We start from the raw sequence: 144,179 nt of genomic DNA, 5'->3' as shown, positions 1-144,179 counted from the left end.
AAAAAGAGGATGTTAATTTTCAAAATTTTTAAGAAATAATGATCTTTACCTTTAGATTTCAGAATCTTACCCTTTCATCTTTGAATTTCGAAATATTTTGTAATAATTAATGTTAGAGGTTACGACATGACATTTCATCATAGACTTTATATTATTTTAGTCTTTTTGTTCTAATTGTTATTAACAATTACAAATTTATTTTCATATTTTCATTTTCAATTCATACGTTGTTATTATATATAGGTAAAATTGTTTCTTTGTCTCGTTCGTTTCATTTTTTCCTAGCTGCTTGACAAATTATTGGATCGCTATAAATTTTTTATTCTCTATCAGTCATCAAATTTATTATTTTTCTTCTACATAAGAAGTTATTTTGAATATTATAGTTAGTAAAAAAAGCCCTGAACAAAAAATTTGGCTTGGCCACTGGCCGAGTATATTTACGAGACATTTTAGGATTTTTAAATTTTAACTAAATTATAGAAACTACAATAAAAATTTAAAATTATTAAAGTTAAAATCTAAACAATTATTAAGGTGTAATTTGATAACTATTTCACCTTTAGTTTTCTATTTTAAAAATTATGTGTTTTTTACCATTTCATTAGTAAGTTTTTTACCTCTTTCGAATATATATTTAGATTTTTAATCAAATTTCAAAAACAAAAGTAATTTTTTGAAAACTAATTTTTTGGTTTATAAAATTTGACCTAAATTTTAGAAAGATTTCTAAAAACTATATAACAAAACAAAGGAACACATAAATGTAAGATATGTCTCCCAACTTAATTAAAAAAAAAAATGATATGGCAGTCAAACGAGATTTTTAGCGTACCAATTTTGTAAACATCTTTTAACCAAAAAAGAGATATGAAAAGACGTGAAGTTTAATTTAATGATAAATATCTTAATGGTTCTCCTTTGCCGCAAATGGTAACCTAAATATTCCCTTTTCAGTATTTATTACTATTTCTTTACATGTGTGTGCCACCTTTTTTTCTCTCTAAATAATTTATTTCCAATTCCCTGTATTTCTCTTTATTTATTTATTTACTTTTATAATCTATGTATTATATAATATATCTACCTTAACATATTCATCGGCCGTTGCCTAATCAAAGTATATTGAATTCTGTGAACCCTATACCTCCCATCAAAAGTACTCTAAAGAATTGAAGAGTCCCACATAAAAAGTTAATTGGTGAGAGAGATTGCACGTAAGATTTCAATCAGTCCGAGCTCGGTTCTAAAATATTTATTATCATTTCAAAGATTGATGATTTGATCCTCACTTTTGTAATGGTTAAACTAAAAAAAATCCGAAGAAAAATAATAGATGGTAAGAATTAAGAAGTACCTAAAAAATAAAGAAAGAGAGTATAAAAATCCTTTGTTGTGTACTGAAATATAAATATGGGTGAGAATTCAAATTTATGTAATTTATAGAGGGTTACTAATATTTGGACTAATTTAACTATGCAGTGGAAAAAATTATATAAACTATATATCCAAAAAAATATTTCCAAGTTACCATTCAAACTAATGGAGTAAAGACTAAAATCAAGGTGGTTAATGTTGAAATGTGTGATAACAAAAAAAAAAAACAAAAAAAAACAAAATTTATGTATTGAATTTTTTCCAATCAAGTAGTTTCAATTTGTTATCACATAGTATAATTTTTTTTTCCAATCAAGTAGTTTCCATCAAAAAAAATATTTGTCATCACACAGTAGTTTCAATTTGTTATCATATAGTATTGAATTTTCTCCAATCTAGTTTCCATCAAAAAAATATTTCTTTAGTAGTTTCAACTTTTCTTTTAATCTTTTTAAAAATTTTCAATTCCATCATTTATGTATTGAATTTTTTCCAATCAAGTATTTACACCAAAATGTCAAAAATGATTATTTGTAAATTTAAAACAGAGAATTTTCTTTTAATGAGTTTCATTTTCTATAGGAGCAAGTGTCATCAAGTCAATATACAAAAAATCGGATGAAATTGGTAAGTTTAATTTTAATAATTTAGTTATATATATATATATTTACATTTTTTTTAGTACAACATGTGGGGTGGGGATCGAATTCACAATCTTTTGATTGGAGATATATGTCAATTACTATTGAACTATGCTCGTTTTGGCTATATATTTGTATTTAAAATATATGATAATTGTTGACTTTATAAATGTTTATAATAGACCTGTGTTTGGTTATAAAATAGAAACCATGAATATTAATATGGTATTAGAGTCCAATAAACTCAAACGAGCATCTGATCCGAAAATATGATTTGGTCAAGATTGATGAGTCAAAAGAGCTACGATATATCTTGATCTTGAGGGACATGTTTACTTTATAGGTATAGATACTAGACTACTCTTCTCTCTTTATCAATTTTGAGATGGAACTATGAATGTTAATAATAATTAATTGAGGGTTTTTATCCCATATCATTATTTTGTCAATAAATTTTAATCTTGTCCAGATGGATAGTAAAAATTTAATGAAAAAGATTAAAAACGTGCAATAAAAAACAAATAACCCAAATCAAAGTTATATATTATTTAACCTCCACTACGGAAAAAAAAACACAAAAGAAAAACAATCATTTCCATACGTGAAAACTAATCAGAGAAATAAAGAACAAAGAAGCTAGAAGATCAACAACAAGAAGAGGAGACGCATAAGACCAAAGATATATATGGAAGCAAAAATTATTTCTAAGCTCTTGGCTCGGAAGCAACACGGTGGAGGGCATGGCCGATCCCGGGGCTATGTCCCGGCGTCGTCGGCCGGAAATCATCCTTCAACCCTTTAACATAATGCACTGATCGGCCGAAGGCGGCAGTGCCACTTCCCTCAACAAAATGATGCCCTACACCGGGGCTGTTTCCGGGTGTCGTTGGTCGGAAGTCGTCTTTCTTTTCCACGTCCGACTCGCCTAAACCGGTCCGGAGCGAGGTGGCCGGGAAATGAGGTTTGAGCTTCTGTTTGGTGGTGGGGTTTAGAGGCCTTCCCTGGATTTGCAGAGCTCCAATGGCTGTGAAGATGGTGACCAGAAGAATAGCACATTGGCATATGGCCTGAAAATGGCTTCCCATCTGAGAAAATGGAGGGCTTAATTGGAAGAAGAAATGCAGGGTTTATCAAAAGGGAGAAGGATTTGGAGAAGTATTGATTTTGGTGGGGGAATTTATAGGATCGCAATGCCTAGAATTGGAGGGCTACTATTGATTTATGAATAAATTATTCTAAAACTGTGGGATACTTTGATTTGGACGGCTAGCAATATTTGTTGTAAACTTTGGAGATCCTATCAATATTTAATTATTTTTGTCAACCGAGTATAGATTAGTTGATAATTAAGGTTGAATATTTGAATTAAGAAAAGTTTAGGGGCAATTTCTTTTTTGGTTTTTGGTTTTTGTTGTTCGTTTTTGGTTTTTGGTTTCTACTTTTAAAAAGGAAAAGCCATAAAAATCATATATGTTTGATAACCATTTTTTTGTTTTTTATTTTTTAGAAAATAGAAAACCAAACATGTTTGGTAAATTTTTAGTTTTCTATTTTTAAAAAGTTAGAAAATTGAAAATACATACTAGAGAAAAAAATTTATGTAGAGTAGAGATGACAATGGTGTGGGTGCGAGTGAGGATGCTTCCCTATTCTCTTGCTCGTAAAAATTTTTAATCTCCATCTCCACCTCTTCGAGAGATGTTCTCGAGATAAATTGTCGGTTTTATAATTGTTTTGAATTATTTTTAGAATTTAAGTATTACAAAAGTGTAATAAATATATATTAATTATTTAAAAAATGGAATCAATGATGGGGTTGGAACATGCATTTCTTATTTTTAAGCTTGACCCTGCGGAAATTTTTGTCATCCCTAATATAGAGACATGAAAATAGACGTTTAGAGAGATGTAAATAAACTTTTGGAAGATAAATTTTAGAGAGATAAATAAAAAGATTTTGAAAAAAAAATTAGTGAAAGAAAAGTTAAAGACAAAAAGATAAAAATTTTAGAGAAAAAAAGTAAAGTTGACAGGAAAAGATATGTTAAAGAAAAAAAATTAGAAAGAAACAGAAAAATTATAGTGGAAACAAATTTAGAGATAAAAATAAGATTCAAAATATAATTTTTAGAGAAAATAAATAAATACAAAAATAAATAAAAGCTACCGTGAAAGAAAATTGAACGAAAAAATATATATAATTTTTAGTTAAAAAATAGATTATGAAGAGAAAGAAAAGTTATGAAAGACGAAATTATAGAGAGAAAAAAGTTAGGAAAAATATTAAATTTTTAGAGAGAGAAATGAAACTAATCTATTCGAAAAAAATAAAAAATAAAAAAACAGAAAAATTGGAGAGAGAGACAAATAATAATAGATATGAATATATGAAAATTTTACTGAGAGAAAAATAAATTTTATAGAGAGAAGTTTAGAAAGAAAAAATTTAGCGTAAAGGAAATTTTTTAGAGATAAATATGAGAAAGAAAAAAAAAGTTGAATATGTAAAAGAAAAAATTAGATTTTTCTTTTTTTGAAATCTATATAGAATTTCCAAATGGTTTTTGAAAAACAAAAAATTGAATTGGTTATTGTTTTTTTTTTTAAATTTAAAAACCAAAAATAAAATGGTTATCAAAAACATTTTAACTTTGACTAAAAAACTGGACGTCAAGACTTCGGAGTTTGTGTTTATTTATTTCCCGTAGTACTTTAGAAAGTTTGGTACAACTTACATTGTGGATGCCTATCTAGGAGGCTCATTGCCTAATATGAGCAACACAGTGACTAGCATAGGGTTTGAACCCAGTACGTCATAGTAGGTGATACCGTAAGGCCACCCTAGGAGACTCGAGTGTCCTTTATGTATTGGTTTTTATATAAATCAAAATTTTACCGTTATAAACAATGAAACTTATTGTCAAAATAGCAATGTTGTTATCGAATAAAATCAAGGTGCCATGCGATGAAAGACTGTCCAACGACGTAGGCCAGATTAAAAAGAATCATTAGGGACGAGCGCACGGACTAGACATCCCGTACAGAGGATAACCAGCGAGTTGAGTGCTGACACCTATACCCAAAATGCAATACACTTCACGAGATCATCTCCAGGGTGCCGCCATGACCCAGATCCATGAGATAGAGGGGAAAAGGATTGTCGGTGGTCCCTCTTCTGTCTTCTTATCTCCGACCTTTCACACTCGAATCCAGTTGCTCTCTCTCCATATATATAAAGAAAAAAAGAAAGAGCAACCCTACTCGAGGCAAGCCATCTATCCTTACACAACTTTTTGTGAGAATTCAGCCCACACTCTCAAACAGACCCTCATTCTTAAGATTACTATCCTCTTGGGCTATTTGCTCCCCACTTGAGTTTAATTTAAACATCAGAGTGCATTCGACGGAGCATCACACTCGTACTAGATTCCTGCGTGGAAATAACCAAGCCTTGGAGATGAAGGCGTTCGTGGTACCTACGTGACACTGATGTATTACTTGCCCAAAAATCGGCAACGATTGACTCGATATATATTATGCTAATTAATTACATTGTCTCCGTGTTTTAATTTGATAAAATAGGCATGCAATCCATAAATTTGAAATCCTACCCATTCCAGTAATAATTTACTTGACTTGACACCTAAAATTGCTTGCTACTTATCAAAACTAGATCCATTAGAAATATTAAGATACAAAACACAACTAACATCCTTCAGAAAAGTAAACACTTCTTAAATTCACACATCGTTCTTTTAACGATTAATTACAGTAAATAATTTATTAAAATAACTTAGAAATTTAAATTTTCAGTTGGATTAAAATTTAAGAATGACACATAAATAAAAAGGACCAAATTATATATATATATATATATATATAGAAAGGAATAATAAAGTGATTCCATTTAGGGTTAGGAATAGACGTAATCGGACCTGTTTTTTACATATCTCTCGAGACCCTATTCATTTGAATTGAGTAAAAATGGATAAATAACACATAAGTCGAGGACTATGTGGATATGTCCTTATGGAGTAAAAGAAAGTAAGTGAGGCAAGCTAAGCTTCCATTCAAAGTAAGGCCATATGAGGATTCAATCTTGCATCATCTTCAACTCTTCTCGAGATCTGGTATTTTTCGAGAAAATGTCTGATCCATTAATATCATGATTGGATCTAGCCCGTTCATGTGGAAAAGAATAATAAAGAAAATGCAAAGTTGTTTGAATTTTGTCCCTAAGGGATAGCTTGGGTGGATTAGGGTCTCATGGAATATTTTTGAGATCTTGAGTTTAAGTTACATGGAACACGACTCCACCGAGAAATGATCTTTAGCGTATTTACAAGTATGGGGACAAAAAAAAAATTGTTTGAATTTCATGTTTTAGGTTCAAAGTAGGGTGTGCGACATTTTCATAAAATTCCATGTTCGATATTGACATTAGGGATAAACCAAAATTTCCATAATGTCGCAAAAAAATTGAGAAAATACAACAAAAAAATATCACTAATGTACACATAATATTGATAATAAGAATTTTTTTAAACATATTTTAAAATGGTGAAATTATTATTTGTTAATTCAAATATTTTTTTATGAATTTTTTATTTTTATAATTGTTTCAGTAAATATCCATCAATATTTTATCGATACGTCTTTCAACATTTTCATAAAATTTGGACATATAAATATTCATGATTACATCTCAAAACCAATTGGCAATGAGAGGAGTAGCACATGTCTATTATAAACCTATATAAGGTCCATTCTTTTATCAATGTAGGATCCTTAACATGCCCCTCAAGATCGTGGCTCTTTTTGACTCATCGAACTTGGTTGAATCTCATTTTTGGACCGGTTGCTCGTTTGAGCGTTTTGGGCTCTGATACCATATTAATATTCATGAAGTTTCATCCCAAAATCAATTGGCAATGAGAGGAGTAGTCCATATCTATTATAAATCTATGTAAGATCCCTTCTTTTATTAATGTAGGATCCTTAACAGGACATAACATCGACATTTAAACGTTGATTCCAACCTTGTATTTGGGACATTGATTCACCAAATAAAGTGGCGGTTGACCACAAATTTGTAGACTACTTTACTTTTTCGACAAAATAAAGTGATACACACATTTCTTGTCCTTCACTTTGCAATTTCAGTTTTTAATTTGAAGTCTTCTTGGCTGAATGATTCCTTTATAAACTATAGATATTCCTTGTTAGTGATATAACCTAGAAAAGAAAACAACATACAAAATAACAATAAATTAAACCACCATGTGCTACGTACATATATATTTTTGTATATAGATTCTTAGTCGTACTTAATTATAGATCGAATCTAAATATTTGACTATTACTTTAAGATGAAGAGACAAGACGAAATGCAAATATATATTTGAATTTGCATCAAAGAAACTTTCTTTATATCACTCCGCTTTCTTTATATGACTTAGTTTTTGGGTAAATTTAATTTATATATGGATAATCTCAACACTCCCTCACGTGTAGTCTTTGGAGATATAAAATTCAACAAATTAGAAATCGTAATAAATAGAGGGTTCGAACACAGGACCTTCTACTCTGATATCATGTTAATATTCATGAAGTTTCATCTCAAAATTAATTGACAGTAAGAGGGTAGTCCACTTATATTATTCATCCTTAACATACTTCCTCAAGATGATGCCTCTTTTGAGTTCACCAATCTTGATCGGATCTCATTTTTGGATTAGATGCTTATTATTTAAGCTTTTGGATTCTGATATCATGTTAAACATGAATAAACCACTACTCAATCTAAAAGTTTGAATTTATGAATTGGGTAAGTGTCGCTACGGGTTTGCGACGTGGAGAGGCCGACTTTCTTCCCGAGAGGAGAAAAAAATGGAGTCGCCACCAGTCTTTATTTATAGGGTGTGACTGGCCACCCGAAATGCATGGATAAGTTGATATGCACAAAAGGATTTAGGTTCAGGGGTCTTTTGTGTATGGGGAAGGTATTAGCACCCCACAACACTCGTTCACTGAACGATAATTTATTTTTTTGTATTATTTTCAAGAAAAATGGCCCTTAATGAAAAAAAATGTTTTATTTTATTTTTAAATGTCTGATGCTTAATTGGTCCTTATTCTTAAGATAAATAAGGAAAAATAATTATGGGTGGCTTAAAGTCATTAAGAAAATTTTAATTATTTGAATTTAATTTGGCCTCCCAAAATAAATTCATTACCTCAAGAATATTAGGGGATTGACCTTCGAATTCCCCCAATTTCTGTCATAGGAATTTTTTTACGAAAAAAAAATTTAATGACGAGATTTGATTTGTTAATTCTTATAAATATCACGAAGGAAACACCTTTATGAGATGCTCATTTTTTAAATGCTTTTCTTTTCACAAAAAAATTTTCTTATAAGGAAAAAGTCTTACACGAGACAACGAAGACATGTTTTTTTTTGTTTTTTTTTAAGAAAGATACATTTATTTACTTCAAAATGATAAAAACAATGAAAACAATTTGCATTTTAGTGGATTATTTTATTCAGAAAAGACACATAGATAAAAATAAATTTTATTTAAAAAAAAACGTCTCTCTAGGGAAAGATAATAAAAATCAAATCTTGGCCTCCCGAAATATTGATCTTTAGCCTCAAGAATCCCAGAACGTCGGCCTCCTGAACATTTCAAGGTTCTCTCGTCGGGACTTTCCTTTACAAAGTAAATGTATTTGTTTTTAGCTTAAAGAACAAATGGAAGAGAAAGAGATAAAAACCTAAACATCATATATGACTCCCCCAAGCTAGCATAAACTTTGATCCAAATATCGTTAACTAATACACATAAAATGGTCAATATATGCATATATGTCTATTCCAAAAAACCTAAACATCGTATGACTAACACGAGCTAGCATAAACTTTGATACAAATATCGTTAACTAATATGCATAAAATGGTCACTATATGCACATATGTCTTTTCAATATCAAATCTTCAACAAAGACTTTAATATGAATAAACGAAGAAACACAAGCCGAATCTTTATTTCAATGCAAACATGGTTAAAAATATGAATATACAAAGAAGCACAAGCTAAGTTATTATTGTTTTAGAAAGAAAATATTGTTTTAACATAATGCAAGAAGATGATAAAACTAAACTACCCTTTAAAATAAAATAAAAAAAAAACAATTTTGAACTTTCTCAAGTAATCTTTTTCTCTATCTACGTATATAAAAAGAAATATACCTCAAAGTTAGTGGATGGAAATGTAATATCTACTTCGTGAGTGAGGAGCGTGTTGTTGGAGGCTATAGAGTTACGATGTCGATGATGTGGAGAAGTGAAAAAGAAAACAAAAAAAGAAAAGGTTGTTGGGATTTTGCACGGGTGGGGGAAGAAAGAAAATGTAAAGCAGAACAAAAAAAAAAAATCCCAGCCCACCGAGAAAAAAGAAAACCCTCCTCTTAATTCAAAACCTTCTCCCACTCTATAGGCATTGAAACCTATTTTCGTTAACGGAAAAAAAATCAAATAATTAAACCTAATTAAAGAAAAATTTGTTTTATTTTTAAAATCCTCAAAATCTTAACAAAAAAAGAAAGAAATATAATTACTAAAAGCCTCATTATTTTTTTACCATTTTTGTTAACTCAAATCAAAATGTTCTTAAAAAACTCATTTGCCTCCCAAATATCGACCAAAATGGGAAGATTATTTCCCTCTTTTTTTACTACTTTTTTTATAAAATATCACAAAGAAAATATTTGTCAATCAATTAAAATAAAAAGTTCTAGAGAAATATTAAAGACTAAAAATAAAATATAAAGAAAATACAAATATAAATACAAATCCAAATAAAAAAGAAATAATGCGAAATGAAATGCCAGGACAAATTTAGGGGTCTATTGCATGTATGCATATCTCAACCGTCAACCGAAAGTGGGTCAATCCCAAATTTACGTAGTCATATGTGAATAGAATTCTTGGATGTCAAATAAAAATGGGTGAGTTTTTTGGTTACCTTTTAACAGGTCTATGATTGAGCTCTTTGGCATATTCAAACGTGCATCCTCTGGAACGAAAGGATTGTTGCACACAATGATTAATAGTTAAAGTTTTGCCAAAACGAGCCTAGCTTAATAATAATTGGTATATCATTTTTAATCAAGAGATTATGAGTTCGATCCCACCCTACTTGTACCCAAAAAAATTGTGAAAGTTTTGATAAGATCGGAATCATTTTTTCTCCTCCCATGTAGTTTTATTAAGTTGTATCAAGTAACACTAAGGTTTTTTTAGAATAACAAATGGATGAAGGGAGATTGAACCTCTATCTTTTAGAAAATGAGCAAGACGTCTTAACCTAACTATATGCCCAAATTGAGAAATAAACAATGAGTTTCATTTAAAGTGAGATGATCTTTTGATTAAAAAAACATGTCTTAACCAGTTGAATTAGACTTATATTGGCAAATAAGAACAAGTTTTTGATATGATAAATGATGAATATTGAGGGTCCATTTGATAATGTCCCCGTTTCCTGTTTCTTGTTCTCGTTTCTCATTTTTTAGAAACAAACATGTTTGCTAACCCAACTCTTTTCTCTTTTCTAAAATGTGAGGAACATTTTCAGAAAAAAGGGACCAAATTTTGGAAACTAAAAAAAGTAGTTTCATTCTTCCCGTTTTCCTTTATTTATTTATGTGTCCGGCGACTTCTGACTGAATGATATACGTTATGCTCTCTTTATCTGAATTGAACTTGAGTCGATGGTGCATGCATACACCTAAATTCCATGATCTCCTCCAGGCTCGATCCCTATGATAAGTAAAATGCAAATTTGTTTTTCTTTTTAATATATTTTCTTAGATAAAAGAAAATATATTTTCTACTATTCAAAATTAAAAATATTTTAACTTTTATTATTTATTTAAAGCTAATAATTTATCCTTTTTATATCAAATAAATTTATATTGTAAATTATATTTTTTTTAATGAATTATATTATTCGATCATATGTTATATCTTTTTATATTAAATCTACTAAATTTATTTTAACTAAAAATAAAAATAAATCAACTTGAGTTAATGGACATATCGCTGGTGAAGAGGTTGTAAGTTCGAATCTCCACCTTCCAAGTTGTTGTATTAAAAAAAATAAAAATAAAAACATGAAATAGGAAATAGTTATCAAACATATTTTTGTTTCTATTTATATTTTTCAAGAAACAAGAAACATAAATGGTTACCAAACATATTTTTGTTTTTAATTCTAAAAATTATTAGCAATAAGAAATAGAAAAAAAGAAACGAGAAATAGGAAACGAAAACGTTACCAAATGAATCATAAATAACTATGTTGGGGAAATTGATGGTCTCTTTTGTTTGAGGAAAGAATTATCAAGGGAAGCAAAAATGATCTCACACATCAACCATCATGAATATCTCATTGGTCGTCCAACCTCATGATGGTCATCTACCTAAGAATTAATTTCCTATGTGTTTCCTTAACAACTAAATGTAATAGGACCAAACAGTTGTCTCGTGAGATTAGTCGAAGTACGTACAAACTAGTCTGGACACTCACAGATATTAAAAAAAAAAAAAAACCCTCCCATGGAATTTAATATCTCATCTGATGTTATATTGTCCCTTAATTTATTAGCAGCATATTATTTTTAGATTTTTTCTAAAGAAGTCAACAGATAATATTGTACATTAAAAGAGATAAACATGCAATAGAAATTCAATCAAACCTTTTCTTTTCATCAAAATTAAGATAAACTTAACATTAAAAAGTTTGAAACAATCTCTCTGTGTGAATTTTATCAAAATCAACCGAAATGTACGTCTTTTTAGTTAATAATTTCTCTTTTATATTGTTTAAATGAACACTTCGAATTGGAGACCAAAATGGGAGGACGCCAAAGTAATTAAAAAAAAAAACTTATAGCTAGTGAATTAAATTTTCCTCTAACATATCGACATTTTCATACATAGATATAAAATTAAATCGACATTTCCATAGTATTGTAAGGAGTTGATAAAATACAATAAATAAATAAAAAAAAATATATATATATATATATAAAAAGTACCACTAATGTTAACATACTATTAAAGTAATAATTTTTATCTTGTTTAAGATGGAAAGGTTTGTTTTTTAATTTAAATTTTTTCAGGATTCTCTCAAAATGTCCATCAATATCAACATCGATATCGACATTTTATTGCTATTTATTCGACTTCAAATAAAGTCAAGAGTTCATTCCACTCATTTTATGCCAAGAAGAGAAGGAGTTGCATCAAATGAACTCAACTTAAATTTATTCGATGTTACTAATGCTTCATTATGTAACGTTATTTTTAACGTAAAATGAGGAGGATGAACGTCCTCTAAATCTTTGGCCTTTGGTTGGTTTGGAGGATTCTTTGAGCTTCTTGACCTTAGCCCTTGAATAAGAATGGGTATTAGGATTCATATCAAAGACAATTCTATGTACTCCAAATTAAACATCTAAACAACTTTATGCAAATTAACTCCAATCCTTGAATTATTCTCTAGATTTAACAACTCCGCTCTTTCTTCCAAACATTTCAATAATGTCTTTATCTTATACTCTACCTATCATTTTAGTTAATATCGCTGAATAGAACTCAGGTTGAGATATTTTAGTTCTCATATACTAAATTCTATAAGCTTTAATGTAACTTTCTTTTTTTATTTAGTACATCAATTTAGGGATATGGAAATCAAACTTTCAACTTCGAAAAAAGGAATACGTGTCAATTACCGTGGAATGTTGGTTCTAACTATAAAAATATCACTGTCACTTTAAATTAGCATCACATGTTACCAAGTGTAACAAACACATCAAAAATATTATGAAAATGACCCAGCTTTGGCTTTTTCACTTTCAAATCTCAAAGGTGTTTTATTAATTAACTCCTACATTTAATATAAACTTTGTTGGAGGCGATTTCCTACCGACCACGTGTCAGCATTTGATAAGAGAATAATGATGAGTCGGCAAGGAGATGCATATGTAGAAGTAGTTGCACCTCAAATTTCCTTAGAGAGGCAGAGCTGATTTATTGAATATGGTCATGAGTCACTTAAACATCAAGCCGACCTATATGTTCTATCTCAGTCACCTGAGATAATAGTCGAGTCGAGCACCTATCTTTACATCGAACACCTGAATTATCAGTGGAACGATCAAAGAACAATCTTTTTGGAACTGAACTCCGACACAATCTAAGACAACATATTGTGATTCTCGAACTATGGGAGAATAGTTAAAGGCTTGTTGGAAGTTCCGCCTATAAATAGAGACCTCCACATCATTTTCAATTATGTCAACCTATATTCTCTCTCAAGTATAAATCGACTAGCAACTAATTGACTTGAGTGTCACAGTCTTACTCTCTTTTTACAAGTCTTCTACCTGCTAGCACCTCAGTTCGTCCACCAAATGCATCCTCGCTTGAGCTGATCTTCGTAGACTTGGTAAAAATCTTGATCAAACCAACTTAAAAGAACCTTAAAACACACCAATATCATAGATTTGTTTTTAACAAACTGAAATTATGGATATTTGAACTTCAAAAAAAAGAAGTAGATAATGTTATTTATAGCATGTACCCAGACAGAGGTGAGTTTTTTATGCTCGGGAAATGAATACTAGATTTAATAATATTATTAATTAGTTATTTAATATTAATTAATACTTATTCTTCTCAATTAACTGAAATTATATATTTTTTAAGTAATTAATTAACTGAAATTATTAACAAATTGGTCCTAATAAATTTTAACAATTAAATTTATATTTAATATTAATTTTTTCGAGAATTTAATTATTTGATATTAACATTTTAATTAATTTAAAGTTATTTAATTATTTTTTACTATTTAAATTTAATTATTTATTCTTAAGTATTACTTTAACTAATATATTAATGCAAAAACTATTTTTTATTTTCATTAACAAATCAATTAATTTAAAGTTTTTTGTATAATATATATAATAATATATTAAATAGTACTATTTTTAATTTTAATTGATATTACATTATTTATTAAAATTAATTTACTCTATTATATCAAATTAATGAATTGAATGGTTAACATGAGCTTAGCTCAGTGATAAATGACACTTGTATATGATCAAGATATCATGAGTTTGACTCCCGACCCTACTTCTTGTTATACTAAAAAAATATATTAATGGATTGAGTAAATAGAATTATCACCGATGAAACCTATGAAATAAATATATACATTTAATTTTTTGACATTAGCCGACCTAAACTTCCCACTAATTCGAGTAAGCACTCAAATATCTATACTATATATATTGGAGACTCCTAATGGACTGAAAACTACATCAACATGTCTTCCGTTTTGCAAATAAAAGCATATGATCTTCTCTAGGCAAATTTTTTGACACAATACATTTATTTTCATGTCTTCTAGCTACCTTATCACCTACTTTGATTTCACGCTTTTGTGAAATATATACACAAATTATTTATGGATTATTACTCGAACCTTTTTATTTTTTTTTCTTTTGGATCCACTTCACATCAATAATTCGACTCTTATAGTCTATTGGTAGTTTTAGATAGGTTTTTTTTTTTTGGAGTGGATACCAAAATTTCAAGTACAACTAGTTAAGACACCTATCACCGATCTGAAGGTCATGAGTTCGAATCTTCATCCCACATATAACTCTTAAATATTTAGTATTCATACCATGAAATAAGATTTGCAAATCTGAGTTCCGACTGTTATTATCTTTCAAGTAATTTTGAACAGTGTCATCAAGATGTTATAGTTGGAATGTTTTAAGCCTTTCGATTAATCATTTATTTTTTTTAAGTACAACAACATATAGGGTGAAAATTCGAACGAACAACTTTTTGATAAGATATATATACGTCTAACCAATTAAACTAGATTCAGATTGATATATTAATCTCATTTACAGTGACATTTAAAACATCAAAGAAATTATATCAATCATGAATAAATCTTTCGTCTAATGAGTATACAACTACATGTTCATCTTCATCGTCAATCCAAACATAGTTTAGTTAATAAAACTCGAATTACTTCCCTTAAAGTTCGAAAGTTCAATTAAAAATAAATTAATTAATTAACATTTTCATTAGAAACTTTGTATCATTCAAAATTGAAGGAAACTTGCGAGTTTGAATCACAAATTTGACTAATATGAATTAAGTTTGCCGCAATTACTACATGAAAATATTTTTAAGTATAAGAAAACCTTAACATTCAAATTACCTTTGTAAGCAGCTTAATCTTCTTCCTTTTTTTTTCTTAGTAGAAAAAAAACGATAAGGCTATTATTTGAACTTCTAACATTTAGAAAATATTTATTATATCATAGCTAACTAATTCTCTTCAACCATGTTTAGACCTATTCGTACTTTATATATAACTTTTACATTGGAACCTATCTCTAACAATGATAACTTATGCTTTATTTATTTCATTAATCATTACTTTTATTCAATCAAGAGGTTATGAGTTCGATTCCCACATATTATACTAAAAAATATAAATAATTTTTTGATCTGTTAAACTATATTCGTATTAATGTGTTTGACCATTTAAACCAGAGAGAATAAATTCCATTTATTTTACCATTAAACAAAACATATAATACCTCAACAAATATTACCTTTTTTTCTGAAACTGAATATTGTTTTTAAAATATATTATCAAAAATACTTTTCAGGCAGAAAATATAGTTAGATATCAACATTAAAGCTTTTGACTGCTTTCCAAACTATTCTAAAAGTACACCAAACTGGTAGATTCATCTTGAAGCTTTGGTGATCTTTCTGTCAATTGGCCATAGACCATCATCTTAGTTTTTTTTTTCTTTTAAAAAAAAAACTTCTAAAAAAACATTAATTAAAAAAAGTAAATTATATTGAGGTGGGATCCTTAATATGTCCCTCAATATGATGGTTCTATAATTTTGGCTCACCAATTTTAGTCCAAATCCTATTTTTTTGGACCGGAATCTCGTTTGAGTTTATTGAACTTTAATACTATATCAAGTTTTGAGATGGAATTCCATGAGTATTGATATAGTACCAGGACTCAACAAGCTCAAACCAGCATCTGGTACACAAAAATAGGATCCGGACCAAAAATATTGGTGAGCCCAAAATAGTCACGTTGAGGAGGAATATGAAGGATCCCACCTCAAAAAATATCAACAAACCTAACAAATAAGATATATAGGCTACTTTCTCGTAACTAATTGGTTTCGAAATGGAACCTCGGGAATATTAATACAAATAACATGTTACCTTGAATTTCTATAAGGACATTGGGTAAACTTTAATCACAATTGATAAAGGGTAAAATTTCGCCTAAAGGACACATCATCGACAGTTCGACAAGTTGCCACGTGTACAAATCTCAAAAAGAATTGTCGAAATTGGGCAATAGAATTGTCGAACCCAATTGTTTATATTACAGGAATTTTTGAAGTCGATTCCAACATTCACCTTTGGAGCGCTAACTCTTTTTTTGCATGACCTTTATCTTCGAGTGTTTCTTGGAGATCGCATGGTTTAATCAAATTTTTCGATTAAAACAACGTGCATAAGAATACTAATGAAACGTTCAAAAATAGTTAAGCCAAATTGAAACGGTAGAGACTAAAATAATAATTTGACCCAAAAAAATAAAATAAGATCAGTGCTCTACAGCCCATATAGCACACACCAGAGATCAGAGAATCAAATTATAAGCTTTGATAGTTCATACTTTTTATGCATTTTTTATATATTCATTGTTCTTCCCCAACTTGAGGAAGCCCTCTCTCTTTTCAAATTGTCTTTTTAAAACTAAGAATTCCATTTATTAAATTGAATCTCAGTACACGTCTTTTGGAGAAGTTTTGAGGAATGACAACTGATTCTACTTGGACTTGTCTGCAACTTCAAACTTCAAAGTAAAGAATCTCAGTTGAAAAAAAAGAATAAACTTAGACAAAAGAAAGTGGGTTTTGGACCCTCTATATTATATTATATTAAGGTGGTGGCTATCATCAATTTTACATCACTTTTACATCTTTGATCTAATTTTTTATCAATCAATTAAAAAAAATATTATATGGTACATAAACATTATAAAATTAACGGTTTTTATTGACTACTTTGAGATAATTATTATCCTTCGTGAATTGTCATGGTGATGTGCGGTCACCACTCTTGTGATGTAATTTTTAGTGATCCTGCTTCTTTTTAAATAGACAATAATTAAGTGTTTACTCGTCGGCACATATTATATGACCATCAAATTAAATTTGACATAAGTTTAGTTGAAAAATAGAAAAAAAAATCTCTTCTATTTGTATTTCTCTTTTTTACTTGTCAAAGATTTAATAGTAGTCAACAAAAAATATTGTAACGTCTCAGGTCCAGGATTCGGAATCTGAATTTGGCCCTAATCGTCCCGGCATTCCCTTGCATCCCCTACAACCCGATCGCGCCACCGTCCTATAGTTCTGAGCTACTCTAGAAGAGCGTAGACTATCTTTACAAACCAACACGAGTCCTTCCAGCATGCTTTGTCCTCACTCACATGCTTCCTAGCAAACCAACTAGGAGGTCACCTAGTCGAAGATTGCTCAAAGTAAAACACGCTTAACTTTGGAGTTCTTACGATTGAGTTACCGAAAAGGAAGGTGCACCTTGTTAATATAGGTAATGACTATCAATTCTTTTAAACCTTTCTTGACCATTCTTCTATGATCTCAAGATCTCTCTCATTCGGATGTGATATCGGTTTATTTATATATCTCCTCCTCTCTAATCAGGCGTCACAGATATAAATGTTGACCGGTAAACACTCAAGTATTTTTGAGATTCAACGTTAATTATGACCATGAGCTCAGCTCATATTCTATGTTGGCAACTTTGGTTGTTCTGTTTATATTATGTTTTTTAATTCTAAATAGCAAATACCACTACTTTTTTTGCTTTAGATTTTCCGAATCATTTCCACTTCTTGTAGGATCATACAAGAATATAATATAATAAACAGAGGGTGGCACCAGCTCCGTATATTTTGAAGGACTTTTTTTCGTTTTCTCCACACCCTCCATGAGGTGGTGAATTAGTGGAATAATCAACAAACATATATTCCTTTCTTATGCTTTCTACTATTATAATCGATAAAAAATCTCTCTTCGATTTTGCAAGATCCCTTTATTACTAAAATAAAATGAGTACCTATCTTCGACTAACTACCAATAAAAATTCGACTAAAAATTTGACTGCTTTTTAAATTTAAAAAATATCTCTTTTTCTATATTTCTCTCTTTTACGTGTCAAAAATTTAATGGTGATCAGTAAAAGATGGATGTTAACTGATAAGTATCTTACATTTTTAAATTTAACTAGAAATGATGATGTGACATAAAATAAAAGTAAATTTTATAAGTTAAAACTTTTTCCATGTTAATATTCAATAACATATCATCAGGAGATGTTTGGTTCTCAAATTTTCATTGGTTTATTAAACTTGAATTTATTAAGTATAGGTTGTGGAGTCTGTGTTTGTTAAGTATATTTTGTATTGTGGACAAAATAGATTTTTTATAAGTCTTTGTGTTTGAATGCTATTTTGTTAAACGTGGATTTAACTAAACACAAAAATTGTGCTTAGTTGATGGATTTGGAATTTATAAAAAATAATGGGTAGTTCGGATTGAAATAATTAAAAATCTTTGTTATGAAATGAGGAAGTAAAAAAAATAATTGAATACATTTGTTCTCCCCATTTCATTCAACAATTATTTTATAAAAAGAATATTTAATTATTTCATACAAATTTATCCAACATATAATTTACAACAAAAGAAATGCTTTTAATTATTTATTTAATTATTTGTTTTATGCTAAATAAATTTATTACCTAATTATCATCAAAATTACCATTCAACTTTTTTTTTTACTTAGCTAATAAATTTGATTAAAAAATTAACACATTTTAAATGATAATTATTTAAAAACTATCACAAATTAACCAAAAAGTTAAATTAAATAGTTGTACAAAGTATATTTCTTTATGACTTTTTACATTGCACTAAGTAAAAAGAGTTTGACAAAACTATGAATTTAGAGAAATTAACTGGTTAGATTATTTAGATTATTTAGATATGTGCGGCTAAACATGTAACAATATTTGTCTAGTAACTAATATTTAGGCATGAATAATTTATTCTTAATACAGTTATTAATCTAAATTATTTTTTAAATAATTATTTTATGGAAAAAAATGTTTAATTAGTTTTGTAAATTAACTTTTTATATTTTTGGAAGTGTGAACAAAGTCTAACTAAATTATTGCACTTAAATCTATTTCAATGGTTCTAAAACATGAAGTTTATCATTTGTCAAAAGTAAGAAAACTGAAGACCATTATAATTCCAACCAATCGAACCAACTCGATAACTAACTTTTTTTTTGTTGGTTTTTTCAATTTCAGCTCTCACTCATAAAGTTTACAATTTAAAAAATTCAAACTAATTATTTATTACTTGCATTAATTAAATTCATTGACTTTTTATTATTAAAATTATAATTTTCTTATTTAATTAATATCTTTCTTTAAAAGTTAATGCATTTTAGAAGAGACGCTACAAATAAAATATGCACTTTAGCAATTCTAAAGAGTAAAGATAGAGTACTGCTAAAGAGTAAAGATAGAGTACTGTAGAAACCTGAGAGTAGAGAGTAGAATAATATTTACTGTGTAACAAAAATCTAAGTTTATAAAACTGTCAAATAAACATGGATTTAAATTCTCACCCTCATGCGATGTAATATTCTAAAATATAATATAATTATAGGTGAAAATGTCTTTCTTTAGTGCTATTATTACCAACCATTGTGTAAGGGATCAACTTTTATGCCATTATCAAACATAACTCACTCAAAATACCTGAAAATATAAGTTTTCAGTGGAATAACATTGTGTTAACTAATAAAATTAATTAATAAAAAAAATTAATTATTTATTTTGTATCTTTATAGCTCATAATCTATAAGTTTAGTACATCCTTATTAACTAGTAAAATCACTTTTAAGAATTTTCACTTATTTAAAAATTTAATTAGAAAATTAAGTCCTACCAAATCAAATGAATTGGGATCAATGATCCAAATAATGGATTGGACCCATTATTTGGCAAAAATAGCACCCAAGTCCATTTACTAAGCCTTAGGCATGTTACTCATTCAATCAAGACAAAGGCTTAGGCATTTAGCCCATTTGATGAGGCCTTCTGGATGGTTTGGATTATTGCCCATTTAAAGGCCCTTTTGGTAAAGAGCAAAACACACCATGCAAAAATTGGGAGATTTAGTCTCACTACTAGAATTTTTGGATTTCGTGACGGCACTGAACATAAAGTCCTTATTAGTTCTTTTTTACTTTTTAATTCTACGAGTCGGAGGTTGAACTTTCAACTTTATAGGACAATTTATACCTTATTCATTTGAATTATGTTCAGATTGATAAACCTTTATTATCTAATATATTTTTAAGAAGGCACATTCTTCTACTTGAAGATAGACATGTGATCGATAGAAAATTGTACTTTTTTTTAAAGTGCCTAAAATCCTATAGAAGTCATAATCAAGGTATTATATTGTCGACATGAGTCATAATCAGGGTATTATATTTTACTAACATGTCGACATTTTTATATGTTCATTGATATTTCTATAGTATTGAAAAAAAAAATCGACTAAGTTATAAAAAAAAATAATCAACAAAATATTATTAATATGGAGATTATAATCCTTATCTTATATTTGGTTACATGTTAATTTAAATATTTTTATTTTTATTATTTTGTCTGAAATATCTATCAAAATCGACACCATTTTAGATGAGAGATAACTTTGGCATTATTCAATCCTTGGAGTAGCCACGTCTATTAAAAAAAGCTTCTTTTTTTTTACCTTTTTCTTTTTACTTTGCTCTGTAAATTAAATCTCTAATGTAAATTAAATTATTACCATATTCTTTTTCTTCTAAGCATAACAATTTGTACATATGGGATCGAAAAATATATTTCTTAACCAATTAAATTATACTTAAGTTGGTAATAATTATCTTTTTTTTTAATATATGCATCAGTAAGTTATTGAACACATTTCTAATTTACCGATAGTAATTCTTACGAGGTATACAGTATATGTGCTACAAAAGGCTTAAAGAGATGTAACTTAAACCATTTATCATTTAGAAACTTTATCTCGGACGAAATTGAAACTTTTTAAAAGATTTATGGTCAAATTGAAAAACATCCCAACGTGAGGAACTACAACGTATATTTAGCCTATGCTTTTTTCCTTTTCCTCTAAATTTGAGACTTTAATTTGTTAATTTTAGTGTTAAACGACGTTCAATTTTATTAAATTGAACACTAATATTTTATAAGCGATAGCAATTAATATATTCCCAATTAGTCGAGTTTAGTCGTTTTTTTTTTAATATTTATCACTCGCTACTAATATTTTTGCGGTTAGACAATACTACTTTTGCAGGAACAGACTTTTCTAGTCATGGTCAATATTTTTTTTCACATTTTAGAACAATTTCAATGTTTTATTTGTTGAGTTGAGCACTTTTAATTTTACCTAACTTTGTTGCTAGGTTAACATATTTTCATGGTCTAATTTAAACACATTTTTGTGCTGCGCTTGATCTTGAGTTCTTTTTCTCTCTTTTTTTTAATTCATTGGATTATTTATTGATCAGCTCATGACTTTTCTTTATTATTTAAATTTAAGGAGGTATTAGTTACACCCACTACTCAAATATAGGGTTTAATTCAATAAAATCGAAAGTAATTCACATTAAAAAAAAATTAACTATCTGATCCCAATGAGTACAAGGTAAAAAAAAAAAGAACCTTTTCCTCCAAATTTTTTTTTAAATTATTGACGATTAAGACAATAATAGATGTCTTCGTTTTCTAAGTCATTCTCACATCTTTTCTTTTTCTTCAAAATTTTATACCATCAAGAAAGGAAATTAAAAAAAATAATAATGTACACTCTATAAAGCAACAAATCTTATGTTAGCTTTGCAAAAATATCACTTTTTTTATTTCAATAACCTAGTAAGGAAAATATCTCCCTAGCTACCTCCTATGCCCCTTTTAGAATGATAGAAAATACATGGTTTTGGGGTAGTTGAAAGTGTTGTCAATTTCTACACTATAATAAAAAAGACATTTCACACAAATCAAGAGCAATGGTAAAGGGAAAAGAAAAATCATAATTTGAAGGAAAAAAAAGGCTATTTTTCATGCCAAGAACAAAGCTGATAATGACAAGATATAGGAGAGAGCCCTCTATTCAATGGCAATGGAATAAGATAAAGAGCAATCTACCCTAAACTTGGGGAATAATCTATGGAAAAAAAAAAAAAAAAAAAACCCTAAACTTGGGACCATTTTTTATTGGTGGATCAATAATAATAATAAAAGCTGATTATTTCCAGTATTACAGTAGTATCATTCTATCGTATCTTTTATATTTAGTCGCATCTTATTCTTGTTACATTTTATTATTTTATCAGGTGAGTCACCGTTCTTTTTTTAAGATATCCGTGATCTAACTATATATAAGTGAGAGTAGTGTAGACAACTTGATTTGAACTCAGTTTTGTTCTGTATTCTTTAAAATGTGTTTTTTCGATCTTTGAACTTCAAAAAAGTAATTATTTTGATTGTTTGTTATTGTTTTGCTATCGAATATATGCTCATACGTTATTGTCTCAACCAATATATATGGCTCGAATACGTGCCCATCATCACGTTAGTACATATATATTCGGATCTACATTACCCATTTGTTAAAAGAAAATAAACAAAGGACCAATATGATTAATATTTTTTAAAATTCAATGACCAACCTATATGCATTTTGAAAGTTTAAAAATCAAAACGAAATAAATGGAAAAGTTCAGGATTAAATTAAATATTTTAAAATTATTACAATTATTTCATTTTAGCTTTAATTATAGGTTGGTTGTTTGGAATTTTTTTTTTTTTTTTATGAAAAGGTGTTTGAAAAGTTTGTTTTTCTGCCTTATTACCCTCTTTCTTAAAAGTTTAAGAAAAATGAGTTTGTTACTCATTAAAAAATTATGTATTTATGAGTAGTAATGTCTAACGTGCATCCATCATATTTACCAGGTTAAATTCTAATTTTCAAAGATAACTTATCGATGGTTAATTGGTTAAGGTATATATTTTCGACTAAAATATTATGTTCAAATTCTTATCCGAGGGTTGAATTAAAATAAATAAAAATTGAAATCTATATTTCGAAATCTATCTCTCCCAACAACTTCTTAACCTTCCAGAAAAACAAAAACCTATAATAAATAAAATAATAGATGATCGAAATAATTAAGTCTTAAAATATACATCACCATACAAGATCCAAAAATGGAATTAATTGGAGTGAGAGAAATACATCTCGAGATATTGTAGTAATTAAAAAATTAGACCACGCCCCTTCTTCGTCTATCGATATGTCATTGTTTGGTTAACGCATTCCTTGAATATAATATACATTTATATATATATATATATATTAGAGCTATGTAATTTAATGTCATATCCATGGAAATATAATAAAATATCAGTGATGGATATTTTTGAAATAATTAATTGTAAAAAAATCATAAAATAATATTTAAATTAACTGAGATTTTTTGTACACTTTACATGTCTGTTACCTTCTGATTTTGCCAACATCTATAAAAAAATGATTTTATAATAAAAAAAAGGAATAAAATAAATTTCATGTTACTATTATGCTTTTTGTTTTCAATGTTAAAAATAATAACAATAATAATTTCACCCTTTTAAAATAAATTTCAAAAGAATCTTATTATTAATACTAGGTTTATACTAGTGATATTTTGTTATGTTTTGAATATTTTATCACTTTTTTCATTATGATACTATAGAAATGTCGATTTATCCTTATTGTCGATATCGAATCCATATATATGAGAATATAAATATCAACATGTCGACAGGAATTTAATTAACTAACTTATTGTCAGGTCAATAAAATCCATAACTTTAGGTTTTATTCATCTTAAATAAAACACGCCTGGTATATTAACTTTAGTTAATTAAGTGGTACTTTCTTTAAGGGATGATTTGTATAATTGGGATCGGGAAAAAAAATCTATGTAATTGTAATAACTTTTCACATAGTAGATTTAGTAGATTTTTCCCTGTGGGTCTCGTGGTTTTTTCTCGAACTTAACATTTTACATATTAATTTGTGTGTTTCTTAATTTTCTTACTTTCTTTAAATCTCTCGATTATTTTCTATTTGTTTCGACGGTAGAAATAGATGTTTTTTCCCGTCACGTATTGCTCGAGACTAGTGTAAATTGTGTGTGGGGCAATTTATAATGGTGGTCCCATTTTCCAGTCTCCATTACCAGGCGGTCCTCACTTGACGGCCTGCGACGGATCTTGTTTTCCACATGCATCAGCCTCTCGATAAAGACATGAAGTTTCCTAATTTCACTGCCACCTTAAAAATGAAATCGTGGATTATATTTCACGTTAAATTGATGTCGTATGGCTTACGTAGTGATCTCTATAATTGAGGGTCAAATCCGAGACCTCATGATAAGTGATCAATATTATAAGGTATGAAATCCTTATCACTACGCTATCTCCAATATATATAAACTGCGGGAGTACTGAAAATACTCATATTCGAGTTTTTTTTTTCTTCCTAGTATTCTCTTAGTACCTTGAGTGAAAAATTATTGAATAAATTCATGCATCATAATGCCGTCCGCTAATAACCATTAGATGCATATTTGAAAATATTCGTACTCTCTAAAAACTACTAAATATATATTCAAAATATTTTTATCATTTCTCTCGTAAATTTAACCGTGTAAAGTAAATCTGTTGGCCACATTGCAGCGTCCCAGGAATAAAGTGGTAAAATTTGATCCATATTGTTATTCACGTGTGTGTGGGTGCAAAAATTGAGTAGCTTTTACTCTACTTTTTGTCCCTTTGGAACAAACTTTGTAGCGCGTTCGCGCATGCCGCCTCTCATCATTCATGCTTCTTACTTTCCTTTGTCCACATACAATTGGGGAAAAAATTTACAAACTTAATCTTTAAATTTAAGTTCAATCGTGTTTAATAGGTCAACTTTCAATCGCGTATGATTAAATTTTTATTGGTATCTCGACATTTTTATATGTTTATGAATTTTTGACATCAACATAACGGATATAGATCGACATTTCCACAGTATTGGAAAATAAATTGATACCATATAAAAAATGTCGACAAAATATCAGAACATAATAATATTATTAGTATTAATAAATTTTAACTTATTTTTAAATGAATGAAATGCTTATTTGTAATTTTAATATTTATCATGAATTTTTTTATTTGTATAATTTTCTAAAAGTATTCATCGATATCGATAATTTTATTGATACTTTCTATAAAATTAAGATTATTTTTCTATTTTCATTGACATTGACATTTAAAACATTGATTGTATCTAATAGATTTTTAGATTTTAAAAAGTCCCTGAACTTTCAACTTGGTATAGATACAATTCCAACAGGTTCTAACTTATTATATATTTTTTAAAATTCAGAGATCTGTTAAACATCAAATTGTTGAATACAAATTTCAATTTATTTTTTAGTAGGACTTATGAATTAAAAAATCTAATAAATCGAAGATCTATTCGACACAAATTTGAAAATAAATGTAGAGACTTATTAAACAATTGCTTAAAATTTAAGAATTTATAAAGGTATAGGAGTATGAAGATTTGAATCTTGAACTTCACGAAAAGAAGCGGATGTTATTTACTGTTGAGCTATATATGAGTTATATATACTCATATTCACGTCAGTTAATTAAATTCTAATTTTGAATAAGAGGTGAAATTAATGTCCTTGGTTAATTATTTATTATTATTATTTTTTTTAAGATTTATGGCTATCCGGCTACGTGGCCTTTTTTTTCTCTTTGAGAGAACAATAACTTTATTAATTAATTGAAGGGTTTTTTTAATTGTTGAACAATTCTAGTGAATGTTAGATGTTGTTTTTATCAGTTTTATCTTGTCACTGCATTGGGATTATTTTTTTAATAATTAGTTTAGAAATTAATCTAATTTTGAACATTTGGTTGGTTAAATGATGCAGATTTATTAGTTGCAATAACATATTAGAAACATTTTAATCAAGGTATTAAATTTCTATCAACATGTCGATGTTTTTATCTATATTTTCATGTATATGGGTTCAACCTGTGAATCGACATTTCAATAGTATCGTTGGAAAATGACAAAATTTAAAAAAATATCATCAAATTATTGTTAATATATACATAATATTAATATTAATAAATTTTAACTTATTTGAAAAGCAAAATATTTATTTGTTTTAAATATTTGTTAGGAACTTTTTTCATTTTTATAATTTTTAAAAAAATTCATTGATATCAATAATTTTCATAAAATTGAGATTTTAATATTTCATTCACGTCGACATTTAAAATTCTTTTTTTAACTTAGTCTCGATAACTTTGAAGTAATTGTTTATAAGTTGTACCTTCTTTCTCAAAAAATGTGGCTGTAGTTTAGTGGTAAGAATTCCACGTTGTGGTCGTGGAGACCTGGGCTCGAATCCTAGCAGCCACATATTTTTTTGCATGAGTTTAAAAATCTACGTAGAGTATGGATGATAATAGCGCAAAAAACTAAAAACGAAATAGTTATCAAACGGATCCTTGTGTACTTGACCAATTCACAATGCTAAATCTCGATATTTTGCTTCAAAGAATGAGAGACAATTGTTTGCTTCTTGGACTCCACGAGACTAAACAATAATAGAGACATATTATTATTAGTCAAGCTAAGGGAAGACCTTGATTAGCTTGATACAACGTATGGGCGTATTAATCAAGGTCATGTGTTGCTGAACTAATATGAGACGTCCTAACATCAACATTGAAAAATGGACGTTTAAAAAGCAATTCTCAAGTGTACATTGCCTAAAGAAGGCACCCGACATTCTCCAATTCAGATCTTTTAATTTTGAATGTTAGAGTATAAAGAAAACCAAAAACTTTATATATATCCTTGTAAAGTTATATAAGTTTTTTCCTTTTTGAGTTCAACCATTATACGACCAAAGAATTAAATTATTGAGATGGTAATAGATGTCTTATATATGGAAGGATTTTTGGCAGCTATTTGCCATTCATGGGTTATAAAGAAAAAGATGGAATACAATGATGCAAGCCAATGGAGTGGTGAGAAATTAATACACTTATCTCTGTGGGCCACAATTTTTTTCTCCTTTTTTTTTTAACGCCAATCGCAAAGTCAAGTGAGGTATTTATGAAGTCAATGAAACAATTAGTGAAGGAGTTAGGTACGTACGAATTTAATTAAATTTATCCACTAATATTCAAAATGTGGATGGATGGCATAAAATTACGTCATTAACCACATAATTGCCAAAATCATTATTAGCTGATTTATTTTGATCATAGTAATCAATATGTTTTATTTTGCATATATGAAAATGATTGATTTACATAATTAGATACATTAATATATATATATATATATATATAATTATGGTGGTCTTTTTTTTCTTTTTCCATTTTTAGTTGAGGGATAGAGATATGTACTTGAATATAAGTAATTTGACTAATGAAGTTATGTTTATATTGGCATTATAATAGTTACTAATCAAAGTAGATATATTAACCGGCTATAATTATAATAAAAAAAAAATCAATTTCTACCATAAACTTGACAAGTTATATTGATTTCACCCTATACTTTCAAGTTCATATATCAATGGACTCTAAACTTTGATAAGTGTTTTGAGTTTTAGTTTCTGTTCAAATGTATAATTTCTTTCAATTCACTCCAATAAATTAGGTAAAAGTTTTCAAAAATTTATAATTTCAATTAGCTTTGCATAAAATTAAATTTGATCTAGGCACAAAATATCATCGAACAAGTTTACAAAAACTCACAAATTAAAAAAAATCTCTATTATCATTTTTTCTTGAAATGTTCGTCAATTTTATAGTACAAGTGTTTTATAACTCTTCAAACAAGAACCTACCATAAAGGAAAAGTTACAACACTTTTTAAATTTTGAAGGTAAGATTTGCAACATTTATCTAAGTTTAAAGAGCAATTGGATGAAATTGAAATTTTCTAGTAAAAAATTTATACACTTTATCAAATTCAATCTAAAAATAGATTTTTTTTTTTTGTTCAAATAAGTTGACAATATTTTCAGTTGTTACTTTTATAATATTCTATCTTAATTGTGTTCTGTATTTGTAGTTTTTCCCTTTTCACCAAGATTGAGAGGCAAAACGAATCGAGAAGAAAAAATTTTGTGATTGGCTGTTGTCGTTTTTTGTGAGAGGGTTGGGAGGCGATGAAGAAGAAGACTTTGTGAAGATATTTTTGGATTTTAGATTTGTGTTTGGTACTTTTTGTTGGGACTAGAAAAAGATAAACAAGAAGAAATATAGATATTTTGGCTTTGATTAATTTGGGATAGTTTTGGGTATTTCTCTTTACTTTATGTTTAATATTCAATTATTAATTTGATTAATTTATATATGTTCATGGAGAAATTTTGGTTAATTATTAGATGTCACGTCACACAATTAAAATTACATTTAGGACCAATGATTAAGTTACACGTGTCTTAAATTAATTTTAAAATTTACGAATCAAATTATGTCATGTGTCTCTCTTATGGTTGTCCAATAAAATCAACTAATTAGATCAAATCCATAGAGATTGGGTCCAAGCCTATGACCCATCTATGACCCACCAGAACTCTATAAATAGAGGGGTCATTTCTCATTTATGGGATGGGAAGAAAACGGTCCGAAGAAGCTAGAAGAATTGGAGATTCAGAGCACTCAAAATTGTCACAATTATTCAGAGTCAAGCGAAGTATCGAGACTTGAAGAGTACGAGACTTAAGGAACATATGGATCTTCTCTCCCCAAGTAACAATACTTGAAGACTCCATCAAACTGCAAAGTCTTCATCAAATTGACTGAAGAACTTCAACAAGCTGCAAAACCAAAGTATTTCATAAGCTGCATAGTCAAAACATTTCACAATCTGCAAAGCTAAAGAACTTCAACAAGTTGCAAAGCCGAAGTACTTCGCAAGCTGCAAAGCCGAAGCACTTCACAATCTACAAAGTCGAAGAACTTCACAAGCTACAAAGCCGAAGAACTTCAACAAGCTGCAAAGCCGAAGAACTCCACAAGCTTCAAAGCCGAAAAACTCCACAAGCTACAAGCCGAAGAACTTCAACAAACTGCAACGTCCAAGAACTTCACAAGTTGCAAAGCCGAAGAACTTTACAATCTGCAAAGCTGAAGTACTTCAACAAGCTGCAAAGTCGAAGCACCTCACAAGCTGCAAAGCCGAAGCACTTCACAATCTACAAAGCCGAAGAACTTCAACAAGCTACAAAGTCGAAGAATTTCACAAGTTGCAAAGCCGAAGAACTTCACAAGCTGCAAAGCCAAAGAACTTCACTAGCGAAAAACTAAATAACTTCACGAACGTAAAGCCGAAGACTTCAAAGATTCTTCAGTGAGCTCAAAGCCGAAGACTTCACAAAGACTTCATTAAGATACAAGTCGAAGAACTTCATCAACAAATCAAAGTCTTCAAACAAGCTCAAAGCCGAAAACTTCAAAGATCTTTCATCAAGCAAGAAGCTGAATGCATCAACCAATGATTTAAGAACAAACTCACAGTCCTTGAATTAAAGTTTACATTTGAGAGAATTAATTAGAGGATTATACATTAGATATTGTAACACCCACGTACATAAATACAAATACATGTTCATTAATTATTTCTTATTTGAGTTTCTCGTGGAACAGTAACTTTAAGTGATTTACCACGTAAGTTTTTAAAACAATTAAATTATTAAATTACTACCCTGTTGAAAAAATCTTGTGTCTTATGGAGATGAATTTAGGGAGGTTGAGAAATGATTTGTAATTGCTCTATCAAAGTTGATTTAAGCATGATGGTTATGCATTGACTTATACAGAGAGTGTTTACATGAATGAAATGAAAGTAATTACATAAGGGTATGAGTGAGAAAAAAAGGAAATAACCAATAAATACTAATTGATACACAATTGGAAAAATATCATCACAGTTATGAGTGAGAAAAAAAAGAAATAACCAATAAATACTAATTGATACACAATTGGAAAAATATCATCACAGTTGCAAAAACCCAGTAGCAGATATTCCTCCATAATTGACAGCAATTATGTGTTAGTTGTGAGCTTTAGAGAAACTTGTGATTGATGGCAATGAAGTTATTTGGAATCCTTAACACTAACAGATATTTCTTAGACTTCAAAGATATATTAAATACAATAAATTAATAGATTTAGAGAATATGGGTCGGTCAAAAATGGAGAGATCCATTTTTTAAAATTGTTTTTGGATTCTGTGGTTCAAACAATAAAAAATTCTGAAATTGACTTTTTAATGTTTTTATTCTTTTTAGATTGAGAATTTGAAACTTTTAAGATACATAATAATTATATTAGAAAAAATAAAAACTCTGATAAATATATTATTTCATATTATAAACTCATTTTATGTTTGTTAAAATTAAAACATGTAAAATATAATGTATTCTAAATTATATAACGTTGTAAAATAATAATTATACAAAATTCATAAAAATACGTTAATAAATTAATTAATATAACTTTAGATTAAACTAAATATTTAGTTTGTAACTATTTCTAGTTTACAGATATATTACTAAACACACGTTGAACAATTTTTTAAATTGGGATTCAATTACCAAATCTACTACCAAACACATATTTGAAAACACTAAAAACAAACCATACAACTCTGATTTTCCTTGTTTTCAGATTTCTATTTTTCGATTACCAACCAAACGTATCCTAAAGTTCTAGGATCTAAACTGTGATGGTTATTTGATCCTTGTGCAAACAGTTGTTAAATCTGTAATACAAATTTATAGCTATATTTTAAAAAATTTAGTGAGTTAAGTATCATATTAAAATTATGATCGAAATAAATGAGATAAAAATGGAATTAAAGGAACCGCGAAATGATCACCTTTTTTTAAGGAAACGAAATGATCACTTTTTAAAAATGAAAGGATCAAAATGATATTTTTGAAAGTATAAGAACTAAAATAAACTAAAGTTAAGTACAAGGGCTACAATTAATGCTTTAAAAGTAAGCCAAAATGAGTCCTAACTCGAAAATATAATATCAAAATAGTATTTAAACTTAGAAAATATTTATATAATAGGGATTGGTACATAGGCTATTTAGAGACTATAATTACATAAAAGGGTTGAATGTATAAAATTTACATTTTTGTCATGAAACAACCTCATTTAAGATGGTACGCATCAGCCAATTTACTAATATATCATTTTGTATCTACACCTCAATATAAATTATTTTTAAAATCTAAAATTGATTACATTTTAAATCTCTTTAAATTTTGCCTGATTAGACTTTCCAAAAGTAAAAAATACCAAATCTCAAAAATTATCCATTATTGAAAAAATTCGAAAACCTCATTCCTCCGACTTTTCTTTTCCTCTATTGTTTTGTTTTCGTCCATTCTTTCGTCTCCGGCCGCTGTCTTCGTTCTTTTTCGTCGTCGGAACAATCCGTCTAGCTTATCCTTTGTCTCCGACCGCCCATCCATTGTTTCCATCCGTTTATCTCGAGGTTTCTTTTTTGTCGTCAGCTGCCCGTCAACCATTCAAGCCTTCCGTTTATTCCGACCATTGTCTAGTCACCGATCGGAAGGTTTGTAGGTTATTTGCTTTGTTTGTTAATTGTAGAGGGATATAGTCGTATATACTTTATAGCCAGATATAGGTTATATAGGTTATAATGGTTATAGTTTATATCACAATTATTAAGTGTATGTTGCTTAAGTTTATAGTCGAATATAGTTTATATTTCTATATAAATGAAAAGGTGGTCGGATAAAGTTTATAACTCCTTATATATATATATATATATATATATAAAGTGTATATTATAATGATTATAGTATTGAAATTTGGCCAAAAATTGTAATGAAATGAAAAATATTTTGTAATAAATTTTATTATTTAATAGAATATATTAAAGAGTAAATTTGGGGATTATGAGAATAATTGAATATTTTGTAATAAATTTCATTCTTTAGTAGAATATATTAAAGAGTAAATTAAGGGATTATGAGAATGGTTGATTTATGTTCCACAATCATTTAATGTTTACAAAATTAAATTTAGAATATTAATCTTTTACATTTAAATAAAAGATTAATTATAATAAATATAAATGTCATATAAATAAGGACAAATTTGATATTTAAAAAAGTTTTAAATCCAGAAATCTAAAGCCGTAAAATTTATAAACAGGACATTTGTGAAAATAGATGACATTATCTCTATATAATAATTTCATGAACAGGTATGCGTGACTTTATCGTTTCATAGAATAGATTTGATAATAATTTTGCATGATTAATCTGCCAACGTAACGCGTGCATTTGCTATACTCATTTCTCCACGTTGTTTTAAGTTCTTTCAATAATTTAAAAAAAAAAACAAATTATTCGTACATGCTCAAAAAGTTCTTTTTTTTTTAAGGTAAGTTTTTATACAAATTTTAAAAAAATATAAATATCTATAAACTAAATAAATCAATTATCACCGTGAAAATGATTGAATAAGCAATATTTTAAATATTCTTATCGATTATTGACCAACTAATTGTTGTTGTTATTATTGTTATTGTTGTTGTTATTAATTTTATCTCTATTATGTAATTTGACTTTTAAATGATTAATTTTCTACTATTATCATCAATTAGCTAGGGACCTATCAATTTGATTGAAATAGTAAATTACTAAATATTTTTTAATATTTTTTTTAATTATTAGAAAAAACTTACTCGCTTTATAATGGGAGAAACTAGTTCATCGAGTTCATATAACGACTATACTTTTATTAATTAATTTAATTCAAATTTAAAGCACCATTTGATGAAATTTAAAGTTCAAAATTCAAATTGATTCATTTAGAGCTAATCAGTAAATATGGAGATAAAATTGAAATTCTTTTTTAATTTTAATGCTGTTTCAAAAAAAAATATATATATATATATACACTTTTTAAATTAAAACCGACATCAAACAGATAATTTTAAAAAGCAATATAAATCTCCATCTAGATAAAGAGCATAATATGGAAAAGGTTATTAAATCAAGGCGTGGTCATCATTTTTTTTTCTTTTTTTTAGTACACGTAGGTGAGAAATCAAACTCACAACCTCTAAATTGTAGATATATACCAATTACTGCTAAGCTATGCTCGCTTTGACTAGTGTGGTAGAAAGAAGTAAGGTATTCTCATGGTATTAAAAATACTTGACATATTTGTAAAAATAGCAATGGTTTTTTGGTTTTATAGATATGACAATTTTTAAAATTATAATTTTTTTTGTTATTTTAATTTTGCTATCGTTATTTTTAGTCCCCAATCTAAAATATATCATTGATGTATTTGATATTTAGGTAAATATCAGTTATCGAATATTAAATATATCACTAATATACCTGATAGACCTAATATAAATTATATGATCACTAATATACCTGATAGACCTAATATAAATTATATGATCAGTAGTCACACTAAATATATGAATGATACTTCAAATTAGATATATCACTTATAATTTTCTCCGAGTTGACGATTTTTGTTTAAGTATATTGTAGACTCCTTATTGATATATCAAGTATATCAGTTATATAACTGATATACTGAATGCTAAATATATCACTTGTTCATGTTGATTTCTGGACAAGTGCCATGTAGGTGTCACAGACGCTTTCGTCTCCAAGTATTTGGTTACCTACGCACAGAAATCTAGCATCAATATGGTGCTCTGTCAAATGGCACTTCAATGCTTAAGTTAGCAATCAAGTTGGGAGCAAACTGGTTTGGAGCAAATAGAGTAGAAGGGCAATAATCTCAAGGGTAAGAGTCTGCTTGAGAATGTGTGTCGAATCTCACAATACGTTGTGTAGAGAAAGTCGACCTACCTCGATTAGGGTTACTCTCTTCCTTATATATGGAGAAAGAGTGTGTGAGGTCCATTGTGAGAGGCAATCACAGAGAGGCAGCACGTTGCGCTTGGGGTCACTGGGACCACCGACATCATATTTCCCCCTCTGTGTCACAAATGAGAGGTGCGGCGGTGCCCTGGACGATCCTTTGAGGTGTATCACAGTTTAGGTACATGGTGTCAACATCATGGTTGCTAGCTATCCTTTGTATGGGATGCCCAAGTAGGCTGAGCCCCAAAGTGGTCGGTGCACTTGGTCTCTTATTCGGTCTTCTTTGAATCGTCTCGTGTGTCTTAATGAGGTAGCTTACGACGCGTGGCACCTCAATTTTACCTGATAACGTCAGTGATATAACTAAATAGCCTAATATGAAGTATATCAATCGCATTAAATTCATGAATGATACTTTCATATTAGGTATATCGCTAATAAATCTTATTTAGGTCAAAGATTTTGAATTAAGTGATATTGTAAGGGTTTCTTAATAATATATGAAGTATATCAATAATATACTTCATTTTAGGTATATCGCTAATATAACAGATCTACCTAATATAAAGTAATAACTAATATATGAAGTATATAAGTGAGACTAAATATATTAAAGATATATCAATTATGTATATCGAACACAAGGATTTTTTCATTTTCCAAAAAATCACTCATTTTAAGGGTATAACAAAACTTTTTTTATTTTTATTTGAGTCGAACCTTCCCTTTGACTATATCTACAAATCAAAAAAGTAGTTGCTACATTTTGAGTTAACTATTTTTTTTTTAATATACTTGCAATTGGCCCAAAAAAGTAAAATAGAAATTTTAGAAAGGAAATAAAAGGGGAAAAGAAAAGTGTGTGAATTGCAGAAGAAACCAAAAAGAGAAGATAAAGGCAGAATAGGAGAAAGAGGTTGTCGTTAGTTAATTAGGAAAAAAAAAAGCAAAAAAGACAAAAGAAGTGAAGAAGGTATACCAAGTAAAAATTGCTATGCTCTTTCCTTTGAAAGAAGGAAAACAAAAATTGTGTATTAACTTTTCAAGGGATTTTGGAAATTCAATTTTTTTTTTTCACGTAGAGTATTAAAGTCACTTTTCGTTTAAAATATTATCTAAAAAGTTATTCTGAGTGATTTTAGAAAGGTAAGAATTATTTTAGATGTAGTGTAACTAAAACAAATTTGTGACAAAAACTACTTTTAAAAAATTTGTACGGACGAACAATTGATCACTTATGCAAAATAAACATATTGTCAGTAAATATTTTTTTATTTAAGAGAAATCTTTACCATCTCTTATTATTATTATCTTTGGAAAAACAATGAACTTATCGCTCGAGATCAAGGCACAGCGAGACAAACCCACCAACAAAACAACAAAAACCAACCAGCAGCCAGCAACAACAGCCACGAAACCAAACTCACAGCCCGAACAACGCAACAACAGCCAACATAATAAATCTCTACAAACTCTCTATGAACTCACTTGTTGAACACAAGCTTGATGCATTAATTCTTCCTCTCCCATAAAAGAAGACACAAAATAATTTATTACAGAATTAAACTCCTCTTAAAATTAGTTAAATTTATGAATCTTCCATATAAAATAAATTTTTTATAGGCTCAAATTGGTTTAGAGTTCTAAAGACTCACCAAACCTAGATTATTGTACAAAGTTTTCAAATTAGAAAGGCAAACCCATTTATAATTTAACAAAAATAGGATTTGCCAAAATTTTGGAACATTTCCCTATTAAAAACCAAACTTGGTCATTAAATCAAAGATAAATTAAGATTTTAGGAAATCTTCCAAAGGTTAATTACAAATCAATCTTTTGATTAAGAATTTAGGGTCTAGAGTAGCCATTTCTTCCCCTTTAATTTTGTCTAACAAATATCAAAACATGATAGGATTTCAAATAAAGATGAAAAAAAAATAATAATAAAAAGTGAAGAGAAGAATATATATTATACCAATATTATACTTCACTACAATTTTTTTGTCTTCTGACGACGAAAAATTTGGTGACGCTCAACAAAGCACTCACCAATATTATAGAAAGGACTAACTTCAAATAAAAAAGATAGATATATGTTAATTGAAACTAAAAAATCTAAAATCTAAAAAGCTAAAAAAATAAATAAAATTGGATGGCAAAAATGTAATGTAAGAAATTGTTGGCATTTCCAACATATACTTGTCAAAGAAAAAAAAAACAAATAGAATACTCAAGCACAACAAATGGACCATCGTCTAAACCTCGTAAGGAAGGGACTGAAAATTGTTCCTTAATGAAACAAATGAATGTCAAACCATCAACGATTTAGAGAGCATATCCCAACAACTCTGAAATTGTGCTAGACTTGTTACCTATCATACATTCATTCTGATAGTGTCATATGATGTCCAATGTAGGACATCAAAATTCTTCCATTCATGAGTCGATCATTTAATTGACAAATGGGCAATTTGGCCCCTACATGTGTTCAATATTATACTATAATTTTTCTTTTTTGAAACTCGTTACGTATGTTTAATCTCTGACCTCTAATACATCCCCTGCTATAGAATTTCATGGGGAGTCATTAATTCCAAGTTCCAACGAGCTAAAATCATTTTAAATATTCATGTAGTGGATTGTAGGTCACCTATTCTTCTGAATCTAAATTTGAATGTTTATGGATAAGATATTTTGTCCTTGATTGATGCAGTTTTTATTATTCCAACATTTATGCACAAAAAAACAAGTAAAATCTTTTAAGATATTGGTAATAGGTAGGTGGATAAAGTTTAATATTTATAGCTAAAATCTATTATGCTAATGTAATAATTTTAAGTAAAAACCTATATTTCCACTTTAGAGCTAACAAGCAAGTAAATCAAGATGGAGAGAGGGCTCTAGAATGGTGCTTGGAGAAGAGGGGAAACCAAAGAACCTAATTTGCAATTATTTGTGTAGAAAAACTATCATAAATGTACTCATACTCGGCCATTATTTAGACCTCCATCAAGATTGAAAGTAGCTGTCCTCGTCATTAATATCCAAAGGTTTAAATGTTGATAGAAACATCGAGATCTCAATTTTGTAGAAATGTTGATAAAATATTGATGTGATATAGGTATTTTTGAAAAGATTATAAAAATAAGAAAAAAATCATAACAAATAGATGTCAACATGAGCCTCAACTGATTAAGACATTTATTTCAGACCAAAAGGTTATGATTTTGTATCCTCACCCCACATGTATTGTACTCAAAAAAACAAATAATACTGTTTTTAAATAAGTTAAAAGATTTTCATATTAATATTATGTCCATACTAGTGATATTTGTTGCTACTTATCTTTTATATTTTTATCAGTTTTTTACAATAATATGAAAATGTCAATTTATTCTTGATCACATCGATATTACCATCCGACTTATAAAAATGTCAATATGTTAGACGAAAATTTAATATACTCTACTAATTCTTGAGGATGATTAGGTGGTATAAAACTTTGGCTGAACACATAAAATAACATTTGATCTCTTGACCAATGCTTATACTTAAACTTCTGATATGAGATTTTACAAGATTTTTTAAGATTTTTGAAACCCGACACTTTATTATAAATGATATCTACTCGTCTTTTTAAGATCAGAGGTTTAAATCTTCTGATATCTACTCGTCTTTTTAAGATCAGAGGTTTAAATCTTCTCATCTCACATTTGTTCTACCTTAAGAATAAAAAAAAATAGAAGTGTGGGCCATGAATTATATGAAAAATTTTCATTACAATTAATTGTAAGAAGTAAAAGTCATAAAAAGAATCCAAAGCATAAATAGCTAAAATAATGGACAAATCCTTCATAAAATTATTATCTGCATTAAAGAAGAGCAAATGGAGAAAAAAAAAAGTAGTCTATAAAATTATAACTTCCTTTAGGTATGTCTCTTTATTTATCACTCATTTCTACAATATCCTCATAATTTCATCCATTAATCCAACCTAACTAATTTTTTTGAGAATTTACTTTTCACCCATATAATAAATAAATAAATATATTCATGTATATATTTAAAACATCAATTATCATAAAATTAAAACTACTCATTATCTATCATTTTGATGCCATCTAGAGATCAAAATAAAAATTATTATTGTAGACAGCCATGATTATAAAAAATGTGATGTGTTATACACCAAAAATGAAAATATATATACACCATTATTACTCTATATTTTTGGAAAAGTCATTAAAGCAAATATTTTTCATCATGTGAGACAACCAGTGTTTGGACACAGATCAGCATTTTATCCCCACTAATGATCTTATAATTATGATTAATTTTTTTTTGTGGAATTAATTTTTTTTTCTTTTTTTGAAGAGATATTTTTGCCATTTTGTGTGGTACTCATTTGAAACTATTTTTTGCCTTTAATCCTTTTAAAGGCTATTTGATAACTTTAGATAAAGTTTAAAAACCCTCCCACTTTAAAAGTGAAGGCCATGCACATGGATTAAAATGATAAGAATAATTATTAAAATCTAATCATTCATTAAGGTTATGAAATTAAGCAATGATGTTGAAGATTTTTGGCTCAAAATATCAATCTAGATATCATTGGGTTAAAGCTATGACTCTTATTTTTTAAAAGTTTTAATTATATTACCAATGTTTTGAATTTAGTCAATCAAATTTTTACTCTTTAGTCGATGTTTTAAAAAAATGATAGAAAAAGAAATTAAAAATGGTTATTTTTCAGTTCACCACGGGGTGTTTCTTTTAATGAAGTAGTTAGTGGAATAACATATTAAATATATATCTTTTTCTTTCATACATTTTTAATATGTCTATGAACAACTTAATTAATAGTCTATTTTAGTTGTCTTTTTTCTTTCTTTTCTTTTTTAAAAACTTTTAGTTGTCTATCACATCACTACTACCATTTTGGTTTCTATGGTGTTGATGTCATTAAATAAGGATAGAAAAGGGAGGAAAAAAAAGGTCATAAGATGTAAAAAGCACATCTTTTACGAGAAAAAAACAGAGTTTTTCAGATTTTTACTTTTTGTGACTTTTTTTCAACATCACAAAAAGTAGGGAAAATTTCAAGATTACATGACGTTTAAAAACTATCATGAAAGGATTGAGGTGCGATTTTAGTGCAAAAAGATGGAAATTGATGGATTTTTTTGTTATTTATGATGGAGATTTGCAAAATGGTGGAACGTGTTTTTTAGTAGGAAAAGACCGAGATTTACGTATTTTTCATATTTATAATATTTTTTGAACGTCACAAAAAAAGCCAAAAATTTTAAAATTCTATGACAATTAAAAAACGTCACGAAATGGTGTGGCGCAGTTTATAGCGGAAAAATATGAATATCGCATGCACATTTTTGGATTATGACAATACAACTAAAATTTAATCTAATAGACATGGCATGTCAGTGTTTGATTAACTGTATTAATTGATGATATGGTCTAAGTAGAAGTATAATTAAAAAAAATTATATTATAGAAAGTTATAAAAAAAAAGTATAATTAAAAAATAAAAGATATAATTAAACTTTTTAAAACTTATACTTAGTAGAAACAATACTCACAATTTAATAACTAAGGTTATAATTTAATAAAAAAAATAAACATTCTATTTTTTATATTTTAAATTATTTGTATACATAATTAGTACCAATTTTAAAAAAATTAAATTTTTGTGTGAAGATAATTTTTTTACAACTAAAGATGTTTCTTATTCAAAATTGAGACTTAATTAACATTGATTTCAAATACATAACAACTTTAATCTTTACAGAACTATTCAATTTGTATTTGTGAATCCAAAATTTGTAATTATTGACTTTAATATATTAGGGAACCTTCGAGTAATTCCCTTCTTAAAAACATTTGCCATATTATTTTAGAGAAGTAATTAAAATAGGGGTGTACAGGAGCTCTCATTTAAGCATCATCATGTGGGGACGAGAACGGGAGAAAATTTTTCTTTCTCAGTGACCTAATAATGAGGACGAGGTTGGAGAATATGTTCTCCTTCCCAACCCTATTTAGTCATTATATTCTAATGTTTATATTTTGAGACTTATCTTGTATTGATAATTTGAACCGTAAGTTTGAAATTTTAGAATCCGTTGTTTCATGAATTATCAAACATGTTTTGAAAATTGAAATTTTTTTTCTTAAAATGGAGACTCTTCTTCGAGGAAATTAACATTTAAATAGAAATTTTCTCAAAAACTAAATGAATGAGGAATCATGCTGGAGAACTCAGTTCCTGCGAGTTTTTAGTGGAAAATTCTCACCTCGATTTCTACGAAATTTTGCATGAAAATATTTATAAGAACCACGAATGAAATAAAGAATGGAGATGAAGGAATCTCTATCATGTTCGTCATAACCATCCTAATCGCATATATAATACATTAAATTAATCACTAATAGACTTTAATAATAAATGATAATTTGTTGATTACCATGACCGAAATTTGACCAAGATATTAATTAATTAAAATCATAGTAATCACTCATTAACTTATTGATTGACTGGTATACATGTAATTTTTACCTTTTCCTTATATTTGTAATTATTTTTTGAGCTGTTATTTTTTATCTCTATTATACCATATTTCTAGCTACTCATTACTAGATTCTACTTGTGATTTCTAAACCTTAGAAAATGAATATAGTTTTTAACCGTTTTAAAATTATCATTTAATTAGCTAAAGCCATAAAAAATATTTTATGGAACTATAAAGTGGCATAGGGGTATATTCCAATTACAAAAAATGAAAATAAAAACAAAAATAAACAAAAACAACTTAATATTATCCTTTTTTTAATACGAGTTAATATTAGCCTTGACTATATACGGGGTATTATTTTATCATTTAAGTATATATTAATTCTATAAAAATAAAAATGAATGATTACTTCCATATATTGATTAACTACTATAATTTTAACTATTTTTTTCAGAACATATGGGAATAGAAATAATCGAAAGTGCATTAACGAGTTGAGCTATACTCAGATTAAACCATATTACTTAACTAACCTAGGTATTAATTGTTAATTTTTTTAATGAGTTTACTTAATGTTTAATTGTAATAATAGATTTGTCAAAAGTGAACGCTCGATCATAATTAACATATATCTTCAACTAAAAGGTTGTGAATCCGATTCCCGGACCTATTTTGTTTAACTAAAAAGGAAAAAAAATTGTAATAATTGATTTACATATTCTGACTTTTCCTAGATTTGCAACTACTCTAACACCTTTGGATCCCTATTACCAATAACCTCTGGATCCGCCATTATTCACCATCAATTTTTCATTAATGATTTAATATAATCTAAATTTGTTTGAAACTAAACAATTATATATAATTTTAAATATCACATAGATATTTAATCATTAAGTTAATTAACAAAACACGTGCCAACTTTAAGTATAATCAAGTTCGAATCTTTACGTCTATATTTTCATTTTTATTTTTCTGGAACAATTACAAGATACTGGGAGTTCAAACTCATTAAGTTAGTTGAGGAACGCTCATGTCGACACACTAGCTAGTAAACAAAACACATAACTATACTAAATAGTTCTTTTTTAATAAAGAGTTCACCACCTAAAACAAAATATTCGAAAATTTAGGATCTGTTTGATTGGTGATCTAGAAATAAAAATCTGAAGACAAGAGATTTAATGAAAACATATTTAGATTTTTTATTTTCAGAGTTTTCAAATATATGTTTGGTACCAGATTTGAAAATTGAATTTCAAGTTAAAAATTGTTCAAACGTGCATTTAAAAATCTATTTATAAAATAATAGTAGTTACCAACTAAATATTTAGTTTAATCTAAAATAATATCAATTAATTTATTATTATATTTTTGTTATAAATTTTTAGTATTTTACAATGTTATATAATATATAATATATAATATATTATATTTTAAATATTTTAATTTTAACAAGATAGAGTTCTTGACATGAAATAATATATTTATCAAAGTTTTTATTTTTTCTTTTTAAATTTAATTCTCCATTTTAAAGTTTTAAATTCAAGACCGGATAATACTCCAAACATGTTTTCATAATTTCCATGATTTGGATTACACCCTCCAAAAACCGTTTTAAAAATAAATCTGTCAAAACGCATTTTCACTAAATCCAGTAAATCTGAGAACAAGAAATAGAATTCAGACGACCAACTAAACCTGTCCAGAGATTTGAAATAGATTTAAATAAAATAAAAAGTTACTACCAAACTACAATTTAAGGCCAAAAAGAAAAATGATCAAGGGAAGAAAAGTATAATCTATCTAAGCTCATAAACAAAATTTAAAGGAAAAGAAAATGATTCTTTAAAACAGCTTCGGAGTGGCCTTACTCTTTTTTTTTTCATCAGTCCTTCCCTTTGTTTGTTTCATACGCAACAAATTGGAAAGAGCTTAAAAAAAACGAAGAGTGGAGTGTGGATTATGCGCACCGAGAGAAGAAGAAATTAGAGCAGACGACAATTAATGACGATTGATGAGAGCTGTTTCCACTTGAGCCTCGCAAGATCCTATAGCTAAACCGCACCAAATCCAAATGGAATAGTCCCTTCTCTCTCTCTCTCTCTCTCTCTCTCCAATTTCCCCTCTTTTTCTCTCATCCTGTGGAAGAAGAAGAAGAAGAAGAAGAAGAAGAAGAAGAAGGAGCTCGAGTTTCTGAAAGCAGAGCCAGTGCGCGAAAGTGGGGTTCTGATTCTGAGCATGTTTTTGCGTTTTGTTGAGCTGAATTGCTATTATTTGATAGAAATTGAACTGGGTCTTGATTCTTTGTCATTTTCTTCTTCAGAACTTGTTTTCTTCTTCTGCAACTCTTTCGATTTTCTGGGAAAGTGGGGTTTTCGTTTGTTTCTTTTTACTCTGTAAAAATGTGGGTGATTCTCTGTTTGTTCTTTCTCTCGTTCCTTCCAAGTTTCCCGCTCTATCTCTCTCTCTCCTCACTTGGAAGAAGAAGCTCTAATCTCTGAAAACAGAGGAAGTGCGTCAGAGTAGAGTAGGTTTCTGATTACGAGCATGATTTTTTTTTTTTTTTTGCATATTTTTAGAATAAGTGGAAATGGGTTCTTGATTTTTCGTCATTTTCTTATTGAAAACTTGTTTCTTCTTCCAATGGCTGCTTCTGACTCTTTTCGATTTTGTGGGAAGTGGGGTTTTCCATTTGTTTCTTTCGCTCTGTTCGAGATTTTTAGCTTGTAACAATATATGGGTGATTCTCTGTTTCTCTGTTTTGTTTAGCAGAGTGTGAGAAGAAATGAATGCGAGAGTTCGACCCAACATTCAATTTCAGATAGAGAAAGCTTCAATTCATGATAAAGTAAGTTGTTCAACCATTCTACTGGCAAATCTCATACTTCAACCCACATTGTTTGGAGATAAAAGAAACAAAATCAAGTTGATTATTATAATTTCTTAAAATTTTCTTTTCACCTGCAAAATTGATCTTGTTTGGCTTCTGGGTCTCTTTTACCACTCTCAAGTAACGAATAATCTTCCACCTTATGCTATTTTTCGCCATGAATTTCTTCTCAAAAGCAGGAGAAAAATGAAGACAGAAGGAAGCAAAGAGATGGGTGATGAAAAAGTTGGGATTAAGAGCAATAGAAGAAGATTAAACAGAGAAAAGAAAATGGCATTGCTGCAAGATGTATTGAATTCCTCCTTTTCTCTCTTTTTTTGAGAAGACATTTTTCTTTTTCAATCAGATGTCCATTTTTTTCCTGTTCGACTGTACATATTTTTGGCTGCATCTCTGAATTTACAGGTGGATAAGTTAAAGAAGAAGCTGAGGCATGAAGAAAATGTTCACAGAGCTTTGGAGAGAGCTTTTACTAGACCTTTAGGAGCTCTGCCTCGTCTTCCTCCTTATCTCCCTCCATCTGTTAGTTTCTTTTACTTTTACCTTATTTATCTAAACCATAGTTTTTTTTGTCTCTCTAAGATGTTGGCAAAAGTAAGGTATAGATGTGACTTGTGAGTGATTAAATTAGAGTAAGTAGAATGAGCTGTGCTGAAATCATATTCGTGTTTTTTTCTCTATAACGGGGTATTGGGGCCCACTCCTTGCGTTATGCTTGTGGTCCGCCTCTTTGATTCCCGGGGAGGCTTCGCCATCATTAGCTTTGGAGAGTGCTGGAAGTAGCTCAATTAATGTATCTCCATAATAGTAAGTTGCTTTTTTGGTCCTTGTAGACATTGGAGCTTCTAGCTGAAGTAGCTGTTCTGGAAGAGGAAGTTGTCAGGCTTTCCGAGCGAGTTGTGAATTTTCGGCAAGACCTCTACCAAGAAGCTGTCTTCGTGTCCTCACAGCGGAATGTAGAAAATTTTGTCCTTGGCATTGAGAGTATCTCAACCGAAAGTTTAAAGCATGGTCGATCGAAATCCTTTTCACCAAAATCGGCATGTCGGTCTCAACCACCACTTGCAAGAAGTATTTCGAGTAGGAAGATGTTATTTAGTCACAATGTCTCTGATCAAACAGGGAACTATTCTGCCAGACTCATAAATGCCAGGCAAACCTCTTGGAAATCAAATTCACCTTCAAAGGAGAATCAGTTTGGTTCTTATTATGTGAAAGATAAACCTTCTCCAGAAAAGAAAACCACTAAAATTGTCAGCCCATCAAGGAAGACTCCAACTAAACATGAAGTTGCAGAGAAGAGTTTTGATGCTTTGAAGTTGCAGGTGTCGGTTGATTGTTATTTAAGAATTTTGAAAATCAAAGTTCTGAAAACTTTTACAAACCATGTAAAGTTTTTAGTTACCTTTATCTTCTATCATAATATGTTTATTGACGTCATATCATAATTTTCCAGCTTGGGTCCAGGTTACTTGATAATGAAAGAGCAGAAGAGAGTTCTTTTGGTGCGTCAGATGATCTCGAGTCCAAAACATCCCCTAATGAAATTTCCGAGGGTATTGTGAAGTGCTTGTGCTCCATTTTTGTTGAAGTGAGCACTTCAAGCGACAAATGTGTCGAATCACAAACTCCTCAAGCATCATCGGACGCCTACACGAGCAATGTAGAAGCAGAGCTTCTGGATCCATACAATATATGTTCAGAATCCAAAGGAAATGATATCGGTTCCTATCGACATCTCTTTGCAGTCGAGGCAAATTCGATTCATCTCAATGAAATGGCTAACACACTTCCCCGTATCCACAGACTGAAGTATGCTACTCTGCTTTGTAAGTTTTAGGATTTAAGCTTATTGTTTTCGTTTGAACTTAATTCTTTTTTAGTAATGATGTTCAGATACCTACTTGGAAAGCTTGCCTCTGTGAGCTTAGAGGGTCTTAATCAGCAGCAGAAGCTGGCCTTTTGGATTAACACCTATAATTCTTGCATAATGAATGTGAGTTTTCTCTAATTATCTCAAATAAGCTTTCCTATGTGAACTTAGAGTGAACCTTTTCTTTATAAGCTTCTCGAGTTTATGTGTCTTCGAAGAATGCTTTAGGATGATCCGGAATATAACTGAATGATACATTTCCAGGCACTTTTGGAGCATGGAATACCTGAGACTCCAGAAAGAGTTGTAGCTCTAATGCAAAAGGTAGCAGGATCATTTCCATTCATCATCTTCTTTCGAGATTTCTTTTCACGTCTAGTCTCATTGTTGCACTCTAGTGGAAAGGGCTTGGATTTTTGGGGAAGTTTCATATGATATCACGAGTTCGACCTCTATGTTAAAATGATGTTTATAAATGAAAAGCCTTGATGTCTCTCAAAGTTGCCATTAGGATGTCACAAAGAAAATGTAGTTTCTGAATAAGTCCATGCAAGTCCAAGAAATTAAACACCGATCGAGGAATTAATTCTTTTGATCCTTTTGTCTATGTTTGTATCAGGCCGAGATTGTCGTCGGGGGGTACATTCTCAATGCAATGACAATCGAGCATTTCATTTTGCGACTGCCTTACCATCTGAAATTTGTAAGTTTACTCTCTAAACTTCACTCCCATGATTAGTAGTGATCAAGCGCAATCTAGTTTTATTGTGCCATTGTCTGAATTCCAATTGCGTGTTCATGAACCGTTACTCTTGAGTCCATCCAACCTCTCTCTTTTCCCTTTTGGCAAATCAGATGTGTTCAAAGGCCATCAAAAGTGATGAGATGAAAGCGCGAGATGTGTTTGGATTAGAGTGGTCTGAACCATTGGTTACGTTTGCTCTTTGCTGCGGAAGTTGGTCGTCTCCTGCGGTAAGTTTGCACTTCTCCTAAAAGCACCTAAGTCCCTTCTGATTATCTAACCAGACACTATGAAAATTTTGAAAAGTCATCTGAAACACACTCGTAATCAACATATATGCCTGCACTGATCCACCATACGAATGAAATGAAGGTGAGAGTCTACACGGGAAGTAATGTCGAGGACGAGTTAGAAGAGGCAAAGAGAAGCTACTTACAAGCAGCAGTTGGAATATCAAGGAGGGGGAACAAGATAATGCTTCCAAAACTATTGGATTGGTATTTACTTGATTTTGCAAAGGATTTGGAGTCATTGGTGGATTGGGTTTGCTTACAACTGTCTGATGAGCTTAGAAAAGAAGCTGTTAAATGCCTTGAAAGGAGGGGACGGCAGCCTGTTGAAGAGTTTGTGCAAGTGGTTCCTTATGATTTCAGTTTTAGATTGCTTTTCAACAAATTAGATTTGTGATATAGAAAATGCAGTTCAAAGTATATAGAATATATTATGTGTGGGTCTTGCAATAATAAAAGTGATGCTGGGTGTGATTTTTTATTGGACTCAATAAGATTTTTAAACTCGAACGAACTAAAGATGATGTACTTTTGGTTGAAACATAGCGTCGAACTTGTTTTGAAAGTAAAACTCGAATGAACCAAGATTAATGTCACTTACTATAGTCTGAACAGTACAATATATGGAAGTAAGAATTTAAATTTACGATCTTTTAGTCAAGGATATAAGTCTTAACCAATTAAGATATATTCAAAGTTGATGCCTTCACTAAAATTGTCGATGGGGAAACTTTTCAACTTGTGATCAATGAATTGTGGGTCATTGTCAATTATTGAATCTTGGACTTGGTGATAGATGTTCTTTCAGACCAACCTTCTGTTTTCATGATTTTCTTGTACAAAGTTTTGGTACTCAAGTTAGAAATAGTGAATTGTACAGATACAACTGTAGAGTTAAGTACACCAGTGTAATGCTAGCCAAACAAGAAAATGCCTAGATTAGGCATGTTACCTTTTCGTGGGGACGGGGCTGCTCTAAACAAGGTGGAAAATTCTTGATTATTGAAGAGTGGGGAAAAATTCTTGGTCCCACCCCTTCTCGTTACCTATCCTTGTCCACTTCTTTTATGCATATTACATATATATATATATATAATAATAATTTTTTTAATAACAAGAGATTGGAAGCTTCGAACTCATAACCTCTTGATCAGAGATAGTTACCATTTATAGGCAAATTATAGATTTATTGTTGTGACTTATGAGATATTGTATTTTTAGTTTATTTGGACTAAAATAAAATTTATTTTATTTTATTTTTATTTATTAGAAGATTTAAAAATTTCTTAGGAGATTTAACCAATTTTAAAATTTCTACCAAATGTCATTTGATTGAGATTTTAAGAATAATACTTAATGGAGAATAATTTCCTGCAAAAATCCCGATCTACGCAATTTCTCCCAGGACATCAACCGTAAAATTTAATGGGAAATTTGTAGGGATGAGAATGAAATGGAGGCGGGGATGGAACCGAGGAGTAAAAGGTTCCTTTTACAGTGTTGGTGAGGACAATTCTATGACACTGGTTACTCAAAGGTTGCCATAAGATTTGCTAACCATGACAAGCAAAAAGACATGTGATATTCAGGGAAATTTACCTTGGCCAACCCTAGTAAATTCCATCTGAAAAATTAGATTCAAGGATCACAGTGTTTTACCCACAGTTACATTCCTTCAACTCAACAATACTACCAAGTTGAAAATTTCTTTCGTTTAGATGTATTGATGCATTAACTAAAAAAATTAATTATTCTTTTCAAAGAAGATGTATTGATGCACATTAGATTTAGTTTTAAGGATCATATTCATCTATTACTTTCGATATATATTTTACATTAGATATGTTTTTTCTCCTTGCGTTTGGCATCTAAAAATTAGTTAAAAAGTGATACGTAGTGGTACCGTACTTCAAGTAAGCGACGTCATTGATCGTATTTATTGGTCTTGATGAAGTAATGACAAAGAAAGAATTGCTCAAATACTAGTAAGCGAGACTTATTTAGGTCATGAATTTCAGTTTTTGAACATGAAAATTGCAATACAAGCATCTCATCTTTCCAATAAATTTTAGATTTAAATACTATTTTAGTCCATATACATTCGATTTTGGTTTATTTTAATCACCAAAATTACAGAATTTCCATTTTGTTTCCTATACTTTCCATTCATATATTTTTAAAAAGCAATCATTTTGGTACCTTTATTTTCATCTCATTTCTTTGATCTAAATTCTAGCAACTTTATCCATTAATTTCTTGAAATGTAGCCATCAATTTGTATTAAAAATTTTCCATTATCTATAAAATTTGTATTAAAATTTTACGAGTAGATATCAAAACGGTCACTTGTTAAAAATACAAGATCAATATGAACGTTTTGAAAGTACAGTAACCAAAATAAACCATATCTAAACGTAAAGAGACCAACAAAAACCAAAACTAAAGTATTGAGACCAGAATAGCATTTAAACTAAAATTTTAAATAATACACATTAATAATCAGAAGCTGTAAATAGGTTACTTGTTAATATCTCTTGTTCCTACATTTTTCAGTCAACAAAACCAATTCCAAAAGCTAATAGAGGGTGAAAAAGAATGAGATACCTAACCAGCAAAATACAAAATACAGCAAAATGTATCCAAAAAAAAAGCCCTGAGCCAAGCTACCAATCACTAATAATGGATTTATATAAAAACAATGGAGCCCCAATGGAGGCGAAGAGATGGAGGGGAAAAATACACATCCAAAAACACAAACTATATATATATATATAATACATGAACTCTAGTACTCTCTCCAAAAGCAGTTTTCAAATGCTTTCTGTTGCAGCAGCTTTGTTGGAGTATGGAAGCAAACCACAAGTAATGGCCAAATCCTGAAAGTTCACTTCAAAGCAGAGAGTAGTTATTTTAGCCAAACGGTGACGGTACAGGCTCTGCGAGAGCATCTGATCTTTTGATGCTTCCCATGCCACAGATTATGCATCCAGGAGATGTTAGAGCCAAAAATTTAGCACCGCAAAGATCACATACATCATAACCTATTGTCGACAATCGGCTGAGGGTGGCAGCACAGAACATCGATGGATCTTCGAGTGGATCGATGGACTTGTTCATCAAGCCCCTTTGGACACAAATGTCAATGAGGCTCCTCAACTCGTCTTGCTTACTTGCGGGAGCTTTGGAGAAGAGAAGTTCAAGCATCTGTTTGGAATAAGAATAATTCTGAACCTCCATATTCCGTTTTATGGCAGTTCGAATGCAATTTATTCGATGCTTTGCCAGAAGAGGCAAAGAACCTAGATGGCGTGATAGCCTGCCCATCTCGTCTTTGGCACTGATTGCACTCGGTCCTTGAACTCTTTGCAGTCGTCCAATTTCCTGCAGAAAATGAACTTGTTATACCAGCATGGTCTGGGATTGCTAAAATATTGCCAATGTAAAATTTTTTATTCATAAAATATTTGCTTCTATTTCGCCAAAACTTCAGTCCATAGAAAATAAAGTAGGGAACGAAAGGACCTCAGCAATCATTTATAGACACAATAAAGGTTAAATTATAATTTTTGCCAATGATTACTAAGTTTCTAAACTTTAAAAAGTATCTAGTATTAAAGGACCTCACCAATTATTTAGGTAAATAAAGGTTACGTTATAATTTTGGTTCCTATAGTTTGTAAACTTCAAAAAGTATCTAGTATTGAAAGATACAATAAAGGTAATATTATAATTTCAGTCTCTGAACTTTAAAAGTTTCTAATAGGTCCTTGAGAAGAACCTAACAACCCCTAAACTTTCACGTTTATATCTAATAGATTATAGATCCCAAAACTCAACCTTTTAACCCATTTTTTAAATTTTATGGACTTATTCGTACAAACCTCAAAGTTAAGGACTAAACTTGTAATTTAACACCTAATAAAAATTTAGCACCTAATAAAAATGACAGTACCTGAAGAAGGGTAACTGCTATCTTGTACTGCGCACATATGGTCGCTTGAGCTTTAATATCAGCTCCACGAGAATGGTCTTTGGCAAGTGCAAGAAAAGCTTCATCAAAACAAGACAAAGCATCAGAAAGATGATTCTGCTCTAGATGCGCTAGACCAGTCTTGAAGCATACGGAAGCAGCAGCTCCACGAGGAACCTGCATGAGGAAATTAATATGTTGGAAAAGATGAAGAAAAGAAACTAGACAACAAATGAAAGGTTACTGTTAGAGCTAGAGAGGAATGATGCCATTGCAGATAGTTAAGCAAGTATTTGTGAACCTGTCCAGGTCGCACAGAAGTTGGTTGAGGTGCAGGCTTTCCAGAATCACCAGAATCTGGAACTCCTAGGACACTGAGATCAAGAGGCTGCGAGGGAAGTGAAGGCCGAACTGCCTGAACTTGAGGCGGTGGCATTGGAGTGGCCTGACCCAATGACTGGGGTGGTACACCACCATCCGGTAGTCCAACTGATTCGAATGATACAGGAATTGCTGGTTGCTGGGTCGCTTGAGGGGGAACACCACCATCTGAAAGGCCAACACTAACTTCAGATACATTAACCTGGTTGGAAGAGACCTTGTTGCTCTCGGGTCCATGAGAACCTGGATCTAGCTGTGAAAGGTAAGTTCCAGGAGGAGGAAGGGAAGCTGCAATCTGAAGAGAAGGAATTGTATTTTGAAAGAAGTCCTCTGGAATGGGTCTGGCCGCAACTCCCCCACCCGTGCCCTGGGAAGCAGCAGACTGCAATACTGGTGCAGGTTGTATCAATGAATCCGTGCCAAAAGGATCAATCGGGGCAGTAGAAACTATTGGAGCTGTTGCAGCAGTTGTAGCAGGAGGTTGGGACAAACTTTGCATAAGGTCCTGGGAGCTACCAGTCAATGACTTGGTTCTGCTAATGGGTGGACCAAATCCTTCCCCAAGTTTAAATTGCATAGTAGCTTCCTTAATCTTTTTCACATCGACCGTTGCAGATGTAACTGGTTTATCTCGTATTCTAATGTGAATCTTACGAGTTCTTGAAACATTCTCTTCATCACTACTGCTACCATCGTTAGTAGTACCATACATAGTTTTCTTGAATTCTTCTTCTGCTTTAGCTTGTTCGTCTGCAGAAGCTGAAGAAGAAGATTGTTTCATTAGTGTTTCCAGACCCATCAAATTATCCTTTGGCTCACCATCAGAAGATGCCTTGGATTTGTTAGAAATGGATTTTGCTAATGGCGTCTGAAGCCCAGTGGACTTATCAACACTTCCTCCAGCAGGTGTAAAGGCTTTGACCAGGCTGTCCTCCCTTACTTCAACAATGCTGCCTCTACCTTTAACTGAGCCGAGGTAAACACCAATATGATCTGCAACAATTGACGGTAAGGAACCATCATCAGTTCTCATATATGGCATCACTTCACCAGCCAGTTCCCATTGAGGTATAGCCTTCAAATTGGTAGGAGTTTTGATTTCCCAGTTTCCACCACCCCATTCTGGACCTTTAGGAACCACGCTCTCAGCAGCAAAATTAGCAAAAATGCCTTGTGTCCATCCAGTAGAGCGGACCCTCAAAATTCGCTCACAATATCGCCTCAGTTCAGAATCAGTGCCATCCTCTTCCAATTTTTGAGCAAGACGACGCAATGCACTGGGGTTAAGGTGGCAGATAAACAAATCAAGTATGCTTTCATTGTCTGCTATAACTTCAAAAGTTTCTTTGGCACTATCGAACTGACCAAACCTGCAAGCTTAATTCAGTTACTACAGCTGTAAAAAGAAACTTTCATAAATTCCAATTAAGAAATGAGGAAATCATTGTTCATCAGAAATTTTTTTTTTCTTTTTTTTTTTTTTGGGAAGCAGCATTTAAAGCATCATATGGAAAAAAAAGCAACCAAGTTCTCCTAGTAATAAAATGAACTCAACCAATTGGTTAAACAAAAAATCTCCATGATGAATGTAAAAATAAAAATAAAAAATAAATAAGAATTAGCTCCAAAGGGAGGAATGCTAAAGCCTAGCGTACACTCAGTACGACGAAAAAATTAATTTGAGAATATCCGCAACAAAGAAATGAAAAGTAAAAGAAATATGATCTTATTTTCATACTTGATACATGCATAACCCAACTGCCGAAACCGATGGAACAAATGGGAGGTTGGAGGGCATCTTGGGTAATCTCTAGAACGTAAGAATTCATCCTTTAAAACGGATAAAGCAGTAGAAAATCGGAGAGCTTTAATAGCATAAATACCCCGCAACACCTGAATTCATTGAGCAAAAGGTATAGAGTTATTAATTAAAAATAAATAATAAAGTAAGAGATCGGTTTAGAAAGTACAATAGGGATATAGCAAATTAAACATTATCCATCACTCGCCTGAGTAAACTGTGGGCCAGCCTGAGATAGGGACACTGCAAGATCTCCACAGACAGGAGGACCACCAGCTAAAATATCAAGAGACCTTGGAGTGATACGCAAGCTATCAAATCTTCATGGTCAAACATCACAAGTCAGATATCATCACTTCAGATGAATTCAACACATAAGATAATAAATGATTCATTAGAAAGATTATAAATTTGCAACATCTATGACTTAAATAGTAACGTAAGATCTTATTTAGGGTCCAAAACCCAACAAATTGCATATTCCGCAGAACTTAAAAAATCCGCAGATGTGAAGAAGAAACCTTGATGTTATTTGATATAATATTTCTGAAAGATCAAGCTTCTGCTCAAATCGTTGTTGCATTGTAGCAAATCCAATTAGAAGAGGTTCAAGAAGTCCAACAAGACAACTCCTTATCTCCACTCCCTTCTTCTGTCTGGGATTTATCTCTGTTGGATTAGCAAGCAATAATCGATCATTCAAAGCACCAGCCAGAACTGCACAGAAGTAACACCTTTTCTGGTTAGACCTATAACGAGGTAAGTACAAAATTTCTTGTGATGCCATATATTTTAGATAAAAATATTAAAATTGCAGTAAAAGGCAGAATAATATGCAGTGGGAAGAAAGAAAATCAACCCCCATATTGTGAAACACACCTGCATAAGGCATACTGATTGAAAGAATGGTCCTCACTTTTCCATCCCAGCCAAGCACACTAATTGCTGTTGCTGTAGAAAAGACAAGCGCAGGTCCAACCCAAAGCAGGGATCTAAAGTGCACATTAGTTAAGAGTTCCACCAAGTTCTTTTGACCAGAAAAAGTCCCAATTTGTGGACTTAGCAGAAGCACCAATGGTTATAAAAGGCTTATTAATGTAACTCATGTTTTGAGCACCTGAATAATATATTGCAGGAGTGTTGATTAATGTTATTAATAACAGTATACATTTCCTAAAAATTATAGAATTGAGGTAAATACGAACTTCCCATAAACCTTATTTTCCCACTAATTATCAAGCTCTTAACTTAGTCTCAAATTCTACAGCTTGCAGAAAATAGGTTGATATATTCCTAAACCAAAATTTTAGAACTCAGCCAGATGTCCGATTTTGTCTGGCATCATAGTAGGTAAACAAAGAACAGCTTATCAACCAATAACTTGTTAAGGATATTGAAGGAATTCCCTTATCAAATTTAGCATAACTGCTTGCCAGTATATCAAGATCTGCTGAAACCATAAGCACTCTATGGGTGGTTAATACTCCAGCAACAAGCCCTCTAAGAGTTTCTTGCCAGTGAACCTGCAAAAGCAAAATTATTGTTGTTTCCATGAACATGCTAGAAATGATCCGTCTCCACAAGAAGAAAATTCTTAAAAGTTGATTGCTATTTACTTGGTAGAGGATTATATATATAGAAGGATAGATAACATGAGTGTGTGCACATGTGTATATATCTAGTTATGTACCATTCAAACGAAGCAAGAGAGAGCATTCTCTCTGTTGCTGCCCCTTTCGTACTAATACCAAAAGTACCAAGAAAAATTCTTTGTCAATTCCTTCATAGCATCAAGTTTTTAATGCCTTGAGCAGTTATGATTACCTGAAGTACAATCTCATTTACTCTCAGCTTAATTGACTTTTTCCCTTCACCCTTCGTTGGTATATAGTTACCATCACCCTTTGAATGCCGATATCCCTGAACCATTTTTGCTAAGCCAATCTGGTCCCCATGAGATGCAAACAGTAATGTTGATTCTACATATACGGTGGATTAATGTCAGCATAATACAGCATTAGTGGCACTAATGTAATAGGATAAAGCATGAATGGGTACTGTCTACTCAGGTACCTAATGGAGTAGAGAAGATACGATCCACTTCAGTTTCAAACAAAAACAGGATGGGCCCACGGATAGAATTGTTGTTAGTATCTGCACTGTGGTTGTCTTCAAGAACTTTTTCATTTTCATTCTCTTGTGAAGTCTTTCCTGGCAGTATATATAAAGCAAGTCCAGTCTTATCGTCATCAAGAATAGCAAACTGGTTCTCATTGGGGCCAATAAAAGCAGCATCTCGACCTATTGACACCAAACATATATAGTGTTTCAACTATGTTGTTCATCATCCCTATATTTCTCATAAATTTACCATGAAGCATTGAACCAATTTGAACATATAAATGCAAACCTTTGACCGTGGTACATTTACTGTTTGCTGTTTGAGAATCAGTATTTTCCAAATAAAGTACAACTTCATTTGTGGCACCACTAAACTCGTAAGTTACAAGAAATAAACGCTGCTTTTTACTGTGAACAATGAACTTCGGATGGAATTCAACATTTCCTGGAATCTACAAGATAAAAAACAGATTCATACGTCAGAAGACTCGAGTAAAGCACCTTTTGATTTTGGAAATACTAAATAATAATGATTGAGGATACATTTATCTCCATATTACCGATGTATAAAGTTTCTTATAGATGCTATCTGATCCAGAGCATAGATTATATGCCATGAGGTTTTGACCATCTACATAAAAAGCCCTGACAGGATAATGAAGAACTCGATTTTCTTTACTGAAGAAATTCAACTCCAAATGAAAGGGCTGTCATTTTTATACAATTATGTTAGATTTCCAAAAAAAACACAATATAATTGCTACTACTTACAGCACAAGCAACTGGAAAAGATACCTGACAAACTGGAACATCCTTCAAATGATGTTTAGAATCTAAAATTGTGATAAGAGGTAACCAAGATATAGGAGCATTTTTTGCATGGCCTTCCATAAAATGCTAGAAAACAATTCAACAAAGACATATGAGTTCTTCAAACAAGGGGACAATAAACAGAGGAGTTTAATGAAAAAAATATATATATTTTTTTAGAAGGACAGAAGGTTTCCAGGATTTTGGCTTCAGAGACCTGAACTCACTAGAGACCTTTACGCTTTACAAAACAAAACCTTCACATAACTCAGAACTACAATATTGGATCTCTACAACATATAAAAATAACAAAGAAGAAGGGTAACCTACGCTGTAAAGGAAAGCCTTCCGTGCAATGTCTGATATAGTAAGTGAACTATGATGGCTGCCCAAAATGGTAAATCAAATAATCAGAAAATTTGATTGAGATGAATCTCCAACATAATCTAAGTGAATACAGGTTAAGAAGAGTCTACTCTTTCATAGTCAACGTCAAGCACCTTCCAATCTCATTCAAAGGAGTCAAAATTGGTCAAAATTGGGTCAAAATCCTTCCATTCTTGATTATGGCCGAGAATGTAGTGATTGGTTGACCTTTATTTCTAATCTTTTCATGCACTTAGGCTTTTCATACGTTAGGCTTTCCAATTGCTTGCCTTTTCATTTCTGATAAGTTATAAGTTTTCTTTTTTTTAACAAGATACGAACTTCTCAGTGAAATAATTAAAAGAAAATACAAAGTTCAAGAGATACAAACTCCCAAGGGGAGGGAAAAAGAGACAACACAAAATTACAAAAGAAAACCAAAAGATGTGTTAAAGATCAGAAGATACAAGATAAAAACAATCTGATGAGCAAAAATCAAGAAACTTGACAAGTAGACGTACCGAACCCTTCAATCAGGAAAGAAGATTGTAAAAACATCATAAAGAAACCCACACAAAGACCTTCACTTTTTTGGGATATTGGCCTTCCAAATCAACTTGATGAGGACTAGGTCGAACCATGGATTTATCTTTGAGAGTTAAGGTACTAGGGAACCAACCGAAAGTGTAAACTGAAATCTTCATGATTAGAGAGCCTAATAGCGTTTAAGGAATTTGAAAGAGGGGCCCAATCAGCAATCTCTCAATCAGTTAAGTGTCCTAAAGCACAAATTCCATCCCCTATCCTCTTCCGACCAGCATTGGTGAATCTCAGCCTCCTTGGTATAAGATATACTGTACAGACTTGGATAGGTGTCTTTGAAGGAAGTGTCTCCAAGCCAAGGGTCTTCCCAAAACCTGATCTTGTCTCCTTTACCCAATTTTAGGCAGTACCATTAATCTTGTCTCCTTTACCCATCACCTACTCTTCACTTCTTAAGTTCCCTTTTCATTAATAAAAACCATGTTTCTTGATTTTGAACCAAACAACTTGCCCAACATTCTATTCAAAAGTTCATTTTCGAGCTTGATCAAAGAGTCAAAGACTCTGAAACAAAAAGCAAAATAATCAAAAAGTAAAGGGGCACATCATAGCATTTTCCCTTTTTTTTTCTTTCAATGGGAAATATTCATTTCTCAATAATATAACTAAATGATCAGAATTAGGAATTAGGTGCCTATCCAAAATCTAAAAAATGAAAAGTTACTGGTGACAAGAGATCTTGTGAAACAACTTGACTGAGACCATAAATAGCCAAAGAAGTCACAAAATATATTTAACCCACACACACTAACTCCATGAAATGATCACATAACACTAAAACTAATGTCATAATTTACATAAAATTCCTTTATTTTGCAAGACATTAAAATTCTACCAAGCAAACAATGAATAACACCTATTAATAAATATTTTTCGTACATTGTAAACTTAATAGAATTTTGATTAGTACAAGAGGCACGAGCTCACCCTTTCAGATTATGTTCTTGCAGCTGCGCTTGAAGTTGATGGTCAGCCAATATTCCAGATGCACCCAGGGACGAAAGCTTTTCTTTCAAAACAGATGCTGTAACGGAATTCTACTATTAGTCTATTTAGTCAAATAGCAACAGGCTGGACATGAAGTATAATATCACCCTCACAAAAAGAAGAAAGCTTTATTTGATTTGTGGCCTCATCAAATTGAGTGAAGGTGTGATGTAGAAGCAGTCTTACATCCATTAGAAAATGTGTGCTTATCCTTTCATTAAGCTATCTGTGGTTCTCTGAATAGGAAGTAAATCACAGTAAACTAGTTACACTTAGTTACTAGGGTAATTAATACAGTTTTAAACAAAATAACAACTTTCCTACTGGCAGTTTAAACAAGCACTTTTATTATTTCCAACATCAATTCCCAGAGACATTGTGATTTCAGCTCCACCAAGAAGCCAAGTGTTGTATTATGTAAACAAAAGAAACATCCACCGCCACTTTGTCTCCAAAAATTCTAAGATTTCTTTCTTTCCAAATCACAGACAGTCACACTCACTGCACTGTTTCAAAAAACTTTAGCCTTCCTTCTAACTCTAAACTTCCCTGTAGAGCTTCCATCAGCCAAACATCTATATTGTTAGGAAGGCAAAATGAGATCCCAAACTGATTAAATGGAAACTTCCACCCGTTTTGGCAAATTAGCAATGCAGAAACAGAGGATCCATGGACTCCACCACCTGTTGACAGAGACTGCAAATGGAAGAGGATAATGTCCAATTTGGAATTTCATACTTCTATATTGATGCTTCTTTACATAAGGACCACACCAAAAAAAATTCACCTTCTTAGGGATGCAGGATTTCCATATCACATTAACCCAATTACACCTTAGAACTCCCATAGGTTTAGTCAAAAATAAAAAGGCTGATTTGGGAGAGAAGCTTAGAATTAATAACCTTCTGGGGGCTTTTAGCAAGGAGAACGCAGCCTATTAAGAACTGATTCAGTCTTCCACCCTTTGATAGAAGGAGACCCCTCCATTTTTCTAACTTCACTTTCAACTTGTCAATTAATTTCCCCTCACAAACCACACGATCTTTGGTTTCCTCCAAAAGGAAAGCCTATATAAGAAATGGGAAGATTCTCAGCTTTACACCCAATGCTATCGGCTACTTCTTGTACCTCGTTGATGTTGCTATTGAAGCCCACCGCTGTTTTTTTTAAGGTTCAAGGACAATCCTGAACCTAACGAGAAGAGCTTCAACACAAACCACCAGTTTTTTAGGGAGTCATCTAGGCATAAAATAAAGTAGCATCAGCATAAAAGAGATGAGTTACCTCCACCTGGTCCCTAGCTTGACGCCGGGAAGAATTTTTCTTTCAATACAGTAGTAGATCAAACGATTGAGGGAATCTCCTACAATAGTGAACAGAAACGGGGAGATGGACTCTCCCTGCCTTTGACCTCTTCTAGCGAATATTTTGTCCCTTGGTCTTCCATTAATGAAAATCGAATAGTTAACTATTGAGAGAATCCCTAAATCCATCTTCTCTATCTGTGGCCAAAATCCATCAGCTTTAATATTGAATCTAAATAAGCCCAGTCTATTTAGTCATAGGCCTTCTCGAGATGAAGTTTCAAAAGAAAAGCCTTCTATTTCCTCATAGGCCTTCTTGAAATGAAACTTCGAAAAAAAAACCTTCTCTTTCCTCATCTTCCACTCCCCATTCCCCCACTGCCTCTACTGCTACTAAGACGGCATCCAGGATTTGCCTCCCTTCCAAGAAAAAAAAGCCATCTAGGCATCACCAATAATCATCAAAAGTATCTTCTTCAAGCACTCAACTAACACCCTCAAGATGATCTTATAAAGGGAAGTCATCAAACCGGTAGGTCTAAACTCATTAACCCTTGCTGCATTGGTTTTCTTAAGGACCAGACAAATATAGGTTTCATTTGTGCATTTGTTTATTATACCATTTTCAAAAAATCTTGGAACACCCCTACTAAATCTAATTTCAAGATGTTCCAAGATTTCTTTAAAAACTCATTCATAAAACCGTGTGGGCCAGAGATTTTTTATTGCCTAGCTCAAAAATAACCTTCCAAATTTCAGCTTCTTCGAAGGGGACTAGGGACCTCAAGTTGATCTCTAAAAGTCTGGGGAAGTGGGATCTATTAGAGATTTTGGAAAGTAAATCTATGCCCCTCCGAATCTCCATGGAGGTTGGTAAAACAAATTAACAATATCATCTTCAATATCTCTCTCTCTCTCTGTCATTAAGATATGCCCTCAGATCCTTCAAAAGTGGAGATGAAATTTGTGGTGCCACAAGCCTAGGAAATTCTTTCTTTTTTTGGATAAGAAATAGTGATTTCATTGATGACTGGAATTACAAAATGTATCCCCAATAACAAAATTATAAAAAGCTGACTGTTAAGACCTAAAAAATATGAACACTTTATTTTGGGTAAAGTGTCCGTGTCTTCGACACCCTGACACTCCAACACTTATCGAACCCATATCAGACATGTGCAAAGTGAACCTAGATTTGGGACCCACAGACATTATCTTGGAAATTTACTTCTCGTCGGGCTTTGAAGGATGATGAGATCGAGGAATATATTTCTCTACTGTCACTTCTAAATCTATATTCTCCTGTCAATGGAGCAGATAAAAGGATTTGGTCCTTGGATAATTCAGATGACTTCTCAGTGGCTTCCATCCGCAAGCTTTCCTCAAATTTTCCCATGCCTCAAGATTTATTTAAAGCTATTTGGAAGTCCAAAAGTCCAAAGAAAGTGAGCTTTTTCATTTGGATTCTCTTATATGGAAGAGTTAACACAGCAGATGTATTAAAAAAGCTGTCTGGTCATGTTCTCATGCCCTCAATTTGCCCACTCTGGTTCACATTTTTTTCCTTTGCTCTTTCGGTCGCCAGTGTTGGGGTTTTATCTTTGAAGTTTGTAATTTATCATGGGTCTTTGGAAATGTAGCTGCTGATAACACCCTTCAGCTTCTTCTGCTCGGGCCAAGTTTTAATCCTAAATCCAACCTTCTTTGGCTTAACACTACAAAGGCTTTACTCTATGAGGCACGAGCTGTGGTATGAAAGGAATCTCAGAATTTCCAAAGACAAGAGGCAATCTTTCTCTGTTCTCACTCTTTCGAGAGTTTGTATCTTTGAACATCTTGTTCCTTTTCATTATTTCAATGAGAAGTTAGTATCTTGTTAAAAAAAAAAAAAAAAGAAAGGACTTTAGGTCTAAAATGGATGAAGAAGCAACACCCAAAAGCAAGCCTCATTTTGTTCCAAAAACCAGTACCATAATTGCAAGACACGCAGAGGTGGTCTTGCGATTCAGCATCTTCCATGCACATATGACAGCAACTAGGAAATTCTTTTGTAATTACAGCCACCATGATTATTCAAGATTGAGGAGTCATTCTTATCTTGCTTTGGGAGGGGTCTTCTAATCCCCTCCCCCTAGGCTATTTTGTTTTCTTTCTGTTTTAATGAAAAGTTTCTTATCAAAACAAATCGACATGGTATGAAAGTGCACCATTTTGCAAGAACGATAAGAAGTAACAAATGTTGAATCCACACCCCTTTGCACTATGGAGCCCCCAAAAAAAAGTCCATTGGGAGGTCATCCTAAACGTTACTAGGTATAGCAAGTGAACAATATATCGCAGTATTAGTGGACTCTTCCTTTCCTATTAGATACCCCGGCCATCTATTGACAGACTGAAATGTCCTTTTAGGACCTTTTCTCTGATGTAACCTTGCAGTATGCAAAGGCACTAAACCTTTAATAGAAAACCTCTCTTTTATGAGAACCCTTCACATTCAGATTTCTTTTTCATTTGGCTCACACGTGAAATGCTTATCATAGTCATTTTCAAAACTTTCCAGTGCTGTTATTTCACTTGCTAGAAAATTTCATATATCACCCGTCTGGATTAACGCATTTGGAGATTTATTCGTCATTCCCTGTAAGTGTTGTGCAGTAAAATCAAATTTCTATAGAAATGTGAACCGTATCCTCTATTTCACTGGTGCCGGATTCTTCACTATCATGATATACAAGTGGCAGGAGATGACGCACAGTTCTCTGTTGCAACAACAAACTTTTCAAACAAGATTTCCAGGTCTTGATTAAAAATATATATATCTCAATGATTATCTATGTTTTTTAGCTGTCACACTGGGTAGATTTGAGTCAATATCAAGTAAATGATGCCTCTGTCAATAATATTGTTTTCTCCTTCATCCCGGAACCAGCCATCTCTCTGTGTCTATTATAAGTACAAGTACATAATGGTCTGAAGAAAACATCATTTCAACTTATACTACCCAAGGGTAAATGGAATAAATTCCTTCTTTTCGAAAAAGAATAATAATAAAATGTCGCTTACATCCAGTCACATATGAGGGTAACTGAACTAAGAAACTAATGATGGTAGCTGAAAAATGAAATTAAAATGATGAGTATATAGCTTTTAAAAAATCTTCACACACCAATCAAATTTTATGTTAACAATTAAAAAACATATCTCTGTAGCCATCAGAATTGTATATTAAACGCAACATAAAAAGGAAAACATAACAAAAATGGTTGCATGAACATTCAGGTATAATATTATTGTGTGAAGCTTAACATAAATTTGAACATACTTCCATCACTATGCAGTTTAGCTTAATTTATACTTTTTTACCTATAGATGATGATAGATATATAAATATGAAAAGTATGCTGATTCGCTGAATGAGGAGAGCAATTACCAGAAGATCCTCTTGCACTTTGCAGAACTGCAAATAGTTGTTTTCGCCCTTCCCTTGTGTATGCAGCCCTGTTTTTAACAGTATCAGCCCCTGACATATTCTGTCAACCAAAAATGTAAATTCAGCCTTCTGAAAATTAACAAACAAATTAGATTCTATAAAATAGGTCACTTAACTGCAAACAGCAATGCTGCTAAATTGAGTTTAGGGTGCACTTCTAATGATTTGATCCTAGGCAGAGGATAAACTGCTTCTCCGCCCTGCTGAGAAAGGATGCGAGGTATATCGATGGATTCAATCACTGCATTAACATAAAAAATATAAAAGATAAAAATAAAACACGTAGTACAGCAAAAATCATATATGGAAATTGGAATGATAGTTCACAGACACCTTTGGACAAGAATCACAATAAAAAAATAAAAAATTAAAAAAGTTTATATCCTAATTATAGATTTGTGGAAGTTTACATTCAAATAACACCTCACCTGCAGGCTCAAAGAAATTTGCTTGCATGGGAGGTCTATTTGGATTCAGTATGACTCGTGTTTTCCAAACTTGGAGGTTTCCATCTTTGGAGAGACTAACAAGTAACCGTAACATCGGTAGCCACGCAACTGAAGTAATTGGCTGGGAACCTACTTGAGTACTGAAATTCCAATGACAAGGAAGACAATTACAATATTCTCAAGACTCTTAAAAGGTAAACTATGCAAAGCGATTAATGCAATAAATGGCATCTACCATTCATGAAAATTTATTATATATAAATATATATTCCAATGAATTAAGCATTTCAACCACAGGTAAGAACAATTTAAAAACTGTAGTCTGGGCTACATAAATCTAGTTGAGACTCTACATACTATAGAAGACTAGATAAAGTAACAACTTTATTTATGTAAACCTGGGAAGCTATTAGTAGCTTATGCTAAAATATCGAGAAGAATTATGTTGAGATATCGATACAAAATTCTTTTTTTTTTTTTTATAAGAAACAGCACTTTCATTGAGATAAATGAATAAAGACTACAATAAGAGGGCATACAAAAAAACAGCCCAGCAAAAGGAAACCCCTAAAGAAACGGGCTCCAATCCAAAAGTATGACTCCTAACTGATAATTACAAAAAGCCTTAGTGACCGATCGTCATAGAGAAGTGTTAAATCTAATAAGATCCCACACATAATCCACAAATCTCTCCACTCCCCTAAAAATTCTATTGTTCTCTCCAGCCAAGTACCCCATAGAGTAGCCAGAAAACATGCTTGCCAAAGAAAACGTCTTTTGTATATATATACATACATGTTGTGTGTGAGTGTGTATCTTAACAATATGTTCTGTACCCATCTTTTACAAATGTGGCATATGATAGGACACCTTTTCAATGGCTTTTTTAATCTGTGGCTAGTAAAACTTGCAAATAAATTGATCAAAGGTCTTATCAGGGTCAAGATGTCCACCCCCATCTCCTTGGTGCCCATACTTTGAACCTTATTTCCTTCAAGAAATTTATAGGTAAACATAATTAACCTTCATAACCTGTTTGTCATAGAGTAGTACGAGAACTTCTCTTGTCTCTAGTACTTAGACCACACATAAAAGAACCAGACTCCAGCTTAATGGTAAAATTAAACCGCTGAGGAAATTAGATCCAACAATGATGCAGCTTAGATCTGATAGATCACCACTAAACAGCACAAACTCCTTCCTGGTCAAGGAATGCTCTACCTACTTAGAGTTAGATCTTCTAGAGCACCAAATTTAAGTTCGTGTCTAGCAATAATGACAAGGGGAAATATGCTACTTTTTACTGATGCAACCAGAAGATTTTTAAAAATTAAAGAATTAATGTGATGGCTTGTAAAGCCCACAAGCAAACATGTAACCATAATGACTCACATTCCAATCATATTAGGTCTATCGGTTGAAACGTCCCATGCCAAAAGTGTACCCCTTCGATCACCAACAAAAATCCATTCTAGAGTTGGATGAAATGCAAATGCACCAGCACCAATGAGCTTTATAGTGTTGTCAACTGAATGCAAGATGACATGAAAACATTTGTTACTTTCATAAGAACAATATCCTGCATCCTTACAAAGAAAAAGGAAAGCATCCACTCTCATCTCACGTTGCAGAGTATAATGAACAGCATAAGTATGAATGTTATACGCTCGAATCAAACCATCAGCATATGCCACATACTGCATGGGAAGGAAAAAGAACAGATGCTTAGGGTTTCAATAGACACAAAAAGCAGAAGATATTTGAAAATGAGCAAAGGATAAAGATATTACCAATAGAGGTAGGCGAGGATGGCATGCAAGATTGACAATGGGTTTCTTCAAGTCTGTCTTAATTTTTGTTGGTGTCCTACCCCCTTCAACCGTCCCAACAACTATCATGCAGCAACAAATATTTAACTGTTATGCAGGCAATTATGCATGTAAACAAGTAAGAGAAGCACAACCACAAAGATTACAAAATTTGATTTATTGATGATTATTGCAAAGAACTGACCTGTCACGCTCATCCTTTTGTGGAATCCAAAAAACACAACAGGTTGGAGAGGTGTCAATGCAAGATGCACCTCTGCATCAGATGAAATCTGTTCCATCTTCTTTTCAGGGGAATGTAAGACACAAGTTTGCTCCGAGTCGAAGTCACAGGACCTAATTGTGCAATCCTACAAAAGGGAACAAAAGATACACATGAACTACTGCCAAAAAGTTCCTCACATGAGCATTCTTCTTTATAGTATTTGTATTTCTACTAGAGATCCTGGATCCTGTTCCACCAGCTACTTTACCTACTGAATCAGGAATAGATACTAACATAGAAGGCAAAACTTTCATTATGTAGTATGGAAATACAAACAAAAGTCCAACTGACAAGCGGTAAATGCACAAAGCAGCTAAATCTCCGAACGCATATGACCTCCCCCTCGTGTTTCTTAAACTCCCTTGCATCCACAAGCCAAGAGGAGACTTTTGAATACTTGGAGATGAACTTCCAAGGGATCAATCAAAAGTAGCCTCATCTATTACAATGTAATCCATAATCACAATCAATGTACGGTTAAGTCCTTTTTCTAATGGGAATACTCAAACCATTATTTAGCCAACGAGGGTTTTTTTGTTCTTGACCAAGTTACCAATTCACCATCCCCTTAGAGCTATAGGATCTGAACCTCGTCCCATTAAGACTAAATGAGGCCCCCGCTCTCCATTTCTTCGAACAGGAAAGCCTTAATAAGACAATCCATCCCCCTAGGAACCCCCCATAAAATTCCTAAAGATAGAAAGGTCAAATGGAGAAATACAAGAAAATCCCAATCTAATAAACATAAGCATACAAGAAAATTCCAATCTAATAAGCATGAGCCTTCCAACCCTCAAGAGACAGCTCAGTTGGCAAGACCTTGAGGTCTCTTGGTCATACTAGCTTGGAGGTCTCAAATTCAAATCTTCTGGTGAGCTTAATACCAAAAACTCGGGCCTTGGAGCGGGTGCAGGTGCCCTTGGGTATAGGGGAGCAAAGCTCCGACTCCCAATAAAAAAAAGATAAGCATGAGTCTTCCTCCTTTAAAGAAAAATTCTAACAGTTTCAAAAGAGTTTAAACTATGACCTGATAGGAGACTAAAACAAAGTAAACTGAGTAGTCTGCCAAAGTAGGCAATCTAAAAATCGTGCCATTATCATAGTAAACCCAGATCGTGCACTTGGCTCTATTAATTTAAGACAAACACCTTTTCAAACAAAATATTTTATATATGTAAAAAATGAACTTAAGGTTTTCAAAAGATGCCTCTCTACTCAAACAAAGAAGAATGTGACATCCACAAATTACAAATGTGTGAGATAAACTCTCTCAATGTTCAAGGAAGATCTCAAATATAATGTACCAACCTCAAGCATCGCGATCACAGCATGCCCACTTGTGGTACTATAAGACATGCGAACAACTCGAGCACCAATGTCAATGGAAGAGATCTTGCAGCCAGTTAATGCATCACATTCTGTGACCAAAAAAGTAACATGGAAAAACATCATTCAAAAGGCAACATGGTGCATAACCCGAAAGAAATATATATTAACAATAAATGCTTTTCAAAATACTGATTAATCAGATTGCCAACATTACAGCCACACATAATGACGCTTTCCCATCGTTCAGGAGCCGTATCAAAAACTAATTAATCATAAAGTGTGACAGGCACAAAAGAGAGATCGAGCATAGGCCCAATTAATAGGTAAAATATCATTTCTTGCCAAGTCCAGCTCGGAGTAGCTAGGTAATAACTACAAGCCTACAACCATATAAAGCCTAGTAATGATCAAACCACCCAATCCCCTAACATAGCGACTAGCATGGTATCCTAACTTATAACATCACAACATGTTCCCAGTCTGAGTAAAATATTCCGCGAGAAAGAAGAAATTTGCACACAGTTCTCTTAAGTTTTCCTTCTTCTACTCTTAAGGTTCACTGTCAAGCATTTCCATATAGCAAATTGATTTAGAAAGAATAACCATCACGTTTCATAAGTCAGCTGCCTACAACGTCAGGTGAGAACCTTGTTACTATAATGTTTGCCCAATTACCGTAAAATCCAGAATTGAACCGCCCAATTGGCGCGCGCGCGAGAAAGTGAGAGAGGGGGCTGGAACAGAGACACACAAATGAAATAGTTCACAAATGAAATAAAGCAGAAAGAAGTACTGACCGAGGATATAAGTCCCGATGGCGACGGCAACGAGTGCCTGATGGGGATGAAATGCGGCAGCATGCGGTTGCAGTGGCTTGGTGCCTCTCCCTACATGCCGTAGATCCAGATGCTGAATCGTCGTCCACTCCATTTTCTACCGAGATTTAAGCTGTACAGCTATGGTGTCATATGCCCATAGACAGAGTAGAACTAGAATTGAAGAATTGAAGAATTGAAACACAGTTCAGAAAAGTTATGAATCAAATTGGATCAAGAAGAAGAACGATGCAAGGAAGTTAGATCTTCAAAGTAGATATGATTGAAATGGTACCTGCTGAATTAACGAACGATCTTTCTTTGGGTTGATTCAACTCCCTCTCGCTGTCTCTGCCTCTGAAGTTCGAAGCGAAAGAAGAAACAGAACGTGGATCTATCATGGGCTGGAACTGGAACTGGAACTGGAACCCATTTATGGACTTTTCTTCAAATTTCCACCCCACCTGAAGAAGGTTCAAAGCTGAAAGCCCATCGGTCGGGGTTTCCAAAAATTTGGCCCTAAATCAAATCTCACTTAATTTCGAGTACTGATGTTCTGATCGCTGAATTATGCTGTCAGCATTTTCTACTAGTGTGCTACCAGGTACATTGCACGAACTCTTTTTTAACTTAATTAATTTTATAAAAAAAATATCACTAATAATAAAAAAAAACAATAATAAACAAAGAAAAAAATAAAATGTATTTCTTTGCAAACTTCATAAATAAATAAGCATATATATACATTGTTTTCTATTAAGGATTTAGTTCAGTATTTTGTCCATTTTTAATTTCAAGTTTTCTATAAATTTTAAAGTTATCACTTAATTTTCATATCAATGCTCAATCAAACTAAATTCGTAGTCTCTGTCAATTTCACCATATCTCCCCTTTTAAAATTAGTATATATCTTATCATTGATAAACATACCTAGCTTCAAAATCAAATTGTAACATCTGAAATCTTTAATTCATAATATAGATTGACTCAGGTATCATATTCCCTTGCACACATCATCTTAAATTGTTTTTGAGTTTATGGATAATGGAAAAATGAAGAAAATGAGAGTAAATAAAAATAGAGAAAATAAAACATGGCTCATATTGTGAGTGGAGCAATAAGGAAGAACCCTTTTTCATAATAAGAGAATAAAATAATAACAAAAAAATTCAAATATCAACTATACACTCATCTTTTAGATACATCCAACCTCATAAAATTGTAAAATGGTAATGTCGCAACCTAGCTTGGTATTCAAGATATATAGATTTGGCACGTGCATCATTTGCAACTTGATGAATATGCGGCCAACATCTTGAGATGTTTTCGAGATTGAATAATCTTTGAGAGATGTTTTGAGAGAATTATTAAAAAAATGGTGAAAAAAAGCCTACTTTTATAGCAGTAAAGAATAAAAAGTTAAAAAAGCTTTTGAAATTCTAAAACTCTTCCAATTCTAATATGAATTATAATTAAAGAAAAAATTAAGACCTTTTCCATTATAATCTTTTAAATCCTATACATTTATTAGTATTGATAATTAAAGAAAAAAAATTAATTTTATGGTGTAGGAAAATCTTTTGCATTCTAATCTTTTAAATTCTATAAATTTATTCCTATTAATAATTAATTTAATATTTATAATAATATATTAATGGCATAATTTGTAAATTAATAATAGACATAAGGTCGGAAAAAAAAAGTTTTTCCTGACTTTTTTTCCCCTCTTCAAGTTCAACTTGGGTAGGGTGAACATTCGGATTTTTTATATTTAAAAAAGTTTTACCAGTTGAACTATTTTCAACTTCATCGTTTTTTTTTCTTTTTGCTAGATTAGCATCTAAAAGGTATTAATTATTTGATAAAAAAAAAAGTGTGAAGTTTGATTTGTTTATCTAGGTTAGAGTTTTAAGCTTAGTTTATAACGAAATTATGTTGCTTGTGAATCTTGGCTTGAAGTACAGGTTTTTTCAACTTAATATATTTTAATTAATATTTTGATAATAATAGACATACTTAGCACTAATTAATTGTATCTATGAAAATGTCACCCTGTGACGGATATTTAATACCATGACATCAACAAGTACATAAAATTAAATTTATGGCTGCACTGAATACTTAATTATTTAAATTAGTAAACAATATAAATACTAATTTTATACTAGGTGAGATCTCAAATTTTCAAAATATTTGTTAGTCATTTTTTTTAAGTTGAACATCTGGTGGGTTAGGATTCGAATTTTTTACCTTTAAGAAAAGTTACTAATCTTTCAAGTAATTGAGTTATGAACCACGTAAAATATAAGACTACAAAAGAGATTGGTTGCTTTTGAATATGTTGGAAGTGTAGGCTTTTTTAACCTAATATATTTTGTTTACTATTTTGATAAAAGTAGGCATGTTAGCAATGATAAACATACTATTTTTTTTTGGAAGAATAAACATACTTAGTACCAATTAATTTATTTAATTTAAGTGGAAAAATAATGAATTGGAGAAAATAAATTAATGCGGATATTGAAAGTTTAAAGAAAAATAATTGTAATAAATAATAAATAAGTGAAAAAAAGGCACAAGAATGGATAAAATTGATGTTTATTTAATTAAAGAAATGAAAACAATGAATAAAAAAAACTAAAATTGTTATAGAAATTTTAAGAAAAATAATTACAATTAAGTGAATGAAAAAGGTAGCATAACTAAATATTTATTACTACCCCAAATGGGGGTAGTCTTTTGTATAAAAAAAATGGTGATAGTCTAATGGTGACGTGTCTGGAGTAGGTAGATACATCGACATGTCGAACCACTTTTAAAACGCTGGTCTGATCTTCCACCACTAAACTAAAAAGAAAAAGAATAATAATAATAATAGAAAAAAAGAGGTTTTTTTTAAAAAACTATCTTGATTGATTAAGGTATCTATTTCCCACTAAAAGGTCATGAGTTCAAATCTCTATACTCTACATATTATTGTATTAAAAGAATTAATATCTATTTAGTTACTTACAAATCACAAGCAATTTCCTACTCAACAAAGTATAGTGATTATTTTGGTCATATCATTTTCATTTTTATCTTGTTTATTTCAATCAAAATTTTAGGCACATGACACTTTACTTGCTAATTTTTTTAAAATGTAGCTATAAATTTGCATGAAAGGATTTCAATTGTATATAAATTTTGTAATTTTACAAATATATATCAAAATAGTCACTTTTTAAAAAACAATGACTAAAAAAAGTTATAGGAATTAAAATGAACAACAGTTGAAAATGGAGAGATCAAAATAGACATTTTAAAAGTACGGGTCAAAATAAATTTTTTAGTACAACAAATACGAGGATGAAGAATTGAACTTTCAGTGTGTAGGGAATGAACAAGTTGTCTTAAACATTAAATTATACTCATGTTGACTTTAAGATAGTATTTAAAATCAGAAAAAAGCTCCTTTTTGAATTTATGTTTGTAAAGAGAAATCTAACTTTTTTTAAATATGGTTTTTTTTGTTTATTACAAACATTCTAGATTAAAAAAAAAAAGAAAAAAAACTTTTACTTATCTAAATTCATTTAAGAAACGTAGTCTAAATTAATAATTCTTTCAAAAGCTGTTATAGATAAAGTGATTTTTAAAATCACTTTTTTCAACACACTATGTGTGCGTTTGGGAGTAATGATGGAATTAGTACTTTTAAAAAAAGAGATTTAAGTAAAATTGATTTTCTAAAATCATCATCCAAGTCGTACCTTAGAAATTGATTTTAAATTTCCTAAAATCAATTTTTTAATTTGCCCAACATGATAATGGAAGGGAAGTGATTTTGACAATAGCAAAAGTGATTTTGACACTCCGAAACACACCTTATATATATTATGATAATGATTTATCTATCCATCAATATTCAGGACAATTAAGAGAGAAAAATGTAAAAATAAATACAATTTTTTAAAAATAATAAGCTATCAATTTCTTTATGATAATTAGAATGGAAATAGTCCCGAGTAATAAAAAACCAAGTATTTTTTCTTAATTTAATAATACCCAAGGTAAATTACAAAAGAGTTTTAGGACAAAATGAAAGAACAATATCTTTGTACTCTCACACTACTTTAGTGCAAGGGATTTGATTGTAAGGATTATGCTCTAAAACATGTAAACCTTAAACAAAGGAATAAAAGTGCTTTTACATTTTCATTCTAAATCAAGGTAAGTGAAAGCATCATCAATAAGGCACCTAGGGAAAATGCACTTTCAAAATTCAAGATAACTATTCATCAACTCAATTCAAACTATTTTGCCATGAATAAAGCTTATGCGTATATCGATGAGTAGGTATCTTCCTCTTAAAATATTATAAGGAAATTTAAAGTCTATCTCTTTTCATGGAATCATACTCTATTGAAATTATCTGACTCCTCAATAACTAGAACAACGATGTCTTTGAAATATATCGTTTCACTGTAGAAGTCCCAGAACTGACGTGTCATACATCGATATATGAAATCTTTAGCTCATACTAGCCATAAAAATCATGGAGCAACCCATGCTCTTGCGAGTCGAGCTCATCGGATTTGTGGAGGTTTGGGAGCCCCCTTTTGCCAGTTGGTTTCAAAATTTAGTTTTATCTAAGATTTAATCGCTTGCGATTTTCTATTTAAAAAAAAAAGACGAATAAAATTGACAACTATTTATTATACTTTCTCTCTCTTATTTTAACCATTCATCTCTCTTAGTTATTTTTTTAATGATGGTATATGAAAGCTTCATCGTTCCTTCCTTCAACCAAAGTAAATAAAGAATGAGTCAGGATCCTACGCCATGAAATAACGATTTAAATCCTATTTTGGTCCTGACTTATTAGAGTATTTCATTTTGGTTCCTAAACTTATGGTTATTCTATTTTGATTCTTAAACTTTCATAATTTCTATTTTATTCCCGAAACTTATAGCATACTTCAATTTAGTCTTTAATCTTTGAAAACATCTATTTCGTTCCTTCAACTTTCAAAAGTATTTTAGTTTCTATTGTTATAACTATGTTGTCACCTGTCTAACAAATAGATGATTTGACAATTAAAAAAAACAAATAGATGATTTGACTTCAAATATGAATATGAACATGTCGACGATGTGAGTATATACCAAACTCACATATTCATCTCACGGAACCATGTATTGTGTGGAGGCAAACATCTACAACAAAATTAACAATAAAGACCAACATGATGATTATTTTTTCAAGAGAGAGTTATCAGACTCACTAACCAAAGAACAAAATAGACATACGTTTTGAAAACCCACAAACCACGAGTTTAAGAATCGAGATGAGGTTATACAACCCGTAAAAAATCAATACATATATCCACCAATTACATAGCTCAAACACCATTTCATCCCTATCTAACTTGTCAATAGCACACTTTGAGGGAGAAATTAATGAAAAGATGAATGAGATAAGGAACAAGCTAGAATGGGAAATGGGGTACAAAATAACGACCCAAGCTAAGCTAGCTAAGAGAGAGAATTGAATAGGGGAAATATGAATATGACCATGTCTACGAGGAGCACACATAGTCGTCTCACAAAAGCATGTATTGCGTGGGGTAAATATCCATAGTGAAATTAACGATAAGACCAGCATATATGATTTACTTTGTCAGGAGAGTTCAAACCACTGAAATAGACATACGTTCTCAACCCCTACAAACCACGAGTTCAAGAACCGATACACAAGCTTATTCAAACCCTAAAAAATCAATACATACATCTACCAATTACATAGCTCAACACCATTTCATCACCATCTAACTTGTCAAGTACACTTTGATGGAGAAAAGAAAGATGAATGAGATAAAAGAACAAGAATGGGAAATGGGGTACAAAGCACAACCCAAGCCTAGCTAAGAGGACATTGAATAGGGGATATATGGCATCACCATCACAATAAATGCAACATAATAGGCCTTCCAAGAAGCAACTAAAAAGAAAAGAGAAGGGAAAGAAATACAAAGATCTCAGTTGTTTAGTCTTAAAAGGGAAAGAAGAGGGCATTGGCCATATTGTCATCACCAAAAATGGGCTTCTTTTTTTTTTCTTTCTTCTTTCTGCCTTGGCTTTTTTTGCAGGTAGGAGTCAGAGTGGCAGGCAGGCCAGTGGTGGAAAATGGAAATTAGAAAATACCCCATTTACAGTTACGGTTTAGCAATTTACTAGGAACAGAAAATTAAAAAGAAAAAAGAAATTATTTTTTTGAAGTCCTCACTTTATTATCATGATCATCAAAAAAAATAAAACTCAGCAGCAGAAGCAGCTACTGATGCTTCAGAAACTGTGTCAGACTTTTTCTCTATCCTTCTCAAACAGCGTGCCACTCTGCGCTGCCCCAACGCGCCATGGCTCTTAATTCATAAATTATTCGGAGGAATTCAAACAATTAAGGCCAATTCTATACCGTTAGATGTACAAATATATTTTTCCGTTTGAATATAGTTCACTCGCGCTTAAGACTCGTTTGATAATCAAGTTTATAACTGTTTTTGAAAACTAAAATCCTTTCGCAACTATTTTTTATTTTCTTTTTTTAAAAAGTTAGAAAATTAAAAATATATGTTAGAGATGAAAAATCTATGTAAAATATTAGAGACGACGACAGCATAGGAGTAGGAGTCGCGATGCCTTACGTAAAATATCAAGTGTATGAGAGAGAAATTAAAACACAAAATATATTTGTCAATTTTAATATAGTTCAATTGGTTAGGTGTGGGCAACTCATTAATGCATTAAAGTACCACTTAATAGCTTTTTGAGGTCTGGAGTTTTGAAATATTTGTTATAGTACTTTTAAAGTGGGATTGTTTTGGTTCATTTATTTTATATTTTATTTTATTTTCTATGACCATATTTTTAGCACAACATGATACTCAATAAATTTTTTTGGTAGCTATAACTTTTTAAAAGGGTCTTGTTGTGTATGGAATTCATGTTAAAAATAATAATCAAATTTATCACTTTTCAAAAGTACAGATATCAAAACGAACTTTTGAAAGTATAGAAACTAAAATGTACCAAAGTTGGAAGTATATGAATCAAAATGAACATTTTAAAAATAGAATGACCAAAATTAATCGAAATTAAAAGTACAAGAACCAAAATAGTATTTAAACTTATTTAATAATGAGCCAAAATATATCAAATGATCTCTAATCTTTTCTAAGTTCTTTTGTGCTTAATCCTTTAAAATTGATGTGTCATGGTTAACGTTTTGTTAACATATTTAGATACTTCAACATACCACTTAGAAGCAAATTGTTTGGTAACATTCTCACCATTTGTTTCTATTTTATTTTTTTTATAAAGAAAAATAGAATTGCAAATTCGTACCACCTATGGATTCATGGATTTAAGAATGATAAAACAAAATTTTTATTTATGTTAGAAACAAGTTAGAAACGAGAATGAGAAAACAAGAAACCTGTTGTTGTTGGTTTCGAGAATTTCTATATATTGTTTCTAAAAATAAGAAACAAGAAACATAAATATTTTGTCAAAGGTTTGGATTTCTTAATAAAATTGAAAACGAGAAACAACAAATAGAAATGTTACCAAACCGGTCCTTGGTTGATAAAAAGAATAACATATTCATCAGTATAAAAAAAAAATAAAATCATTTTTTTTGTTAACTTTTGTGGAATGATATAATTGATAACTTTTTATATTAAAATTTTGATTTATGTAAAAGATTAGAGGATTATTCGATATATTTAGCATTTAAATACTTTAAGATAATTGTGAAATTGATTTATCCTCTCTCAGTTTTTGGAAAGAAAAAGAAAAATAAAAGAGTGTTGACTTAATAAAAATGGTCGGTTTGATGGTTGGTTTTATTTTCTTTATTATTCATGTTCATATCACGTCGGTTTTAAGAAAATATGCCTAAGCCGACATCATACTTTTTTTATCCTTTATCCTTTTTTTATATTAATTTTATTATAATTTTTATCGTTTGGTTAAATCTCTTAAAACTTATTCGACATTATTCATATTTCAAGATATTAGTTTTTTCTTTCTTTTTTTTTCATGGCAAAGAGAGAACAATGGTAGATTTTAAGGATGAGAGGTTTTTTTTTTAAAAAAAAAAAATCCGGATAGGATCTACCTTTTATTCATCACTTGTTTCCAATATAACTCAAATCTGATTAAGGTATACATCTTAAATTAAAAGATCGAAGGTTTGAATCTCCACCTCCATATGTTGTTGAACTAAAAACATTAAAATTGATATGCCGTAAAATTTGGTTGAAAAACTATAAATTTGGGTTTGTGAACTTCAAACTGGTGTTTAGTCCATAAAATTAAAAAAATTAAATCAATTGTCTTTAGATTTGTCTCATATGCCTAGCTATATCGTTACAACGTCGACTTATGACATGATAATTTGAAGACAAATTCATTTTTTTGTTTAGTACAATATGTGGGGTTGAGAATTCAAACTCACGACCTTTTAGTCGAAAATATATATCTTAACCAATTGAACTACACTTAAGTTGGCAAAGAGAAATTCATTATCTTAAATCAAAAGATCGAATGTTTGGATTCCTACCTCCACATGTTGTTGAACTAAAAAAACTAAGTGGTAGATGTAGTGAAATTTGGTTAAAAGACTATAAATTTAGGTTTATGAACTTCAAGGCTGTGTCTAGTCCATAAACTTTAAATAAGAGTAGTAATAATAATAATAACCAATTAAGATTTTGAATTTTTGTCTAATTTGCCTAGGCAACACTTGGATGGTATGAATGAGAGATTATCCGGTGAAACTAAAGCATATATACCAGACGGATTAATTTCAGGCACACTTATAAATATAAAATTGACAATTTGAAGAGAAATTTTTTTCTTCGGTACAATATGCGAGGTTGAGAAAACTCACGACCTCTTAATCGAATGTAGGTACCTTAATCAGTAGAGTTACACTCAAGCTCGGGAAGACATTCATTAAATATAGAATGATGTGGAGTTTTGGGGACTTAGTTGGGAGATGCTTAAATCCATTCCCATAATCCTTTTAAAATGAGGGAGTTGAAGTCTGACATTTGACATGTGATTGTGGGGTTCCCCATTTGGGAATAATAATTCTTCTCATGAGAAATGAGATCCAAATTTTCTAGGCAAAAACCCAAAGCAATAATTATCAATACCAAAACTTTGTTACTTTGTAATACACACATTTCCATTCATGCACTTCAAATTCAAGCAATCATTTCTCCCCCATTTTAATATATTTCACCAAATCAAATCATACATTGCTAGTATCTCTTTATACTTTTTAAAAGAAATAATATTCTAATTTTAAAATTTGGTAAAATAAACACAAAATATGCACATTTTTTTATTAGAAAAAAATTATTAGTTACTATATTTTCAGTGAGATTAATGATGTCTCGACTTGAGCTATGTCTAATCTAACTATTTGTAACATGTTTTTAAAAAAGAGATGCTTTTATGTTTTCATTTTAGACGTGTAAGTAGACGTTTAGGAGTCTTTTGTTTTTCAGGAATGTAGATGTCTGATATCTACCGATGTTTGAAATTTCAAGTGCTAGAGGCTCGGAATTTTAGATGTTTGGCATATTCAGATAGCCATGTTTATTTTGTAGAAAAATTTATAAAGATGTTCGAGATGTTGGGTATCCTACATTCTCGTAAATCACGAACAAACGATCCTTTAAATTTCCTTCTGCTGATTAAAGAAGTTATAAAATTTTGACTTCAAATATTTGTTACAGAAAATTTAGTAAATTTTTATTAACATCAACAACATTTTTCTTGCTTACGTAAAATTTAGAGAGAACTAATAGAAATAGTATATATATTACATTTCTCAAAAATTTTGAAAATTGGAAATTATTGTTTTTAAAATATTATCTTAGAGATTATGAAATTTTTGTCCTTGATTGGAAAATGGAAATATTATCCAAAAGGGTGTAGGAATCTTGGCTAAGGGTTAGCCCCACACATGATGGGGGATTGCCATCGAGGATCATAAATGCTTTAGTAAATATTGGGAGTTAAAGGACATTTCCCCTTCTTTATATTTTATATTATTAATTGGATCCTCAACTTCCCATACGTTCTAATTTAAAGTCTTCCAAATAAATATTTGATTTCACTTCTCATGTTTCATTACAAAAAAAAAAAAAAAAAAAAAAAACCCAAATACTTTTGATTTTCTTTTCCAAAAAAATTAGTCATTAGACTTTTTTTTTTCTCTTTTAACCTATAAAAATTGTGAAATCTAACGATATAGGGCAATCTTTTTAATTTGTTTAAGTTGATTTGGATGACACTCCGAGTACAAATTAGTTAGGGCAGCAAATGTATCGTGCATACAATGATACCGTCTGATTTCGTTTTGTAGAAGTCCCGGTCAGTAGAGGAAAAGAAAGGATTGTGGTGAATGGTGCGCATTATAGAAACGTTCTAGTAGTTCAAATATGATTCTCCAACTTATTCTAACTTAATATTTTTAAAATTGTAATAGAGAAAACATACCAATAATATTTAGCTTTGATAGTTATAATATAATACGAATTCTCTTTTTGAACTCTTTACTCTCAACTAGAGGGAATAGAATTTTTTTTTCCTTTTCTCATAAATGTATCTTCATGGACAATTGAATAGTTTATTCTTATGATTGTAGAAGCTATTGCCAATCATCTAACAACTTGCAAAATTGAAAGCTGCTGTTTGGAGGTTGAACTAAAAGTTGGTGCAACACATAAGAAGAATACAGTGTACCTTAAATGATCATGAGAAATTCATATCTTATAGCAAAATTATTATTTGAGTGTTAAAACAACTTTTTTTTGTTAGATTGAATTTATTGAGAATAATCCTAATGGATATGAACTTCTAATTATAAAAAATGTTTTAAGAGAGAGATTATTAGAGGTAGAGTATCATAGATTGAAAAGAATCTATTATATGACGACTGAGACGACCAATCATGAACACTGTGGAACTGAGAAAATTGTTTGTATAAAAATCGAATGCTACCTGTTATCGTGTCTAAGTTCAGAGGCTCTCGAACTGTTCATGGTTTATCAGGGCTCTTAATAGTTGTTTATCTAGTTTAAGTTGTTTTGCGGAGAGATTTGAACCTCCAACTTTTGGAGAGATGAATAATACTTTGATAAGTTAAACTATTCTCATTTCAACTTCCAGTTCCAAATTGGTTAAAGATATGTAATATTTAGATGTATAAGATGTTGTAAATGAGACATTATAATAGAGCGGCAAAACTTATTTACCATAATTTTACAAATTTGTCACGCACAAAACAATTTGAAAATACGATAAATTTCTCTCTCGTATATCTCCAATAGCATGTTTCACATGTATATTCGGCCTCTAACTACTTGATGCTCTATTTTCCCTCGATACAAAATATCGATATAAGTATACCGCTAATGTATAGATTTGAGTTTTTACAATTGTGACAAAATATTAATTTAAAAAAGAAAGAAAAAACAAAATAAACAACTTGGCTCTATAAATATGCATACTCCCCTTCCCCTCGCTTAGCCCAAAAGCTTCAGTTTCCATTTGCCAAAAGATTCATTCTCTCTCTCTCTCTCTACCCATGGACGACATCACGGCACCTCACATCGACATGTCGTCACTGCTGCTCGACCCCTCGATCTCCGCCTGGGCCCCACCCTCCGGCGCCGCCACGTTCTCCGACTTCCCCATCCCGGAGCCGCCACCCACCGCGCTGCAGCACCGCCACAAGCGCTGCGGCGGCGGCGGCGGCTCGATGGGGGCAATGAGGGAAATGATATTCAGAATCGCGGCGATGCAGCCAATCCACATAGACCCAGAGGCCATAAAGGCGCCGCGGCGGCGGAACGTGCGGATCTCGAAGGACCCACAGAGCGTGGCGGCGCGGCAGCGGCGGGAGAGGATCAGCCAGAAGATTCGGATCCTGCAGCGGCTGGTCCCCGGCGGCACCAAAATGGACACCGCCTCCATGCTCGACGAAGCCGTCCATTACGTCAAGTTTCTCAAGCGCCAACTTCACACCCTCCAGCAAACGGCCGCTGCGACGTCGTTTAACAACAACAACAACAATAATATTATTATGAGTAATCATAATATTAATAATTGTGCCAATAATATTAATATTAGCTATTCATCTGCGCTTTTGAAAGCTTCACACCTCCAATTCCCTCCTCCAATGGCGGCCAATTCTTCTTCTCTGCAAATGCATTGACGAAGAACACCAAACAAAAAAGGAAAAAACCCATGGAATTGGGTTTATGGGTTTGTGGGCTTGTGGGATTTAATTACAACTCTAATGATATATGTGATATCTAATTTGGGTGGGATTTGTAAATTAGGAAAAACAAGTTTTTTTTTTTTTTTTTTGTTTATTAGCAGTATGTACTTTTTTTTTTTTACCTAGTTTTGTGGTTATTGATACTGTAATGCTTATAAATTAATGGAATCCTTTTGGTTTGTTTTGAATCTATTCCATTTTTTTTTATTTTCTTTGATATTCTCTCATTTCTCCTTGGGAAGAATAAGAAGGCTCTAGGAGTGTTGGGAAAGTTGTTTCTTAGTTAAATTTGTTTATAGCTAATTTGTCTTTCTTAAATTAGTTAGACATTCTAATTCTCCACTCCCTTGTACCTGAGAAAAAATATTCCACTTTTGATAGAAAAATTGATACGATCCTGTAGACATGAATTGAATGTCCGACCTCATTAGAAGGAGCAAAGTACTTTGACCAATGAATTATATTATTGTTTAAAAAAATTGTACTTAATTTGCAAGAAGTTAACCTCATGTTAACTGAGCTTAATAATGCACAAGATAATTATGAATAATGCAAGGGGTAATTAATTAAGTCCTATTGTGTCTTGCAGTTTACTGTTTACCAAATTCAGGGAAGATCAACTTTTTCTACTTTCTTATTATGTGATTTATTTGTATTTGATAAAGTTTAAAGTACAAATTTAATTAACTTTATACTTGTTGTGTCAATTTAGTTCCTTAATGAAAAGTTGGAAAAATGTGACTTAAAAAAAATGGAAGGTTGAAATAACATTAATTAATAAATGTAAATACTTGCATTAAATGTTTTTCTTTTTAGAATATTGTTTGATTTGTTTATTAAAAACATCTTACTATGTATATTGATGTAATTTTTCGTTGGATTTTCTCTTTAATGGCTCAGTTTGTCGTTCGAGTAGAGAGGAGGCCCATTCGAATGAAAGGGATCTTGAGATCATGGAAGCATGATTAAGAAAAGCTTAAAAGAATTGATAGTTACTACTTATACTAATAAGGTGCACCTTCCTTTTCGGTGGCTCAACATAAGAATTTCAAAGTTAAGCATGTTTGACTTGAAGTAATATTGGGTCAGGTGACCTTCTAGTTGTAGAGACAGGCTTCGATCCAGGTCGTTTTTATACTTCGTCAATACTTTAAAGATAGATTGATATATGAAATTATTGATTAGTTGCTCCATCCATATTTTAAGAGAAAATCGGTAATAATGAGTGACAAATAGTTTTATCATAATTGTAAATATAATACAAGAAATAAGATTTCACAGTATATGACAATTTTTTTATGGTGGAAACTTATTGTTGACAGACGTCTATCAATTTTAGTATATGTCTATCAGTAATAGATAAATACGTCAATATATTATTGATAGAAGCAAATGATAGATTGACGATACAAAAAAAGGCATGTCATATTTGAAATTTTTTTTTGCACGCCGCTTTATTTAAAACTATATACATGTGTATTATGATATTAGTTTTTCATAAAAAGACGAGGTAGATTAATTAAAAGAAGATGATCATGTCACGTGAGCTACAGATTGAGGGTTGTATAATGTAATCCCTTACAAAATTTAACAGCCAATGTGAAAAATTTTAATGCCATAGAAACGTGGCTTATCGATGGAGGTCAAAATGTTCCAAACCATCCGCTGGCCTATTGCAGTGCCGAGGGGTATGAAGGAAAGAGATGGACGAAAAATTTAGGGCAGCTATTGCAATATCAAAAGGCCAGTTCGATTCACCTTCTAGGGTCAAGATCTCACCACAATTAGACGAATTGCAAGTGGGGAATCAGATTCGACCCTAATATTATTTCTACAATTTATCGATTGAGCAAGCGGACGGCCTTCTAAAATCGCATATAACTCAGTTAACAGAGGTGAATACGCTATAGGGATGAAATCGACCCAAACGACATGAATATCCTCCCTTAGAATCACGAATAAGAAACATGATATTAGTTTAGAAGATTAAATATTCCAAACACAATTATTCAATCATGATAAGTAAGAATTTAGAATTTAGAATAATGTTAATTAATGGGGTTTGGTTGCTCCCAAGACAGAGCCAAAGCCTTAAAGTTGTTGATGTCTCATGAATCATGCTTCCCTAACAACCAATTTTCTCCCCTTCCCTCAATCAGATCTACAAGTCAAACAACACCAAAATTTAATAGTCAAACCACCACTCTTCCCATAAAACCATGTCCAATCATATATTAAATAAAATATTTACAGAATCTCTCATACAGATCTAACAATTCCCAAAATTTTTCATGACCCATATTCATAACCCATTTTCAAAATATATATTTTTTCTTTTAAATTTAGCTAAGATTCCTTTTTTTTTTCTATTATTATTTACTCTTTTAGAATATAAGGAAGAAAATTGGAACTTATGATCTCATAGGGGGATGTGCTCATGTTTAACCATTTAAACCATACTTAAATCAAATTTAGTAAAGATCATTAAAATTAAAATGTTATAATCAAAAAATTAGTACCTACCAAGCTTGTAATTGGGGATTTTTTCACCCTATACTTGGCTCAATGAGTCGATTCTGACACTAAACTCTTGTTTCTCATTTCCAATTTTTTTTTAAGAAATCTAAGGGTACGTTTGGTTGATAATAAAAAAATTTTAATTTAAAAACAAGGGATTCAATAAAAACCAGAGTTATATTATTTGTTTCCAGTGTTTTCACTTGGTAGCATATTTGGTAATTAAATCTCAATTTAAAAAATTATTGTGTTTAGTAATATATTTGTAAACTAGGATCGGAGTAGTTACAAACTAAATATTTAGTTTAATCTAAAGTCATATTAATTAATTTATTTATTAACATTTTTTATGAATTTTGTATAATTATTATTTTACAAGGTTATATAATTTAGAATACATTATATTTTACCTATTTTAATTTTAACGAACATAAAATGAGTTTATAATATGAAATAATATATTTATCAAATCCTTTATCATTTTTAATGTAATTCTGCATCTTAAAATTTTCAAATTCTGAATCTGAAAACACTCAAAACATGAAAAAGTCGTTTTTAGAATTTCTACTGTTTTGATCACAAAATCGGAAATATTTTTAAAAAACAAAACTCCCAAATCCTGCCAAAACCCAGATTGACCGAATGATGTAGTGAATTTGAAGAAATTTTGGAAATAATCTAAACAATTTCTTTTTTCTTGTTCTCATTTTCCATTTGTTCCAAAACATAAATAAAAATATTGTTTTATAATACTTACATTTATGGACATTGGAGGAGTGCAATTTATTTTTCTTTATTAAAATTGAATAAACATAAACAAGAAACAACAATATTTACCAAACCAGACTACTCTTAATATCTTCCCTTAGTTAAATTTCTAACTTAAGAAAATATATAATTCGCTATGATTTGTCCTAGTGTTATTGTGGTTGGACGAAAATAAGACTATTTTTGTGGGTACTAATTTTTTTTTTCCCGTGTTGGGATGAATTTTAAAAGATTTTATTCCTCCAAAAGTAAAGCTTTTTTCTTCTTTCTTTTTTCCTTAAAAGAATAGTGGAGATCCTGTATTTCTAAAATATCCATTTTAATCTATGTAAAACCGTTTGTTTTTGTCCTTGTACTTTTGAAAAACGCAACTATTTTGGTCCTTATTTATAAAACTTTAACACAAATTTCACACACAATGAAAATCTCTTAACAAAAATTTATGGTTACATTTCAATAAATCTAATGAGTGAAATGTCATGCCAAAATTTTGATTGAAATAAATTAGATAAAAACGAAAATGAATAGATCAGAATAGTCACTTTTATAAAGTACAATAATCAAAACGTACGTTTCAAAAGTACACAAACTAAAATAAATAAATAAAAATTGAAAGGTGTATAAAAATCCAAAATCAACATCCACAATCAAATGTTTCCGAACGAAAATAGTATTTAAACCCATTATATATATTTCAAGTACATTGAATATTGCAAATAAAATAATGGGAAAAGGGCATTGTTATTATTATTATTTATTATATGTTCTCTCTTTTACTACTCCAAAGTGCAATGTATTGTATAATGTAATGTAGGGTTTTGTTTAGTCTGACACATTATTTCAAAGGTTTCCCATTTCCCCATCCTATCTATTGCCCCCTTTCCCTTTTTGTAGGATAAGTCTCTCTTTCTATTAATATATAAATTTATATCATATCATATCATATCTACATGCATGCATAGAATAAAGTTATTGCCCCATTTTAATTTCTTCCCCTTTTTTTTCTTCATCTTCCCATCTTATTCATAACTATATATTATACAATAATATAACTTATATTTAATCTTTTCCCTCACAATCATTTTCATTTAAGAAAATAGCTAAATGTATTACTTAATTTTCGTCTATAATATTAGAGAGTTTATGGCCTTTTTTATTTTACAATCGAGTTTTTATTTTGTCATTTAATGTTGTAGGGAGGATGATGTGTGTTTCTTTTTGGAGGTTAATTAATAGTTAGTGCAGTAGATATATTTTTTATGGGTTCATTTTGTTATTTTAGGTCAAATTGATATGGACATAGTTTAACTAGTCAGAATATACATTACTTATTTCCTCACAGGTCAGAAGTTCAACCTATTTTAGGTTGGAAAAATCGTTTATTACAAGTCCAAACAAATAAAGTGGGTAAGGTCATGGATTTTATAGATCAATGAGCAAGTCAACTACTTTATTGGGAAATTTTGAAAAAATTAGCCAGGAAGTATTATGGAAGTTACTAGAAGTTTGTACAAACTCTCAACTTTCAATTTAATTAATCCATTAAGTTACAAATTGTTACAATTAAATCTTACCTTTATATAACTTTGTTAGTGAATAAGTTTAATTGCCACCAACTTTACAAATTTGAGGATATAAATTGTATAACTACTTCATAGTTTTAGGGTAGTTTAGGGTTTTAGAATTTGTAGTACTTTAATTGTAACAAACCCTTCAAGTTGCAAATTTAATGAACTTTATATATTGTTTGATGAAGAAAATGATCTTCACAAACTTCGGATTCTGAATATCGATGTTCGAAGGACCTGCAAAACAAAGTGAACACTCCAATGCTGATCTAGTCAGTACTTATTATCTGATCTATACACGAGAGAGAATATAGTTTCGTGTACCTGAAAAGTGAGGCGAACGACTCTATTTATAGGTATTGAGCTTCCGACAGTAGTTGAGGAGTGTGGTGACAACTATACCATAAATCATGACGTGTTGTCAGAAAGACAGTCGAGTGATTAATTTTGTGATATAACTCATCCTTGTTAGTCGAGCTATATCCTTTTGGCTGAGGTACTCTATGGCAGAGCTATGAATCAAGGACGAGGTGCTCCAATGGCCAAGCTATAAATCAAGGATGAGGTAACCCATGGTCGAGCTATGAATCAAGGACGAGGCAACCCGTGGCCAAGCTATGAATCAATGACTGAGGTAACCATGGTCGAGCTATGAATCAAGGACGAGATAATCCATGGCCGAGCTATCTCTTAAGATCAAGGTAGTTTATGGTCGTGGTATCTCTTATGGCCGAGGTTCCCTTATGGCCAAGGTATCCCTTCTAACCGAGGTACCTCTTACGATCGAGCTATCTGATCTTAATGGTTGAACTATCTCTTATGGTCGATAATTGCTCTTCGAAAAATGGATTCGAGACTTCATACTTTAGTTTATGGTCAAGTTTTCTTATTCGTCCACGTGTCACATCGTTTTTTTATCACCTAACCATTATAATGGTAGGATTTGATTGCAACAATTTTATAAATTTGAAGGATAATATTCTTTTAATTGAAAGTTTCAGAGAACTATTACATTGCATCATTCTTGTGTAATTCAGCTATGATTTTTCACATTTTTCCCCATTTTAACTTTATATTTCCCATTTTAACTTTGCAGAGAAAATCCCACATAGGAAATAAAATTTGGTATGAGTTTGAAGTAAGAACACGGACAATAACCACTGTTGACAAAGTAGAAACCTAGCTAATTTTTTTACCATGGAGATTAAACTTACCTACATTCAAATTGACTAAACTTATCTAGAGAGTTAATACTCAAACACGAACATTTATAGTTTTGAGCCACGCATCTACTTGGCGTCATTTTACGTGAATAACATGTGCAACACTCAAGGACTGTAACATGTTGTCTAGACAAACGACTAGGCCAGAATAGTCACTATATATATATAAATAAAATGTAGATTAAAATCTAAATTTTTAAAACCTCTATACTAGATAAATATTATCTTTTAAGGTAAAAAATCTTTTAAAGATAATTAAAAGTTCGATCTCCCACACTCTACCTTTGTTCAACTATATATATATATATATATAAATAAAGAGAGGTCTATGTACTTTCGATTATTGTATCCTTTTGTTGGTGCTTACTAATTAAATTATAGGAATGAAATCAATTAGTATGACCTGACCTGAACTTAAGAATAACCATCTTCCCTAAAAAGTTAAATTTCATTCTAATTTCCTTACAACCTCATATGGATCGATCTTAATTATTCTCATTCCTTATTTTTTGGGCCCACACTTTTCAATAATTATTTTACCATTTTTACCATTTTTTCACTCATCTACTATCGAAATGCATAACTTTTAAATTAATTGTTTTGCAATTTTACTTTCCCTTTAATTTATTTATTTTTACTACCAATAAAAAATTATACACCTATTATTAGTCAATGTGATTTCATTATAAAATAGAATAAATTTCTATCTAATTTATTATCTCAACTAACGGTAGAGGCTAACTATTTATTGTGGTACAAGGATTTAAAATAAGTAAATAATTGACCTAAAATTATTAATTATGTATAGATTAAATAAATAAGTTTAACATGGGAGAATTAGAAACGCAGGGTTTTTCATGACAGCCAATAGAATTTCGGTCGGTGATTGGTTGATTGGGGATACAACTTTGTCAGATATGCCCATTCCTGTGGGACACGTGGACGGCCGAGATCTTATATCCTTGGATTATATATTTTTTTATTTAATTTTTATTTTGTTGTTGGTTGTCCCTTATGCAAGGGGAGATGTACTGAAATTGTTACACTATTAAGACAACACCAATGGACTCTGCCTCCTACTCCCCAACTTACCAATAACATCAATATATGTAACAAAATCATTTTAATATCTTCATAATTTAATCATATGCCCATCTTCGCAATATAATATTCAATTAAAAAAGCTACATTTAGGCCGAAACGTTCAAGGTTTGTTTTGTAATTTCATCCTATATATATATATCAAGGTGTTAATTTTGTGTTATGGATGTCGAGAGACGCGATTCTAGCCTGCTGACATGTCAACAAATGATTCAACGTGAGTTTTAACGTGGGCTTCATTGGCAACCTACAGATACAATTTTATACCAGTGTGTTGGTGGGCCACATGCACTTTAAAACTTAAGTTAGTATTTAGTTTGAATTTATGTAGGTTGAAGCTCTTTCATGCTTAAAAACAATAACAATATTGTAAAAAATTTTAATCGCAAAAACAGGATAACTAGAATTGTAAAAACAAAAAAAACTCCACTAAACGTTACTAAATTAGAATATTTTTTTTAAAGGAGAGTTATATTCGTTTTGGCACTCAAATACCATCTATTTCTAAAAGAATTCAAAGGTTATGGCATATTTAAAAATGAGAGAGTAACAAAAATATGGTATGAATTTCAAAATTTGTTAATACTTCTAATTTTTTTAAAAATGTTACAAATTTGACTTGGTTTATTTTCAAGTGATAAGCATTTTTTTGGCTTGAATTAAAATAAAATGATGTCATTTGTGTAAAATTTTAAACTTGCCGCTATATTTAAAAGTACTTATTTTAATTTTGTCATTATGTAATTGGCTCATTTTCAAATACACTATTTTATTCTACTAATAGACTCAATAAATAAATAAATAAGAACTCTGTTTTTTTCTTTTTCCCAATAAAATTCTACCTAGATATATCCAGCCTAACTCGCTCTTAAGGACAATTTTGAAAATATTTTGGAACCCTCTGTTTTACTTTTACCCTAAATTAGAAAAATCAAAATAAAAAAGAAAGAAAGAAAAAAAAAACCCTAATATGGAGTTGGTTATCGCCTCGCCTAGAGGTGTCCAATTCTCCTATGGAGACCCGTCTCGAATAAGACGGGGACGAAAATTTGTTTTTCTCCACCACCTAAACAGAGATGAGGATGGAAATATGATCGCCATCCCTGACCTACCTTGTTCGAATTTTCTATTAAGATGTTGTAGACCTGGTATGTTTACATTTTATATGAATAATTAGACTAAAATGAAATATTATGTTTTTTTATTAGGTGTTTTAAGAAATTTTTCTACGAGAAATAAACTATGTAAGTGAGTTTTCATCTTGAAGAAAAACCGTTCGGTTCGGTCGATGTAGATCGAAAGAACGGTTCGATTCGATTGGGTTAAAAAACCAATGGAATGAGCGACCTCCATAGAAGTTCCGGTAGAATAAACCCTTCTTCTTGATTGGCCTACGCGCAGAGAAAGAAAGCCATGGAATGATGGAAATGGGCGCTAGAACAAACATTTCACTCTGTTTCCGGCTCTTAAACCCTTTGCAGGATTCGAAATTCGAAACCCACCCATCTCGGAACCGCCTCCATTTCTGTCGAAATCTCTTCTTGTCCCCTTCTTCGTCAAAACGAGCTGTATTCTGTACCTCTGCAACCGATTCCATTTCCAATTCCCATGGCAGCGAAGCCGCAACAGACCCATTTGTTATCACGACCCCACTTTACTATGTCAATGCTTCCCCTCACATGGGGAGCGCTTACACCACCATCGCCCCATTTCAGGTGCCCCTTTTTTCTCAATCGAAAATCTTCATATTTGTAGTTCTGTTACGTTGTTCGTTTGATTTTTTGCTTTTACAGCTCTTCTTATTGGTGTTTTTTTCACTTTGGAAACTGGTGGGGGCGTCTGTATAATGCTGGCTTTGAACAATTTTGGGTTAAGAAACATATTTGGTCTGCCCGTGCAGTACCTGAACAGTATGTAACATTTTAGTTTAAAATTTATGACGATTTAGTCAACTAATTTCTATAGTTTTAAATTTGTAACGCAGTCCTTATAATGAAAATTTTGGACAAGGTGAAGTATTAATCTATAGCATGTACAATCATATAGTTTAAATGCACATTTGGCCCCTAGATGGTTTATACGAAGTATCAATTTTGAGAAACTTCTCTATTACAACGTTGACAAAAATCTTCATATGCAAGTATTAGTTGTTACATACTAAAGTTAATGGACTAAATTGTTATAAATTTAAACTATATGGACTAAGTTCAACAAAATTTAGGGACTAAATTATTAGTTTGATGAAGTACCAAACCATATGTGTTTTCCAGTAGCTATTTTTCCTGGGGTATGGATGCATTTTACAGTCCTTAGTTCTTCAATTTTCGATATTAATTCTCTTGATTATTATAAGAACATTTGTCAACCTGCAGGATGAGAAAGAAATTCTTGCCAACAATTGTTGTCCTATACACCTAAATCCCTGTGCTTTAAGGAAATAAGACAATTACTTTTTTGCATTGTCAAAATATCGAAGATTGCTTGAAGAAACTTTAACACAGAATTCAGGTTTTGTGCAGCCCACCTTCCGTTAAAATGAGGTGACTATATGGGATTATTCTACTTGTTTGAAATTTACTACTGCTCTTTTGTGTGTGCAGCCACCTTCTATTTGTGTTTGTCTGTGAAATTTGTCTGTGAAATTTATAAACAGAAGTATAAGCACACACAAACACACATCATCACACACATATATATATCGTGAATGTCTAAACTTGATTATGCACACCTTGACTAATTACATGAGACATGAGACAACTACGAAATAATAGACTAGGGACAGGGGAAGAGAGAACCCCCTCCCAAGAGAGCTAATTACATGAATGCCTTCCAATTATGAAGGATCACTGTGAAAAGGGTAATTACAAAAGAGTTTGCTTTTAGTATAAAATTGAACGTTGCTAAAAAGAGAGGCAAACTTAGCTTCCCTCTCCTCAAAAAGTCTTGATTTCTCTCCAGCCAGCATCTCCATTGTAGAATGACTTGTAAGAGCGTTAATACAAAACTCCATGCACATATATCATAAATTATATTATTCAAGGTCTACCATTACCTATGACCTAAAGTAAACGTGAAAGTCTTGTAATGGTTCATCATATCTCTTTGATATTTTTTGATATTGTATTTTATTTAATCATTTTTCTGACAACAGAATGTCAGTTCTATTGTCTGTTACAATTTTTTCCTTCTTGCCGATCGTGAACCATTCTTTGATTTATTCAGCACCATATCTGCCAAGGTGAAAAGTTGGATTAGAAGTGGCCTAGAAGACTTCTCTATCTCCAGGGCTTCGGTTGAATGGGGTATTCCAGTTCCCAATGATCAAAAGCAAATAATTTATGTTTGGTTTGATGCATTGTTAGGGGTAATCTCTCTCTTATCTTTTCATTTTCATTTTTGTTTTTAAAGAATTCTTCATTACTACAAACATATGGTATATGTGAACTTGCAACAATTCTCCACCGTTTTGTTTAGGAAACCGAAATGGAAAGTATAGTCAGTGCCTTCAATCTTAGTCATATGAAAATTCCATAATGTAGTTATATATCAGCGGTATCAGAGAACTGTAAGCAACCAAATTTACAAAGGGCTTCCGCTTCAGGTTGGCCTGCCTCTTTACACTTAATTGGTGTTTTTCAATGATATTTTAGGGCAATTTTCCCGATTGTACATATTTCATCTAGCCCCGGCTGGAAAATATTTTCTTTTTCTCCACCTGATTTTTAGAATTTGGTCTTTGCTACATTTTTTTTTTAATATAACAAGAATTGAAATTATTCATGAGCTCCCATTTCTGTGTTATTTTGAATTCCGGAGGTTATGAGACTTTCCCTTTTTCCCATACTGAATTCAAGCTCCTCAGTCTGTAGGATGCAGATTTATTGTTTTTACTGTTCTGTTTGTAGGATATTTTACGTTTCCATGCAGTTTATTGGCCTGCTATGCTAATGTCTGCTGAACTAAAACTTCCAAAGATGGTTTTCGATCACGGGTTTCTGACAATGGTGTGTTTGGGTTCCTAAAGTTTCTATTAGACAAAGGAATTTAGTTGGCGATGGTAATGGGTGAAGCAGAAGAAAGTTAATATTTACTATTTAGGAAGTCTATAAAGGTGTAACCAGTCTCCATTGCCTTTATATATAATATGAATATTGTTGCACCTTGTGAATTCAAGGGTCTTCGTTGTCTTGTGAATCTTATCTCTTGGAGTTGGTCAATATTCAATGTCCCTCATAATCAAATATTTCCAACCATTTGGATGCTGCCAGGATTCATGAATTCTTGCATTGTGTAGAATTGGTTATTTTTGTTGGAATAGTGAGCAATAGGTAGATTTATAACTTGTTATATTTTGTAATAATGGAGAAAACTTCATTATTGTCTACTTTTTGGTGAATTTATTCTAATTCGAGAATTAAGCTATTATAATATGCTTCTTATCAATGCTGTTGCAAAGATTTTATGGTTCAAGCTCTTAATGTATTTGATGTATTTTGGTTACTAGCGATGTCAGTTATGGGCAAAGCCGAGTATTTATTTTAAAGAGAAGCTTGAAGACGTCCAGTTATGTGCGAATTTTTGAGTTTCTAGTTTCTCAAGCTTCTGGTGTCTAAGTAGTGGAACCATTCTTTTCATATTTCTTAGGGCCGTTTGATAACTATTTTGTTTTGGTTTTTAATTTTTGAAAATTATGCTGGTTTTATCAATATGTTTTTCACCTTTCTAAAGAATAACATTTGACTCGGTTAAATTTCAAAAACAAAAAAAAGTTTTTAAAAATTACTATTTTTAGTTTCAAACGTGATTTTGGAAACAAAACGTTTTTAGAAAAAGATAACAAAACAAAGAAATGCATAGGTGGAAGTAATGTTAATAAACTTAATTTTCAAAACTGAAAAGCCAAAACGAAAACCAAAATGATTACCGGTCCTTAGTTTTCCAGCTCTCCTGTAGAGAAAGTGTGATATTTCCTATAAATTGAATCCCTGTGATCTCTCCCTAACTTCTTTCTGGTTCATGGTTCGAGTGGTAAAGAGTGAGTAATAACAACTGAATATTTTATTACTAGAACTTAGATTCAGAATCCACATTAGATATATGAATTTGACATCATCGTGATCTTGTTTGTAAACATTTATTTCTGGAGTTCTTGTAGTCCTGGCCTTCTTTTGTCAATACAAACAATTGTTGGTCAAGTTTCGAAACCTCTCATAACTAATTTTGGTTCATGCATCAACTCTTTTTGTTTGAACTTTATAGGATGGAACGAGGATGGGCAAGTCATTAGGCAATACCCTTGAACCAAATGAATTGGTTCAAAAGTTTGGCTCTGATGCAGTGAGATACTTCTTCCTTGGGAAGATGGAATTTGGTAGCGATGGAGACTATGCCAAGGATCGTTTCATCAATATTGTCAACGCACATCTAGCAAATACATTAGGTATTGATAAACCATAGTGCTGGTTCCTTTTGAATGGAAAAGGAAAACAACAGCCACTCTTACTTGAGATTTCTGTTTGACAACATAATTCTTGACATTCGCTTGCAGGAAATCTTCTTAACCGAACACTCAGACTCCTTATGAAGACTGCCAAACAACTTTGGTAGGTTGATTCTACTGCTGCAGGAGAAGGAAATGCATTTAAGGACGAAGTTGAAGAACTGGTAACGGCTGCTTGGAATTTATATTGTTATTTGTGATCTGAGATGCTATGGAATTGGTGAAATGATTGTTTATCCAACTTGTAGACCTTGAAACCTTCCATGTTATCACTTATGTCAAATGGCTTCTTGTTTGATGGTGTATCAAAGTTCATGTATTTGGCTTAGATTTTGAATCTATTGTGGTGGGGGGATATTGTCTGTTGTTGTGGTGTGTCCTCTATTAAGGACTTTTGTGACCAACAGGTTCATGATTTGTGCGAACCGTGTCGATTTTATTTGTGTGCTTGTAGGTTGCGAATGCTCGGACATTACTAAAAACCTAAGAAGCACAAATATGGACACGAGACACGGATACGATACAAGGACACGATGACACATCATTTTCTGAAAATTTAGGACACGGACATGGCAAGGACACGTTTGTTAATGTATACATTTTTTTAAGTATATATCATTTTTATACGGGAGGAAAATTCAAAGCCAATGAGCTCATACATTTTTATGCTAAAACTCAAAATGAGTTTGATGCATTTCTCTGAATATTTATTATTTTGTCATGTATTACTATTTATGTCTATTTTTTATGCTTAACAAGTGTTCAATACGTGTCTAACAAGTGTCAAATCTATATTCACTTTGTCAAATCTATACTTTGCAATTTATTCTCAATCTGTTTGCCCCGTGAATAGTCGAGGTACGCGCAAGCTGGTCCGGACACACGAATATCAAAAAGTAAGTTCGAGTTCAAAGCGTTTAATTTTTTTCAATTGAAAGTTTGAGAATGCAATAGTTCTAACCCATTATACTTGTGCAATTTATCCTACTAATCAATAATCGACGTGTTTCATATTTTTTACACTTATTTATTATTTATATCATTGTAAAAAAAATTAAATAACATTATCTCAAAACAATATTGTTTAACAAAATAAATTCATCATTAACCTTCATGGATGACCCATTGGTCCAAACGAGTTAGGATAAAGTGGGAGGAAATGAGTTTAAGTCACATGATGGCCATCTACTTTAAGAATTAATTGTGCATAAGTTGGCTCGAATCTTCACGGATATCAAAAAAATAAATATTTTATGACTATTTTTTTAATGACTCCTCCAAATTTATAAGGAGTTGGTAGAATTTTGACGATCATATTTTTTTTCTGTTAATGATAAAATCATATCACAAGTGGTACCATTCATGAAGGGATTCGTTTTGCTGAGAGACTGAATTTGGAAAAGGTTATGATTGAATCAGATTCTTTGGAGGCGATGCGATTAATGCGATCAATGATGTGACGCCTAGCACAATGAGGTTGACACAGCTTTCAAGCATGTTCATAGAGAATCAAATCACTTTCTATGAAAATGATATCTCTGATTTTTCCCCTTCGGCTTGCAAAGAGGCTGAATCTGGATTTATCATCTTGTGTAGCCCATGTGGCTATTAACTAGTCTTTTGAATGAAGTTCATTTTCAAATAAAAATAATAATAATAATTTTAACTCATTTAATAAAAGAGTGAAATGGTTATTCGTTAACTTAAAATTTTGTTAGCCAAAACAATCATAGTTCAATGGTAATTGACATATATTTCCAATCATAAAGTTCTGAGTTTGATCCTCCTCCCCACATGAAATGTCTAATTATGTTTTATAGTTGAAAAGATATATTAAAACACAAGAGACTAAATTGAAACTCGTCGAACAATAAAGGACCAAACCGAAAAAACACCCGAACATGGAACAACAAAACATATATTGAACCCTTTTATATTCTATTATAAGAATGAACTTTTTTAAAAGAACAAACATGTTGCTCGTGGTAATAAAGAGAGATCAGTCCAACAAAACTATACCAAACTGATGAACAAAGAAATGGATGAGATGAAATTGCCCAAAGCAAAAAGGCCAGAAAGTGATCAAACAAGAGACAAACTAAGGAACTATAAATGAAACTATTAAATCATAAGGATTTAACCTAGGTAATTTTTAATATAACTTCAATAAAAATAGTAAAATGTCAACATAACTCAATTAGTTAAGCAATCTATCTACCACAAGAAGTCATGACTCCACCCCACGTATTGTACTAACAAAATACTAAAATTAATAACTTCTCTCGAAACAGCGATTAACTAATAAAACCACAAACAAATCACTCAAAATCAAGTCACACATATATGAATCTAGCTAGCTCCAAATTAAAATCAATCAAACGGGATTAAAAAAGTGCTCAAACTCAACAACAAAATATCCAAAACCCAAATGACTAGAAAAAACACATTATTTTTGGGAGAAAAACTAGGAAGAGAAGATCTTGATTGTAATTAATGCATATGATTTTGAAAGTTCAAAAGTTTCATTAGGGTTTTTATTATTTGTTTGAAGGAAATATGGAAATCCCAAAACAAGAATGTGAGAAGTACATGTCATTCATTGGACATGTTGATTCAAGAGTGGAACTTGAGAGAAGCATAAAGCCTGGAGATTGCAGATATTTGTTTGCTCTCTCTGTCATGGCCTCAAAGATTTCCTATGAGAATCATACTTTTGTTAAATCCACTGTCCAACATCTTTGGAAGGTAATAAAAATTTACTTAAAAGGTTTAACTTCTAAATTTCGTCCACAACGTCGTCATATGATCTATCTATTTAATGCACATTTGAAAAACGTTTCTGTTTCTTGTTTTTTATTTCTCATTTTATAATTTTTGTTTCTCGTTTCCTCTTTTTTAATCAAGAAAACATATCTGCATTGGTAAACTCTTTGATCAGGTTTGATTGTTCTTTCTTTTTTTCGTTGGAAAAAAACATAAACATGTTTGATGACAATCAAATGAAATTGTTAATCAAAATGTTAAAGTTTTATACTAAAATTATTTTTTTATATTAAGCATTCTAATTGTATTTTTGAAGGAAAAAAAACTAGAAATAGGAACAAGAAACAATAAATTCATTTCGTTATTTTCAAAGTTTCTACAAAAACATATAAAAATACTAAATCCATGTGTTTCTAAAAGATAAAAATGAAAAATAAGAAACCAATCAAATCAGCTCTGAGTTTCTTAACTTTAAAAATATCTTTATAATATATCGCATAAAATTGAAAATATATATATTAAATATGACTATTCTTACATAGAATTTCTTAATTATTACATCACACATGTCATTCTAAATTTATCTTAATAGAGTGTCATTTCAACATTCCATCCACCATTGTAGATTTATTAGTGATTTGTAAACATATAATATTGAAAGAATATTAAGAAGCTAATTTATATTTTAATTATCATTAATTAAAGAATGAGTTCAAAAATTATGTTTTTCAATGTCAATTCACACAATATGATCTTATTATTATGTATGCATGTACACATGGACTAAGTTATCACTTTGATAAGAAACATAATTGAAAGATGAAAGAATATTAGAATTGAGATTTTAAAGGTTATTGAAAAAACAAATTAAATAAAAAGTTGTTAAAAGGTTTATGACCACAAAAAATCCAAAAAAAAAAAAGTTTTAGGGTTTAAAATTTAAAATAGCTAGATAAAATTCTAAACCCAGTATGATAACTAGCTTATTATTGTTTTCAAATTTTAAAAATCAAACTATAAACACTATTTTCACTTTGTTTTGCAATCAATTTTTAGAAATGTTTTTCAAATTTAAGCCATGTTGAAAATGAAAAAAAAATAATGTAGTTTTCAATTTTTTTTTTGAAATTTGGGTAAGAATTTAATTAAATGAAACAAACATGATTTTTTTTAAAAATAAAATTAAAAATGAAATAGGGTTATTAAAGAAGGTTTAGAGACGACTTAAAACTATCTTCATTTAATTTTATTTTGTTGAGAAGTAAGATAAATACTTTAAATATTTTGCCAAAGTAAGCAATAGCTCTGTTCAACGATAATTGACATATATCTCCAATAAAAAAGTTATGAATTCGATCCACACCCCATAAATTGTACTAAAAAACACTTCAAATATTTCCCTAACTCAGCAATTGTACCACTACAATAATGTGTTCTTCTTTTGATGCAGATGGAATTGGTTGGATTCTACGATTTTTGGAATGGTAAGAAATAAATAATAAACAAAGAATTTATAATTTAGTTTTATTGGGGTATTTATTTCGTTTAAATTTGGAGTTCAATTTGATGGAAGTTTATGATTAAAATATAATCACTAAACTAAATGATATATATATATATATATTTTTTTTTTTTTTGAGAAAATTCATTTTTGTTTAATCTTAAACTTCTAAATTCTTAACCTTAATTTTATCTCATTTTTATTGCAATTTTAATACAACCCTATATTCAATATATATTTATAGAAATATTTAGATATGGTTTTCATTGTATACCAAATTTATTTATGTTATAGATTTTACAAATAGATACCAAAACATTTAAGAGTACATGAATCTAAATAAATAAAATCTAAAAGTATATAAATTAAAATAAACGTTTTTAAATTAGTTGGACTAGAATAGTGTTTAAACTTAAGAAAGAAAAAAAAACGTCTCAAAAGCTTAACTAATTTAATGTATCCATTTGACAATGATCAAGATTGAATTTTATGAATTTTTCCATAGAATTCTATCTTACAATCATGAATCATCCTCAAACACTCTAACGTAACAAAAACATTTAAAATATTGAAATATGAATGAAACTTACACATAATCATTTCATTTTTTGTTTTCTATTTTTAAAAATTAAGCTTAGAAATTTTATTTTCACTTGTTACATGCTTTTAAAACATTTTCAAAATCTACCAAATTTTGAGAAATCAAAAAATTACTTTTATTTTTTGAAATTTAATTAAGAATTCAAATATATTTTAAATAGAGGTGAAAAATTTACCAAAAACAAGTATAATTTTAAGAAAAAAAAAGAACTAAAAACGAAGACTCCGTTCATAGAGATTTCATTTTTAGTTTTATGTTTTAGAAAATTATGTTTGTTTTCTTATGATTTGTATAATTTTTTCATTTTCTTTTTGAAATACATTTGAATTTTTAACCAGATTTTTAAAGACTAATTTTCTTCAAAAATTAATAGATTTCGAAAACGCATTTTAAAAAGTTGATGACAAGACAAACTACACCGATGAAATTAGTAATTGCAAGTATAATTTTTATATTAAAAAATCAAAAACAAAATAGTGATCGAACAGAAAGGAAGGGTTGATATTATTTAAAAAATATATATTTATTATAGATTTCTAAGGGAAGGCGACAACTCAAGCCTTGATTTTCCAAGACAAGACATCGAACCCAAACATGATAGTGGTGGCGCTCAGAGGCACAGAACCTTTGACACGGACGCGTGGTGCACCAACGTGGACCTATCATGGTACGCCTTCCCCGGGATGGATAAAATCCACGGTGGTTTTTATCAAAGCCCTCGGCCTGCAGCGCAGAACCGGCTGGCCCAAGCAAATAAAACCCGACCCGGACCGGCCGCTTGCTTACTACTGCACCAGAGAGAAGCTGGGAGAACTGCTGCAGCTGAACCGGGCCGCCAAATTTCTGGTCACCGGCCACAGCCAGGGCGGCGCTCTTGCCGCCTTGTTCCCGGCGGTTCTCGCCTTGCATCGAGAAACTTCACTTTTGAATAGGTTGGTTTTAATAGTTACAACTTCTAACATTTTTTTTTTCTTTTTAATTGCATTTTAATTTAACATCGGTCTGGTTTAATTTTGATAATTATCTTTGATTTTTGTTTTTGTTTTTTTTGACGTTTGTTCTAACCATTATTAAATGATCGACTAGGGAAAGATAAAATTAGAAATATAGTTTTATTTTTAAAAATAATGAACTGTCAATTTTTTTTATAGTAATTAATATGTAAATAGATCTTCAACCATAAATATTTTCCTTCCTCATATATTTACTTTTTTTATAGAAATCAGGTTCATTTAAATATTTTCCTTCTTCGTATATTTACTTTTTCTTTAGAAATAAGGTTCAAATCTACTATACATATATACATATATATAATAAAAAATAGAGATTTGTATCAACATCCCTGGGTTCTCTTTAAAAATCGACTATGAGAACAGTAGAGATTTGTATCAACATCCCTGGGTTCTCTTTAAAAATCGACTATGAGAACAGTAGTTCATGTCTATTATAAACCATTGTTAGATCTCAGGTAGGAATCTGTTTCAAAATTTATACATATATTTTATTTTTAACAAATATTTTTAATATATTAGTCAAATTTTCAAAAGGGGTTTTTGAAAAACGTATACATTTTGTTTTCCTTTTTTAATAGAATTTTGCTATCAATTATTTCATTGGAATAGTATGACCTTCCTATGTTAGTTAATGAACTAGTTTGAGAACCACTTTTTAAAGAATGATATTTAGGTGCCTGACTAGTTAGCATACATCTTCTTGTTCACTACTACTATAAATTTTGACAATTTTAAAGTTTCGGTTTATATATCTTATTTTCCTATTTGTCAAAAATTTAATAGTAAATATTTTTCTCCACTGTCACCATTATATTTCATTCTAGTGCAATAAAAAGTTTCTAACTTGTAAACTTTAAAGATTATCCCTAATTATTTGTTTTTGTAAAAAGTTTTTTATAGATCTAACTTTCTCACGATGTGTCTAACAAACTTCACGCTCTAATTAATTCCATCAATTTAACAAAAATTGAGTACCGATACATATCATATATTATTTAAAGACGGAGTGACAAGCTGATTTGAACGGATTCTGGAATTTAGAACATTAAGCTAATAATAGAGATACCCATTAGACAAAAATTGAAAGTCGAAGAGGGTACGCATATCTTTTTAAAGCATATATTAGGACGTAAGTAGGGCACAACACAGTTTAGAAAGAAACATTCTAATTATTTAGATGAAATTTGAGGATAATGAAGGCTTCATGGGATCTACACTTATGGGCAACCAAGAGTTGGAAATGAAAAATTCAACCAATTTATGGAAGGAGTGTTGAAGAAACATGGGTGCAAATACTTCAGATTTGTGTACAGTCATAACATAGTGCCTCGAATGCCCACAGATGACCCAAGTTTCATGTTCAAACACTTTGGAACTTGCCTCTACTTCAACAGCGGCTACTGTGGAAAGATAATAGTCTAAGTCTCGTTTGATAACGATTTCATTTTTTAGATCCCGTTTGATTGATAATCATTTCGTTTTTAAAAGTTAGTTAGACTTGTAATTTGTTTGTGATTTCTTTGATATGTTTTAACTTTTCTACAAACACATTTGAACTCTTTTAAGCCTTAGCCAAATTTAGAAAACAAAAACAAGTTTTTTGAAAACTTTTTTTCTTTTTTTCAGTTAATAATTTAGGTTGGATTTTGAAAATGTTTTTAAAGAGTAGATGCAAAACGAAAAAAATACATAAGTGAAAGTAGTGTTTAGAAGCTTAATTAAAAAAAAAACAAAAATAAAATAATTATCTGATTTAGTTATTTATTTTTTAAAAATATTTTTGTTTTTTCTTCACAATTTTTTTTATATGTTTTTTACCTTTCTTGAGAATAGTACACTTGACCTCTAACCCAGATTTCAAAAACAAAAACAAATTTTTATTTTTATTTTAGGTTTCAAATTTTGGTTTAGATTTTGAAATTGTTTTTAATTAAATAGTTTATAACAAAAACAAAAAATACGAGTGATTGTATTATTTATAAGCTTACTTTAAAAATGAAACAAAAACAAGAAATAAAAGTGGTTATTGAACGAGGCGTTACGTCAATTTAACACAGCATCAAAATAATTAATAGGTTTTGAGTTCAAAACTTTACGATAAAATATTATTTCCAATATAATCTAGTCTTATATGTAAATCAAGACGATATTCGAGCCAAGAGATCTAATCCTTATCAAAGTTAATAAATTAAACAAAAAAAGACTTTAAAAGTGATTCACTGCAAATCATTTTAAATTATTCTTAGAGCAGATTTTGATACTTATAGAATCATTTTTAGATGCAGTGCAACCCAACAAATTTAACGAAACACGTACAAATACTTAAACATCGTCTTTTTTTAAGGTACACATAATAACTAGGACGTAATCTCCGAACTCACCCGGTCGGGAATTATATAATAATGACAGGAAGTAAAGGAAGAGCCCTACAAGAACTACTACTCATTTGTTGGAGGAGTTGAAGGGTTTTTTGTGACCTTATGGGAGCTGGTAAGAAGCTTTTTGATTCCTTACACAAGAGGAAGACAATATACAGAAACTTGGCTGCTGAAGGGAATTAGGGTTATAGGGCTTGTGTTCCCTGGTTTAGCAGCTCACAATATGCAAGACTATGTTAATCTAACTAGGTTGGGATCTCTTCACCCCTTTCTCAAACTCCACGATACTTCTACTCGAGTTTCAAAGTCGATGTACGCATAGTCGTTCAACGCTGGTCAAAGCATTGGATTTGTTTTGATATATTTTGAAGGTCGGAGGTTCAAATATTGTTCACTAGTAGAAATTCGGGCTTCAGTGACAGTTAAAAACTGTCATTAACATAATTCATGACAGTTTTTTTTTTGTCATCTATTAAGACATCAAGAAAGAGGAGAAGATGACAAATTTGTCACGAATTCGTTTACAACTACAGTTATAACTCATTTAATTACAGTTTATAACTGTCACTAAAACGATGAAAGATTTTATTCTCATGTCAATAAAAACTTAATGACGACAGTTTATAAATGTCACGAAATGTTTTTTAACGACTGCTGATAAACATCAAGAAAAACATAACAATTACTATTTATAATTGTCATGAAAACTTTTATAGTGATAGTCATAACGGTCAATATTTGTAGTTTTAACTGTCGTGAAAATCTTTATATTGAAAATTTGTAACTGTCATTAAAATCTTTATATTGAAAATTTTAACTATCACGAAAACTTTATATATGACAATTGATTAATTGTGATAGTTTTTTTTTTGTCACAATTTGTGTTTAATAAAGGTTTGTAATGTCAATAAAAGTTTATATATGACAACTTCATAACAGCCATGAAATACATTTAATAACACTGTCCACGTTTCAAAAAAATTATCTATATCTATAAATTATAAAATGTAACAAAGTTGCATATAATAAGATCAAAGTCTGATCAAATTTGTACATTAGGATATTTTATAGAAATACTATACTATAAGTCTATGACTACAATAAGAGAATGCCCAACGAACTATATTAATATTACATCAACCTCGTACATGTCGAAAATATGCCGAAACTCTTCCCTATACATTTTCCTTTCTCAAAATGTTGCTCCCGCAGGCTACTCCCTTCAACAAAATAAAATGAATAATTAAGAAAATATTAATATTAACTCCCACATTTTCTTTCTAACTCCAACATGCATTACGTAAATGACACATATAAATACTAAATCTTAATTGACTATCTTTGGCATAGGATAGCCACACAATTATCCAACTAGATTTTAAACTATATGCATGACACAAATATAAACACTAAGGCTTAATTGACTATCTTTGCTGCAGGATTCTCCCTTTTCTTACGTGCAATTCCCCTCTTTCGGTAAGCATCCAGTATCTCAGCAAATGAACATTTCTCTAAGCTTATCCTGTAGCTTATACGTCGTTTGAAAGCTGCTTCAAGGATCCAACGAATAGCTAAGGTTTGTTGACGATCCCTGGCTACAATCCCAGGGACATCATAAATAGTACCTGCTACTCCTACTTTTTCTACTTCGCATATGGGCTTTATATTCTCTACGGCGTCAACCATAAGTTTGATTACATCGCGTTCAGTTTGAGCTGGGCGATGAAAAGTTTGATAAACAATAGCACGAAAGTTGACCAACTTCTTGATCAATTGTTTTTGCTCACCATCCAAGCCCCCCTATAACCACATAATTATCCAACTAAACTTTAAACTACACAATTATCCAACTAGACTTTATACTATATATATGCATGACACATATAAACATTAAATTTTAATTGACTATCTTTGCTGTAAGATAGCCAAACAATTATCTAACTAAACTTTAAACCACACAATTATCCAACTAGACTTCATACTATATGCATGACACATATAAACACTAAGTCTTAATTGGCTATTTTTGTTGTAGGATAGCCACACAATTATCCAACTATTTAAATTTAAAAAGAATGACAATTACATAGATATACGAATCTGAAATACTCACAACAAATATCAACCTTATACAAATATCTAAATCAGTCCACAGTATATATTTGGAGGGAGTCAAATGTCAACATCTAACTAACATATATATGTTTCACGCACTAACCCGAAAAAGTCCATAAATCAATCAGTTTCAATCATGGTTTTTAACTTTTTTAAGTTCGTGCAATAAGTAAGGGAGAAAACAATATCCAGTTAGCTAAATGAATAAGTAAAATTATATATTATGTGAAAATGATCTCATATGTAAACTCAAACTAACCTGATCATTAACTCTTATCTATAACATGAAACCACGCATATACAAAAGTAAAGCTGAAATTTTAAGTACAAAAATAAACATAAGGTGGTAAAATAATTCAATCTCCGTAGGGTGTATATCACGAAATTCTATAGAGAATCATGAACTCATTTTCTCCCTTTGCAACAAACACTGCACACCCTTTCAAGTCTCTTAGAGAACCTTCTCTTAGCCGTGTATAAGAGATCTCTTCCGTTCCAACAAAATACGCTAAGGATCAAACTTTGAAAGAATAATAATGAATCTAGAACAACCAATTTTCCAACAAAATCTAAGAAGTGGCCACCTATGTTTTAGGGATTTGGCAGCTTTGACAGTATTTGTACCTTGATGTCTTCTCCACCTAGCTTTGATAAAGGGGGACTTACTATAAAAATGAGTACTTCCTAACACATTCCTTTATGTAAAAATGATCTTAGAACATGTATCTGTACCTAGGTTGTTTATTGTTCAAACTCACTTCTCAAATACTTCAACCCTATGAACTATTAGTAATGAAACCATGAAATAGACAACAGGAAAACATCATTTGATCCAAAAGCTAAAACACAAAATCAGACTCAATCTTTCAACAAATAGGAGATTAGGAAAAAGAAGAGACACCTTTCTCAACTTGTTTCTAAGGAGAAAATAGAGTTTTTCAAGTGAAATCATCTTTGTCAATATCTTCTTCCCCACTCACTTTCCTTACCTATTATCGTCTTTGTTCCTCACTGTGACCTAACTTTTTCTAGTCTCTTGTCTTCCCAACCTTCATCATTGCTTCTCTTTCTCTTTGTTTCTTTCCGTGGAACCACCTAAACCTAGTAGGAAGTGGTCATTTAAAAAAAAATTAAGAACAAATTTTGTCCGACTATATAATAAAATAGTTGGGAATATAAACATCTCTGGACTATTTCAAAAACCATCGGGAATGATAATATATAAAAACAAAAATTTAGGCAAAAGCATCGATAAGAGTAACTTCACCCAGCATCGAGAATGTATTCTTTTCCTGATTATTTTAATCAATAGTCGGCAAAGTCCCGACTATTATTCTTTAGTCAGAAAAAAGATGTTTGGCCAGCGTCGAGAATAAAAGCATCGGAAAAAACTCATAATTCTTGTAGTGTCGGCGATCAATTATGTGAATTTGTGTCATCTAGGTAATAGATCTTGAACGACAGCACAAGGAATTAATATGAAGGATGACGACGAATGCAAAAGAGTGCGAAGAAGATGATGAACTTTAGGTTTTTTTAAAAGAACATCGAAAACATACGAGGAAGAAAGAAGTTCGCAAAAGGGCATGGTTTGATTTAATTTATTTACCTATAATGATAAAATGATTAGAACCATATTAATATTATACGAACATTTCATAAAATCAATTTATTTTGTTGATGTTTGGTGTATCCATAAGTCTTAGTGGTCTTGACTTCAATCCACACCACTAACTATACGTTATCATTTATATATATATATATATATATTTTTTATAAAAAGAAATAACTACTAAGTTTTTATTTTTCATTTTATTGAGAAAAATTATTAGTTGTTTTTATTTTCTTTCAAAAAAGTACTTATTAATATTCTTAAAATTTTGGGCAAGAATCTAATAAAAGAAAATTTCAAAACTAATATTTAATTAAAAAAATTTGTCTAAAATTAAAAACTTTATGTTATAAAAAATTTAAAGGCTCATCAACATAACTAGTTCTAATTTAAACCCAAATTAATTCCTAAGCTAAGTTGACTACCTTTCATTCCAATAATAATAAAAAAAAAAATCAGGGTATAATTTAAATATGAATATTTTATTTACGAAATGGTTGGTGAAATTAGAATTAACTTAAATCATTTTATGTTTATCATCATATTTTAATTTTCATGATGAATTAAATTTATGCAGGAAGCGTGAATACGAAATAAATATATATTATTTATTTTAAATGGAAAATATAATTTAATTAATTGTTTATTGTAAAAAGTAAATTTTTTGTAAAAATATAATAATAGAGGGTTGAAAAAATAATGGAAATCCACCGGGCTCAAACTCGTGACCGAAGAGGAAGGGCACAATTACGAATGGTAAGCAGACTATTATACCAATATCATTTTCTACTTATCTCATGAAGTATTTCGAAAAACTATTGATCATAAATCTATACTCGAAATAATTAATATCATCCATAAAGCTGCAGTTTTTTCGACTGAAATGAAACGCGCTCAAAATCATTTGTGACACTTTTTATATGTCATAGATTCTCAAGATGGTCTAGGCAACTGTCACGGAATACTTGAATTTTTTTTTTGTTTTTCTTGACAATTATAAAATATCATAAAACGTGGAAATTTTCGTAGATTACCGTTTTTTCCGGCCAAAATCGCGTCTTAACCATTTCGTGACAGTTTTTTACTGTCATTGAAAAATCGATTTTTGTGACCGTTTTTATATGTCATAAAACTAACAAAATCAGAAAAGCTGCGTTTTTTCCCATCAAAAAATGCCCCCATGATTTATGATAGTTTTTTTTCCTCCAAACTATTTTACTGTTCACAACTGTTATGGAAGACCGGTCGACTCTCAGTTGTTGATGATGATTGCGTTTCACTTAATAACCATTATGTTTTTTTCTTTTGGTTTTCTGCTTTCAAAATTCTAGCTGTCGACACTACTTCCACTTGCATTTTTTTTCTTTACTTTTGTTAATTGCTTTTTTTAAAATGTTTCCAAAATCTAAATCTTAAGACTAAAAAGAGTGGTTAATCTTTTTTTTTTTACTAAAAATTCAAATGTGTTTGTAATAATAGTGATAAAAACATGGAAAAAAAAGTGGAGAAGAATTTGGCATAATTTTTAAAAACAGAAAAATATAAACGAAAATGTTTATGAGAAGGAAGATTTTTATTGTTTTTTAGAATTCTTGTAATTTTAAAGCTACGTTGCTTGGAGAGGGTTGGAGTGAAGGAGGTGCCCCTCAAAAACTTGTATAAAAACTTTGAGATTCCTTTCCAATAAAAAAAAAAAAGCTTCAAATTTCAAATGTTTTTTTTTCTTCCCTTTTATTTTCTTTTCTAACCAAAATTTAAATATTTATACATATTTAAGAAGTTAAAATATAAAAATTTCCCCTTTAGTTGAAAATTTATAGGATCCATCTCTACGTGTGGGAAGTTATATTTTGTCAAAACCATGTTTTTTTAGTACAACAAACACGAAGATAAAGAATTGAGTCTCTGGCCTCAAGTGAAAAGAAACAAAGTACCACTGAGTTAAACTCAACTTGACCATGTTGGATTTAGAAAAATATCAACCACTCTTCAAGACAGGTTAGAATTTTTTAAAAGGTAGAATCCTGTACAACACAATATTGAAAGTTTATGTAATTATTAAATACAATATCAAAAGTTTGAGACTTATTATCCATCTTTTAAAATTTGTGGACTTAATATTAGATATAAGTTTAAAATTTAAGGATCAAATGTATAATTTAACATTGCGTTGGTTCGGTTATCGATTTGGAAAAAAATTGGACCCCTTAGATGGGTAGGGATGTTCGTGAAAATTTTTAGTACTACAAAAGTATCATTTTTTTTCTCTCTTTTTCTAGATATCACTACAAGATTATCTACCTCCATGTGGTCTTGGTTTTATAAATAATTCTTTACCACGGGTGGAAATATAATTTTAAATAGGTTAAAAATGTTCTTTTGATTTCGTACTTTAAGCGTTGGTTCATTCATTTTAATTTATGTACTTTCAAATTTAGTTCATTTGAGTTCTTGTACTTTTAAATATTTGTTTTGGTTTCTGTATTTTTTAAAAAAGATTGTTTTGGTCCCGATTTACAAAATTTTAACATAAATTATGCACACAACGGAAGTTATAGTTGTTATTTTGAGTGTAGTACGAGGTTGATGACATAAACTATCATGGTGTGGGTTACTTGTCAATAAGGGCCAATGTAAATAATAAAAGGTTTAGAGCGAATGAGTTAAAAAACTATGATGGCCACCTACCTAGGATTTAATATCTTATGAGTTACCTAGACAACCAAATGTAGTGAGGTCAGATTGTCTTGTGAGATTAATTGAGGTGCACGCAAGTTGACTCGGACATTCATGGATATAAAAAAACGATATAGATGACAAAAAAAATGATTAAAAATATAATAAAGGGAACAAAATGATCATTTTTATCATCAAAATAACATTTTTTTTAGTACATGTCGGGAAGGGGAGTTAAACTCACCAGAGACATCTCGAGATGATATGTGGACTTAGGGAAAATTTAGAAACGAAGGACTTAATATGACTATTTTTTTAGTTGAACTTTAGCTGATTAGATGCTTCATTTTAAAAAATATCGTTTCTGTTTATATTTTGATTTATTTATACCAATTATTTCTTCTATAATTTTATTATTTTTATTACTTTTACTTCTACTAAAAAAATTTATTAATAATATTTTTTCATATACAACACATTTTTTTAGATTCAATAAGTTTTCATATTTTATGTTTTCTTAAGCTTTTCATATTCATATTTATATTTTTTTTATAGACATTAATATTCTATATTGAAACAAGCAAGCAAACTTAAACAAATCTTCATATTGAACAATATGAAATACATTTTCAAAAAAGTAAAAGAAATGGAACAGAATTAAGTTAAAATTAGTATAACTTATCTAATATATTTATGGTAGTCTTTTTCTTCAGAGAATTTGAAAAATTTTAATGGTGAAAAAAATAAATAGAAGGAGAAAGAATACAAATGGTAAAATTTGAGAGATTTTTGAAGGAAGTAAATGTTTTCTTTTTTAATGAACTTTGAAAGGTTTTATACACGAAGAAAAAGATAAAATGACAAATTTTGAAGGTATCAAATTAGAATTCGAGAGTTTTTTTGTCTATGATTTAAATATTGAGAACCTCATTTTTCGAGGATGGAGTATTAGTATCCGAAAAATTTATCGTGAAGTCGATTTGTGTAGATTGGCTTGCTAGTCAAACAATGTTTATTTCCTTAGTTTACATATCTGAGAAGAGCCTCATAATAATCTCTTTTTCCCTATTGATTGCGTATGTAATGGGGTCTCCATGCCCCATCTGGTCATTTTTTTCGTCTTATCATTTTTTCTTAGTTTGATGGTCTTCAGTCTCATTTCCTTCCCAAAAAGTTAAAAATTAAAATCTAAAGAAATTTATATGATAGATTGATTATGAGTTTTATACTTAATTAAACATCTTTTTCAAGAGAATTATATTTATTATTAGTTTGTATTTTCAATATTATAGAAACAAAATTCGTAGATAATATATTATTTTATATTTCAAAGTACATTTACAAGTAAAAACTAATATATGAAAAATGCGGGTCTTATGGGATTGGGCCTTACGTGATCGTCTCACTCGCCTATACTTTAAGTCGATCCTAGAACTCACAATTTTCTGATTGGAGGTATATACTCACTGAACTATGCCCAGTTTAGCTAATTAAAATAACATTTTGAAAGTAGACAAAGATAAACTAAAAAAAGTATGATAAGGAAAATAGTATTTTAACGTTTTTTATTTTTATTTTTAATTATTTTCCTTTGCAGAAAAAGGAAAAAAAATGGCGGTGACGTAACAAACAAAGAGTATCTAATCGAGCCACCGATTTAAAATCTTCACTAATCAGATGCCGACACGTGGCTGAGATCTAACGCAGCACCACCATTGTTTCTGTAGCAGCTTAGCACACTGGAGAATTTCTCGCTCCGCTGCCGCAGTCAAAACCATGGCCGGAACCCAACGTCTTTAAAAGCGCTTTGCGGCGGGCGAGAGGAGAGGGAGAGAGGGAGAGAGGGAGGAGAGAGAGAGAGAGCGAGAGAGAGAGAAGAGATCTGCGTTAGGGTTTTCGTGAAATCCCAGAAAATTTGTTCAAAAGGTCAGTTGAGCGCGTTATCCACGAATATCTTATTGCTGTTTGATTTGATTTTGTTTTTTGAAACAGGGAAAAAAAAAACGAATGATGAAATCGGTGAGATTGATTTGGTATTTGACTATTGTGTGTGAGAAAGAGGTGTGCTTCTTCTTGTTATCATGTGCAGGGAGGAGCGAGTGCGAGAGATTTTTGGTGAGAGTGAGCGAGGGTCTTAGAGCGAGCGAGCGAGCGAGCGAGGAAGAAGAGGAGGAGGAGAGAGATATATACTTTTTCACTTTTTAGGGTTCCAATTTCTCTGCATTACCTGCGCCCAATTGATCATGGATCGAAAGCTAGTGGTTAGTGTTTTCTTTCTCCTCATTCAGCTACGTCTGTGTGATTTTTCACTTGTTTCTTCTATTTAGTAACTGGGTTATTTATTTATTTCTTAAAATTCAGGTTCTTGGTATTCCATGGGACATCGATACAGAAGGGCTGAAGGACTACATGAGCAAATTTGGGGAATTGGAGGATTGTATTGTCATGAAGGTTTGTTTTTGTTGTTTTTTTTCCATTCTTCTTGTGGAAAATTCGCACTATTCACTCTTTCTTATGGTAATCTTCATGTGATTTAGTGGTGCTTAGATTTTTAGGAATGTACGAGCTGTGTCTTGTGCACAAAAATGAGCTTCGCACACTAGTAAGTGAAACATGTTTAGTTGTTGCGTGTTGGGAATGTGATTTGTAAAAGTTAATTGGAAGAATTATTAATTAATTTTATTAATAACACAAAATTTCAATTAAATTAAATATTCTCATTTTGAAAGCTAAAGTTGACGTCCATCTCTTGTTCAGACCCAAGCCAAGACCAAATATCTGTACTAAGCTTCCCCAGATACTCCTAGTAAGAAGATAACACCAAAAAATATGATCGAAACCTTTTGATGCTCGCCTATGGCCTACTTAAACTGCACCATTGGTGTCCTATAGTAGAGGATGATCTCCAGATGAAATCCAATAACTTAATCTACCTAAAGGATGCCAACAAGAGAAAAATCTTATCTTCTTGTGGATTTTAACCTTTTAGTGTTTCCCAAAGAAAGGGGAAGAGGAATTAACTAAGGAGACCTTTGGGTTTTCGTTCTTGATTGCCTTCTTCATCATGGTGTTTTGTTAATATTGAAATGGTGATGAAAAGGCAACTATGGCACAACACATGCATCATTGAAGGTGTACACCATGGTTGAGGTTGAGATGTGAACCATGGCGAGTGCCTCGCAAACACTGGCTATATTCATTCTTCACTCTCCTTTTTCAAAACAAAGGGAACTTTTTTGGAAAGCAGGATTCTTGATGGTGAAATGGTTGGTTAGAAAGGAATAACAGTGTTTTTAAGGCTGTTGAGGGATCTTGGCAGGTTGTTTGGAGTATGATCTCCTTTTATGCATCCTTTTGGGCTGTTAGGTTGAATTTTGTGTTATTTGTTCTCTTATTCTAAATAGTTGTTGGATCTCTTTCTTGTAATTTTTTGGTGGCTTCTTTGTGTGTTTGGGCTTGTATGTTGTATCTTGTATGACCTTTTGTGATCTTTCATTCTTCTTGATGGGATTGGTTTATTGTTCCAAAGAAAAATATACATGTTAAGTGTATTACAGAAAGTTCTAATCATGAGCGTAGAATGACTAATATCTATTTTGGAAGCATATATAATTATGAGAAAACACTAATTTGAAATAAGTTCTAATACTGTTTGCTGTGACTCTTATTTTTATTTATTTATTTATTGATAAAAAATCTTATTTATGAAATAGATTTACAAAGTATTTCAAAGAGATATACAAACACGTTCCTTGGGGAGCCAATCGTAATTTATAAGCTAAATGTTGGTGAGACACTCATCTTTTCACAAGTATCCTTATCCTCATGATGCACTTGGTGCCATCGTACATGAATTTCACCAAAAATAGTGAAATAAAAATGTGTCCGTTGGCATCCTGTTTTCTTGGCGTATTGTAGGGGATTTGGTCGAGAGATTGGAGAATTTTTAATGGGGTTGAGAGGTATCATGCCAGATTTAATGTATCCATTTGGGCGTTGGTTTATTTATTTTTATTCTTTTTTTAATCCGTGAGTGTCTGGGCCTGTTTTGTTTGGGTTAGTAGATCCATGCCTTCTGGCTCTTTACTATTTTCATTGGCCCTTATTGGCCACTAGACCAACCCATGGGCATTGGTTCATGGGTTTTTATTGGTTTTTATGGAAATAAATTTTGTAATTATTTGTTAGGTCTTGTTCTCTTTCCAGATGCTCTTTTTTGTATTCTTTCATTTTACTTGATGAAAGTTGGTTTTTTATCAAAAAGTAATTGCTCTGCTTTCCTTGTGGATTGTACTGATGAAGGTAGTGAATGCTTGTCGGGACTAATTTTGTATCGTAATGTCTTTTTATTTTCAAATCCATTAATTTATATAGTTATCTGTTATACGAATTCTTTTTTCTTATATGCCAGGAGCGATCAACTGGCCGATCCCGTGGTTTTGGATATGTGACATTTGCAACAGATGAAGATGCTAAGGTAGGTGTATGGTCAACATTTTCTTTTGGTTGACTTGATGTTTTATGATGTCTAATATCTCTTTGTTACAGAATGCACTATCTAGTGAGCACTTTCTTGGCAACAGAATGATGGAAGTAAAAGTTGCCACACCAAAGGTTAGTATTTTTTTCCTGCTCTCTCTCTTTCCTTTTCTTATTTGCACTCTCACACATTTTTATTCTCCAGAATGTTTTTTGTTTTATCCTCTTTTTGAATCAAGAAACTGTAAAAAGTGCGAGTACTGTATTTTCATGTGTATGCATGCAACTGGATTGGACATGGACTTCATATTTTCTGTGGACAGGAGGAGATGAGAGCACCTCCAAAGAGAGTTACCAGGATCTTTGTAGCAAGGATCTCACAATCCGTAACTGAGGCTGCCTTCCGCAGGTAGTTTAGTGTGATTCTGTGCTCTTTTTCCTTCTTCTTCCTGTTACTTTTCATAGTGTTCTTTTATTTTTAACCTTTTGAGTGAAGGTTGTGAGTGACTTCAGGCAAATGAAAGTTTTCAGTTACTTCTATAAAAATGAAGGTTGACAGTGGCTATGTACATATTTCTAACATATTTTTTGAACTATAAGCATGCCTTTGAAATTCTCGTGAGTTGTAAATGGTAAATCAACTAAATTGTTCATTTTTGAAACTGAGTGGAAGACTCACATAGATCAGGGTTGATGGTTAATTTTAAGGGAATAAACCATAAAAGGTCTGGCCCTTTCTTACATGATGATGATTAATTCACAACTATCTCTCCCTGAAGCATATTTCCTTCATTTTCTGTCATTCAATACTTGAAGTCTATGAAACACGAATGCTTTAGGTTGGATAACATCTTCATGTTCGTGTGTGCCATGTGTTGGACCACTCCAAGGCTCTAACATTATTGGGCACGTGTAAGATATATGTTGGAGTTAGACACGAGTTGAACAAATTGAACATGAGTCCTATAGATGTTAAGGCATCTATCGAATACTTATTGCACATAATAAATAGATTTAAATAGTAATAGGAGTATAATCGCTTCAGTTTAGCAAAACCGAGTTAAACTAATAACAAAAGAAGATTTTATACAAAATCGAATTGAACCCCGCTAGGAAGCCTAAAATCGAACCAAACTGATAAACCGATGGTTTGTTGGTTGGATCTGGTAGTTTTTTCGATTGCGTTTTTGAAGTATAAAAAGGGTGAAAAAAAGAGAAAAGCCCTAGCCTTATTCCTTCCCTTTTTCTCCCTCTCGTTCAGTCACCTCAGCCTATTCACGACCTTTTCGAAGACCCCCCCTTCTCGACAGCACAAATCTGGAAAAGGTACATGGTAGCATCACACTCTTGCTGGTGACAAACATGGTGATTGAACTCTTGACGGCAGTGCGACAGATAGCAGGTTGGCGGCATCACCTAGTGATGGTGCAAGACCCTCCTCTAGTCCAGCGAACCCATGTGAAGCTGGACCCAAGCGTCAGTGATTCCTCATGACGATTATAATGAAGCTGAACTCAAGCGTCAGTGATTCCTCGTGACGATTATAATGAGCGGCAGTATCTCCTCCAAGCGGCCATTTGACGAGCCTGTGATGTCCTCTCACCAGATCAGAGAGCGGTAGAGAAGTGGGGAGAGGTAGAGAGAGTTTGGAGAGACTTAGAGACAGCCTGGGAGAGATGAGAGAGTTGAAACTTTATTTTTATTTTTAAAGCTAGGTAGGGGGAGGGGAAACAAATAGGCTATCAAATGGGCTGTGGGCTTGGATTTAATTTTAAATGAAAGGAGAATTGTGGTGGGCTTTGGGCTGGGTTGCCTTACTGAGTGCTGGGTGGTTAATTAGTAAAGTAGTCTTCTTAAATGGTTCGGGTCGTTTTTTTATTCGATTTGAGTAAGTCGAACCGATGCCAACTGATTAATTTGGTTTACATGATCACCTGAACCAAAGCCGAAAATCGTACCTCGGTCGGTTTAATTGGCTTCATCAGTTTTTACTTGCACTCCTTTATAGTAATATAGGATAAAATATTAAATTTTGAGAGTAAGATATACCAAAACCTTTTTTTTTCAATGTATTGAAATTCTTTAAGGTAAAAAAATGATATATATTTTAACTAACATGTCCTTGCTAGGTTCCTGTCTAGATTTTTAGAAAATAATGTTCATTGTGTCTGTTTTGTGTTGTGTGTGGCTCATGTCCCTGCCTCTTTACTTGAAATGATCTCAAGAGGAATATATCTACTATCTTGGAGTTTTAAATTTGACAGGGAAGTATCAAGAGGAGGAAGTAGGGCCTGATTGAGAGGAGAACAAGGAGGATATCTGGAAGAAGAACAAGATTGAATCAAGACAAAAGAATGTCGGCAATAGATCATTTAAGGAAGTTTCTGGAGATCTGAGAAAGTTGAGAACCTCTAAATGAATCTTTGTAGCTCGAAATTATTAGAGCTAGAAAGCTAACGTGTAATTATTAGTGAATAGGAACTAGGAATAGAGACTGATTTAGAAGAGAACAGGGGAAAAAGTTGGAAGCAGAAAAACGTAATTATTAGTGAATAGGAACTAGGAAGTAGAGACTGTTTTAGAAGAGAACAGGGGAAAAAGCTGGAAGCAGAAAAATATTGTATTAGACCATAAGCATGTATAGAACATTGAAGAAAGTTTATGGAGGTCTGAGTAAAGTGGAGAACCTCTTCATGAAACTTCATAGCAACTTGGTAAAATATAGAACTTTTTGGGGTGGCAGTTGAAAGATTCATTTGTTATTTTTCCATTCACATCATTTACATGTGGAGATGACAAAATTCTTACTCGAATCCTTTTGTTTCAGATGGGGATGGTGGCTGGCACAAGTTTTTTTCTTTTAAATTTAATTTGGAGATGGACTGGGAGTCTGGGTGCATTTCCCACTCAAATGTGTATCCAAGTTATTATAATTATACTATTAACCTTTTATTCTAATCCAAAAAGTACTTATGCTATTAACCTTTTGGTCTAGTGATGAGTCTTTATAATATCATTGCTAAAATGTTGGTGAACAGATTGAGGAAAGTTCTACCTTGCATGATCCCTCATTCACAAGGAGCATTGATTGAGGGAAGGAAAAGTTTAGACCAGCGAGTGGCCGATAAGGTGATCGTGGTTATTTAGAGAGGAATCAGGAATGAGTGATCTTAAAGATAGATTTTGAAAAAGCTTACGATTGTGTTGACTAAGACTTTTTGGATAAGGTGTTTTGGAAGACAAGGTTTGGGTTCAAACTGAGGGCTTGGATGTTGAGTTGTATGGTAACAGTCAATTATTCTATCCTAGTTAATGGTAGATCTAGAGGTAAAATTTTTGTTTTAGACGTCTTAGGTAAGGTGATCCCCTATTCCCTTTCCTCTCTAATTTAGCGGTTGACATCCTCAGTGGAGAAGGGTGCTATTGCGGGATTTGAGATGGAAAGGGATAGTACACATCTTTATCATCTCTAGCTTGCGGATTATATTCTTCTTTTGCTCCAGACAGGAAAGGTACTTCGTTAATATTAATGGTCTTTTGTCCTTCTTTGAGTATATTTCGAGCCTCAAAATTAATAGAGGAAAAAGTTCGACCTTGGGGATTAATTGTGACTCATTGAAATTGGATGCTTAGGCTTCGTTGGTGAGTTGTGAATTGAGTAGCCTTCCTCTCACCTTGCGCTCCCCTTGGGAAGCAATTTGCAGAGTTGTCATTTTGGAACCTTGTCTAAATGGTTCAAAAGTGTTTGTATTCCTAGAAAAAGGCCTTATTTTTCTTAAGGGGGAAGATTAACTCTCATCTAGTTCATCCTAAGTGAGATCTTGACATACTCCCTATCCCAGTTTTGAGTCCCTTTTTCAATGAGTGAAAGGCTTGAGAAAATCATGAGGGACTTTTTATGCGAAAGAGTTGATGAAGGGGGTGGCTCCCATTTGATTAGGTGGGAGATCGTTTTGCGTCCTCGAACTCCTAAGAAGTCTAGGCATTGGTAACCTACGACTACGTAAGAAGGCCTTGTTGGCCAAATGACTGTGGCATTTCGGTAAGAACAAGGCATTTTATAGCATAGGATTATTGTGAGTAGATACGGTATGCACCCTTTTTAGTGGGTCTCAACTTATGGGTCTAAAGGGATTTTAAAGAAACCCTGGAATTTTATTTCATTTTATTTCTTTAGGTTTCCTGTTGTTGTCACAATTTGTAAAATGCTCTCTTGGGGAACTGGGAAGGCACAAGGATTTATTTTGAGGAGGATTTTTTGGTGGGAGACAAACCTCTTTGTGCTTTGTTCCTTTGTTTATATCTTTCTGATAAGAGGTTGCATTTGGTGGCCTTTATTTTGTCTTCCTTGGGATCTAATTTACAATTGGTGGCCTTTATTATGTCTTCCTTGGGATCTAATTTTCTCTTTTGTTAGGCTTATGTAGTCTCTTATTGGACAGGGAGACGGTGTAAGTGTCTACCCTTCTTCCTCTTTTGGGTAATGTTTGGATGGGTTCAAGGAGTGATGTTTGTCTCTGGGGCCCAACCCTTCCCAGAGGGGTCTTTCAGATTTTACGCGCCCCTTTGTCCCCTAGTGCCCTTGACCCTTCTCTCTTCTCTCTTTGGAAGGTTAAGATCTCAGAGAAGGTAAAATTCTTGTATGGCAGGTATTTTATGGGAGAGTTAATACCTTGGACCGTAATTAGAGGCATTCCTCCTTGGTATTAGACTTGCAGTGGTGCAGTCTGTGTAAGCTTGCGTCGAAGGATCTCAATCATATCCCTTGGAGTGTTGATTGCTTAGGCTTTATGGAGTCGCTTCGACTTTTGAGATCTTGTGGGCTTGTAATAGGGATTGTTGTTTTATGTTAGAGGAGATTCATCATTTCCCCCCCCCCCCCTCGTGATAGGGGCAGAGTTCTTTGGTAGGCTTGTTTTTCACTCTTTTGTGGGGTTTATGGGTTGAGAGGAATGTCATAATTTTTAGACGGGTAAAGAGGTCCTAGGAAGAGGTGTGAGAGGTTGTTAGATTTAATACCTCTTTATGGGTCTCGGTTACTAAACCGTTTTGTAATTATTAGTTAGGTTTTAACTTTTTTAGAGGAGCTGTTTTTTTTGCCCTTGTATTTTCTTTCATGTTTCTTAATGAAAGTTTGGTTTCTCATTCAAAAAAAAAAAACCTAAAATACTATTCAAGCATCTTGTAGCAGAGTTGCAATGTTTGTTTTAAGAAATTGATACATGTTTTTCATTCATGATTGATGACCATTTTTTTTTGTGGTTTACGATTCAGGATGAAAATGAATTTTGTGGTTTTTTTTAATGTTTTTTGCAGTCATTTTGAGAAATATGGAGAGATAACAGATCTTTACATGCCTAAGGTACGCTTTCCTTTTTGCTGAACTGGGAAAATTTGTTATGTGGTTATTATACTTTTCAAGTGTCTTGTGTAAAAGTAAAACAGGAAGGAGATTTTTTATTCTTACTTCGCTTCCACAAGTTCATGTACTATGTAAAATTGGAAAAATATTGATTTGACCACATATGTGCAACCATTTTTAAGTACGAGGTACCATGTGTTTGACCTCTTTTAATGCTTCCTTGATTAATTATTCAGGATCAGGGCTCAAAAATGCATCGTGGAATAGGTTTCATCACTTTTGCAAGTTCAGGTTCGATTATCTTTTTATGTTGATGTAACATATGATTGCTGAGTTCAAGTTAACCATTTTTTATTTGTTTCTTAAATTTCTAAAAAATGTATTTGTCTGTTTTTCGATAAGAAACAGAGAAGATGTATAATAATCACAAAAAAACAGCCTAAGGGCAAGGGGTAGAGGAAACTCCTTCCCAGAAGAAGCTAAAACATAGAGGCCGTCCTATTTTGAAGGATATTTGGGTATTTGTGTTGTAGTTGAGGGTTTTTTTTTTCTTTTTTTTTTAAGATACTGTTTAAATGGATGATATATATTATTATTGAATTAGTCCCAAAGTTGTAGATGTCGATGGACATGTCGAGGTATCAATTTTATGAAAATGTTGACGTCAATGGATAATTCCGGAAAAATTATATAAAAAAATTTATAACAAATATTTAAATTAACAAATAAACAATTCATCATTTTTAAATAAGTTAAAAATTATTAATATTAATATTATGTTTAGACTAGTGGTATTTTGTTGATATTTTTTTTTAGATTTTGTCAAAGTGTTTTTCTGATACTATAGAAATATCAATTCACTCCTTGTGTCTATGTCGAACTCATGGACTTATGGAAGTATTGATGAAAGTGTTGACATATTGATGGAAATTTAATGCCCTGATTTGTCCATAATATACCAGATCAATCACTGTTTTGAGAGGTGCATTTAGATGTGCTCCTTGGAGCTCCAAGCAGTAAGCCCTTTAGTGTCTCGCTTGGTGAGGCTAGACAACTCCCTCAAGTGTATGTCTTGCCTAGTTTATTGAATTTTCTGTTGGGGGGACAGTAATTTTTTTTGGGAAGGATCCTTGGATCGGTTACGAGTTGCTCCAGTCACTTTATCCATCAATTAGATGACAATGATATTACAAAGAAAGGGGAGGGAGAGAATCTAGCACAAAAGAAGATACAATGAAAGTTGCCAACATATACAAACAAGGTTAAACTATAATTAAAAAAGTACTAAATTAGTAGTACTGGTGTTTCTAAAAGTGTGAGGCGCAGTAAAGCACAATAGTCTTTGGGGCTTAACCGCAAGGTGAAAAAAAGGCAAGGGGTTTTCTTTGCATGGCACACAATAGTAGAATTTAAATAATGTTTTTGTATATGAAAAAAAAAATAGTATTATGAAAAATTAGATAATGAAAAGTTTAAGCGATTAGGGGGTTTATTATATAGATTGTGGAGAAAAAAGAACATCTCGTAAGAATAAAGCCTCTAATCTCTTATAAGGTGCACTTTTTCTTTTTTCTTTTGTTGGAGAAATTCTTCTGATCTGTTTTAGTGGTATTTATTGGAGGAAGTTTATTTTACCTTAAATTATTTCAAGCTATAAAGCACAAACACTTTAGTTTGAATAACGTGTCATGGTCTATCGTCCAAGACTCGAACAAGTGTTTGGACACTTTGATTATAATTAGACACATGTTAACACTCTACTACAAGCAACCTTGGGGGGTCACCCATTCAAAAAGAACAGGAAGATTACGTGGTCCCTCTTCATCAAAGCCTTCTTATGGAGTTTATGGAGAAAAAGGAATAACAGAATCTTTAACAACAAGTCCCAGCCTTTCAACAATTTTTGTAATGGGATTTTTCTTTTAGCTCTTAGCTGGTGTAAAATTTACTTTTCTTCTTTCTCTAGCTACAACTTAAATAACCTTATAAGGAATTGGAGGGCATGTTGAACATTTGTTAAACATAATAAATAGACAAATAGTAATATATTTTAAAATTAATAAATTTTCTCTTGTATAAACATGATATATATTTTAAAAAAATGTATATTCTATTTCTAATAAACATATTCTTGCTGTATCCCTGTCATCCTAGGTTTTTAGAAGATAATGTGTCACCATGTCTGAGCTTCTTTGATTTTTCTTCTTGTAGGCAGGTTTGTTTTGGAATTTCTTTGGAACATTTGGTTACAGAGAAGTTTTAGTGTATTGAGAGTTCTTGGGATAAAGTTAGGGATGTACCACTTTAATAGTTCGTTTGTTTCTGTTTTTTATATGGTCTCCTTTTGGTTGTACTTTCGTCATGTTTCATTTAAAAAGTTCCAGAGGGTTTTTCTTTTCCCTTGTGCTTGATATTGCCTGTCTTTCGGTTTAATTTTGTTTTCAATCCTCATCATACTATTTTCACATTAATATTAAACTTTCAACTATTCTATTTCATTGTTTATAATGAAAAACTCCGGCGACTATTTCATTGTTGCCTATGATTCAAGGCACTGAATGTGACAACTTTGTCTTGCAGATTCTGTGGAAAATTTGATGGCTGAAACTCATGAATTAGGAGGTTCTACTGTGGTTGTGGATAGAGCAACCCCCAAGGCAAGTTTTTGGAATTGACTGTTTAACACCATATTTATCTTCCAAAGGATATCTTTTTTTTTTAATTTTAATTAATTTTGTACGTCTAATTAAAGGTAAATATACTATATTTCCAGGATGATGATTTCAGGCCCATAGGGAAAATGGCGCAAGGGAGTAGTGGTGGTGGATATGGTGCATATAATGCTTATATTTCTGCAGCAACAAGATATGCAGCACTTGGTGCTCCTACCTTATACGACCATCCAGGCTCAGTTTATGGGAGTATGTTTCTCTGATAGTATCCTTCGTGTGATGCTTAGCCTTCATAATATTGTTGTGACTTGTGATGATTTACTTTGTCATTGAAGTAGGAAGGGAATTACGAGGGATGGGAAAAAAGATTTTTGTTGGTAGGCTCCCACAAGAAGCATCTTCTGATGATCTCCGCCAATATTTTGGTAGATTTGGCCGTATTTTGGATGTCTATGTTCCCAAGGTAAGATTAGATTTAGTTATTGCTACTTTTATAAGAGTGACTAATTTAGATAGCCTAAAGATCCTGTTGTTGCTGATTAATGTAGGATCCTAAAAGATCTGGTCATCGAGGTTTTGGCTTTGTAACTTTTGCTGAAGATGGTGTGGCAGATCGTGTGTCTCGAAGATCTCATGAGATCTGTGGACAACAGGTAATGCGTCTACGTGTCACTTTGCTTGCTAGAAGGAAGCATAATTGTCTGTTTGAAGTTTGAACATGTGCTGGGATGGTAAAGATTGGAGCTGTTTTTTGTAATTTAATTGATAAATACATGTTTTGATAAAAATGGATATGAAACACTAGAATTGTATGTTCTTTTTTCTAAAGCGTTCAATTATATGGTTATTTGAATTTTGAATTTTGAATTTTTTGGGTTCAGAGCTCTTTCTGTAATTTTTCTTTTGGTTCCTTTGTTTAGGCTCCGTTCGTGTGGGTTGATTCTTTCTTTCTTTCTTTTTCTTTTCTTTTTCTTTTTTTAAATATATTATACATTTGTTTCCAGTGTTGGAAGTTTTTACTGTTTCTACAGATTTCTAACTTGTCGATGATTTCACTTTTTGCTTACAGTAGTTGTCTATTGTCCAATTCTATTCTGTGAGAGAGCAATTATTGAGAGAGTTTGAGGCTGTTTCTGCTATTTGTTTGGCAAGATTTTAACAAACAAAGATCCTTTAAAGTTATGGGAGCTCTGAAACTTTTGGGGATCTTTCCAATTAAAATGGCTTGCTTATCTTCAAAACTAAACAACTAATAAAGATGAACAAAACAGCCAGCAAAGACTTTTTACTACCTTGTGGAGGAGGAAATTCTATAAGAGAACCAAAACTTCTGTATTTCTCAAATTTTACGAAGAAAAGTGATGGTTTTGAACCTTTCCATCACGGTGACAGGTGAATTTGGATGCTGGACTTTTCAGGAAAGTCTTTTCCACGTTCCATCATATTAGAGCTACCAGCTATGCCCTAGGGAACTGAATTTGGAACATAAAAATTCTGAAAAGGTTAAAAGGTCTTCCTTTTGGCTTTGAAAGGTTGGTGCATGATGTGCAAAATCAAGAAGAAAATCGGAACCACCTTTTTCTCTATTGTGTGTTTGCTGCTAATGTTGGAGCGTTACCTTCAGCAAATTCAATTTTATTGGAGTAATCTTTCTTTTGCTACACAATTTCACGAACAAGCTTCTCCGGGTAACCTTGAAAAAGTGCTTTAGGAAAATGCTTTAGCGTGCTGGTCTTTGACTCTTCAGGAGCTTTTCAGAAACGATCTGACAGTTTTTTAGCTTCCGATTGTAGCACCCTTCTAAAATTTTCTACAGCTAATTCCTCCTTTCATATACACTGATTGGAGCCATTTTGGACGCATATGTCTGTTCGTCACGAATTTTCACCAACAATTTTTGTGGGAAAGATTGCCAAGCATTGTTCTTTCTCTTGTGAATAGTGGTTATAAGTTATATGATTATTACCAAAGCTTTACTCTTGAGTTATGAAATATTCTTCAGTCCAGAATGCTAATCTCACTTTCGGAGTCTGCAGGTTGCTATAGATTCAGCCACGCCTCTTGATGATGCTGGAGCTCCGACTGGAGCTGGAGCAAGTGGAAGTTTTATGATGAACAGTGCAGCAGAATCGTTTGGTGGCTATGGTGGTGGACCTATGAGGACTTATGGAAGGATGTATGGGAGCCTGGATTTTGATGATGTAAGTGATTCTTCTTTTGCTTGCTTTGTGAATTACGTTCAAGTTGGAATTTATGAGGTGATTAGTAGGTTTTCCACTATATAAAGTGAGCTTTACACTTGGTAAATCCATATTATAACTTTAGAATTGAGATTTCTATATCTAGGATGGCCTGATAGATGAGTCCATAAAAATGGGTCCTCACCATTTTCCTTCAAGGTCACTAAAATGCATAGGAAAAATTATGACATATTTGAGTACTTTACCTGAAATAGTTCTTGCACTCTGTAGACAATAATTTAGTGTCAACAAGTAGTTTTAAGAAAATTGTTTTTATTTCTGAATTTTAGTTAAAATTTGTAGAATTACCAAATATAAAACGAAAGGACATTATGACTAAAAACACTACCTTATTATTATTATTTTTTTTGATAAAACCAAAAACAGAAAAAGGAATGGTTATGACCCTAATCTCTTTTTAGAAGTTTGTTATGTGTTTAACTTTTTAGTCATTTGGGTATTCTTTCAATTTAGTCCCTTACATTTTAATATTATTTAATTATTCCATTTGTATCAGCCAATATTAGGATTGGTTGATATTAAGTTATTACATGGTACATAGTTAGACAAATTTAAAAGGAAAATTAGGCTGTAAATTCTATCAACTTCTTAGAAATTTGGAGGATAGAATTATAAAATCTGATCTTGGCTTAATTACATCTCCAAATTTGAATATTTGACTAAATTGAAAAAACACCCGAACATTCAAAACTGAAGTGATATCTCAGGGTTTTAAGATTGGTGTGTTGATGTTGTGCAGTGGGGTTATGGAATTGGTGGTGGAAGACCATCTAGAGCAGACTGGAGGTATCGCCCATACTGAACAAGACAGACCCTCCAGCCTTGAAGTAGTGATGAGATGAGATGGTAAAAACAGGCAACAGAATGAATTGCCCTATCTGAGGAACATATTTGGACTTTCGACCTTCTTTGCAGATCGGTATCGTCTCTCTCGACGTATGCTTATTGCATTCTTTGCTTTGCTTTTGAACTATCATAATAGCTGTTCTTTAGCCGAGACATGGATCGATCGGGGAAGGTCGGTTGTATGGGTTAGAAGTTATTAGTTAGCTATGTTATTCTCTAACTATGCTTAAAGAAAATGGAATCCATTTTAACGATTTTTTTAGGATGATATGGTTTTCCACGAATAATTTGATTATATACAAGCATTCAATGTTGTAGTAATGGTACGGTTTTCCAAGTTTTTTTTTTTATTTTTTTTTTCTTTCAAATTGGGGAATTATATTAATTGAATACAAGTTTATCATATAGATTTAGATGATTTCCCTTGAGGATGACTACTAAAATGTAGTAAAATATCATTGAATGTTAGAGAATTGTTTTTATACTTTTATCTAAGGGTTTAAATTGGTTCGGTTTAATTTTAGACCATATCAACTAATTAATTTAGTTTGGATTAACGTAAAAAATGCCATATTATTATTATTTTTTTAGTTTTTTAAATGTAGAGTGTTTCGTAATAAATAAAATTTAATTTTGAAAGAATCAAATTGGTTTTAAATCATTTAAGGAAGAGTTACTTTAAAATTTGGTTCTCTAAAGAGTGATTTTAGATTAATTAATTGGGGATCACTTTAGAAGCACTCTGTGGTAGTTTGACTTTTAAATACAGTATACCAAATCAGTTTGTGATTAAGAAAACGAAATCAAATGCATATCTTAATAAAAACTATTTTTATAAAATATATTTTTGAAAATGGTGTAAATTAGAAGGTATGTCCAATTCACTCCAAAAACACCTAAATTATTAAATTGGTTTAGTCATATCCAATATTTTAAATTTTGATGGAAATGTCGAGGTTTCAATTTTATGGTAATTATGGATATTTGTGTAAAATTTAGAAAAATTAAAAAATTGTAAAAAATGTTTACATAACAAATAAATATTTTCCTATTTCTAAATGAGTTAATATTAATATAATGTATATATTAGTGAGATTTTGTTGATATTTTTTATATTCTGTTGATTTTCTTGTACTATGATGGAAATGTCAAATTACCACTCATGTCGATGTTGAACCTATGGAAACATAGATATATCAATAGGAATGTCGATATGTCGATGGATATTTAGAATTATGGTCATACCGGATTGACTTTTTAATTTTTAAATCGATTTTTGACAAACTTTTTACCATTTTTTTATATCAACTAGTAATCATTGCTTACCCACAATGGGGCCAGATTATTTGCATATTTGGTCTTCTTGTTAGTCGATAAAAATTATTGGTCGAATTTACTTATTTTCGTATGAGTAAGAGTATGTTTGGAGGTAATGATATGACGGGAGATCAATAGAATGACACAAATGATTTTGACAATGACAAAAGTGATTTTGGCATCCAAATACATCTTAAAATATTTCGAAAGTACATATTTGTGAAAGATATGTGTCCTATGGTTTTGTATTTTTTTTTTTCTCATAAAGCATGGTCTCCCACCCATCTCGTTGATCCTATTAACTGATTAGCTTATCGGTTGATCAACAAATAAGATCAGCAACACATCATTTTGGGAACAACTACATATTTTAAAGAATAAAATATAGTGAATTTGTAAAACATTGCTAAGGTGTATAGGTGCAAATTTTTTATTTTTGCAATTTTATCATAGAACTCCCTACATATTATTGATAAAATGGTGAGTTGTACCCTCATTTTGGTACCCAAACAGCCTTGCTGGCGAAAGGGGGTTGAACTTTGATTACTTCTATTATAAGTAGAACCTTAGGGAGACTTCAAAGAGGGAATTTTAATCTTTAATATGGTTTTAAGAGTTTGCTTTGAGTTGATTAAGTCAATCTTATACAACTTAAAGAAGAAGCACACTTAGATAGAAGTCTAGAACATACTCTTCATATTCTTCATTGTTTTGTGCCTAAACTTGGAGAAGTATCTAAAAAAATTCAATGGGTTGTTTATTGATTGCATTGAGAAGTTATGAATAGTTGAAGAGATTTTTTCAAATATGAATCTGCCAGGTAACTTTCTTAGTTATTCTATCTTTCTTACTCGTACTTTTTTCACCTCCTTTTGAAATTCAACAATATGTAGGGATGAGGATTCGAACCTCGATCGAAAATATTTGTGTTAAATTATTATTATTATTCTTTTTTTTTTTGGGGAAAGGTTTAAGATTTTAAAGTAATACCTAGTTTGCACTACCTTTCTAGAAGCTTGTATATTGTAGCAACTACTTGACTTCATATATTAGATGAGTAGAAAGAGACTTTTATTTGTAATTTTACTATTCTTGTCTTTTCTTAGAAGAAAAACAAAAAGATAACATTAAATAAAGCATTGAGAAAGTGTGGGCCGATCCTCTCTCACTTTACATGTCTAAACCAACAAATTTTGTGGTTATTATTCAATGTTAAACGTTTTATTTACTATTATTTTTATTTTTGTAATATGAGTTTGTAAATGAGTTATTCATGCATAAATCCTTTTATTTTATTTTCTTTAGTAAAACAATATATGAGGTGGAGATTCCAACCTACGACCTCTTAATCGAGGACATATATGTATTAACCACTTTAGTTATGCTCAGATTTGCACATCATCTTATTTAAATAAATAATATATTAAACAGATCAATACTTTTTTCTTCCTTGGAAAGGTACACATCATCAATACAATTGAAATGACTCATTCTACAATTAAATATTTCAAACTTATGTCAACCTAAGCACAACTAGTTAAGATATATGTCACCGATTAAAAGACGGTGGGTTCGAATCTCTACCTCGAGTGTTGTTGTACTAAAAAATATTGCAAGCTCACAATCAATGTTGGTATTATTTTCCCATCAAAGAAACCAATGAAACAAGAAAGGAAATAAAATAATGAACCATGTGATTCAAAATGGGTTATTTTAAAAGTATTTTTCAAAGAATTTTGGACAACCCTATCCCATGGGTCTTTAAAAATCTCTTTATCTTGCTGTCCTTTCTTGTAATAGTTCTCTCTTTTTTAAAAAAGCATTTCTCTAGTAATTTTATGTTAACTTTAAATATTTCGGTGCAGGTACTTTTTTATTTTATTCATTTTGATTATTGTACTTTTAAACATCTATTTTTTGTCGCTATAATTTTAATTTTTATTCATTTTAGTCTCTACACATTCTACATGTTTGTTTCGGTTCTTATACTTTAAAAGTTACCATTCTGGTTTCTTCATTTTCATTTTTATTCTCATTTATTATGATCAACATTTTTGTATGATACTCCACTCACTAAATTGCTCGAAATGTAGTCATAATTTTGTATCATTAAAGAGTTCTCATTATGTACAAAGTTTGTGTTAAAAGTTTGAAAATAGAGATCATTTAAAAGTATAAAGACTATAATAAATGTTTTGGAAGTAGAGAGAAAAATGAACAAAAGTTAAAAATACAAAAGTCAAAATAGCATTTTGAAAGTAAAAGACTAAAATAAATCGAAATCGAAAGTACTAGATAAAATAGTATTTATTTTTTTTAGTACAACAATTTGAAAATATGAGGGATCGAATCTCTGACTTAAAAGTAGTATATGCAAATGACTGCTGAACTAGATTAATGTTGGCCATCAAAATAGTATTTAAACCTTAAATTTATTATAAAAGAAATTTCATATTCATATATAAAAATTGAACCAATATTTGGAGATTAGCATATATCAAGCAAATAAATTTGTTAAGAGTAATACTTCTCTCGTGCCTTTGTCGAACTTCCTTTTTTTTCCCGCCAAAGCATGCGGTCGAATTTAACACCTAGTTAGTATTATTTATTGAAAAAAATAATTGCAAGTAAAAAAAAAAATCTCACCTGTCACCTTGTCATAACAATTTTATTTTTTTTATTTATTTAGAAAATGTCATAACAATGAGTTTAAAGTATTAATAAACTTGTCAAAACTTCAAATTCTCTCGTCATATTTGAACAGTAATACTACAATACAAATGGTGATAGATTGGAAATTCGAACTCCAACCTTTTAATTGATGATATATATTGAACTATATCGAGATTGATATTTAAGCCATCTATTTAAAATACAATGATTAGATCATATTTAAAAAAAAAATTACAACTTATCGTGTATGATTATATATGATAATGATTTCTCTTAAAAAAAGAATTCCTCAAGCCTATCATCGTTGACTTTGTCTTTTATAGTAAAATTATATCCATAACTTGAAACATAAAGAAACCTATAGAAATAGTGTGTATTATATTCCAATGAAAAATATATTTAAAATTAACCATATTATATGCACATGCACCATTGACCATAATTTTAGGGTTCTTCCATTTTAATTATATTGTAATTGAGCTTCTAATTTCTTCCCCTTATAAAATCCCCTTTACATATGGCTTTCTTTCTACATCATAAACTTGGAATTTGCAAAACTATAGGAACCATACAAATTAAACATGACAGCTGATTTTCGAAAGGGGAAGATGGTAACAATTTTGAGCATCGACGGAGGGGGTATTAGAGGAATTATCCCCGGGACTATTCTAGCTTTTCTCGAATCGAAGCTTCAGGTAATACATACATATATGTACGTTTCGAGGTTTTTATTCCTTGTTTTCTATTTCTTATTTTCTAGTTTTTGAAAAACATAAGTGTCTGATATTTGTTTTTATACTTATTTTTCATTTTTAAGAAACACTTTTCAAGACTGTAAATAGCAAAAATTTATTTATTGTTTTTCATTCTCGTTTCTGGTTTTGAAAATATATTTATAATTTTATCATTCTTTTACTTATATAATGCATAGTATTTAAAAAAAAAAAAAGAAATATAACATAAACCATTTTAATATTTTATTTTAAAAATTAATTTTCATGTAAAGATTTTATAATGAGAAACAAGAAACGAGAATGTTACGAAGCGTACTTTAAATATTGAAAATTGCTAATTAACTACGTATTTAGAAAATCTGATTTTTGTTTTCTGGGTGTTGGCTTTGGTTAGGAATTGGACGGTCCAGAAGTAAGAATAGCAAATTACTTCGACATAATTGCTGGAACAAGTACCGGTGGTTTGGTCACCACCATGCTTACAGCTCCCAACAAGGACACTAACAAACCTCTTTATGCAGCAAAAGATCTCGTCAACTTCTATTTACAACATGCTCCAAAGATTTTTCCTCAAAGAAAGTTGGTTCCTCGTATAACTTCTAAGTTTTAGCCAACTTTTTAACCAACACATACTAAACTAGTGTTTTTTTTTTTTTTTTTTTGTAATGTATATCAGCCATTTGTTCAGTTCAGTGGTCAATTTATTTGGGCAAGTTATGGGGCCAAAGTATGACGGGAAATACTTGAGGTCATTGGTAAAAGAGTTACTCGGCGACATGACTCTTAAGCAAACATTGACAAATGTAGTTATTCCCGCCTTTGACATCAAACTTCTTCAGCCTGTGGTCTTCTCCAGCATTGAAGTAAGAAAAATTATTGGGTTAAATTATAAGTTTGGTCTTTGAATTTTGAAAATTGTGTCTAAATAAGTCTATAAGCTTTTAATATTGTGTTTAACAGATCCTTCAACTTTAAAACATGTCTAATAATTTCCTATGACTTCAATTTTTTGTGTCCAATATAAGCTCCTAAACTTTAAGAATGTCTCATAAATCAGAGATTTATTGGATACAAAATCAAAAGTTTAAAGATTTATTAGATACAAAAATTGAAATTTGAAGAACTAGACACTTTTTTAAAGTTTAGGGATGATCTATTATTTAGATACCGCGTTGAAATTTCAAGAACCTATTATTAGACACTTTTTAAAATTTAAGGATCTATATGTTATACACAATACTAAAAGTTCAAGATCAAAGTGGTTATAAATTAACGATCAAAAGTCGGAGAATACGTAATTACATTGACTCTACATGTAGGCAACCTGGGATGAGTTGAAGAATCCAAAGTTGATAGATGTTTGCATTAGTACATCTGCAGCACCAACGTACTTGCCAACACACGAATTTCAAACTAAGGACTCTAAGGGAAAGACACAAACGTTTAATATGGTCGATGGTGGAGTTGCAGCTAACAATCCCGTAAGTTTTCACATCAATTAGTAAAGCCTAACGCTCATTTCATAACCATTTCAATTTTTGTTTTCTACTTCTAAAAATTACGCTAGATTTCTCACAATTTGATTGGTATGTTTTTCACCAAAAACATATTTTGATTCTTAACCAAATTTCGAAACCAAAAACAAGTTTTAAGAAACCAACCTTTGGTAGAAGTAATGTTTCTAAGCTTTAACTTTTTTAAGAATAGAAAACTAAAAACGAAAAGGTTATCAATATTCGTAAAAGTTTTTCGACTGATTAATATTTTATGTATAGACGTTGACTGCCATAACACATGCTATGAAAGAGATCAATCTCTCAAGACGAAGAAGTGAACTATTAAAGATCAAACCCATGGAAACAAAGAGGATGTTGATCCTCTCTTTAGGCACAGGTCTAGCTAAGAATGTTGGCAAGTATAGTGCTAGTAAAGCTGCAAAATGGGGTATGCTTGATTGGATTTATGACGGTGGGGCGACTCCTATAGTTGATATTTTCAGTGATGCGAGTGCCGATATGGTTGACTACCACATTTCTTCTTTCTTCCAGTCCTCGAATTCTAAAGAAAATTATCTCCGAATTCAGGTATGTATATCCCTGCACTTCAGAAATTAACCATTTTTTCATTCACGTCGTTATTCTGCTCCTAGCTACGTCGTCATCCATTTGTAGAATAACTATATAGATCAAAATAACTATCGGTTAAATTACAAGTTTAGTTCTTTAACTTTAAACCGTATCTACAGGCCCAAAATTGAAAGTCTGAAGACCTATTACATCTTTTAAAGTTCAGGAATCTATTATTACACGACACACCTTTGAAAGTCAAAGGACAAAAAACTTGTAATTAATTCAACCCTAGCTAACTATTTTATACAAGTTCACGGATTACAATAGATGCGCTTTGAGAGTTCAGAGACCAAAATACACATTTAAACCGGGTTTTTCCGTTAAGATCTTATCATTTAGTTTTAAAACTATCATGGTGGCTGTGTAATAGGAGGATGATTTGATTGGGGAAGTGGCATCAGTTGATATTGCAACCATGGAAAATTTGAAGAAGTTAACAGAGGTGGGGAAAGATTTGTTGAAGAAACCATTGTCAAGAATAAATTTAGAAACTGGAGAACATGAACCAGCTGATGAAGATATCACAAATGAAGAAGCTCTCACTGAATTTGCCAAAATGCTTTCTCAAGAGAGAAAGCTTAGAATGAGCCCCTAGAAAACATTTGTGTGTGTAATTTGGTTTCTAATCATGTCTAAAATTTAGTGTTGTTATGCCTATAAGATAATATTTTCGTCAAATAACATTTTCATCTTTGTGCTTTGGAATATATTCTATTTTAGTTCACGTAGCTTCAAATGTTCAAATTTAGTATCTATACTTTTTTTTTCTTCCATTCATCCAAAAGAACTAGGATTAATTGAGACAGAATGAGTTCATTACTTATGGTGGCCACCTACCTTAAGAATTAATTCCTATGTGTTTTCAGCACGTCAAACTGATCTCGACACTCACGAATATTAAAAAAATATATAAAAGTACATGTACTTTTCATTTGTATTTTTTATAAATCTTAAAAATAGTCCTCTTTTATATGCATGGTTTGATAAAAACAAAGAATAACAATTAACATCCATTTAAGAAAAGAGATGAGGTAGAGAAGGTTATTATTATTATTATTATTATTATTTGCAAGGGATAGAAGGTTATTTGTTCAAGACTAATTAAAATCTCTTTTTATAAACCTAGAAGTTAATGGGCTAAAATAGACTTTTGGGCTTTTTTTTTTTTTAATAGAACAAGCATACGAAAATTACAGAAGGGAATCTAGATAGTCTAACTCAAGTTGACTATTCAACTCCCCTGGCCACTCCTCAATCCAGATGCCATGATCCTGAAACCGAAGAGTCCTCTGAGCAAGCATGTGCGCTACTCCGTTGCCGTCTCTTTTCGTGAAGTTGTAGGATGCTTGAATGACTGTAGCCACCTCCATTTTGACATATTGAACAATATTTCCGGTTTCTGACAAATCCTCCACCTCATGAACGAAAAGGTTGAAGATTCTGGCAGAGTCCGTTTCCAGCTGCACTTGGCGAAGACAGATCTCCAACGCCAACCGCAGGCCCTCCGAAGCCGCTAAGGCCTCTGCATCATCGACTGACTGAACATGTTCTAGGTATTTGGTAGCAGAAGCCATCACTTGGCCTCTAAAATTTCTGATTATAATCCCTAAACCTGCATTACATTCAATAGGAGAGAAGGAAGCGTCAGTGTTAATCTTGTATACCCCTTCAATCAGTGGAAGCCAACGAGATTCTCTAGGAGTTTGGTCCCTCGGTAGAGGATTAGAATTTGCTGTCCGAAAAGCTGTGATGTAAGAAAAGGCCCAAGCAGATAGATCATTGGTTGTCCTGTCCAAATCCGGATTAAAAGCCATATCATTCCTCCGACTCCAAACTCCCCAAAGGAAAACGACTAATTCCTCAAAATCCGACCAACCCAAAACTTCATTCCAATCCCTAAGAAGAAGCAGCATGTTGTGATATGGTTGAGCTGTAGGAAGGTGAGAGAACTTAGAGTGGAGCCAATGGAATCTAACATGGCTACACTCCCAGAACAAATGGAGGTTGTCCTCCCCTTTGTGGTCACAAAAGAAGCAACAATTTAAGACATCAACTCCTCTCTTAGTAAGATTGACATCCGTAGGGAGCCTATCCAAACATAAACGCCAAATAAATACTTCGATTTTGCTGGGAATCTTCATATTCCAGAGGCCTTTCCACCACGAAGTCATAGTATTAGAGGATGAAGAAGAAGCATGTAAAAATGGTTGCTTTAATTTAGAAATTGTGAATCCGCCACGGAACCCCATGCCACCACAACATTAATGTAAAAATGGTGATTGAGAATCCGCGAGCTCTGCTTTGCAAGTAAAGCCTTATTGAAAAGCTCTAAGTCACGGAACCCCATGCCACCACAACATTTTGGTTTACATAAAGTATTCCAACCCACCCAATGGATCTTCCTATCCTTTCCACCAGAACCCCACCAGAAACGGGCAGCTAGTTGATGCAATTCATTGATAAGTTTCTTAGGCAGTCTGAAACAAGACATGGTATAGCAGGGAATCGCCTGAACTATTGCTTTAATAAGCACCTCTTTACCCCCAATCGAAAAAAGTTTACCTTTTCACCCTTGAAGGTGCTTCCACAATCCTTGATGTAATTGAAATGCATCCGTCTATTCCTTGGCATAAAGGTGGGCAGCCCAAGATATTGCTGATGGCACTCCACAAGCTTGACTGAGAGAATATCTCTTATATGACCCCTGATATCATCTTTCGTATTTGGGCTAAAAGCAAGAACTGACTTATCATAATTCACCATCTTGCCAGAAGCTATTTCATATTTCCTGAGGCATTCTTTAATGTTCAAGCCCTCCTTAGGTCGGGCCTTAAAAAAGAAGAGGCTATCATCAGCGAAGAATAGATGAGTGATAGGCAGGCTCTGACGGGCTATAGAAAGCCCAGAAACATCGTTAACGATAGAAGCTTGCTGAATAAGACTAGAGAGGCCTTCGGCACACATAATAAACAGGTAAGGCGAAAGGGGATCTCCTTGCCTAAGGCCCCGCTGGGGAATAATGTGACCTACCTTTTCACCATTAAACTTAAAGGCAAACGAAACCGAGCGAACACAATTCATAACAAGCTTCACCCAATCCCGTGCAAACCCCAACTAGAGAGGCCTTCGGCACACATAATAAACAGGTTAGGCGAAAGGGGATCTCCTTGCCTAAGGCCCCGCTGGGGAATAATGTGACCTACCTTTTCACCATTAAACTTGAAGGCAAACGAAACCGAGCGAACACAATTCATAACAAGCTCCACCCAATCCCGTGCAAACCCCAACTTCAACATAACTGCATCTAAAAAGTTCCACTCAATTCTATCATAGGCCTTGCTCATGTCAAGTTTCAAGGCTGCCCAAGAAGAGTTTCCACATTTCCTATTCCGAAGCGAACGAATGCATTCATAGTCCAATATTGCAGTATCCGTAATATACCTTCCTGGAATAAAAGCACTGTGACTTGGGGAGATGATCGCATCCAAAATACCTCTTAATCTGTTTACCAGAACCTTTGAAATGATTTTGTAACACACATTGCATAGCGAGATAGGACGAAACTCTGAAACTCTCGGTGGAGCTTTAACTTTCGGAATCAGAACTAACATGGTTTCATTCAAGGGACTCAAATCCATTTTATTATTAAGTATATTCAAACAATAGTTTGTAACATCCTGACCCACGATATGCCAAAACTTCTTGTAGAAAACGCCTGAAAAACCATCCGGCCCGGGGCTTTGCTAGGATGAATATGATTTAGGGCCCGCTTGATTTCTTCTACATTGAATTGCTTTAGAAGCTCTCGATTATGATTAGGAGAAACCCGAGCCTCAATACAACTGGTAACCTGCTCAATATCAAACGCACTTGGAGCTGAAGAAGCAAATAAGTCAGCGAAATAAGTTTCAATAATACCTGACACTTTGGTCTTATCCACCTCCAATTTTCAACTGTGATCTAGCAGTCGTGTAATTTCATTTCTTCGTCTCCGGTGAGAAGCTTTATTGTGAAACCATTTTGTATTCCGATCACCCCATTTAAGCCAAAGGTCCCTAGAACGTTGGCGCCAGTAAATTTCCTCTTCCTTAAGGAGCTGCTCCATATTAGCCTCTGCACGTTGGATGTCTTCACGATTAGGAGCATTCGGGAGATCCTGGATTGCACGTTGAAGGACACCCTCCGCCTCCTTTAGTTGTTGGTGATAATTTCCAGTTCTACGCCGTCCCCAACTAGAAAGGGTCCCAGCACAGAAGGACAATTTAGACATAAGGATTGTGGGCTCCCATCATAAATATCACTGGACCAACCATTGAGAACAACTGAATCACAGTTGGCATCCTCCAGCCACGTTTCTTCAAACCTGTACATTTTTCGAGCAAAAGTCCGAATCTCATTCCTTTTCGTTCCAAACTGCAACTCTAAAGGTCTATGGTCAGATGTTCTGTACCCCAAATGGAAGATGGAACTATTGGGGAAGAGCTCCGCCCACATTGGATTACAAAAAATTCTGTCCAGCCTTTCATAAAAATTGTTTGACCATTCGGACGACGGTTGCACCAAGTAAAAGTATCTCCAAAGAAACCCATATCCATGAGGTTACAGTCATCCACCGCTGTACTGAACTCATTGATCAGTTTCTCCTCCTTTCTTCTCCCTCCCTTTTTCTCATGATGCCTTAGAATGCCATTGAAATCACCCCCAATAAGCCAAGGTGTAGAGTCACTACCTTGCAGCCATCTCAGAAGATCCCAGGACCGACCTCTATTCTCCTTCTCCGGGTAGCCATAGAACCCCGAAAGGCGCCAACGTTTACCATCAAGATTCACCCAGCCGTCAATATGATTCTGCGAGAAGGAGAGGAGATTAAAAATCATCTCATCTTGCCACAGTAACACAATACCACCGCTTCTGCCCCTGCAATCTACCGCTAAGCAATTTTGGAAACCAAGCCGAATCTTAATATCGTTCAGTTTATTCTTTTTTGCTTCGTCTCAAAAAGAAACAAAAAAAAAGGGGTTTTTTCTCATGTACCAGGTCGTACAGACTCTGGAATGTGGAGGGGGACCCCACCCCGAACATTCCAAAACAGGCCTATCATTGTGGATGGCGGGGCTGAGAATCAGCCTCCGCCAAACTATTAATTGTCTCGCCCAATACAGGGCCCAAATCACCTCCATCTCCAGTCTTCAGTTGCTTCTGTTTTTTAATCTGACTATTATGAGTGATCAAAACCACCTCAGCAGTAATCTCCTTCCTTTTCCCCAGGGTCAATACGGACTTGGTCGGTCCTTCACCGCTCAGATGTACTTCTCCGGATTTTCTCTTCCATCCTTGACTAGGTCCTTTTCCAAAAGTCTGTGTGGGCCTTATGTTGTCTTGAGGCCCAAAAGAATTTGGAGTGAAAGCATGACCTTTAGCCCTCAGATTTTTATCCAACGTAACATTAAATTCAAAATCCATTAGCTCCTCATTAGTTTCCTGGCAGTTCTTCGTGGCCTTAAATTCAGCAATTTCAATCAAATCAGATTCTAACGGCTTGGCCATCATTCAGAATTGATTGCTCAACTAAATGCTGTGACGTGATCTTCGCCTGCCTTAGCGTGATTTCCGCTGCTGTTACACTTTCCTCATTCGGCACCCGATCTACACCTTCCTCCACCGCTCGCCGGTGGCTGGACTCCGGCCCGTCAATATCTCTCCAGTTCTCATCACGCCGGCGCCAATCTCCACGTCCGCCACGACCTCCGTTAACTTGGTGTCCTCTACCAAAACGCCCTCCTCTCCAAAACACCTCCTCCTCAGGATGAGAAACACTCTTTTTCAGTAAGGTGGCCCGCAGCCAATCCCCATATTGTTCCGGAGAATTGGTTGTAACAACCTTTGATCGCTGTTCACACTCCCGCCCAGAATGGCCAATCTTACCACACTCATAACAGAAATCTGGAAGCTTTTCATATCGAAGGGGGCACCATATATCCTTGCCGTCACTATTCTTAAGCTTTATTCCACGTCGCAATGGCTTCGATACGTCAATTTTCACTCTAACTCGAATGAAAGGTCCTGCCCAACCATCAGCTCCATCCCCTTCAATTTCCTCGACGTCTCCTAGCTTTGCTCCAAGAATGTTAGCCATTTCCGTTGAGATACATTCAAAAGGAATATTATGGATCTGGATCCAAAAGGCACAGAAGTTGAAATTCATGTCCAACGGTTGGTTTGTTGCTGTAGGCGAGGTGAGAACCAGTAACGATTTATTAAAGGTCCAAGGACCCGAACTTAGAACCCTGCTCTTTTCAGACAGAGATTTGAAAAGAATGACATAAATATTCATTCCCAAAGGTTCAAATCTTGTGGAATTGTGAACCCTCCACACCGATTTCATCACAGATCGAATTGCCTCGGCACTAATCCTTTTGCTTGTATGAAGTTTCGCCACCACACAAAGCTTCACATTGTCAGCTGTCAAAATCGGCTTTCCTCTATCAATAGTGACAGTCTCATTTTCATCGTTCGTCGATTTAAAATGTTCCCAGAGGTCCGTGATCTCATCCATTGAAAGTCAGACAAGACTCCTTCCCCTGAAATCAAAGCATAAACCTCCCCACGCTCCCATGAGAAGAGAGCACTCTCGTATAGGGAGAATAAGTTTTTTTTATAAAGATGAGGATTAAACTCACAATCTATTGGGTATCTTAATAAACTCTTGGGCTTAAGTTTTTTTCAACAAATATTTGTCACATCTCCTACCATATAATATATAAATTTGTTTCAATTCAAGATAATTCATGATAATAGCAGAGATGTTCTACCATATAATATATAAATTTGTTTCAATTCAAGATAATTCATGATAATAGCAGAGATGTTGTAGTTTGAGGGATAGAGTGTGTGGACACAGTGCATTAACTTTGTTGTGAATGTAAAGTTTATCGTTGGAGATTGAATTGTTGAATGACTGTGTTGGAGCTTCAAACATTTGAATGTTAAATGTTGAGTTTGTTTAAGTTTATTGTTAGAGATTGAATTGTTCAATGACTGTGTTAGAGTTTCAAACATTTGGATGTTGAGTTTGTTTAAGTTTATTGTTGCATTGAATTATATGTTGTTGTTGAAATTTTGAATATATTATGCTTCAAAACCCTTGCTTTGTTTGTTTAAATTTGATGTTGGAGATTTAACAATTAAATACTAATAATTATGTTGTTGGAACTTTGAATATTAAAGTCAGTACTTCTATTGTTAGTGTTTTTTTGCCAAGGATTGTATTTTTAGTTTGCTAATAAAGTTGATGACATGCAATTATTTGTGCATGAATGAAAACATATGATATAATGTCTGCTCTGATCGTGATGCTTGAAGATCTGATAAAAATATGTAATTACTTCATCTATATAATGGACATTTTTCTTATGGTCTTATATGTACATTTCTTGTTTATGTTGTGACATTGTATACATTATATTTAATTTTGAAGTTTAATGTGATTTTATTTCACTTCTATTATCCTTCATTATATTTTTTTAAAATTACGGAAAACAAGTAATATTGTAGAGTTGATAAAAAGTTCAGATTTTATTTGCTAGTGACGAAATAATAAAAGTGTCATTATATTTAACGTGCATAAAGTCACACTAAGAATAAAAAGTGGCTAACTTTTCATGTATGAAAAAAAAATTTGTTAGCGATAAAAACAATTCATCGCAATAGGAGACCAACAACAAAATATTGATTTCGTCACCAAGGGACAAAATTTCAATTCGTCACCAAACGTTGCGACGCGTGCTTTTTGGTCGTTGGAGACCAATAGCGACATCGCTTCAGCAACAAATCCTGTATCGGTTCCCTTCTCGTCGTTGATTTCTACCCACGACGAAAATACTACTTCAGAGACGAAAATATTCCATGGTGGAATGCCAATTTCTTTTTTGGTTGTGTAACCTGATTATTAAGTTGTTCATCACGTGCTTAAGATATTTTTATTGTTAATATAATTGAGTAAGTTACAGAAATATATAATATATAGTACACCTTTTTATTGTGAATAGGTCTTTCAAAAAAAAACATTAAAATATAAGTCCAATGAATAACATTTCAATTACTATTTCTTCTATTTTTTAATTTAGAAAGAAAAATAAATATGTGTATAATTATCTCTTATTTCTTATTTCTGGTTATTTCTTTATCCATAAAAAGAACAGAAGTAATTATTTCATATTTTTTATATTCTATAAACCTCTTAAATGATTTTAAATTAATTAATTATATATATTTTTTTTCAATGAGCTGTGTGCTTGTTATGTATTTTTTTAATTGTTATACAAATGAAATTATCGTGTTAAATACACCTAAAGTGAGGCAAAAGAATTGATGTGGATCAAACTGCTTGGTCAACCTAAGAGATTTCATTCATAAATTGAAAGAGAAATCTCATGCACGAGGTATATCTCACTATCCTACTCTTCGCTATTCTTAAATGAACTCTTTGTCTAACTTAAATATCGAGGTGTGTTGGACCTACCACCACATCAGTATACAAATTTTTTATGTGTGCAAATATTCCTTTGAACTTCTAACATTATGCACCCCGATCCAAATCTTGTATCAACATTTCCCTTGATATAACTTTTCATCATAGATTCATTACTTGCTATGGATTAGATCTATTCATCTTACACGAGTGTATAATATTATCATAGCATAGTCATAAATGAAACTAGAAATTAAGGTCACTAATAAAAAGTGAAATTTCGGTTAACTTTTAAAGAATTTGAATTAAGAATATTTAACTTTTTGTTTTGTTCTGTTCTTTTTTGTTTCTTTGATCAGAAATTTTTTGTTTCTTAGCTAACCTAATTTCTTCTGAATGGAATATGCTTATGCAACCGCACAACAAAATTTGTTACTATCATTAAATTATTCATACAAAAAGAGAGAGAGAAATGCAAGAAAAAAAATATATTTTTTTATATTTTTAAAAAGCTAAAGACTATCAAATGGTTATTGTTGCTTAATAGAAGATGGGTACTGAAGTATTTTTCATAAATTAGGTTTAAGGATATTTAGTCTTCATATGTTTTGATTTTTTGTAAGATAATCACAAATTTACATATATATAATTTTGTAAGTTTAGCCAAAACAAAACTCAGCGATAATTAACATATATCTCTAAGATTGTAAATTCGATCTCCCACCCCGCATGTTGTAATAAAAAAAAATTGCAAGTTTGATAAGGTGCATTTATTTGTTTTAAAACATTTCATTAATTTATAAAATGTTAAATTACAGGTTTAGTTTGTCTATTGTCCCTAGTTTTCAATTTTGTTGTTTCTAATAAATTAGAGAATTTTAAAAAAGATCGAATAAATCAAGAATTTATTAAACACAAAATTAAAAATATATCCCAAACATTTTTTAAAATTTAGAGATGTATTACACGTAAACTTGCACTTTAACCATTAAAAAATCTTTGAGAAACAAAGAATGAAAAATTTGGATGAAGTTTGTTTATCAACTGTCAATAGAAACTAAAAACCATAAAAAGAAGTTTGATAGAGGAAATATAACAACAATAATTTGCTTTTACTGTATAATTCTTTCCATCAATCTTCAAACTCCAAAACAATCAAAGTTGACAATCTGTATAACAACATGAACAATCTGCTCTTGAAATTTCACAAACACAAATTCTCTATTCAATATCGAAAATCAAATTAAAAATTAAAAATTTCTTCCTCCACCCTATCAAATCAATGATGAATAATGAATCAATATCAATCTATAGCTATTATCTTTGTTGCTGAATCTTCAATCTTCTCAAAAGAATAATACTATAAACAAACTTACACTCAGGCCAAACGACGAATTAAGATAGCGGCTGGTATTGAAACATCTGCAACCACAGAAAGAACCTGATATTAAAAACTTTGTGCAAGTCATAACTTATAATTCAAGACAAAGTAGTATACATTCTGAAATCAATGATTACATAATTGGTAAGACAAATCGAGGAAGTATAATCACAAATTGTACTGAGGATTTCAAATGAGGGAGTGAAAACACGAAATATTTACTAGAAGTCACGAGAGAGTCCCCGCTATCGATTGATAATTATATCTACTTATAAACAAGAGTCTCTATGAGCATTATAAATGAAAAGGGTATCCCAAAAGCTTATCCCTACTTTCTGTTTCTGAGAAAAAAGATCATGGAAATAGGATAAGAACTCTCCCCTGAAGGAGGTGAAAGGAGTGAAGTTTCTAATGTTTCTTCATTAAATACATTCATAGAAATAAGTGTGGATTAATTAAACTACGGTTGTTCTTTAGAATTTGATGTTATTAATTCACATCTATCAAATCAAAATAAAAGTTCTATGTATCGGTCGGAATAAGTGAAGAGCATGCTGTACTATCAAGGAGTAAAGCTAAAGGCTTCTTTACCTTTTGTCTATATGGGAAGCAGAACACCTGAAAATTGATGCAAAGAAAACTGATAGATTCCTTAAATGCCTCTACAGAATGCCCAATCATCAACAAAACTCTCAAAAATGCTCCAAAGTGAAGTGAAGTTTAGGAGCCCGACGTCGAAACAAAGGCTCAAGGCGGAAAGATGGAACCCCAAACTCCCACCTTTTAGCATCATACATTTCGTTCCATGCCTGCACAATCTCATCGATTTTGAAACCGAAACCTGAAAATGCAAAATGGTCAAGAATCAGGATATTCCATTAATAACACAAAAAAGATTGAAGATAAGTTCGACAATATCATACTAAACAAGAAACTTTGAGGCGTAATTGTCCTTTACCTTCCAGTGCAGTATCATTGGAACAATGGTTCTTTATCATAACTGCAATATCTGTTTGGGAAGCACCAGCAAGTTCAAACTTCTCTACCGCCACCTCCAAACATTCCTCCCAAGTAGGTAGTTCAATCTTGTATTCCACCACCGAACGCTCGTACAGTAAGGTGCCCCATAAGAGATATATCTGTGATCTCATGTTTGTAGCCAGCTCTTCAGCTTCATCAGCAGGTATCTCACTAAATAGTCTTTCCAATCCCATTTTTTGCAACTCAGATCTGTATTTTTCACTTTTGGAGAGTCCATTCAGGCGCTGCTCCTCCATTTCTTCCCACATCAGCATGCCCTTCTCCATGCTGTCCTCAGCCTTGTTATAAAGTTGCAAGACCTCCGCAGAAAAGTTTGAATCCAAATCGATTTTGGTTCTGCTCGCAACTGCATAATACCAGCAAAGCTTAGCTTGCTCAAACTGCTGCTGCCCAAGTGCAAGGTAACCTTCATAGAAGTCAGACTTCACATTTAGAGCTTCTTCGTATCTCATTTCAGCCTTTTTGTATTCTTTTCGTGCCCACTCATAAGCATCCTTAATCCGAAGAAGTAACGTTTCTCTCGAACCATCTTCTGGAAAGAAAACCTGCTTCCTTGCCCTGGACATGTGAACATTTCCCCAGTTGAAAAATGCTAGAGCCGCCATTTCTTGAAACTTGTCAGCAGCAATTTTGAAAATTTCTTGTGCACTATCACCTGTTACGGAGTCCTCCATTGCTTCTGAGTACAGCTTCATTCCAAGCTCATGAAGATCCAAGTACGAATCAGAATCAACCCCAACATGGTTCTTGAACAACCGTGCAAACTGGACGATCCAATCCTCGACCAAAGTTGTACCCTTTACAGACTCCTTATCTTTTTCTGTATCTCCATTCACCACGGCATTACTCCTTTCTTTATCTACCTCCGGTATCACCTCCAGGTTCTCGATATCCTTGTAGACAGGTTCCTGATCAGGACTGACTTCTGTGATGTACAATCTAAGAGAACCCTGTAACTGACCAGATGCTTCAACCGACCTCAACTCCTCCGTCGTAGTAATCGTAACCAAATCGCCCTCTTGATCTCTGTACTTCACAAGAACACCCTTCAAGCTTGGAAATCTGTCTCGAACTATCTCACGTACCAATTTCATACTGCAATTTGTAGGTAACTGCGCCCATCTTATGTCATCTCCAAAAACTAACTTCACCGTCTTTGAGACTGGTTTTTCCTCGACTGGTTGAACAGACAATTTATCTTCCTCAATAGTAACTTTTGTAACTTCCTTATCTTCAACCTGATCAGCCTGGGCCACCTGATCCACCTTCTCCTCCACAACCAACTTATCATCTGCCTTTTCCTCAACTTTCTTATTCTTCTTCTTCCTTAATTTCTCTTTAACTACCTTTCGCAGACGTGCTGCAGGAGGCAGCTTTACACTGGCCAAACCGATTTCTTTCTCATCGAAATCAATACCCTTTTCTCTCATCGTATTTTTGATACTTTCCAAAATCTCCAAAGCAGAGAGATTGTTCGCCTCCAAGCTCAAAACAGTATTCACATCTCTCAACGCCAAATCGAACCGACTCAAAGCCTCATAACACCTTGCTCTCTTCAGCAGCGCCTTGCTGTATCTCGGGTGAGCCTCCAACGCTAAATTGCACTCATTAATCGCCCGCGGATATTCGCCCAGCCCCAACTGCATATAACAGGCGGCCATGTTGCTGTGGAGATGAGCAACATCAATGTGACTTCTCGGCAAAAGCTTCAGAGCTTTCTCGTACTTTAACATGGCGCCTTCGTGATCGCGCTTCTGGAACAGACGGTTGCCTTCCTCCTTCAGCTCTTGGGACATGTTTATGAAGATGGCAGTGTCTTCATCAAACGCCTTCGAGTTCCGGTCAGACGATCGGGCAAGCTTAGGATTTGCATTTCCAGGCTTCTCCGCCACATTTTCCTTCTTCTTCCCCGTTGGCTTTCCCATTGAAATAAACCCGCAAACAACAGAGTAGCTGGTTCAGATCAAACCCTCTCTCTTCTTCCTTCTCCTCAAATCACATAAAACCGCATCTATATACCTCTGCAGAAATCACAAATTCGTGTAACATAAAACAGCAACCACGAACATACAAACCACATAAAACCAGAGAAAAATGGAAAAAAACAAAAAAAAAACAAAACAAAGCTCTCAATCGATCGAAATAACGAAACGCCGAAATCTTACTCGACAAAAAAGAACGTTCTGTTCTCTCAGGCCTCCTCTAACTCCTCCGGATCTCGATAACAGCGAAATAGAGATGAATCGCGGCCACGAACAGAACAGAGTTCGATCGTTTCCGATTCGATTCGATGGGCATGGAATTCCAGACGAGAGGGGACAAGAAATTGCAGCTTCGAGGGGAATGTACGAAGATCAATGGGGAGAAGAAGAAGCGCCCTTCTTCTAGGGTTTCGGGAATGGCAGGTCTCAACTTTTCAAAGGTCTTGTCAATGCCAATTGTCATTACCGCGCGTGTGGAAATTTTCCTTGTTCTTGTAAATTATATGAAACCGCCAAAATAAATAATAATAAAAATAGCACAGACAGATATTCGTTGACCGCTGACCCACCCCATAAAGTAGGAAACTTCAAATGTAAGATTAAATTAAACTTTTTCAAGTAGCATTTTATATTTTTTTCAATTTCAATTTTATCGATTTTTTTTTAATCTTAAATTTAGATAGTGCGACAATTTTTACCCCGTTAAGTTTGAGAATTTAGCTGAAAATTATTATTGTGTCATAGATGGACTATTGTTTTGAAAGTAATTTTGATGCAACTATAGTGTTAAATCGTATGTACGTAAGTTGTTTTTCAAGATTAACATAACTTCGTACTCAAACGTACACTCGTCGCAATCGAATCGAATCAAATAACATTCTTAGAAAATTTTGATACAAGGATTTTTTTAATCTTTTCGCCCTCGAAGTAGAAAACTCAATTTTGTTTTAATAAGGAAAAATAAAAATATTTTAACTGAATTAATTAAACAAAACGTTACAAAAGAAAACGAATTAATTAATTAAAATGTTAAACAATTAATATAGTAATGTTCAAATAATTAATCAAAACAAATTAAACTGTTTTTTATTGAAACCAAAAAAAAAGCAATAATAAAATATTTTTTACTTTTTTACTTTGTAAATATGTATTTTTCCTCCGCCATCTCCAACAAAGTTATCCATCCAATCAAAGAAAAAATAACCTAAAAAAAATTAAAATATTGCACAAAACTAAATTTGATTGAAGACGCATAACTTAAACTTAGCTTCATTGTCGTTTTTATTTGAATCTTATCAATCCCAACAAAATATGTCTTTTATTCATTTAACTCATATGCTAATGCTATTTTTTACCATTCTGGAAAAGAAAAACAAAATCTATCAAAAAGTAAATTTTTTAACAGAATTTGACTAAATTGAAGTTTCTGAAAACATACAGATGTTTCTTTTCTTTTCTTTTTTTTTGACTTTATAGTTTAAACTGTATTTGTAATCTTTATAAAATGTCATTTTTATAAAGTATACAGTGATGTTGCTTTCTTGAGAAAGTTATTCAGAATAATAATATGAGTGGAATTGGTTGGACTCCAGCCCTTATAAAGTTCCAACCTAATAAAAAAAAACCATCAATGTCCTTTTCCCTGTGCAATTATCTTTTGAAAGGATAGAAAGGATGCAAATCGATGTCTAATATGAAGTTTTAAAATGAACATTTTTTATCCTTGAAGATTTGAAGGGGAGGTGTCTTTCTGTTCTTTTTGTTCTAGATTTAGAATGAGAGAGGGAGGTCTCCTTCTCTGAAACGAAGGAGGGAGGGTCTCTTTGTCCTCTCAAAGGTGCGAACGACAGAACAACACGATGACAAATGGCAACGACAATAGGGAAAGCGCAACAAATGGTCAAATAACATTGGTCGGAGATGGAAGAGAGGGAGCAAATCACAAATGGTCAACTAACGGTCAAATGACCATTTAAAACAATTTT

At 31.8% G+C, this 144,179-nt stretch overlaps 9 protein-coding genes, 1 non-coding gene and 1 pseudogene across 19 annotated transcripts; 7 read left to right on the top strand and 4 right to left on the bottom strand.

The window, feature by feature from the left end:
* Positions 1 to 26,744: 26,744 nt before the first annotated feature.
* TRNAH-GUG (transfer RNA histidin (anticodon GUG)) lies at positions 26,745 to 26,816 on the top strand. Its single transcript has one exon. It is a non-coding gene; the product is annotated as a tRNA-His (tRNA).
* A 17,063-nt stretch (positions 26,817 to 43,879) lies between these two features.
* LOC111017954 (uncharacterized) lies at positions 43,880 to 47,127 on the top strand. The gene is made up of 9 exons (XM_022293852.2): positions 43,880 to 44,031; positions 44,149 to 44,265; positions 44,577 to 45,068; positions 45,200 to 45,555; positions 45,640 to 45,739; positions 45,881 to 45,940; positions 46,236 to 46,319; positions 46,472 to 46,588; positions 46,731 to 47,127. Exons 1-9 carry the CDS (start codon positions 43,930 to 43,932, stop codon positions 47,043 to 47,045), a joined length of 1,743 nt encoding a protein of 580 aa, XP_022149544.2. The 5' UTR covers positions 43,880 to 43,929; the 3' UTR covers positions 47,046 to 47,127.
* A 2,017-nt stretch (positions 47,128 to 49,144) lies between these two features.
* On the bottom strand, positions 49,145 to 67,700 carry LOC111017914 (Transducin/WD40 repeat-like superfamily protein). Its single transcript, XM_022293804.2, has 25 exons — positions 67,464 to 67,700; positions 67,151 to 67,342; positions 66,333 to 66,442; positions 64,944 to 65,109; positions 64,721 to 64,821; positions 64,555 to 64,627; positions 64,323 to 64,458; positions 62,910 to 63,070; positions 62,598 to 62,722; positions 62,422 to 62,521; positions 57,628 to 57,724; positions 56,062 to 56,116; positions 55,717 to 55,818; positions 55,482 to 55,628; positions 55,211 to 55,373; positions 54,874 to 55,101; positions 54,625 to 54,779; positions 54,195 to 54,323; positions 53,680 to 53,797; positions 53,322 to 53,517; positions 53,009 to 53,120; positions 52,738 to 52,892; positions 50,920 to 52,369; positions 50,601 to 50,795; positions 49,145 to 50,029 (listed from the first exon to the last, which is right to left on the bottom strand). The coding sequence occupies exons 2-25, from the start codon at positions 67,281 to 67,283 to the stop codon at positions 49,559 to 49,561; spliced, it is 4,878 nt and encodes a 1,625-aa protein (XP_022149496.1). The 5' UTR covers positions 67,284 to 67,342; positions 67,464 to 67,700; the 3' UTR covers positions 49,145 to 49,558.
* Positions 67,701 to 78,633: 10,933 nt separating this feature from the next.
* Positions 78,634 to 79,697, top strand: LOC148212779 (transcription factor HEC2-like). The gene has a single exon (XM_088121123.1). It carries the CDS (start codon positions 78,816 to 78,818, stop codon positions 79,443 to 79,445), a length of 630 nt encoding a protein of 209 aa, XP_087977249.1. The 5' UTR covers positions 78,634 to 78,815; the 3' UTR covers positions 79,446 to 79,697.
* Positions 79,698 to 88,034: 8,337 nt separating this feature from the next.
* On the top strand, positions 88,035 to 92,919 carry LOC111017961 (methionine--tRNA ligase, chloroplastic/mitochondrial). Of its 8 annotated transcripts, none has more exons than XR_015789447.1 (6): positions 88,035 to 88,403; positions 89,061 to 89,228; positions 89,911 to 90,052; positions 90,163 to 90,289; positions 90,594 to 92,128; positions 92,237 to 92,553. XR_015789447.1 is itself a non-coding variant. In XM_088121184.1 (6 exons), the coding sequence occupies exons 2-6, from the start codon at positions 89,224 to 89,226 to the stop codon at positions 92,293 to 92,295; spliced, it is 486 nt and encodes a 161-aa protein (XP_087977310.1). In that variant the 5' UTR covers positions 88,038 to 88,403; positions 89,061 to 89,223; the 3' UTR covers positions 92,296 to 92,553. The 8 variants fall into 8 exon arrangements, 4 of the variants coding, with proteins under 4 accessions (XP_022149555.1, XP_087977310.1, XP_022149556.1 ...); XR_002602353.2 differs by lacking the exons at positions 89,061 to 89,228; positions 90,163 to 90,289 and adding an exon at positions 92,643 to 92,919 and having other exon boundaries at positions 88,036 to 88,403; positions 90,594 to 90,692; positions 91,948 to 92,128; positions 92,237 to 92,352; XR_015789448.1 differs by having other exon boundaries at positions 88,037 to 88,403; positions 91,948 to 92,128.
* Positions 92,920 to 94,226: 1,307 nt separating this feature from the next.
* On the top strand, positions 94,227 to 100,766 carry LOC111017904 (triacylglycerol lipase OBL1-like; annotated as a pseudogene).
* A 1,094-nt stretch (positions 100,767 to 101,860) lies between these two features.
* LOC111017903 (small ribosomal subunit protein uS7m) lies at positions 101,861 to 103,617 on the bottom strand. Its single transcript, XM_022293793.2, has 3 exons — positions 103,609 to 103,617; positions 102,819 to 102,836; positions 101,861 to 102,244 (listed from the first exon to the last, which is right to left on the bottom strand). Exons 1-3 carry the CDS (start codon positions 103,615 to 103,617, stop codon positions 101,861 to 101,863), a joined length of 411 nt encoding a protein of 136 aa, XP_022149485.2.
* Positions 103,618 to 108,598: 4,981 nt separating this feature from the next.
* Positions 108,599 to 122,788, top strand: LOC111017885 (RNA-binding (RRM/RBD/RNP motifs) family protein). 3 transcript variants are annotated; one of them, XM_022293769.2, is made up of 14 exons: positions 108,609 to 108,773; positions 108,937 to 109,108; positions 109,209 to 109,298; positions 111,259 to 111,324; positions 111,396 to 111,461; positions 111,650 to 111,735; positions 116,643 to 116,688; positions 116,925 to 116,979; positions 119,269 to 119,345; positions 119,462 to 119,609; positions 119,696 to 119,823; positions 119,909 to 120,013; positions 121,397 to 121,561; positions 122,361 to 122,788. In XM_022293769.2, exons 2-14 carry the CDS (start codon positions 109,091 to 109,093, stop codon positions 122,421 to 122,423), a joined length of 1,113 nt encoding a protein of 370 aa, XP_022149461.1. In that variant the 5' UTR covers positions 108,609 to 108,773; positions 108,937 to 109,090; the 3' UTR covers positions 122,424 to 122,788. The 3 variants fall into 3 exon arrangements, with proteins under 3 accessions (XP_087976815.1, XP_022149461.1, XP_022149462.1); XM_022293770.2 differs by having other exon boundaries at positions 108,610 to 108,773; positions 119,699 to 119,823; XM_088120689.1 differs by lacking the exons at positions 121,397 to 121,561; positions 122,361 to 122,788 and adding an exon at positions 120,753 to 121,380 and having other exon boundaries at positions 108,599 to 108,773.
* Positions 122,789 to 126,981: 4,193 nt separating this feature from the next.
* Positions 126,982 to 130,025, top strand: LOC111017939 (patatin-like protein 3). The gene is made up of 6 exons (XM_022293835.2): positions 126,982 to 127,152; positions 127,586 to 127,770; positions 127,868 to 128,054; positions 128,511 to 128,672; positions 128,967 to 129,275; positions 129,691 to 130,025. The coding sequence occupies exons 1-6, from the start codon at positions 127,039 to 127,041 to the stop codon at positions 129,913 to 129,915; spliced, it is 1,182 nt and encodes a 393-aa protein (XP_022149527.1). The 5' UTR covers positions 126,982 to 127,038; the 3' UTR covers positions 129,916 to 130,025.
* Positions 130,026 to 130,510: 485 nt separating this feature from the next.
* Positions 130,511 to 134,783, bottom strand: LOC148212778 (uncharacterized). The gene is made up of 8 exons (XM_088120911.1): positions 134,495 to 134,783; positions 133,881 to 134,250; positions 133,356 to 133,552; positions 133,007 to 133,196; positions 132,524 to 132,821; positions 131,854 to 132,434; positions 131,565 to 131,797; positions 130,511 to 131,250 (listed from the first exon to the last, which is right to left on the bottom strand). Exons 1-8 carry the CDS (start codon positions 134,781 to 134,783, stop codon positions 130,511 to 130,513), a joined length of 2,898 nt encoding a protein of 965 aa, XP_087977037.1.
* A 4,100-nt stretch (positions 134,784 to 138,883) lies between these two features.
* Positions 138,884 to 142,674, bottom strand: PHOX1 (Octicosapeptide/Phox/Bem1p (PB1) domain-containing protein / tetratricopeptide repeat (TPR)-containing protein). Its single transcript, XM_022293811.2, has 4 exons — positions 142,378 to 142,674; positions 140,130 to 142,233; positions 139,763 to 140,012; positions 138,884 to 139,212 (listed from the first exon to the last, which is right to left on the bottom strand). The coding sequence occupies exons 2-3, from the start codon at positions 142,135 to 142,137 to the stop codon at positions 139,864 to 139,866; spliced, it is 2,157 nt and encodes a 718-aa protein (XP_022149503.1). The 5' UTR covers positions 142,138 to 142,233; positions 142,378 to 142,674; the 3' UTR covers positions 138,884 to 139,212; positions 139,763 to 139,863.
* Positions 142,675 to 144,179: the final 1,505 nt, after the last annotated feature.

This window comes from Momordica charantia (genome assembly GCF_013281855.1).
Source record: "Momordica charantia cultivar OHB3-1 chromosome 2 unlocalized genomic scaffold, Mcharantia_2.0 BLBB01000002.1, whole genome shotgun sequence".
NCBI lineage: Eukaryota > Viridiplantae > Streptophyta > Magnoliopsida > Cucurbitales > Cucurbitaceae > Momordica > Momordica charantia.
Note: the sequence above shows the minus strand (reverse complement) of the source record. Positions and strands in the feature narration are given on the sequence as shown.

Coding starts and splice junctions, on each gene's coding strand:
- PHOX1 (XM_022293811.2), bottom strand. CDS start 142,137: ATGGGAAAGCCAACGGGGAAGAAGAAGGAAAATGTGGCGGAGAAGCCT. Junction 140,013..140,129: donor CAATGATACTGCACTGGAAG/GTAAAGGACAAT, acceptor TTGCATTTTCAG/GTTTCGGTTTCAAAATCGAT.
- LOC148212778 (XM_088120911.1), bottom strand. CDS start 134,783: ATGGATTTTGAATTTAATGTTACGTTGGATAAAAATCTGAGGGCTAAA. Junction 132,822..133,006: donor ACAAGAAGTTTTGGCATATC/GTGGGTCAGGAT, acceptor TCTGGTAAACAG/ATTAAGAGGTATTTTGGATG. Junction 131,251..131,564: donor TAATGTTGTGGTGGCATGGG/GTTCCGTGGCGG, acceptor ACCTTCCTACAG/CTCAACCATATCACAACATG.
- LOC111017939 (XM_022293835.2), top strand. CDS start 127,039: ATGACAGCTGATTTTCGAAAGGGGAAGATGGTAACAATTTTGAGCATC. Junction 127,771..127,867: donor AAGATTTTTCCTCAAAGAAA/GTTGGTTCCTCG, acceptor AATGTATATCAG/CCATTTGTTCAGTTCAGTGG. Junction 128,055..128,510: donor TGGTCTTCTCCAGCATTGAA/GTAAGAAAAATT, acceptor CTCTACATGTAG/GCAACCTGGGATGAGTTGAA.
- LOC111017961 (XM_022293863.2), top strand. CDS start 88,297: ATGGCAGCGAAGCCGCAACAGACCCATTTGTTATCACGACCCCACTTT. Junction 88,404..89,910: donor CCACCATCGCCCCATTTCAG/GTGCCCCTTTTT, acceptor TGATTTATTCAG/CACCATATCTGCCAAGGTGA. Junction 90,693..91,947: donor ATCACGGGTTTCTGACAATG/GTGTGTTTGGGT, acceptor TGAACTTTATAG/GATGGAACGAGGATGGGCAA.
- LOC111017954 (XM_022293852.2), top strand. CDS start 43,930: ATGAAGACAGAAGGAAGCAAAGAGATGGGTGATGAAAAAGTTGGGATT. Junction 45,556..45,639: donor CCCCGTATCCACAGACTGAA/GTATGCTACTCT, acceptor AATGATGTTCAG/ATACCTACTTGGAAAGCTTG. Junction 45,740..45,880: donor ATAATTCTTGCATAATGAAT/GTGAGTTTTCTC, acceptor ATACATTTCCAG/GCACTTTTGGAGCATGGAAT.
- LOC148212779 (XM_088121123.1), top strand. CDS start 78,816: ATGGACGACATCACGGCACCTCACATCGACATGTCGTCACTGCTGCTC.
- LOC111017885 (XM_022293769.2), top strand. Junction 116,689..116,924: donor CAGATCTTTACATGCCTAAG/GTACGCTTTCCT, acceptor TTAATTATTCAG/GATCAGGGCTCAAAAATGCA. Junction 119,346..119,461: donor TGGATAGAGCAACCCCCAAG/GCAAGTTTTTGG, acceptor CTATATTTCCAG/GATGATGATTTCAGGCCCAT.
- LOC111017914 (XM_022293804.2), bottom strand. CDS start 67,283: ATGGAGTGGACGACGATTCAGCATCTGGATCTACGGCATGTAGGGAGA. Junction 56,117..57,627: donor CAAGAACATAATCTGAAAGG/GTGAGCTCGTGC, acceptor CATTTTGGGCAG/CCATCATAGTTCACTTACTA. Junction 53,121..53,321: donor TTATATCAAATAACATCAAG/GTTTCTTCTTCA, acceptor TTGACCATGAAG/ATTTGATAGCTTGCGTATCA.